The 138,663-nt window shown below is 60.7% G+C and overlaps 3 protein-coding genes across 3 annotated transcripts; 2 read left to right on the forward strand and 1 right to left on the reverse strand.

Moving 5' to 3' along the window:
• The first annotated feature begins 25,382 nt into the window (after window positions 1-25,382).
• Window positions 25,383-66,427, forward strand: VWC2 (von Willebrand factor C domain containing 2). The gene is made up of 4 exons (XM_036010373.1): window positions 25,383-25,898; window positions 27,077-27,886; window positions 42,453-42,582; window positions 65,926-66,427. The coding sequence occupies exons 2-4, from the start codon at window positions 27,197-27,199 to the stop codon at window positions 66,075-66,077; spliced, it is 972 nt and encodes a 323-aa protein (XP_035866266.1). The 5' UTR covers window positions 25,383-25,898; window positions 27,077-27,196; the 3' UTR covers window positions 66,078-66,427.
• On the reverse strand, window positions 56,379-95,429 carry LOC114508044 (zona pellucida binding protein). The gene is made up of 10 exons (XM_028526038.2): window positions 94,917-95,429; window positions 93,016-93,096; window positions 85,122-85,247; window positions 83,114-83,263; window positions 78,388-78,606; window positions 75,034-75,110; window positions 72,470-72,647; window positions 69,089-69,188; window positions 66,619-66,621; window positions 56,379-56,391 (listed from the first exon to the last, which is right to left on the reverse strand). Exons 1-8 carry the CDS (start codon window positions 95,191-95,193, stop codon window positions 69,094-69,096), a joined length of 1,203 nt encoding a protein of 400 aa, XP_028381839.2. The 5' UTR covers window positions 95,194-95,429; the 3' UTR covers window positions 56,379-56,391; window positions 66,619-66,621; window positions 69,089-69,093.
• Window positions 95,430-95,591: 162 nt separating this feature from the next.
• Window positions 95,592-113,030, forward strand: SPATA48 (spermatogenesis associated 48). The gene is made up of 9 exons (XM_028525299.2): window positions 95,592-96,778; window positions 101,400-101,500; window positions 102,667-102,743; window positions 104,003-104,141; window positions 105,852-105,919; window positions 106,608-106,649; window positions 108,223-108,330; window positions 111,193-111,300; window positions 112,798-113,030. The coding sequence occupies exons 1-9, from the start codon at window positions 96,220-96,222 to the stop codon at window positions 112,919-112,921; spliced, it is 1,326 nt and encodes a 441-aa protein (XP_028381100.1). The 5' UTR covers window positions 95,592-96,219; the 3' UTR covers window positions 112,922-113,030.
• Window positions 113,031-138,663: the final 25,633 nt, after the last annotated feature.

Here is a 138,663-nt window from a genome sequence, read left to right on the forward strand (position 1 = left end):
AAAAAAATTCTGCAATCAAGAAGTGGCCCAGATGCACACTCATTTGACTTCGAAATGGCAACACTTTGCTGCTGTGTACCCAGTGTCGCCTCTTTAGAAGCTCCAATCCTTCATGCTTAATTATCTGCTTCAAAGCTATCACACAGTTGTGGGAAACAGTTGTTGTTTCCTCAGAGGCTGTAGAAAGAGTAGACACCAAAGGACTGCCAGGACCGTGGGAAGGACACCTACAAAGGAGTAGACACCAAAGGATTGCCAGGACTGTGGGAAGGACACCCAACATGCGCTCATCCCGTTCCTGGTCTGGTGTTCCTAAAAAACATTTAAATAGTGCGCTGCTCCCGACAATCAACATTTAATTCGGTTTTCTTTAATTCTTGCGATATATTTAATCTTATTTTTTTCTCCTTAGAAAAGCCATATAATTAATGCACTGATGTTAAAGAGGGAAAAAAAAAGACCTTTTCATTTCCAACAGGTGTTAAATTAGCCACAAGAGGACTCTCTTGTGATTTCCCAAATGTGACGCGATGGAATTACAGGGACTGGGTCATTAAAAGCGGAAATGCTTTTTACACTCCTAGTCTTCCGTCTAAATGAACAGTGCCTAGGCTCTCGGGTCCCAGGAGGAGACACGCTGAGTTTGTTTACTCCCTCCGGCGCATGAATAATTATGTCCATCATTCCCTCTGGGGCGGGGCCTGCGAGGAGGCTGGTGCCACTGGTTATGAGCAGCGAACAGAAGGCCCAGCCGGAGGCCAGGAGGCAGGGGGTCGGGGTAGATGTTGATGGCTGACCGTGGAGGGGCCCTGGGAGGCTGGGTTTGCAGATGGGAGCAGCAAGGGCCGCCCACCCGGGGGGCAGTGCAGTTCAGCACACGGCAGAGGGGGCCCCTGGTATGTACCAACCAGCACTGACCAAGGAACCTTTCTCCTCAGAGAGTTTCAGGCCTCCCCAACCCTGAGGCTGTGCAGCTTCATTTCCGGGGCCGGGGGACAGAGACCGGGAGCTGGAAACAGCAAATTCTCGGGATAAAGCGACCTGAACGTAAACCTTACATTAAAAGAGAGTTCACATCGGCATGGCTTGGTGAACAGGTGAAGCGAGTGTAAAACATGGTTGATTCGTACAGACGCGACGTGCATAAACCCCAGGAGACAGGATCGTCCGCGTTCCCCAGGCGAGAGCACGCAGAGCAGTTGCGTGCACCCAAGCGCAAGGTCTGTGTCCCCCGCGCCCGGCAGCTCCACTCCCCGTCCCTGCGGTGAGCACCTTCTTGGAGGATTAGACCAGACGCAAGGCTGAAGGGCAGCCCCACAGGCAGGCTGGCTGGCAGGGACACAGCACCAGCCAACAGGGCCTGCTCAAGGAGCCGCCACCCTCCGATGTCGCTGGGGCTGGGTTGGCGGGGAGGGGACCAGGAGCAAGGGGTGGGAGATGAAGCCAAAGGGTCCGGAGGGACCAGATTCTGGAAAGCGCCGTAAGGAATTTTCAGCAGTCAGCTCGGCAGCGTAAGGAACAGCCCCAGAATCTCAGTGGCGTACATGCTCGGTGCTGACTTCTGGCTCACGTGTTCGCGGGCCAGTGAGATGACTCCTCCACACATCTCTCATCCTCCGTGAAGGACTAGCAGGCCACAGGGCGTGCTCTTTCCAGAGCAACGGCAAGCCCAGCAAAAGCCCCTGCCTGGGTCCAGTCAGCTGTTGGCAGCGGCCAAAATGAGACACAAGGCACAGCCCGAGCTTCGGAGCGAGGGAGTGAATTTTGCCTTTACAGCAGAAAATGCCGCAGGGAAAAGCAAAGGGCGGCACAGGCAGGGAGGAAGGGCTGGGGCCAATGACTCAGGAAATTCACCTTCCACAGGGGCTTCTGGGGGAACACAGCCAGAGGATATGCAGGAGTTAGAAACAGAGTCATCCTAAGGGGAGGGAAACTTTGAGAAAAGACTCCCCTTTGTGAGGTGCATAGTTAAGAGTTAAGGAATAACCTTTTCTATTCCCTGAAATGTGTATGGAGTGGGGAGGTCCCACCCTGGCTGAGGACCACTGGGAGCTACCCCACACTCTGTCAGCCGTGCTAGCCCTCTTTATCTTGGGGTGGGGGAAGGGAGCGAGAGAAAAGAAGGTTACAATAAACAGTCAACCAAAACCCTAAATTGCACACCACCTTGACCCATGATGCTCTCTTGAGCTCATTCTAAAAAATATCTCTCTACTCCTAGGGCTTAGAATAGACTCCGTGGGGAGCAGTGACTGACCACTGGAGGGCCAAGCACAGGCAGAATGATGGGTGGGTCAAGATTCTGGAAAGAGATGAAGTGCCTACACTGTATGCACTTTTGATATCTGTTTTCTAATATAAAACACTGGGAAGGACATTAACATGAGTTGGGCACCTATTATTTGTCAGACACTATTATAGATGCTTTATGTAGGCTTCTTTAAAAAATAATGAGACAACTGCAGAGTGCCTGTATTTTACATAAAAGGGAAATACAATTTAGAGAGGAAAAAAAATCTTTTCAGGACTCTACATCCAGAGGCTGTCAGAGCTGGAATTTAACCAGAGCCTCTCAAGCTTTCTAATCTTATTTCATGAGAGGCTCTATTTGCTTCACCTCACAGTTCTGGCCTGTAACCTTGGTACATGAGAAACGATTCTGCACAGTCAGAATGTAAATCTGATTTAGTTTGGCCTTTTTCATCAGCAACTAATCATGTTATCCTATGAGTCAAAACCGAAAACAAATAAGGCAGTGGTTCCTGTGGAATTGTCTCCCTCCGGTGGGTTGGCAGGAAGGGAATGAAAAAAACCAAAAGCTACTAAAACACCTTTGAAGATAGAAATAAAATATTATGTTACTAAATAGCACGGTGCCTTTTTCTGGCTGCTGACTCTTCTTAAGTCAAGAAAGCTGTAACTTGGCAGGAGTCAAGAGGAAAAATGTGAAAAATAAAAGCTTTGCCCTTTAGCAGCAGAGGAAATACAGAAGATTTATCTAAAACCTAGCACCTCCACTCAACTCCCCAAATCCCAAGGCTTCCCTGAAGACAGAAATTAGAATTCCTGGGGAAGCACAGCCTAGCTCTACTGGCTGGAAATGCTTCCCTGTTCCCTAACTCCTCCCTATGGACTCCCCATTTCTGAAAGAGTTGTCGGGGATAGAAAAAACAAATGACGAAATCTAAAACAAGAAAGGAATCTGCCTTTGGCCATGTTCTTAAGACCCACAAATGGCCACCTGATTGGAAAGGGGGAGTTTTCAGAAGGGGGTGGTCAGGGTAATGAGGAGCAGAGAGAACGGAAAGGGTCAGGTGGGTGGCAGCCAGGCTACTGAGGGCGGAGGGACGGGGCAGCAGGCTCGCACCCCCGCTCAGAGGCCCCAAACTCTGGTCTAGAAGTGTCCACAGTCCCTCATCCACCTCTTCAGTTCATAGCTGCCGGGCGATTTTACGTGTTAGAGACTTTTCACTAGTCTAAATGTTGACATCGTAACGGCGGAACCAGGCCAAAATGGCCCTGCCCCGTTTCCAACAAGATTACAGTTGCCCTTCGGCGCAGACACACCCAAATCGCAAGTCGTGCCGGGGAAGCAGCGATCTTCGACCTCCAACAGCACCGGGAACCCAGTCTCCCCGCAGCAGCACAAACACCAGGGGCCGAAGGACCCGGACACATCCGGAAGTGGGACGCCGGAACCGGAAGTGGAATGCAAGAACCGGAAGTGAGGTGTCGCTGTCCAGGGAACCCTGGTGCTGACGCTCCTTTAGGGCAGTGGCCAAGCTGCGGGGTCCCCCAGTTACAACCTGCTCCCCAGGGTCCCCCCATCGCTGTTCCCCGTAAACCTAAACCCCGCCCGAGCCCTGGGTCAGGGAGATGGACCGGCTGTGCCCTCGGCCCCTCCTGGGACGCCGTGCTTCCGCGGCGGGTCTGACACTGGGGGGGGGGTTGGGGGGTCCGACTGCGCCGGCCCGCGGGCGTGGGCGGGGTTCCCGCCCAGAAATGGAGGACTGCCGCTCTGGGGCCTCCGGCGCCGGTGGCGGGCCAGGCCCGGGGGTCCGCGATGGAAGCCCAGCTCCAAGCGAGAGCGACCCGGAGGCCCGAGCTCCTCGTGCGATGGGTCGGGGTTAAAAAGAAGAGTTGGCCAAGGAATTAGCATTGTAAGGGCCTCTTGAGCCACATGCAATATAAATAAATGCAGTGACGGGGCCGGGATTGTGCAAGGAGGTGAAGGGGCCGCCCGAGACTCGCGGCTCCCACCCTGGCCGCCTCTGGAGCCCTGGGCGCGCGGCTCGGACACTCCGGGTGCAGCGGCAGCAGCGTCCAGTGGTCCCGCTTCACAGCGCGTTTTCTCGCGGGAATTACCAGGGTGGCTGCGATGAGCATACTGCCCGAAATGGATTTTTGTCTCATGTAAACGTTAACCGTTGTCTTCATTATAAACTAGATGCAAAGCCATTGGTGTGTGCCCTGCACTGGCAGTGTGCAAACCCCACAGTCTTCGGGACAGAAAGCTCCCGTGCCCACTGGGCCTAGGGGGGAAGATGCCAGTGCCCCAGGGTCAGAAGGTGGTGTTTCTGGGGATGGCAGCTGGGCTGGGCCTGTACTGGCAATGCATGCCTCTCTTACAAAAGGCTGAATAACTGTTTTAGTAAAATTGCATTCCTTCAGAACGTCTAGGACCACCAGGCCACAGAACGAAGAAGTTGCCCATACTCCCAAGATGACCCAACACCAGCACTAATAGGGATGAAAGGAACCGTGTCTTCACTCTTCCGTGTGCAGGAAGGAAGACCCGGGCGCAGGATCTGACACGACCTCAGATGGGCCACTCACGTCGTTCAGGCGGTACCAGCGTGCTCAGCAGGGCTGTTGAGACCCCCCAGCGCCTGACTTTGCTGTTTGCCATCTTGTTTGTAACCTTATCTCACGGCCTCAGCCACTGCGCTCTGTGGCCCTTCCCTGTGTGGGAGGCATTAAGCCTGAGCAGAGCAGGGACATGGGACCAAGTGCAGGGGTCACCAGGGCAGGAGCCCGGGTGCCTGGCAATGAGCAAAACTTTAGGTCCTTGCACAGCCACACCCTTAAGCACCCACCCCCTGGAGGTGACATCTAGACCTCAGCTGGGTTTCACCTCCAGGCACAGAGAGGCAGCAGAGCCAGAACGGCGATACCGTGGCCGACATCAGGACCTGGTGCCCCGACTCACGACTGCCTGCCCCAGCGCCGACCGATCAGGGGACACCACTGAGGGGGGATTCCACTGAGATCCTCCCCGAGACCTCAGGTCAGAGCCCCTACCCACCGGGGCACCTGCGTATCAAGGACCCGGCCCCGGCCCCCCTCACCACAACCGGCGGACCCGGCCCTGCTCTCTCTGTGGAGCACACCGGCACCTTTCCCGACGGCAGCTCTCTCTTCCTCCCTCCCCTCCCCATCCCTCTCTCCTCTCCATCCTCCCTTCCCCCCCTTCTCTCTTTCTCAGTTGGGCGGGCTGTGGAAGAGCTGAAAGAGGGAGGGGGGCAAGGAAACAAGCCAGAGGTTGGACGTGTTAGGAGCCCATCATCACTGACCTGCAGACGAAGGAGTGCCCCAGAGCCCGGCACCTAGCGGCACCCCCCAAAATACTGCGGTGACAGTGGCTTTGTTCACCAAAAGCTGGGACCCCGCACAACGTCCTGCCACACCTGCAGTGCTGCCCATGGCTTCTCTGTCCCTTCCTTCCCTCTTCCAGCTTCCCCCAGTGCCTCCCACTGACCGAACCCAGCCAGGGGGCAGGTGACGTGGGAGGAAGCCTGAGCCCGCAGGAATGAGCCCTACTGTGCGCCACAGCAGAGCAGGGGAGAAGTGGGTGAACCTGAAGGAGGCGAGGTCAGGGCCAGCAGAGCCACCGACATTACTGCTCAACCTCTGCTGTCACCTGCTCACCCACGAGGAACAACGAACGCCACGTCTCCACGTACCATGAGCCAACGTTTGCTCAGGTCAGAAGCCCTCACCTGCTGCTCAGTGAGCCGAGTCGCTTGGTCATTGCAGCCATTTGAAACCAAGGACCTGGTGGGCCTGCTGAGGTGTGGGTGTGCCCCTGCTCGGTCCGCTGACATCCTGACTGAAGGCACCGGCCCTCCTCAGAGGTGAGAGAGGAAGGGGGTCGTATACACACAAGTGAACCGAGGCCCGCCTGCCGCCACGAAAGCCAGACCCGTGAGACCGATGAGCGCTGCTGAGAAGGAAAGGTCTCCTCAAGTGCCGGCCACCTGGGAAGTGGGGGACCCCTGTCCCAAAGCCCAGCTCCCCATCTCAGCGCAGGCAGGGGTTTTTGCAGGGAGGGGAGGGGACAGAACCAGGAGACCCAGGGGTTGAAAAGTCCTCCGTGTGCAGAGAAACACGGTCCCTCCCGGTCAGGACCTCGGCCCTCGTCAAGGGATGGTCTGGGGGCGTCGTCCTGGTCTTGTGGCTGAAGGCCAGTGAATCTCCCAGAGCTGGGGTGCTTGAAGGTCAGGGTCTGTGTCTTTGGAAGTTAGTTCCCAGGATTCTTACACAGATGTGCTGTTCATCTACGAGCCACACGTGTGTCACACACAGTCGGGACCCACAGAAGCAACGTCAGAGAGCGGTGGGGTCGGCCACGGTTCCCCGTGGTGACCAACACGACAAAAACCTGCAGCTGCTCCCGCCTCCGTCTTGCGACTGGCCAAGCGGCAGTGGTTAACACTTAGCACTCCCTCATCCCCATCCACTTACTGACAATCTCGCCTCAATTAGCTGCCTGACCGGCTTGCGTTCTTTACCCAGTGAAACCCTCCGTGGCCCCCGCTCGCTCACTGCGTCTCTGTCGTCACGCGGCGACGGGTACCATTGAGCCGGGAATTACGGAGACCCACTCTAAAGAATTCCCCAGTTTACAGATTACAATCCCCACTCTCGTTGTGAACATCAGCCCAATTTCCCCTTAACAATTGGGATCAATTATCCCACAAAGCACAGCGATGTTATGGGCCGGTTGCTTCAGGGCCTCAGGAGCCAGAAACAGTCAGCTGGCAGACCCCCTTCCCGCCGCACGGGTCCAGCGTCAAATCCGCTGACGCAAGCGTTCCTTTTTTTTTTTTTCCTGAAAGCTGGGGCCTCTGTACCGACAGGGCTCAGGAGCGAAGGCACAGGGAGCAGAAGCCCCGCAAAGGTTATGTGTGGGACGGCCCAGGGCCACCGCACAGTCCATCCTCTGAAGTAGCTACCCAGCCTTAGAGATGGCCATATTCCAGTGATAACCGGCATATGTGGACATTTAACGGGAGCTCATCAGGCCAGTTGCTTCCAGAACATAGGGCACATGTCAAGACCAGAGCAGCAGACCGAAATGTGCTGGGCATGTAAGATAAATCCGTGCCCAGGCCGGGAAGTCTCTGTGTCCCCCCATCCGTCATGTTAGTGTGATCACTGTTTGCAGGGGCCTGGCGGCCCCCCCCGGAGAGGACCCACGGGCTCCAGGGAGGGAAGGATGAGGAAGTGAAATGGAGCCACTATGGTCAAGCTGCCGAGTCACTAAAAGCTGAGTTGCCTCAGGCATGAGGAGACAATTCAGTTCTTGTTTTCACTAACCTGGGAACTGAGGTCCTTGAACTTTTCAGCTGTGCCCAAGGGCACAGCATCTGGTTGACCCCCCTGCGGTCCAGCCACAGGGGTTTGCCCACCTGCCTTCTCCCGCCTGCATACAGTCTTCCTTACTTCCCCTCCTTAAGTCACGTACACAAAAAGAACCACAAAACTGTCATTCTCTGGAGCATCTGAGGTCTTGCTTCCTGGCATGGGATCATTTTGGCTCAGGTAAACTCGTGAAAATCCTCTACAAGTCTGGACGTTTCTTAAGTCGACCATCCTTACTAACGAAGCAGTGCATGGAAGTGAAGCATCCCGTGAACCACTGCAGAGGGTCAGCGAGCCCGAGGAGCTGCCTGTGGGAACGCCGGGCTGACAGCCGGTCCTCTGTCAGCACGGGCGGCCCAGGGCTTGCAGCCGGTGTCCGAGGCGGGGGCCGTCCTGTGGGACTGAACCGGGAACGTGGCGGAGTGGGCTGCTCACTCCAGGTCATTAGCGTCAGAACGGAAACCGACGGCCGGACCACCGGGTGGCGTCTGGAGAACTGGTGTTCGTGTTGGTGGAACCACCGGGCCCTCCACTCAGTTCCAAAGCCCTGGCGGACTGGCTGAACCGCGAGCCTTTCCCCGTGGACACGTGAGTCGGCATCTCTGGCCGTGACTCCTCCTGTCCGATGCGAACTGCCTGGCACTACCCGGGGAGCTGCACACCCGGGAGGGCTGCCCGTGGCCCGTAGCCGTCGGAGCCCCCTGTGGGCGGGGGGTTCTTGGGGCAGCAGTTCCCTTCCAGCCCACGGCCAGCATCTCGCACAGAACCTGCAGGAAGCCAGGGCAGGACTTTTTCCTCCTCGCTGTCAGAAGCTCAGAAAAGAAATCAGTAAATCCCGTGAACCATGGAAGTAGTAATTAGCAAAACTTTTTTGCGCTCACGGCAGAAGGAGAGCCTGCACACCGGATCCCTCCGGCGGCGGGGAATGGGGCTGGGGGTGTAGGTGCAGGGGCCCCGTGCGGGAGGGTGAGGGATGCGAGCCCTCCGAGGAGCACCCGGCCCGGCTTCCAGATGGCCGGCCGGGGCGTGAGGGTGATTATCTCACTCCACCGCGCTGCGGAGGGTGATTTAGGGCTGTCGTGACTTTCAGAGGAACTCACAAGACATAACCTCCGTTGAGCCTTGCTTACATTTACGAACTAAGCTCCATTTAGTTTTGCTGACGTGGCTTCGGTGGCTCTGTTGGCTCCGGAAAGTCTCAAGTCTGACCTCCACTTTGTGTTTAATCTGAACGTCGCTAACTGGCCAAAGGGGGTGTGCTCTGCGGTCGCGGATTTGGGCTGAGGAAAGGTCAAGGGGTTCGTCTGTCAGCTTCTCCTGCCGGCCAGGTATGCCTCGGGGATCTGCCCATCTGCACACACTCCTCTGTTTTACGACGTATTTCTGGGGGGCATGCCGACCTTGCAGCGTGGTGAGTAGACACCAACCCACTCATAACGGGGACTCCAGTCTCCTTGTCTCACCGCACCTCCTGGCGGGCTTTCAACGAGCCGTCAGAAGGCATCCATCGTCGACTGAGGAAGCCGTGTCTTCTCCAAGCCGCCCAGGGCCAACCACGGGGCTCTGCTAGCAGGGATGACGGGCCCGCAGAGCCCCCGTCTCTGACTCTCCCTGAGCACCATGGAACCCACCGGGCCCTGGGGCCGGGGGTTCGTGTCCCAGCCCGGACCTGCCGCAGAGCTTTCCTGCTCGGAACCACTCAGCCCTGGCAGCCTCGTGGGTTATCCCGCTCCCGGGCCGGCAAAGCACGTGTCCGAACAGTCCAGGAATAGGGCCTGATGGGAGCGTGTAAGACTCGTGGAGTGCCCCTGCAGACTTGTGCAAGGGTTCTGAAGTGTGCCCGCTCTGCTGCCTTAGACATCGCTTGCTGCAGGCACACCTGTGTCAGACGCTGAAGAAATGGGAGAAAACCTGCAGAAAAGCAACCGCGCCACGGCCGGGACCTCCGGAACGCGCCCACTGAATTCTGGGGGGCCGCTGGGGCCGCAACTAAGGCATGATGGGAGCTCTGCTCTCCGCCCGCCTCCCCCAGGCCGCGGGTTGCCTAGGCGACCGCTCGGCAGGCTCTGATTCAGCCCAAGTCACCTACGGGTGGTTCTTAGAAATGCTACGGATCCGACTGCTTTGCTGGAACTTTAGCAAAGAAACAATTCTCTTAGTTGTTTATTTAAAGTAAATGTTTTATTTTACAATGCCTTGGGTTTGCAGGAAATTGCAAAACTTGTTAAAGTAGTAAACACCCAACTTTCCCCATTTTTAACATTTCATACCAGCATAGCACATGTTGTTTTCCTTTATTTATACCGATTTTCTTTTCTGTTCCAGGACCCCGATTGGGATGCGACACTCAGTTGTCACGCCTCCTAGGCTCCCCTGGACTGGGGCCGTCTCCCAGACGCCCCGAGTCTTCTTACGGCCTCGACAGCTGGAAGAGCATTTGTCGGGATCCTGGAGAATGTCCCTCCACTGACATTTGCCTGCAGTGTTTGCCATGACTGCGCCGGGGCCCCGGGTGTGGGGGGAGGTGTCCTTTCTGTCCCAGCACATCGAGGGAGGACATGTCAGCGTACACGGTCACCGCAGCTTGAGGTCCCACCGATCAGGGCTCTCTGCGGTTCAAGTCGCTGCTGTCAGCCCTGCTCCCGAGGTCCCCCGGAAGAGGAAGGGGCTGTGCGCAGCCCGAGTGCCGGGAGGGGTCACGGTTCACCCCCCCGGGGCCGGAGCGTCACCATGAAGTCTCAGGAGTCTGCACAGTGTCTCTGACCGCTCGCCCTTCCTCGCTCACGTATTTGCTCTTTACGCCCGTGTGGACTCGCGGGTGTGGACTTTCTGTTTTGGATGATAAGACAATACTGTTCGATTTCTTCATTTGCCCAGACTTTTTGGCTTTAGCCGTTGGAACATTTTCAGTTGTCTCGAGACTTTCGAACTATCTCCATCACATTGCCCTTTTGTTTGTCCGCTTGCTCGTCTTGTCCGTTGTGTTTTGTTCTGAGCACTTCCTTTTTCGACCTGACAAGAAGCTTTGGGCTCACCTTGCACGTTGTCCCCTCAGGCCTGGAATTAGTCACTTCTCCCGGGAGCCCCGGTGCCTTTCACGGGAGAATGGAATTAGACACCAAATCTGCATGTTGGGGTGCGCGCTGCAGCTGGGGTGGGATCGCTCCCAGGCCCCCTCCTCGGGCAGAGAGGGAGGAAGAGTGTCTGCAGACCCCGGGCTGCACACACATCAGCACACGCACACCTGTGAACATTTCTACACGTAATGTAAACGTGAGCTCACGCTGCTGTCCTCGACTCCAGCCCATCACCACGTGACGGTTCCGGGGCCCTTCCCTGCCTTGTTCATGACTCCAGCTCCGACGCAGAGCAACCTGGCCCCCACCGTTTCCCGTGCACGCACCTGGTGTGCGAAGCCGCAGGTGTGAGAGTGACAGCCGCAGGGTCCCTGCGCTGCACCTGGGGAAGCAACCTCAGCAGCTGCCGCACGGCGCTCCCGCGCAGCTCCCTCTGCCCGCAGACTCGCGGGTTCCGTGATTTCCACGGCAGCTCAGCTCGGCAGCTGGCTCCCCGGCCCCCTCCGGGGAGACGGTCCCATGAATTTGAAACAGGGTTAGGAAGCTCTGTCGCATTCCGCATTCTGTGCTGGGCTCCCCGACTGCCTGAGTCATTTCTGCATTTTCCTGCGTTAAGGTTCACTCACGGGGCTGCAAACACCCAGGAATTTTCACAAGCGTGCATTGGCGTGTGTGTACCAGTGCGGTGTCATAGAGAGCGGTTTCATCACTCCGAAAATCCGCCCAGTGCACACCCCCTGCCCCACCTCCCGAACCTCTGGCAGCCGCCAGCCCGTTTACCGCCTCTACAGTGTCGACTCCTTAATACCGCATAACTAGAGGCACGAGGCGTGAAGCCTTCCAGACTGTCTCCTTTTACTGAGCAGCAGGCATTTAGGGTCCATCCACGTCTGCCTGTAGGTCGCGGCTCATTTTTCTTTCCTGTTAAATGAGTTCCCGCGTTTCATTCAGTCGCTCGCCGAAGAGCATCTCGGCTGCTTCCGGTGCCAGGCGACCGCGAATCAGAGCTGTACGGGCGTCGCCGAGCACCTGCTGGGTGAAGGCGTCGGCGCGGCCGCGGGGCCGTGCGGTGAGCTTGCGTCTGGTTCGGGAAGGGGCGGCCCAGCTGTCTGGCAGCTGTCTGGTTTCGGTGGCGGTGACTGATATGGAGGGAGAAGGGGAAACGGTTTCGGATCCTAGGGATCTTAGGGACGGCCGGCGTAATTGAGGTGCAGCCGAGAGGCTGTGGACGGGGCGGACTTGGGGAGCAGAAATGGAGAGACAACAGGAAACAAGAATGAAGTCAGGCACAGACAGCGTGCGTTCGCTCCCAGCGCTGCTCGGGCTGGACGGGCGCGGAGCCGCCCCGGCCTCCGTTTCCCTCTTTCCCGTTTTACGGGAGAAGTTCTCCGACTTTCTGCAGCAGCAGATCCCCGCCCCCCGCCCCCCCGCCCCCCCCCGCCCGCACTCCGCTCTGTGACCTGAAATACGTGCATAGACTGTCTTTGGAGAAGGCCTGTGCATGACAATGTAATAAGACAACAGGGCAGTAACGTGTCCATTCACATAGCGACCCTGAATGCAAGTCAAACGGCAGCGCTTCCGGATGACCTTGAGGTGTTATTGAACTTAGAGGGGCAGAGGCCTCCGTAAGAGGACGTCTGGGTCGGCAGTGACAGTCCTAGAGCGCGGGGCGGAGGAGCCTGCGGACTCTGCGGGCTGCGTGTGTCTCCCTCCGCAGGAGAAGCATCGGCTTGGCTCAGGAAGTGAGATCCGCGCGGTCAGCCGTGAGCTCGGGAGGCGGCACTCCGACGGTGCTGCACCGGCTGTCCTGCCCTGCCCAGCATGCACTCCGCCAGACCAGCGTCCCCGGGGACCACGCTGCTCATTGCAGATGAATAAGCCGGCGCCCGAGGCAGCATGCAAACCGTGCTTCTCTCCGGAGGTTCCTTACCTCTGTGCAGACTCTTCAAGTTGAGCCGGTCGCAGGCTCTGACAACAGCGAGTAGCCAGTCCTGGGGGCGGGAGGGTGCTCCAGGGCCAAGCCCAGCCGGGCTCACTGGGTCCTCCGAGCCCGACAGCCTACTGGGACCTGTTTGCACCAGCCCTCCTGGCCAAGGGCCGGCCATGCCACCTTCCTCACAACACCAGTGATCCCACTGACAATAATTCTGTTTCAGAAAGCTTCAAATGGCAGAGTAAGAGGTGAAAAACGGGGACCCTTGGTCAGTTCCCCCTGGGGAAGGAGCCTTCCCTCCAGGGAGTTGCCGGGTTTTTCTCAAGGCCCCTTCTCCTTGGTGTTTTCATGGGAGGCTGAGCAGGCCACTCAGCCATCCCTGCCCCGAACGCCGGGGAAGGGCTTGGACCAGCGGCAGAAGTGGCTGCGTGGAGGGCTGGTGCCTGGAGCCAGCGAAGGAGGTCTTCGAGAGCCTGATAGCGAGAGGGCAGGGCCTCCGCACGTGCGGTCAGAAAGTGGCCGGAGCGAGGTAGAAGCTGGCACAATGGAAACAGGACTCGAACTCAGTGCTGGAGAGGAGTGGATTTCCGTCCCTCTGAGTCTGGGACCCGCTTCCCCGCGGCTCCGGCACGGGGGCACTCCACGTTGCAGGTCCGACCCGGCGTCAGCTGCTGAACGGGACGTGCCTGTTCAGTCTGATGGAGACTGACATTAGTGACGGATGAAGCATGGAACCACTTCTTTCAAAGAAAAAACTCCACCAAAATCACATAAAGGTTATTGATGGCTTTGGACTGCAGGTGAGTGCACCAGTCCATCTGGGGAAAAAGTCAGCGATGCTCCTGGTCCGCGTCTCTGGGGAGACCTGGGATGCGGTCCGCGGGGCTCGGAAGGAAGCGCCCCCAGCGTGCGATGCCCACGGGCCGTGTGGAGGGAACAGCCGCCACCGGAGCCTCAGGCTCGGTGGTTACAGCCCGGCACAGATCCGTCCCGGGCGGGGCCTTGGGACAGGCCGCCCGTCGGGTGATGATCGAGTTTCCTTAACCCTTTTCTGATTCCCCTTGAGTTTTTTTCTGATAGGATTGACAGAGCTCACAATATGTGCTAACTTAGTTTTATATGAAGAATAACAACGGTAGTGCAACGTCTTATGGCTGTTGGAGACGTAAGCAAGATTCAGATTCAACAGAGTATTTACCTTCTGCCTAGATGAGAAATGGGTGCAAACGGATATGCACCCGGGAGAGCAAAGGCCGGGGCGGTGGCTGCCCTTCCGGGGGGGTGTGGGGCTGAGAGGTGGGGGCACTGCATTCCACACCTGGTCTGCAGGGGGTGAGAACCTTGTCAGATGCCAGTCAAGGGGTCCATGACCCAGATGCCCATGGGGGGAGTCCTCTGAAGTGCACTGTAGGCACAGCTGAGTGGGAGGGGCACCGGGCTACACTGGACCTGGAGCGGCTGGTACCCACGGAAACAAGTGCTGTCGCCAATGAAGCTCCAGGTCACGTGGCTCCAAGGGGAAAGGTCAGGGTCCCTGGGCAGTAAGGAAACTCGGAGACCGTTGCCGCAGAGGCCTGGGGAGGAGGGGCTGCTGGGGAGAAAGGTGTGCAGGGGGCCGGGAGGGGCTGCCCCCGGGAGCGAGTTCAGGTTCGGGTGGGACGTGAATCCCGGTGTCAGCGGATGCCCGTGGGCTCCGAGTTCACGTCCTCAGCATTCCGACATCTGAGGCATCGCCGGCGGCCCAGGCAGTCTGCGATGTACCGCAGCACCCGTTGGAGTCCTCGGGACGGTGAAAGGGAGCGATGCCCTGGAAGCCCATTAAACGTCCTTGAGTTACGTGAGGGGCCGAACCCAGCAGGCGGCGCAGAGCTTGCTCTTCCGGTCTGCGGCTCCGCTCGCTGTGTTTCTGATTTTGCCTTCGACTGAAGCGTGGCTGCCGCCATGAGGTTTCCTCGTGAACGGGAAAATCAATTTTCCTCCCTGCGGCCAGTGAGCGGGCCGTGCCAGAGGCGCCGCCGGGCTCCGCTCTCCCTGGCCGGCCGCCTGCATGGAGGTGAGCCAGCAGCAGCGAGGCCGCGCAGGGAGAGCGGGGGCTGTGCGTGGCAGCCAAGGACACCCCGGCGGTGGTCTCGAGACAGGCTGGGCCCCGAAAGGTGTCAGGAAGGGTTTCAGGAGAACCTGAAGGGGCCTGCCCAGCTCACTGGGACCCAGGAAGGCAGCGCAGGGCCACCAGGAGGATGCTGGTGACAGGGAAACTGGCAGACGTCACTGGTCGGGGTCAGCTGGTGCAGGGCAGGAGCTGGGGTGGGGGCTCCAGGCAGCATCTGGGCCACAGGCTGCTGAGCGTGGCCCTGAGGGCAAGAATGGTGGCCACAAGCAGAGCGCCCCCTGGTGTTCAAGCTTTCAGGAAGACAGCTGGAGGGCCTTTGCATTTTCAAATAAAACTTTATTTTTCAGTCCTGACAATTAAAAAACATGATCATTGTTCAAAATGAGGAAATAGGAAAGTGTGAGAGACGTTTTAAATCAATGACATATCACCTCGGAGAGAGCCCCTGCGTCATTTTGACACGTTACATTCCGGATGTGTGACCGACTGTTACATAAACTCGAGATACCCATGCGGATGCTCCCGACTGCTGCTTTCTGCTGAAGATTACCTACACGACCCCTGAAACAATCCTCACTAAATATCTGAAGCAGTACGTAATATTTTACGACATGGACACAGCAACAGATAAAGAGAGAAAGTCTATATATTTCAAAAATGTAAAAGCCGTGTTAGACAACTCATAGGTCAAAAAAGAAATCAAAAGCAATTTAAAAATATTTACATTTGAAAAATAATGAATATTTCTACCCAATGAACTTCAAGGATTTTATTTATTTTTAGAGAGAGGGGAAGGGGGGAGAAAGAGAGGGAGAGAAACACCAAAGTCTGGTTGCCTCTCATGCGCCCCCTACTGGGGACCTGGCCCGTAACCCAGGCATGTGCCCTGACTGGGAATCGAACCAGCGACCCTTTGGTTTGCAGACCAGTGCTCAGTCCACTGAGCCACACCAGCCAGCGCTCTCCCCAATGAACTTTAAAAGGAAAAGTCAAGTTCGGTGTCAGAAACGCTTGCTGGTAAGTGAAGAAAGCCTGACCACAAGGACTAGGAACGGGACGTGCGACGAGAGGGGAGCCGAGGGGACGAGAGGGAAGAGCAGAAGCAGATCAGAGCAGGAATCCGGGGACACAAAGTCGACTCGCCGACGCCGAAGGTGTTTGTGTGAACCCACTGCTAACGCGGTCAGAGCCACGGCGAGCGAGGACAGTGGACGGCCCAGAAACGCACAGTCGCAGCCTGGAGCACGTGAGGCTCCTCTGCGCCTCATGCCCGCGTCGACTGCGTTCCCTGCGGAAACACACTTCTGGCTCACACACGGGCAACTCCCGGAGCTTTCCAAAGGCCGGCTCTCCTTGCTTGCAGGGTTGGGTGAGGTCAGGGCTGGCTCCAGGGTTTCCTTTGTGCGGCGGGCAGCGTGGGAGAGGCGCCAGCCCCCCGTGCAGAGCCGCCTTTCAGTGGAGAAAGGTCTTGCAGGTCTGCCACTCTCACCCTGGCAGGGAGTTCCGCCTCTGCTCCGCCCACCGCCCACCCCCTGGCGGCAGCTTCTCACACCCCGAAAACCGGGGGGGTGCCCCCGATAACGGCACTGCTATCAGCGTTGTGCTTCAGCTGTCACATTTCCTTTTTTCCCCTTAAAAAAAACAAAACAAAACACAAAAACCCAAGAAATCCAGTCATGGCACAAGAATAGGAAACACAAGTCAACAAACCTGAGAGAAGTCACGGAGAATTCCGTTTTCCATAAAGAAGCATTACGAATGTATTGGTTTATGTTCTGCCAGGCTTATATGCATATACAAATATAATAAATCTGTGCCGCCACTAATCTACATTTTTTCTCAGAAAGCAAGGCTCTCCTTGTGATAAATAAAACAGCATATCATTTTAAATAACTTCTGCTTTCAGTATGCCATAAATTAAATTTTTTTAGCCGGAGGCTAGAGAAGAAGCTCCATCAATAACAATGGACTTCTGAGGACATTAAGTGGCAAAGGGCCTTGGGAGACTGTGTGGGTGAGCGCTTTGTATTTTAGTAAATGAATCGATTCACTGAAACCATCTGCAAGTCTTCTGTGCAGTGGCGATCTTCTGGGATCCGCAAGAGAAACGGGAGGAAGCCGGTAAGGACCCCGACCACGCGGGCTTTGCTGTGGAACGAGGAACGAGGCCCGGTCTGCAAACAAACCTTCCTTCAGGGAGCTCCGTCACGCGTGGGGAGCACTTCGCCGGCTGCAGAAGCGGCCGCAGAAAAGGCGTCAAGTGCACGGAGAGGGAGCGATCCGCACTGGGTGAGCGGGAGGAGGTGCTGCGGGGCTGGTGGCCTTGGACTGGGAGCTCCCCACGGATGCACCTCTGGTCCCCGTCGGCTAGCCACGTTCTGCATCAAGTCAGGCACAGCCGCGATGAACGCGCTGCAGCAGAGCCAGACCTGGGCCTGGGGGCTGCTCCCAGAATGCCCTGCGGCAGAGCCCGACCCGAGCCTGGGGGCGCCCGCAGTGGACGGACCACGGGGAGAAGGACCGGGTCCTGGGCGCCACCAGACGGCGGCGGTTCAAGTGATCACAGTCCCACGCTACAACACCCCGGCTGCTTCGGGGTGACCCACTGGCCAATGGAAAAGGGGGGAGGGGGGAGGGAAGTTAACCCCCATGCTCTCTGCTTGCACGTGAGCACTGGCTCCCCCCCCCCCCGGTCTGCCCGGACCTGCCCTGCCGCGCTGTGAGGCCTGGCCCGCTCCGGCGCGGCGCTCCGGGCCGGTCCCGCAGCGACACCGCCAGTGGGCGCTGGAGCCCCTGTGAGTTCACGCGGACCAGCTCTCGGAGACCGGTGCTCGCCGCCCCTCCCTTGCCGCCCCGAAGGCGACCAAGTGCAGGCCGAAGCGAGCTCCTGCAGGGAGGTCACGGCAGAGCCGCAGGGAAGGAGCAGAGGTGAGAAGAGGGAACCCCAGGCCTGCAGGACGCGGACGTGCGTGAACCTGCGCGCGCGGTTAGCACGTCTCGCCGCCGCGCAGCTGCTGCAGGAGCGGCTGCTGTGACCGCCTCTCTGGCCGTGGCGACAGGCGACTGCGGCAGTCGGAGGCACAATCTACAAATATTACAGACACACACACATCTCACGTCCACACAGAGCGTGAAAGCGATGCCGGAAAAAGTGCGGAGCTTCTCTCGGGCGGCCACGTGATTGCTGATTATTTTCTGACGCAGTGCTTCCCAGCTGTCCTCTGGAACGCTCCTTAAGTGCCCTCGGAATATTTTTAATATCAGTCAAAGGAGCGTGTCCCTTCCCTCAGGACATCGCAACGTAATAAAAGAAATTCTAATTCCATGAAACGTGGGCTCGGGTCCTCTCCTCGGAACCCGGGATCACAGAATGATTTGCACACATCACACATCTTGGTCTGCAGCGCTCTGATCCCATACGAGGGTGGAGTATTAAAAACTCGGGTTTTTTTAACCATTTGACTTGGTAAAAAGAGAAAACCCGTTGTGAGGTTTTCTCACAGGAAGTCTTCACATCAATAGAGTCGGTGTTACCGCAGTGGAAGTCGGGCTGCCAGGGTTTGCGAGTGGAGATGGAGGGTTCCCGGTTAGACCTGGATTTCGGACAGACAGCGAACAGTGTTTTCAGCGTAAGTGTGTCTCCCGGAGCAGTCTGGGTACTGGCGGAGCGATCGCAAGCGGGAAGAGGCCGAGATAAGAATCCCTGCTGCCCTCTCCCGGGCGGTGGCCAGCCCTGGCCCCCGGGCCCTCCTGGCGTCTGTGCAAAGGCCCACAGGAGGGGCCATGTCCCTTCTGAAGCCCACCGCCCAAACTGCCGTGATGGGCCATGCACTCCAGGACCTGCGCTTTGGGGATCTCAGGCGTGTCTCATTGATGTCAGTTTTTACCTCCATGTTTCCAATAATTATTAAAAATCATATAAGCCAGTCCCACATCCACTTAGCACTTAGCAGGTTGGGGGGGGGGATCCCTGCCATTGTAGCAGGACAATGTCAAAGGCCAAGTTTTAAAACTTTCACTGAGGAGCTGTGGATGCAGAGAGATTGGGAAGAACTCAAGTCCCTGAGGACGAGCCCGTCTGCTGGCCGAGGGCTCCGGCACCCTCTGCGCCTTACGGAGCCGGCGTCGGCAGGCGGGGGGGGGGGGGGGGGGCGGTCAGCCAGAGGAAGGCCGTGAGCTGGGTGAGGAGAAACCACGCCGCACACGGCTGGTAAATCTCCGGGCCGGCGTGTCACCTCCGACACTGCCGAAAATGCACAGGCAGAGATGGCCGGAGCCCCCAGGAGTTCTTTAGCCCGTGGGCCCTGCCGGGAGGGTGCGGCCTGATCGCCGCAGGGTGTCCGGGTGCATCCACAGAGCCGACCGGAGACCCCCAGCTCGGACCCCAGGGCCGACAGAACTCTGCCAACCTCTGACAACGGCTCCAGCAACGGTGCTGGAAAAGCCAGGCTCTCTGGAATGAAATAACCTTGACCTCTAGCTTGGGATAAACCATAAAACTGCCTTGAACTCACTCATGAAACTAAACACAGAAACGGAAACTATGAAGCCTCAGCAAGAAAGCGTGGAACAACCGTTCTCAGCCGTGGAGTTCGTGCGGACGCCTCAGGAAGCACACGCACGCACACAAAGCACTAATGAACAACACAGACATTTGTTAAGTTGGAATTTATGAAAGATTTAAAATTATCGCTTCCCAAGAGACTGTTTAAAAATGAAAACATGGACTTAGACACCTTTGTTTTCATCTCATTGTTAAAATGAAAAAAGCAAGCTTTTTAAACTCTTGGAAAAGAATGAAAATGGGAGAAAATAGGCACAAGTCCGGTATGGGGGGAATGCTACAAAAAAAAGGTACAAACTCCAGAAACAATAAGGAAAGGTAAACAACCAATTAAAAAAGGGCCATGGAAAACAGACTTCCAAACACGAGACAGACCAAAGGCCAAGAGCGCGTGAGAACGGGCCCAGCACCGCTGAGTGCTAAGGGGAGACGCAGGTCAAACCCACGCCGAGACCCACGTCACAGCCACTGGGGCGGCTGGAACTCACAGAACAAAACGACGGGCACGGCAGTGTGGACAAGGACGCGGACAGCAGGAGGCTCGCACGGCGCTGGCCGAAGCGGGGAATGCTCACAACCACTTTGGAAGGTGATGTCTGACAGAGTTCCCCACGCACTCGCCACAGACCCAGACGTGCTACTTCTCAAACCACGGAGACCGACACCCACAACAAGTCTGGTACAGAAATGCTCTGAGCAGCTCCCATTCCGAGGGCCAGAAACAGCCGGGTGAACGGAGAACAGACGGAGGGGGGGAAGGGCCAGCGCTGGGCCCCGCTCCGCAGGTCGGAGCGAGCGGTCTCCGGTGGGAAGAATGCGGGTGGGCGTCTCAGAAACTGTGCGGTTCACGAGGGCGTGGACACAAAGGGTCACGGGCAGGGCGTGAGGAAGCCACGCGCCGGAAGCCCTAAACCAGCCCGAGAAAAGGGCTTTCGGGGACTGCGTGGGCGGGGCAGGCGAGGGATCCCCCATAAGGGTTAATGATGGGCTTTCTGGAATGGAACAGTGCGTGGGCCTCGACCTGTGTGTCGGTGACATGAGCATGGACGTTTGTCGAGATTCATCGAAGTGTGCAAAAGCTGTGCAATCTGTCGTCAATGAAGTAGAGTTGGCTGGCAGTGACACAAGCGTGCCACAGACCCTCGGATGACCACCTACGGGGGAACCACAAAGCGACTGCGTCCCCTCTGGCTGACGCTGGCCAGCGGGATGCGGACCCGGCCCCTAGCACCACCTCAACCCTCGCAGGCCCGACAGGGAACAACAGTGGGTCTTCACTCGCCCCCTCCCCCCAGTGCAGACACGGTCCCCCACGCGGCGGCGAGCTGCTCAGTGCCCTGGAAGTCACAGGGTTAACCCCCGTGCCCTCGGTCTCGTGGCTCCTCTCTTATCTGATCTGTAAATGTCTCTGACAGTCGTCTGAAAGTATTTGCACCGCGTCGTGTTTGCGCACATTTAAATAAAAGGACAATAGGAAGAAGTTAAGCAAACACTGCGGGTCTGCGAGGCTATCTCCAGCTTTTGCAGGGATCAGAGCGGCATCCAGGGCAGGCCGTGCTGCGTGTCTCTAAATGGCGCTCGGGCTGGACGGGGCCCAGGAGCCTTGATTGGCGGCTGGGCTGCCAGCAACGCGGCGCTGAGCTGGCAACGGAGGCTCTTCGCACAATTCAGGAGCGGCTCTGCCTCCGGGCGCCCAGGGCGGCTGTGCCGGGGCGGCATGAAAGGGATTCTTGTGCAGAAAGAGCAGGGCCTTCAGCTCCCGGGGAGGGAGCGCTCTGGAGGCCTCTGAGTGCAGGACAAAAGCCACTTGCAGTCTAAGCATCACGGCGGGGCTGTGGGGTCTGCAGCCACACTCGGGGCCACGATCTGAGCTGTGACGTCACTGGATTCCATCAATGAGTTAGTTTGTTGGTCAGGGCTTTTGAGTCCTCAAGTCACAGAGAACTCCAATTCACACCGGCTTGGGCAGAAGGCGACATAAAGACCTGGGCTCGCTCTGGCGATGGAGGACAGCGTGGGGAGCCTTCTTGGGCCCTGCTGCGGTGTCTTCTGGAGTTCGTCCTTGCGTCTTGGTTCTGTTTCCTTCTGTGCTGCCGCCGCCGCCCCAGGTAGAGTCTGCGGGTCTCCACGCCCCCGGAAGGTCCAGCCTTAGTATGTTTACAAACCCGGAGAAGGAAACTCTGTTCTCAGGGGGCTCGAGCAGAAGTCCCAGGTCTGACTCACTGCGGCGATACGATCCCTTGAGAGACCCTCGCCCTCCCCTGTGGCCAGGCGACTGTGGCGCTGGCCGGACAGGGCGCGCTGACCCGTCCCACTCTGGCCGAGGAGCAGGTGGCTGAGAATGGACGAGGATTTGGTTCTCTGGTGGAAGGTTAGCTCAGTGTCTGTTGTCTGAAGAAAGAGAATGGATACTGGGTGGCAAACCTTTATTTATAGCCACAGCCATCTACACGCAGTTGCCTGCACGCGACCCCCATTGGAATTGGGACGGCCGCCCCAAGATCCGTGGAAGGTTGCTTCCAGGACACCACCTGCCCCGCCAAGACCGGGTGTGTGGGCGCGCAAGTCCCTCACACAGAGTAGTGCAGTGTGTGCGGATCGCTCACACCCTCCCGCACCCTCGAAGTACCCCTAGGTCCCTGCAATACCTACGACAGTGTCCACCCCACGTGAGGAGCTGTCACTGCACACAGGCACACCGTGGCGGCGAATGTGCCAGGCCTGACTCCAGAGCCCACGGCAGCGACCACGTCCACGTTCTTCCCGAATATTTTCCGTCCGGAGTCGGTGGGCTCCATGTGGGCGCAGAACCCTTGGGCACGGAGGGCCAACTGTACGCCTGTGAACGAGAAAACCTGGAATGAGCGAATGGGAACAACATCGCTGGGGCAGAAGGGAGCAACGGGACCCGGATGCGAGTCCAGACGGCAGCCGTGGGAGGTCTGGGGAACGCCCAGACGGAATGGACTCCGCCTGGGGTCCAGAGTGCCATTGGGCTGCCCGGTCCTCGGCTTGGCCGCGGGCCCTCGAGGCTGTATGTTTCGTCACTAAGTCTCTGGATGAAGCAAACACCGGCTGGCAGTTTAACTCACACTGGAAGGTCCAACGAAGATCAGCAAAACAAGGGCCAAATGGAATAGCTAGATGTAAAGAATAAAATAAGGGTTCCTACGAGGTAGCTGAGGCCAGCTCCTCAAGTGTCCAACGGGGAAGCCGTGCCCACAGCCACGCTCTGTGGGCTGAGTCACCTCTCTCTGACCAGCGGCGGGGGCCCGGCGCTGAGTCCCTCGGTGGAACCCTGCAAGGGCACTTTCTGGGAGACGGCCGGAGAGTGGGGGTGACTGGGAGGCAGAAGGCGCAGGCAGAGCAACAGAACGGGAATTGCTCCGGGCCCAAGACAGCCGAGACACTCCAGGACGCCTTACACTTGGTGCTGGAAGAAAGGGGTTTCTCCTTAGCTGGAGAGAGACCAAGTGCGCACGCTCTTGGGGGAGAGCGGGGAGAGGGAGCCCTGGGAGACCCTGGAGAGGGCCGGGGGGAGAGAGAGAGCTCAGTGAGAGCTCAGTGCCTTTGCAGGACCTCGCTCCGCAATCAGCAGGCCTGGAGGGGGGCGGGGCGGGAGATGGCCACAGAGGCGGGAGCGGGGGAAGCACTTGGTGCCCTGCGGCTTGTGTCTCTTCTCTGAATCGTCTGATGGGCACTCGCCGTGGCCTGGCTGCAGGCTGGGCGGGCACAGGAGGGGCAGGCTGCGTGTCCAGGAGTGACTTCAGGCAAGGGGGCTGGGGCACAGAAGGCGAGAGAGAGAACTACGTGTGTGCAGCGCTGTCTTACAAACGCTCTGGAGCATGGGCTTGTAGGGAGGGGGGGTGGACCTTAAGCTGGAACGGAGCTGCCTCTGCCCAGCGGCAGCCTCACGCGCCCCAGAGCCGTGCCCCGCAAGAGCCCGGCCTGCTCGGAGTACATGCACAAAGGCCGCCCAGGCACCGAAGGCGGCTTCTTCGCCCGTTAGGTTGAGCTCCTGATGCGCCTTCCGCACGAGCCACCACAGTCCTGCTGAGCCTTGACTGCAGGTGGAAAGGCTTTGACTTCCTCGGCCCCCACAAGACAAGGTTTCACGGCTCTTCTTTTTCCCTGGACCGAGTTCAGAATTCAAGTCGAAGGCAGCTTTCCCGAAGGTGGGAACTAAGCGGAAGCAATGCCATCCAGGCCTCGGGCCCCAGCGACCCACAGTCTGCGGGCACAGCACAGGGGGCTCTGTGTCTTCCCCCAGCACCTCCGAAGACGGCACCTGGGACGCAGGGCCCCGGAAGTCCCCAGAAGCTCCTCTGCCCCTCCCCCACCCCCAGTCCTCCGCGTGCGCAGGCAGAAAAGGCACGGGGTGCTCGTTGCCTCCCTGCATCTGCCTTCCAGGCCCCACGAGGCCCCGTTTCTCGTTTCAGTCTCCTCACCTCATTCCACACCTCATTGCAGCCTCCTCTCTACTCACGCTCCAGCCCCACACGTGCCCTCTGCCCACGGCCTCGGGTCCTGCCTCCAGTGGCAGACCCACGGACCCCGGCATGACTTCCCTCCTGCCGCCCTCCAACCCCATCCTCCCATGTGGCTCCCACCCCAGCATCCTGTCTCAGGCCTCCCTCCCAGGACAACCTGCCCCTCCTCCTTCTTCCGGCTCTGGGGCATCTTCCACGGGGGGACCCTCCCTCCTTCACGCCAGTGTGCACGTGGTGTGCCCCGTTCCGTGGGGAGCACAGGCTGGGCCCTGCCGTAGGTGGGGCTGGTGCAGACACGTGGACACGATGAAGCCCCAGGAGCCGACCTCCAGGGTGCACAGCCTGCCTGTCCCGTCACCCCAACCCCCCCGCCCCCCCGCTGGCCTGTGTCCTTAGGAGGGAAGTCATGCGGGCTCTGGAGAACGGGGAAGCTGGGGAGACCAGTGTCAGACACAGTAGGGTCAGTGGGGCCTGTCCCTGGCCTAGGGGGGGGGGCAGGAAGAAAGAGCGAGGACTGCAGAGGCCGAGGGCTGCAAACCGCACGGAAACCCTGCACCAGCCCTGGGGCTCTCTCTCTCCCCCTCTGTCTCTCTGTCTCAGGTCTATGTGATGTTTAGGGGGGGCAGCTTCTCCCCCAGTTTCCTGCGGCCTCCCTGTCCTCTCCAGCACCTCCCGGAAATCTGGTTTACTCGTTATGAGGTGGGTGGGGGAGAGGGGTTGGTTTCAACACACCCCCACAACCCGGGGCCTGAGCCTGTGGCATACGATCCCCTTGTTGTCATGCGCCTGAGCATTTCCAGTGCTTCCAGGATGGCGTTGGCAGGAACCAGGGCCCCGGGGGCAGACATCCCCACAAAAATGCCACTTAGGGGTTGACGCGAACAGCCACTTCTCTTCCCTTTGTCCAAGAAAAGGAGCACATTCTCCGACCAAGATCAAGAGTCAAAACCGACCTGAACACACAGGCTTCTGTGCACGGCCGGGCTCGGGAACAAAGTTAGTCCCTGGCGTTCCTGTTTGCGGCGGAAGGGCCAGTGAGCAGCCGGGGGAGGCCGGAGGGGCAGGAGAGGTGCGCGGATCTCCAGGAAGGACGCTGCGCGGATCTTGTATGAGTGTCTTACTCTCCCACGTCCATGCCTCCGGGTTCGTGAAGGTAAAGAGGAGAAAGCTCCCCGCTGTCTGCTCACTGGCGCGGCCTTCGAATTCCACACTGGGCACACTGGTTCGGTTTTCCAGCAGCGTCCTGGGCAAAACCGAGCTGTCCACAGGGTGGAGAGCCGGAGGGGCCCGATTATGAAGAAAAAAAATTAGAGGAAAAAAAAGAAAAGAAAGGCGGGGCAGGGAGCGCTGATGAAAGGTCCAGTGGAAAGTGAATGAGTGACAGGGACGGGACGAGAATGGCAGCCGTGGTCGGGCTGGCGGCCGGCCGCGGAGTGGGGGGCGCGGCCGCGCGCGAGCGTGACAGGTAGGTTGTGCCTCCAGCACGGGGAGCAAGTGGGTGGGAAGTCTCCCGAATTCCAGGCGGCGCGGCCTCAGCGGCGGAGGGAGCGGGGCGCGCGCCGGGCGGGAGGCGGCTGCAGCAGGCGAGACGGGCGCGCGGTCTCCCGGGCCGGCCTCATCGCTACTCGGCCGCCGCGCTCCGGGCGTCTCCGCTGCCGCGAGCGCGCCGCCGCCGCCGCCGCCGCCGGGCTTCCCCGCTGCCTGGTCCCGAGAGCTCCCCGCACCTGCCGGAGGGGAGTGGCGAAGTCAAGCCGCGGCTGTCCCAGGGAGCGAGCGCTTCGTCGCGGAGACGCGGGGACGAGACCCCGGGATGAGCCGCGGAGGGCGGCGCGGGCTCTGACGCTGGTTGGGCAGCCGCTGCTGGCCGCGGGCAGCGCGATGAGCAAGCCCGCGGAGACGCCCTAGCCCGGTGCACGCGCCGGGCGGAGCGCGCAGGTGGGGCTGCGCCCTCCGTGGTGCGCCCCGCGCGGGTCCCCAGCTGCCCGGAGGATGGGCGCCAGCGCCCCGGGGCCGCGCGCTCCGCTGCTCCCTCCGCGTCCGCCGCGAGCCCGGAGTCCGGTCGGCGCCCTGCGATCATGTACGTAGGCTGGGCGCCCGGCCCCAGGGATGAGGGTGCACGCGGGGTGTCCACTCCCAGGGCTCCGTTTGGGCTCCGTGCAGCTCGGGGAAGCTTCTCCCTCCCCAAGTCGGTAAATACGGGTGATTCACCCAGGGCTGAGGTCCACCGGGCCTGGCCTGGGGATGAGGGGAGGACGCAGATGACCGGAACCCTAGTGGAGACCCGGTGAGGGGGAGGGAGACAGCGGAGCTCACCGAATTTGGGGGGTGGGGTTGCAAGGGGAGGTACGGGGTGGCTGGGTTGCCTGCACCCTGAGGTATCTTGGGTTCTCTGGACCCCTTGGGCTGCAGAAACTTTGGGATCTGGAAAGGCTCTGGGGACAGGGGTAGTGAGTGGGGCTCGCCCCCGCCCCTGCTTCCCCACCCCCAGCCTCCCCCACCGCAAACTGTAGCGCCCTGACCCCCTCCTGGGTACGAAGCAATTGGGAGACAGAGCACTGCGGCCCGCGAGGAGTCTCTCCTCCCGCCTGAGTCGCCGAGCAGCCGGCGGGGCGCTGTGGCCAGTGGGGAACCGAGTCTTTGGAATCCCCAACACCCTCCGGGGAAGGGGGGCCTGGGAGGGGGGCGGAAAGCACTTAAAAAGTTGTTGGAAATGACTCAGGGGGTCCTGGCAGCTTTGTTTAACCCCCTCCCCCATCCCTGGGGTGGAGTGGGGGTCCTGCTCAGCTCCCAGCACGGTCGTGCGTGTCCAGCTCCACAGCGGCGTTCTCCACTTGGTAACTTTTGGGGATTGTGGCCAGAACCTATGGAGGGGCAACCTGGGCGCCTGAGTTACGTGGTTCTATCCGAGATGTGTGGGTGGGGGCGGGGGGGCATGCGGCCCCGGCTCGCGGCGTCCCCGCGGCTCCGCCACCCGCCCCAGGCCGTCTCCGCCGCTCCTCACGACTACCGGAGAGACACTGCGGCGGGCGTTTTCCTGGAACTTCGCTTCCATGCCCGTCTGCACGAGTCGGGGACGTTTAAGAAGCCCGGCTGGGCGCGGACGCCGGGCTTGCAGCCCCCGCGGGGCATGCGGCCGGGGCCCGCACGGTCCCGCTCGTTCCTTAGGGCGCTGCGGGAGCCGGGCGGCGCGGGCCGGGCGGGGGCCGGGGCGCGCGCGGGCCGCGGGGCTCAGCTGTGCTGCTGTTCTCTCCACAGGGACGGCGGCTCCCGACTGGCGGCGGCGCGCCCCCGGGCCGTGAATGCGACTCGCCCCTCGGCCGCGCTCCCCGCCCGCCCGCCCGCCGGGACGTGGTAGGGACGCCCGGCTCCACTGCGATGGCAGTTGGCGCGCTGTCCAGTTCCCTCCTGGTCACCTGCTGCCTGATGGTGGCTCTGTGCAGTCCGAGCATCCCGCTGGAGAAGCTGGCCCAGGCGCCGGAGCAGCCGGGCCAGGAGAAGCGCGAGCACGCGTCTCGGGACAGCCCGGGGCGGGTGAGCGAGCTCGGGCGCCCGGCGAGGGACGAGGGCGGCGGCGGCGGCCGGGACTGGAAGAGCAAGGGCGGCCGCGGGCTCGCCGGCCGGGAGGCGTGGAGCAAGCAGAAGCAGGCCTGGGCCGCCCAGGGCGCGGGCGCCAAGGCCGGGGACCTGCAGATCCGGCCCCGCGGGGACACCCCGCAGGAGGAGCCGCCCGCCGCTGCCGCCGCCGCCGCCCAGGACTCGGCCGGCCCGGACTCCGCGCCTGCGACGGAGCCGCCGGAGGAGTACGCGTACCCGGACTACCGCGGCAAGGGCTGCGTGGACGAAAGCGGCTTCGTGTACGCCATCGGGGAGAAGTTCGCGCCGGGCCCGTCGGCCTGCCCGTGCCTGTGCACCGAGGAGGGGCCGCTGTGCGCGCAGCCCGAGTGCCCGCGGCTGCACCCGCGCTGCGTCCGCGTGGACACCAGCCAGTGCTGTCCGCAGTGCAAGGAGAGGAGGAACCACTGCGAGTTCCGGGGCAAGACCTACCAGACTCTGGAGGAGTTCGTGGTAAGAGGCCCGCGCCCGGGCGACCTGGCACCTCGGGGGGTCGGGGTTGAGGCCGCCGGGAGAGCCCTGTGCCCTCTCCGTGGAGAAGAGGCGCTCTCGGCCCCCCAGGGGGGGCGGCGCTGTGCCTGGTCCCCCTAATGCGGCCTCTCCGTCTGCGCGCGGAGGTGATCTGAAGCAACCGGCCGCTCGCCCTTATTGCTCCTCTGCCTTCCGGGTGGAAGGGTTTCCCTGGAGGCGGCCCGCGGCTCCGAAGGGGCGGCCCCACCTCCTCTCAGCAGCACTTCGGCGGGAGGGACCCGCTCCGGTTTGGAAGGGCGGCCTTTGAAACGCCCGACCTCCTTTCAGACACAGGCCCACCGGCGGCCCCATCATTTGGGACATAGTCTTAAGTCAATAGCCAATCAAGGGAGATGAGTCACATAAATAAGCCGTTTCCCTAGATTCTGTGTGGGGGTACCGTGCAACTATTCTAGAAACTGGGAGCACGTGCTTGCTCGTGGGATGCCAAAACGGAGCGGTCAGCAGAAACAAGGGGCCAGTTCATGGGTAAAAGGCCGGTCTATTCTCCGTGAGTAAAAACACTGGCAGCCGCGCCCAGCTCCTGACCGCCTGCTGCGCGTGGAGGCTATTCTCAAACCTACGCTGGCGTCCGCAAACCTCAGCGTGCGCTACCGGTTACGATCGGGCATCTCCACTTCATGGGGAACGGGAAACTGGGACACAGAGTATTTAAGTAACGTGCTGAAGGCCACGCGGCGGTTCCGAGGTAGATCCGTGTGTCCCGCGGAGCAGCTCTACTCTAGGGCGCATGCGTTTACCCCCGGCACTCTGCTGGAACCGGACCCCAGCGCATCGGCTGGGGTGGCGATGCGGCCCAACACGCATGCGCTGGCCCGCGGGCACACAGAGGGGCCTGACTCTCCGCCTGTGGGCCTGGGAGACCCCCGAGTGCTGTTCATCCATTCCAATCCCCCCCCCCCCCCAGGCGGGTTCCACCCGCGGTGTGCCTGAACTTGGCCTTGGCCCTGGCGCACTGACTTGGAATGCCAGAGGTTTTCTGGGCTGCAGAAGGCATCCTGGGACCGTGGCAGGGAAGGCAGCGGGGGAGGATCCCGCTGGAGCCCCCCGGGGCACAGCCGCTGAGTAGTGGGGACTCAGGGGGTCCCCAGGGTGTGGGTCCCTGCGCGGGATTTTAGGATTGGAGCCCTGAGCGCTGAGGAGGCAGAGAGCCAGCAGGGCGGAGCGGTAGGCAATGCCCCAAGCGTAGACAGAGAACTCCGGGAGTTCGAGTCCGGAAACGTGAGTCTGCATTCTGGCATTGCCGCTAACCAGCTGCGTCCCCGCAGAGGGGGTTCTGCTTCCCGCCCGTTAGCTAAGGGGCCCGCCCCCCTCACGCTCAGGGGAGCTGATGCCATCCGCACCCCTTTGCCCTCACGGCTTGTGGCTTCAGCCGGTGGAGAAACCAAGAAAACTTTGATGAGGAACTCGTGGGAACCAGGCCCCGGCCACGAGTGAGCCAGGACCCTCGCCGCGCTGCCTGACTCCTGGGGGTGGGGCAGGCGCCTCCCGGGGTGTTGGGTGCCGGCTGGAAGCCCAGAGGCAGGGGTGGCTGTGGGTGCCAGAGGAGCCCCGAGTAGGGGTTTCAGGGTGGCCTGGGACAGGGCTGTAGGCGCGGGCCCCATGGAACAGCTCTCTTGAGACTGAGGTTCACGAGAAAATCGAAGTGTTTTAAGATCAAAGGCAAGTGGTTGGTTTTAATTATTCACGGGAATTGTTGCACCGTGTGGAGCTGCCGGTGAGGGAGGTGGGGATGTTACCAGCATTCTGATCTGAGCCGAACAAACGCATCGCAGAGCGGACCCCTGTGCCCCTGAGATCCCAGCTGGAAGGAGCATTTCAAACTTCTGTTTAGTAATTCGCTGCCAGCCCGAGGCCACGGGGCTGCCTCTGGGCGTGGGGTGTGGGGAGGGGCCTTCTTGTTTGACTCCTGTTTCCGAAACCTGGCCAACGCGCAGGGTGAGAGTCCTGCCCTGGAGAGGCCGGGAAGGTCGCAGTCCTGGGAGGGATGGAAGCGCCGACAAACCGGTCCCTAGAGTGTTAACTGCATCCTTCATCTTCAGGTGACTCCTCATTCTCAGTGCTCGTCCAGGCCCCGTCGGGCTGGAGGGCGTGCCCGGGCAGGGAGGCCGGGCAGCAGCTACAGCTTCCTCATTCTGCTCCCGCAGTTCACACGACCACGAGAGGGTTCCGCTTCTGGTTGTACCGGGGAAATGTCCGGGCGTTTCCCTACTTCCATGTGGCTTTGTGTCAGTGCGTCAGTGTCGGTATTTTCGTCTTCTTCCTCGTCAAGACAGGATGCTTCTTCGGGGCATCAGAAGGACAGGTGTAGGGAGGGTCTAGGCACAGAGGTGTCCAGCCTGTGCCCCGGGGGCCGCATGCAGCCCAGGCTGGCTGTGACTGCTGCCCAACACGAAATCGTAAATTTACTCAGAACATGATGAGATTTTTTTGTGCTGACGTGTCTCAATGGGTTTAATGCGTGGCCCAGGACAATTCTTTTTCTTGCAGTGTGGCCCGGAGACGCCAAAAGGCTGGACACCCTGGTGAGGTCAGCTGGGAGCCCAGGGGCCTGCAGGATGCAAACACCCCACAGGGCGCGACCTGGGTGCAACCATAGTTCACCCGCCTGCTTGGGCGGTCCCGGGCGTCAGAGGGAGGAACGGTAGCCTGTGGTTTGTGGGGTGCAGAGAACATGGAAAATGGAGAGGGGACACATTTCCGGCCTAAAACGCCGGCTGGGGTGCAGGCAGGTCCAGCGGGGCCACCGTGCCCCCTGGCAAGGAAGGAGAGCACAGGGAGGCACACGGGTGCTTGGACAGACCGTCGTGTGTTCTCTGCTTCCGGGGCAGGAGCCCTGGCGGACGTGGGGCACTCACGGGGGGTCTGCAGGAGAAGCAGACAGAACCCCAGGTCCTGCCCTGTGCCTGGGAGGCGTGCTTGGCCTCTGCCCTCCTGCGCTTCTCCTCCCTCCGGCACGCATCTGCCGCTGCTGCGCTCTCTGCCCAGCTTTCTCCCTGCTTCGCACCTGCCTCCCCCCTTCTGGCCGGGCCTCCCCCACTGAAACTCCCCTGTCGTACCGCCTGGCGGAGCTCAGCCAGGTGCGAGTGAGAAGACCTCACTCACTGCTTCAACAGAACATAATTCAGCTGCTAATCGTAATTACAGTGACATCCGCATTCCTCCAGGATGTTTGTTTGCAGCTTCACTCGTTCATCTGAACAAGGACACGGGGACCAGTAGAACCGCCTCTCAGATGAGACCGAGTGTCCTGTCCTCAGCTGGTACCGGCAGGCGCCCGACTGGGAATAGGCAAGTCTGTCTATTGCTTCTGTTGCCTGTGAATGCAATGATCCCGTTTGGAGCAACAAAGGAAGTGGCTCCTCTCCTGAGCATCCCGACGCCCGGGGGCAGGGGGATGGTGCCTGCAGACATGGGGTCCACATGCTTGTCACCTGTCCTGGAGAACCTCACGGTGTCCATGTGACCTCCCGAGGTCAGACCAGTCAAGAGAACTGAGATGGCACGCTGTTGCCGCCATTGGCTGGCTGATGCCCGTTCACTCCCGGCGTCCACACGGGCCGCTGCAGCCGGCCAGGAGCTCTGACGGGCACCCGTGCAAGTCTGTGAAGAAAAGGGAAAGCAGGAATTATGAGTAAGTGCTGCTTGCAAGACAGAGCTGGAGCGCCGTTGGCCTGGGCCTGGCGGAAACCCACCGTAGCAGGTGGGACGCTTTGGGGCCCACGAGCCCAGCAACCCTCCACGAGGGCTTCCGCGTCGGACCCGCCACTAACCCTGTTGCAAAATCGCATTTCTAGAAGTTCAGTCATGAAAAAAAAACCTTACGTGAAATTTGGACTCAAAAGGCTGATCTAAACAGATCTCTATTACAATTCTGGTGCAGGGCCTCTGGCGAGGGAGACGCGGTTTCTCATGTTTTCAAAGGGATTCAGTTCACACTCTGTTGGCCAATGGCCCTTGACATGATCAGCACCGTTACGGCGGAGCTCTGCCGCGCCGGACGGATCCTGCCGTGTGAAGCTGGTGGCTTTTCAGCCTCAGTCCGGCGCGTGTGCTGCTGCGGCTTTCCCCGGGCTGGCTCACTCCGAGTGGGAGTCGGAAAGTTCCGGACTTCGCAGGCGGTTTCTCCGGACCTTTCCCACGAGTCCCCAGCTTGGTGGGGGGAACACAGCTTGCCTGACCCACGTGGGCATGCTCCGTGCGGCAAATACGGTGGAATCGACCCCGTGAATGCTTGGGAGGAAGGGGACCAATGTCCACTCAGTACCTGTGCGCTTTCCACATCTTTTGGGTGATGTACACAGCAGACCAAGGAGCTGGCATTTTCTTTATTTTAAAGGAGAGAAAACTAAGGTTCAAACCAGTTAAGAAGCTGGACCGAAGTCGCCAAGCTAGTCAACGGTGGAGCCGGCATGGGCGTCCTGGCCTGTTGGACCCGGACACTGTGCACTTCCCGCCAGGCCGCCTTATCTCCGTGACCACACGGTGGCGGAGTGGCATCCCGTGTGTGGCCAACAGAATGCACGGTCCGTGGAGAAGGGAGAGCTCACGCAGGCTGGGAGCCTAGACTGCTTGCACGTCCAGTAAACGCTGGGTGAGTTTGGTGAAGTGTCAGTTTATGTGGATTACGGGACTCGAGGTGGCCAGGGTGAGATAAATATCCACGCTCTGCAAAGCGCGAAGTCCTGAGTGGCAGTGAGAACAGAAGCTTCCCGTTCCAGGAGCTCCCTGGGGGCTCGGGGAGCGCCTCCGATGGGCAGTGGACCGGACACCAGGTCTCCAGACGTGGCCCGGGCCTCGGAGATTAGGAGGCCTGCGGGGGGGAGGGGGACAGACCGGTGGCCCAAGGGCCAGCTGCCACCCAGGGAAGCGCTCCGCTTGGCTCCCGCACAGAATGCCGTTGTGTTTGTGACGAGCACAGGTGCTTGACAAGTGCGGGGCTCACGTACACCCCAGACGGCCCGGCTGTCGTGAGGACGAGAGGACTCCCAGGTGGCCGTGCTCTGCCAGAGCACAGCCAAACCACCCCATCAGAGGGCGTCCGCCCTCCAGCTGACCACGCACCTATTTGGCGTGGCTCACCTGTGGTCCTTCAGCCACGGGGCTCTGTCGTGTCTCTCTCTGCACAGGTCCAGAGGTGTCACCTTGGGAAACTGACGCTTTGTTCAAAATCATGCGGCCAGCTGGTGTCAGAGGAGGCTGCCCAGCCCCGCCCCTCCGGTCTGGGTGGGGAGTCCGCCGCTAGAACTCCAAGGGGACACAGTGCCTGCCACCGAAAGCCATCGGTCGGTGTGAAGCCTGGTCCCATTTCACCCCCGTGCCTGGGTGACTCTGAGCCTCCTTACTGCCCAGTGGTAAAACCGGGAGTGGACCCTGCCTGTCTGTCCCATTACAAGGGGCACGTGACGCCCACATAAAAGCAGTTTGAACCTGCACAGCTCAGAACGCACCTGAGGCCGGGCCAGCCAGCGGTGCGCTGCAGGTGCGCCGTGCTGGGCGTGCCCCTGGCGTGGTTCCGGGTCCTTGGGAAGGCCGCCCTGTGTCATCGTTAGCAAGGGGCTCGCGGGGGCCGTGTTTTCCTGTGCGTATTTCCTTCTCCGATGATATCTCCAAATCTGAGGATTTCCAAATGAAAAAAACATCATCCTTGCACCTATTTATTGGAAATGTCATTTGGATGTTTACTTGCCCGGCACTGGCCTGCCCGGATGCTGGGGGCACGGTGACAGCCCACTGGGTGCCCCAGGAAACAAGCAGTGACCTATAGTGTGTCACGTGTCCGGGGTGTCCGAGGGCCTCGGCGGGGACACCGCGGAAGCCGGACGTCTGGCCTCCCTTGTGGTGCTGCTGGTTTGTCACTATGCGACAGAGGGGCCCTGGGGCAGATGCCCCGGGGAGGAAACAAGTGTCTGTCTCCCATGGCGCGAGCGGGCACCGGAGGGAAGGCCGCCGCCGCCGCCATCTTTCATGGCCTGGCCCTGGCCTGGCCACGCCGCCGGGAGCCCGTGCTGCCGCCTGTCTGTTCCCAGGCTGACGTGCTGCCAGCTGGACCTCACCGGCCATTCTATTTCTGTCGGGCCCTGGGGTGCGGCCAGGACACAGAGTGCCTTCTGGATCTGCAGGAGAGGACGGCGTCTGGCGGCTGCCCCGGCCCTGTGGCTCCCTCCGGAGCCCCTGGCCGGCCCGCGGACAGGCCCGGCGGGGGGACGTCCAGGGGCCGGGCGGCTCTGCACGCTTCCTCCTGCAGCTGCAACGGCTTTGCTGTACACGTGACGGGGCCCCCCACCCCCCACCCCCCACCTGGGAACATGGAGCATGGAGTCACAGCCTAAAATCCCACCGAGTGCAAAACCCACGAAATCCTGAACATCGTGTACAACTCCTGTTCTTAGAAGCGGAAATGGCCAGGCAGCGAGAGAGATTCTTCCCTGGGAGCAGAGGTCAGACTCCGGGGCAGGAACTCAGTCTCGCAGTCTGGGAGCTTCCTGCGGCGCCGGGCCCGGACCCTCGGGGCCCGAGGCCGGGCTGGGGCGCACGGCGAGTCCAGGGCCCCACACAGAGACGCAGGTCAGACCCAGAGGTGTCTCCCCAGGAGCCCCTCCTGCCACGGGGCGGGGCGGGGCAGACACCCATCCCCCACCGGGCCTGAGCCCTGCGCAGAGCGGGGGGGCTCTCCCCAAACAGTTGCCGTCTGGAGTATGCACGCCCCCCCGTGGGTGCACAGCCCACCCTCCTGCCTCTCTGAGTGGTTCAAACACCCAGTGGGGTGTTTCTGTTCAGAGGGGTCCCGGGCTGGCACCTGACACAGCACATGCCCCCGGCCGTAGAGAATCCCACAGATAGCGTTGCAAGAATGTGGTGTCAGAGTCAATCACACGCGAGAAGAAAGGGCTTCGTGAACAAGAGTCGGCTGAGACGCGCGGCCGGAGCAGACCCGGACGCTGGGCATGGAGGGGAACACTCAGTGGGCATGAAGAAACCCACGCCGGAAGGAACGGGTGGGCAAACAACCCCGGGGCAGCCAAAGCCCGAGTCAGCTTTGGGGGGGAGGGGAGGCAGACAGAACTCGTGTAAACGAATGGTAGGAAAGTCAGGCCCATAGTCAGCTGGAGGGTGTGACAGTGGACAGTGCCTGAGGCACAGGCCACGAGGAGGTCAGCCAGCCCGCAGGGGGGCGTGGAGAGCAGGCCTGGAGGAAACTCACGCACGTAGACGGGGCGCAGGGCGAGAGCAAGACCCAGGGAGGAGAGGGAGAAAGGTCCTGGGGCTCAGCCAGACCGGAGCCTGAGGGGGGGTGCAGGGGGCAGGGGATGTGGAGAGACAGAGTCCCCGACTCCCTAGCTGGCTGGTCCCTGGTTTCCGACTCATGTCTACATGATCCAAGCATGGTGACGCGAATACGCATACCCACACCACACCGAGTCACAGTGACACGGGAGACACGAAGGCAAGAGCAAGGTGTTAACTACAACTAGAGAGAAAAGACTTTCTCCACAAAATAGTCGTCAGCGGGGTGTCGGCTGACACCTCCTCGTCAACGGGAGAAACCCCAGACAGCGGAAGGAGATCCTGAGGGAATGAAGAGGGAAGAAGGGCATCCCAGCTTTGTGTGCAGCAAAGCCGCCTCTCAGGGCTGAGCCTGAACACGGGTACCTGCACAAGACCAGAGCACCCACAAACGCCCCTCCCCCGCAGAACTCACCCGTGCCGCCGAGGGGTGACACTGGGGCGAGGAGCGCGGGCCCAGAGGGGCAGTGGCAGAGCCCGGCAGGCACGGAACACAGCCTGTTGGTCGATGAACCGCAGAGGGGTGGCCGTCAGCCGTGCCCCGTTGGCCCGGGCGGGGGGGGGGGGCATTTGGTAAGGTGTGCAGACGCTTTTCATCATCATGACTGGGGGGCGGGGACGTTACGGACACCTGGGGGGGAGAGGCCAGACAGGCTGCGGACACCCTGCAGGGCGCAGAGCGGCCCCTGCGGCCGGTGTCAGGTGGGCTGCAGGTGTGGACAGCCGTCGCAGACCAAATGCAGGGGGGCTCCCAGGGCGGGCGATGGCTCGCTGGAGGTGGGCCTCACTCCTCAGGGCTTCCCAGGGGCTGGTGTGTCTTGCATTGAATTTCGAGTTGAGAACTTTACCTAACAAACAGGATCTACCATTACCTGCAGCTTTCAAACGCTCTTGGGGAATAGTAAGTTATCACGGAGGCCAGCTCTCCGTGAGGTTGACCGTGAAACAGGCGAATGCTCCGGAGGCCCCTCCTGGCATCTGGGGCTGTGGGCACAGAAGCCTCCAAGCTCCCGTCGGCCCAGGCGATGGCTCCGGTGCCGCCGCCAGGGACAGAATGCAGAGCCCTGCACCACGACAGAACGTGATGACAGCCTCCTGGCGCTCGCTTCTCGGCTGCCGTGGCTCACCAGGCGGCTGGGGGACGAACGGCGAGGTCCCCTCTCCCAGGCCGGCCGGTCCTCCTGGACGGCCCCCTCGCTGGCCTGCCCCCTCCTTGACCCACCCCCCTTCCTTGCCCAGCTCTAAACCAGCCCCACACCTGTGTTCCACGCCCCAGTCCGCGTTCCCGCTGTAAAGGTAACTCAGCGCGCTTGCTCAGGGAGGCCGGGAGCAAATGGCCTGCCGACCCAGTTGCAGGCCAGTCGCAGCTCAGATGTGCTGATTTCTGTGACGGTGTCGGGAGCTGGAGCTCCGCTGCTGGTCACACTCCCGCACGGCTGACAGCTCCGTTCTGGGGACACGGGCCCTGCACCATCACCTCAGCCCACCGGGGGTTCTGCCATGCTGTCACACGCACAGAAATGTCAGCGCTGGGCTGGAAAGGAAACGATTCTGACAAGGCCACTGCCTTTCCCAGGCCCGTGACAAGCAGGGGACGCCGGTGGCCCGAGGCCTAAGCTGTGCTCTGAAGTCCGTCTCAGCGCGCTCAGGTCCCCTCCCGAGCACCCGGGGCCTCCAGGGAGCCAAGGAAATGGGCTCCTCCTGCTCCTTGGTGGCAGCAAGAGCCACTGACACGACGCGTGGACCGGGCCACCTGCCTGTCCCCGTGCAAAGACGGGCCCCTCTCGTGAGTGGGCCCTGCGGGGCCTTCTCTGCCCCAGCGTAACAGCCCCTGGAAAGGGGCTCTGGGACCCAGGGAGACCGCTGGTGGCGTCCCATGGCGATTCCAGAAAGCTGGGGAGGAAGCACGGGCCAAAGGCCGGAGCCGGCAGTGCCCCCCGCCTCCTGGGCCGAGGTCCAGCGCCTGCGGGGTAATTGCCCGCCCATGAGCCCCGAGAGCATCAGCGAGAGGCTGGGCCCGCCCTCGGCTGGGGTCTGACCAGCGCCCACCTGGCCGCTGGGTGGCTGGGAGTGTCAGCCCTGCCCCTGGAGCCCGGCCAGCTCCGGGCTGCTGCCCCCCTGCTCTGTCGTCTCCCTGCGGCCTGCTCGGGACAGGCGCGGGCTGCGGTGGTCGGGTGTGCGCGTGGGTCTGCGTCTCAGGAACAGGCGTGTGCGCCGGTTTCGATGCACCGTTCTCCTTCCCTGCAGCCCGCACCCTCTCCCCTGGGGCTCACCTCCCCCTTTCCTGTTGGCCGAGTCCCCGGAGGGGTTCGCATTCGTGATCCCCGAGAGATCCCATCCTCCTGCGAGGCCCCCACACCCGCCCGTCAAAGCCGGCTCTCGGGGGGAAATGTTTCAGTTTGATCACTGATGTGTTCGGGCGGCACCAGCCTCTGCTGCTCTCTCCCAAGCACCGCTCGTGTGTAACCCTTCGCTCCGACTCGAGCAAAGCAAACGGGTTCAGGTCTTCCCGTCGTTTTCAACAGGAGGGGAGTGTCTCTCCCCCCCCCCCCCCCCCCCAGTCTGCTCCAGGTAGATTCACCCGGTGGGCATCCGGCCCCTTCGGGTTAGGGATCTACGAGTGAGAAAAGTATCTGTTACAGGGATCCGCCCCCTCCCCCAGATCTCAACATCGCATGTCCCCAAGGCGGGAGCAGAGGGGCCCTGCCCCTCGTGGGCCCAGGGTCCGGGCGAGCCCTGAGTCTGGCTGCCTGCGGCCTGGGGTCCCTGGGGTCCCTGGGCTCCTCCCCAGCCCACTCCCCTCGCCCTGCCCAGCTCTGTCTGCTGCAGGCCAGGGCGTGGAGGCGGGGGGGGGGGGTGACCGCCGGGGGTGGCCGCCGTGGGCACACATCTGAGTCTCCTCCAGAAATAGGGTGCAGGTGGCGTCTTAGTCACTCCGGCTGCCACACCGGGTGCCGGAGACGGAAGGCCTGAGCGACAGAAATCTACCGCTCCCGGCTCTGGGGGCTGGAAGTCCGAGATCAAGGTGTCCGCGCGGGCGGGTGCTGCTGAGGAACCTCCTCCTCCCTCTCCCCGTGTCTTCACCGGGTGGGGGGGCAGCGGAGTGGTCCCCAGTCTCTTCCCCTTCCCAGAGGGGCGCCGGCCCCTGCAAGGGCCCCGCCGGCCTCGGGAGCTGGTCAGGCTCTGGGTGTCTCCCGAAGGCCCCCCCGCGAACGCCAGCCACCCCATGGGGAGTCGGGGCTCCCGGGTGCGGCCTGGGGGAGGCGCGAACATTCAGGGTGCGGCCGGAGGCCAGCGTGCTGGTGTGTGTGGGGTCCGAGGGTCTCCGTCCTCCGGGAGGTGGGCCAGCCTGGAGCTCCGGCCCAGGAGCATCTTCCTCATTCCTGTCCCAGACTGTTGCCCCCCAGGACAGCCCCAGCAGCACAGCCCGCCTGCACCCCGCCCCCGACCTCCCCTCCCAGCCCCGCCCCCACCGCCAGCCAGGTGAGCTCCTGCACAACCAACGGGAATCTGAGGACATCCATCACTCCTGAGGGGACCAGTGGGTGTGCTGATGGAGGGGCTGGCCTGCACGTGGCCAAACCACGGAGGAGGAGAAGCGACTCCGGGAAGAGGAGACAGACAGCCTTGCAGGACGGGTGGCAGGTCCCCCGTCATGCGGTGGGCGGACTCGTTTTCTTCCCGAGACTGGAAGCTGACAGCTTCTGGGGACAGTTCTTAATTAAGTCCCTTTGTGTGCAAACCCATTCTCTGACAGAGGATGAAAAGACGGAGAGAACAACAAAGGAATCTCTCGGAAGGACGCCAGGGGCAGCGGCTGGGCTGGTGCTGGCCCGCAGCCTGGGGAGGGGGCTGGGAGGGGGCTGCAGCGTGACTGTGTCACCCGGGCACTCGAGGGCGCGCAGGGGCCCTGGGGGGAGAAGGGGGAGGATCCCACAGCACTCAGAGCCGGCTGCTGGGCAGGTGTCTCCCGTCCCCGGGGGCCCGGCGGCTGCTGCGGCTTTGGAGACAGAAGTCTGAGATGCCCGGAGCTAGTTTGATGAGACAGTTTCAGGTCAGGGACCCGGAGCAGCGCTGGGGAAAGACTGAGTTTGCGGGGGCTGATGGACAGGAAGCTGTGACCTGCATAGAACCTTCCAGACTTCCCGCAGGAGTTCGGGTGGTGCTGGCGAAAGTGGGCACACCCGTGAAGACAGAGCCTGAGCGTCTGGTGGTCGGGCCGGACCCCGGGCTCAGGCCGCCGCCCCGCTGGCCGTGGGATCCTCGGCAGCCCACCAGCCCTGCGGGGGGGGGGGGGGGGGCACGGGTTGCTCCATAAAAAAGTGGCGTTGAAAGGCCTGGCTCCTGCGTTTTCCTCCAGCACGGAATCCCACGGTCCCGGGGCATCAGAAGCCAGTGGGTGGCACAGAAGGGACTTGGTGGCTTCCCGGTAAGCTCCGTGAGCTCAGCGTGGCACTGGGCACGTTTGTTTGGGAAGACAGACACGGCAGCTGGAAAGGACACGTCCGCCACCTGGTGACAAAACTGTGACAACGACTCTGGGAGGCTGCTTGTCCCCCGGGGCTGAGCACCGGGGGCGTCTGGTGCAGGGTGTGTGCTGGCACGGGGTCCCGGGGGCGACGGCACAGCAGGGGCCAGGGGTGTGGGCACCCGCCCTAGAGGGAGGTGCTGGGCGAGCCTCCCTGGGGGGTGCCGTGCTGTTTGTCACAACCTGCTGTGCAGCTGGCGTTCGGCTTCGAGCCTTCCTTGTCCCCCTGGTGCCCTGCTCGGTCCCTGGGAGGGGGACAGAGCCCTGCCCTTGCTGGAAAATGGCGGAAGCGGGTGCCGTGGTCTGGCCTCCGGACTGTGATGGACGGGCGGCGCAAAGGGGGTCTTCGCTCCCACGCCCCCTTCGCAGGAGCCACGCCCTCTTTGCCCAACGGGGCGTGTGACCCCGGTGCCCTGAGGGCGCCTGGAGAACGGAGCTTCCCCTCCCGTGCCCAGGGCTCCTCCGGGCCACGAGCCCAGGCCGGGCCGGTCCCGAACGGGGATTTGTGGCTGGAGAGTCACCACGGACGGTCCTTCCGTGGCGAGGCGCGCTGTGCCAAAGGCAGGTCGCAACTGGCTGTCGGGAGATACTGTCATCGGTAGGCGCACCCTCAAGGAAGCTTCTCCGGGGGACAGGGAAGTTCGGAGAAGAGGAAGGGCTGTTTCCCGGACTCCCCAGACGGACGCCCCAGACCCCAGCGTGCTTTGGGAGCCCCTGCCGCTGTGCCCGGGGCGCGCTCCCCGCAGTGCCGGGAGGCCCTCTGCTCTTGAGCTGCGTGGTGAGGACTCCTCAGTGTGGGGGGTGCCCAGACCTGGGGGCTACGGTGGGGACAGCTGTTTGGGATCTAAGCAGGTCGTAGGAGAGGACCACCTTCTGCCACAGCCCTAGCTGCGGGAGCCATCTGCCTGCCCGTGGCACCTGGTGGGCGGGCTCCAGCCGTACCTGCACGGAGGTAAAGGGAGCTGTAAGGAGGGTCCCTGTGACCCAGAATGCCAGGCGGCTGCTCTGAGCCCTGCGTTGCGGCCAGAGCCTACGCCTGGGCCCCTGGGCTGCCGGGCCGGTCTCCTCGGAGGCCCCTCCCTCTTGGGCAGCAAAGGCCCCTCCCCTCCTGGGCAGCAGCCACTCTCATTGGCCTCCCATGGCCCCGGCCACACCCAGGCTGGGCTCCAGAGCACAGCCCACGGGTGGACGGGGGGCTGAGCTGGGGGCACTGGGAGCGGGAGGGGGGGTGGTCGGTGGCGGTGGTTTTCCGCTGAGCCACGTGGATGACACCAGGGAGGCCGAGGTGGGAGGCACGCGGTGGTTTTTAATAGAAAGGGGGTGGCCAGCTCCCCTGTGCTGACACCACAGATGGCCCCTGGAGGGGGAGGATGTGCGGTGGGTCCAACACAGGCAGGACCCCGCCCAGCGGTGGGCCTGTCCCGGGGCAAGGCCAGCGGTGGGAGCCTTTCCCAGCGCGTGCTGGCCCTGCAGGCTGCTTCCCGGCGGAGGGGCCGGCCGGGCAGTGAGCCGGCTAGAGCCTGGCACGTCTGTGATCGGGGCCAGGCCGCCAGGGGAGTGGCCCGGGGGCGGGGGGGCAGGAGGGGGTCCGCAGGTTGGGATCAGCGCCACTCCGGGGCCTGGGACTCGAGACCGGAGAGCTCTGCTCTGAGAGCTGGGTGCTGGGCCGGGGTCCCGGGACCCTCGTGATCAGACCGGACGCTCTGACCCGGAACCACCTGCCCCCGTCCTGGCCCCAGCCAGGCTGGGTGTCCAGGCCCACAGTCCATGCCCCACTTCTGCCTCCGATTGCGGGGTCCCCACGTCCTGTTTCTGCTTTGTCCTGGGTCAGCCCCCGGGAAGACACACTCCGGGTGGTTTTCAGAAGCAGCCGGCTCCCCCACCCCCACCCCACCCCCGCCCCGCCCCGGCCACCGCGTAAGGATCTGGCAGGCCGTGCGCTCTCGGCCTTTCCAGGAATGGCCCGGATGCCCGACCGGAAGGATCTAGAGGTAGACTCAGGGCCGAGGGCTGCCAAGGACCGCAAGGCCAGGGGAAGCCAGCGCTTGGAGGAGCAGGTCGCACTGGGTGCGGGAGGGGCGCGGCGTGCAGGAGGGCTCAGTCCGCAAACTCGGCCAGGAATGGTCGTGGGGGCCTCTTGGTTGCCCCGAGGGTTACGTGAGGTCGCGGTCAGACAGCTCCTGGCCAGGGGCCCTGCTCAGAGGAGTGTCTCAGCTTCCCCTGCGCGCCCCTCTCCCTGTGTTCCTAGTGCGCGGTGCTCCTGAGTCGGACTCGGGGGCTGGGCTGGGCTGGGCGGCACCGGGCAGGTCTGGGAAACGGGATGTGTCCGCCTGGTGAGCGGTTGGGCGAAGGCCCAATGGGACGTGTTATTTCTTCGATATTTCAACAAAAGCCTTTCTTTCAAAACCCTCAGTCCGTGGGTCACTAAGACCGCTGTCCACCCGGAGCTGAGAGGGGGCCCTGTGGCCCGTCCCCTGCGGGTGCCCGAGGGGCCTTCCTGACCCCGGGACCCTGTGTCCGCGATTTGAAAACCTCTTGGCTGGCTACTCTTTTTCTTATGTTCCCAGGACACGGGGACGCCTTCACCACGCGTGTGGGGGCGGGGCGGGGCGGGGACACGACTCTGGGCGGCAAGGAGGGGACGCGCTGTCTGACCGTGAGCCTCTGTTCCAGGTGTCCCCCTGCGAGAGGTGCCGCTGCGAGGCCAACGGGGAGGTGCTGTGCTCCGTGTCTGCGTGTCCCCAGACGGAGTGCGTGGACCCCGTGTACGAGCCCGACCAGTGCTGCCCCATCTGCAAGAACGGTAGGTGGGCCGCCAGCCCCGCCCCCCGCGGACCAGCTCCCCTCCTGCTGTGGGCACCTGACAGACGGGTGGGCGTGCCAGCCGGGCCCTGCGTCCACCCGCGCCCAGGTGTGTGTGGGCGTGGCCGCCAGGTGCCCGGCGACCGTCGTCAGGAGCTGCACTGTGGTGAGGCGGGGCTCCTCAGGTGGGTGTGTCATGCATGGGCCGACAAAGTTCTCTGGGGAGGAACTCAGTTCCCACCTTTGAGGAAAGTTGCTTATTCTAGTTTGACTGTGTTTGTTCTCGCAAAGCAGCTCTTTTCTTTCCAGGACACGTCGGCTGTGCCGGTCGGGTTCATTTACTTTTCATTACGAAGCAAATTAAAACTTGAAACGTAATTGAATATTCTTCACAGGCAAATTAGGCAGGAAGAGGGCCCCCTCCCCTCCCAGGGAGCGCCTTCCCCGGGGCAGATCAAAGCTGAGTCTGCTCCGGGAACAAGGGCTGGCAGGACGTCCTTGACCGAGGTTTACAAAGGGAGGTTCCGCATCTGAATATCGAGAATCAGCCCTTTCATCTGAAGCTCCAGTGCCTCTGGGCGCCACACTGGGAGAGGATCGTTGACAGGCGTGTGCTCCCGGGGAGAAGGGGCCCAGGAGCAAAGGCGGGCGGGGGGGGGGGCGGGGGGCAGTTTGGAAAAGCCCATGGGTGCGCCTTTGGGAAGTGCCGGGTGTGGGGACATGGCCGGGTCTTCACGTACATACGTGAGTGTCTCTCCCGGTGAGAGGGGTGGGCCGGCCCCGCACAGCCGCCGGGCCCGGTGCAGGGACTGGGCAGAAGCCACAGGTCGGCTCCGAGAGATGCGAGCAGTTCCCCAGCCTGGGCCCCTCTGAGACGGGGTGGGCTGACCTGCGGGCCCTGCCACTCCTCGTGGGCGGGGTCGCCAGCCCAAGGTTGGTGGCCCTGTGCTGGGGACTCTGGAAGTGGCAGACAGTCACCCGGGTTGTTAGGAGCATCGGAGACATTCCTGAGGTTCTGCATTTGAGCCGCTTAAACTGGTGTAAACTGTGCCGTGGGTGGCACGGGTGCCTCTCCCCAGGGGCACGCAGGTGCCCAGGCTGCCCCACGGGCGCGGTCCAGGAGCGCCTCTACGGGCTGGCTGTCCCTCGGGGGTGTTAGTGGGAAGGAGGGACACCGTGAGGTGCGGCCCCTGGGGCTGGATGGGCACGTCAGTGTGCACGGGGCTCTTCCGAACACACTCACAGCCCTGGCCGCGGCCTGGCCGGCCTCCGTGTACTTCTCGGGGGTGTCAGGACGGACTGACAGTGGGAGGAGGACTTGGGTTCAGGAAGGAGACCCGTGCGGGGCGGCTGGCGGTGTCTCCCTGGGGCTGGGGTGGGCGAGCCCGCTGAGCAGCCCACGGAGCTGCGTCCTGTGCACGGTGACAGCATACGGTGGGCGGACAGCATGCTCCCTGCCCGAGGGTGCGGGTGGACAGAGAGGCTCTCAGAGAGCCCAAGGGCGACCAGTGAGTGGCTCGGATACGGGGACACTCCCACGTCGGGCGTCTCCAGGGTCCAGGACACTGCGTGTTCTCATCCGCTACGGTGAGAGGCAGCGCTTTGGCGTCCGATGGGGGAAATCCTCGCTCGGATGTTTACAAAGACGGGAGACATGACCTCCCTCCCTGAGGGCTCTTTCAGCCCCAAAATTCTGCGGCAGTTTCGGGCCCGAGGAGGAGCCGGAGGAGCTGTCCTGTGAACAGCTGTGCGCCCCTCCCTCTGTGTGCCTGTGGTCAGCGTGTCACCGTGTCCACCTTACCTCCCTCGCCCTCTGTCCCCCGGGTCTCCCTGTGTCTCGCCGTCATGACTGGCACCACCTTTGTGCCCACTCGCCGTCTCCCACAAATCTCACAGGGTGCCGTCTGTTGACTCCACCCGCACGACACCCCTGAGGAAGCTCCAGACTTCTCCGCACTTCCGTTTGCTCTCTGGGTAGATTCCTCTTGGGGTCTAGGTCCGGGAAGCTGTGTCAGGAATTATTGGAATTCCTTTTGTTTAAGGTTTTATTTATTTATTTTTAGAGACGGGAAGGGAGGGAGAGAGAGGGGAAGAGAAACATCAATGTGTAGCTGCCTCTCAAGCGCCCCCTACTGGGGACCTGGCCCACAACCCAGACATGGGCTCTGACTGGGAATCGAACCAGTAACCCTTTGGTTCCCAGGCCAGTGCTCAATCCACTGAGCCACAGCAGCCAAGGGCTGGAATTAATTCCTTATCATATGTGGATAGGCTAGCATTCTGTAAGGACTTAAACTCACGTATTTCCATTTGTAGTCAGTTTATGTCGTGAAGATGTGATTTTTTTGAATAAGCAACACACGTTCGGAAGTGCCATTTGTATGAACAAGGTCTACTCCGAAACGCGCAGGACGCTCACCCCAGGCACTGACGGCGTGGAGAGAGAGGAAGTGGTTCTTGCTCGGAGAGCAAACCCCCAGAGGCTGTCCCGTGGCTGCTGTCCTTTGAGGAAGAGCAGGGGTGAAGGAAAGGGGGGTTGGGTGGCTTATGAGGAGGATGGGGCCCTGGCTGATGTGGTTCACTGGACTGAGTGCCAGCCTGAGACATAGAGGGTCGCCAGTTCGATTCCCAGTCAAGGAACATGCCTGGGATGCAGGCCAGGTCCCCAGTAGGGGGTGCTGGAGAGGCAACCACACATGGATGTTTCTCTCTCTCTTTCTTCCTCCCTTCCCCCTCTCTAGAAATAAATAAACAAAAATTTCTAAAGAAGGGGGATGCGTAGTTTTAAAAAAAACTGTATTTGAGAAGGATTGCAGATTACAGAAGGATTTGTATTCAAAGGTTTGATCTAATGCCATCATAGCGTCAACAGCCTCAAATGTTCAGGATGACGACCAGGAAGGAACCTCAGTGGGTCCCATCTCGTCCATCCTGGTGAGTCTCGTGAGAACGTGCTCAGGAGAGAGCCTTCGGCTTTCAGCCCTCTCCCGTCATCGAGTGTTCCGACCTTGGAGGGGCACACGGCGTTTGGGATTCTTAGTAAAATATCTGCTCGAGAAGCGAAAACAGCTTCCATCAGCACCGAATGCTCGGCGGCAACTGACCAATTTATGGCAGTTCCACCGTGACACACACACACACACACACACTCGCGTTTTCATAAAAAAAAATTGCATGTTTGATAGATCGCAGACTTTGAGACACCCAGAACGGTGCCCAGTGTGAGATTAAATGCTCGGGCAGGCGGAGCGTGGACGGACTGTGAAGGGTGTTACCTGCTGACCTTGGGGGACGGGACTGACCCCCACACTCAGAGCTCTGGGCCTGCCCGGGGCGCTAGGCAGCTCCTCCTCCCGACAGGAGGAAAATTGCCGCTCGGCTGCCGGCTGCCAGAGTCACTCCCCTCAAAGCAGCGAAAGTCGGAGCCCGAGAACGCCCGGAATATAAATAAATGATCACCGACGAAACACAACTTAATATATTCACTTTGTTGGCTTGCACGGCTTGATCTCACCCTGATGCCGTTTGATGGGAAGGACGTTTGGGGGCACCGCCTGCCTTTTCTGTTGTTCTTCTCAGTTACAGGAACGGGGGGGGGGGGGGGGGGATTACACCGACTTCCGAGGTGTCGGGTTCTCGCCGGGGATGGGGCGCTGCAGCGCAGAGGGGAGATTCGCTTCAGCCGCCCCTCGGCCGTCGGGGCCCTGGGAGCCGGGGAGAGCAGGTCTTCGTTCTGCGCGTGTGCATGGCGGCGCCGTGGTCTGCACGCGGGGCAGGGCGCCGGCGGGCGGGGCGTGTGCTGCGGGGCCGAACCCGACCAGTGAGCGCACACCAGGACATCACTGGGGTTCACAGCGGCCCCCGGACGCCCCGGCCACGAGCACTGTGCACCCCTCTCCAGCCTCGGTGCCACCGGGGGGCCGTCAGTCTGGGCTTCATTTCCACGGGAAGCGCGTGTGGCTGTGCTGTTGGAGGACCGTGAAAACTCTTCTAATGTTTTAGAAACAAACACCGAGAACCCACATTGCCAGAAGCAGTCGTGTGGGCAGTGTGTGAGACGCACCTGATAGGGCTGTTCGGTTTTCCTTTCAAGGAGCAGGGTAAGAGGGTGATTAGACTGCAGGTAGTGGACAGACTGCAGTGGGTGTCTGTCTGAGTGTGTGTGTGTGTGCACACACACGTGTGTGGCTCACACGCGACCCTGCTCACGAGGGAAGGCCGGCTCCCCTTCGGCCTCGCTGTGGGGTCTCTCTGGAGCTGCGGCCGCCGCTCAGCGGGCCACGCTGCTGGCACCCTGCGCGGCAGCAGCCCACGTGTTCGGGAAAGGTGCACGCAGTGCAGGCCTGCTCCGTGACTGAGTGCGCCCAACACGCCACACACGGGGGAGCGACGAGAGAGGGAGGGGAATCTCGTGGGCCGCCCCCTCCCTCTGGACCCCGGGGGCTTGCTCCTGGCCCTGCTGCTCACAGGACACGCTTTCCGGCTCGCAGCAGCGCTGCTCTGCGCAGGGCTTGTTCTGGGTGCAGAGACGTGTGAGACATTTAAAAAGAAACGGACTCCCTGCTTTAGAGAAGTTAGCTCGGGGTTCATCCGAATTAGGTAATCAGATGCGTATTTTCATTCTAGAACAATCACTAAGGACGTCGCCGGGGGAGGTGAACACGGCACAGGGTTCGCTTTGTATCCTGACGCGGGAACCGTGGGCACGACGTGACGCAGCGTGCTCTTCTGCTCTCTTGTAGAACATCTGGTTCTCGTTCCAGCTTTTTGGAGAGGAGCGTGTGTGTGTGTGTGCGTGTGTGGTGTGTGTGTACACGCATGTGCGCATGTATGTTGCTTTTGTACGACAATGAGGCACTCGCTACCAGCTTCCCCGCGACGCAGAGAGAAACGGACTTCGGGGTTCCCGCCCGTGGGCTCCGGGACTGGAGGGGGCGTGGCCCCGCAAACAGCCGGGGTTTGCTGCGTCTCGTGGGTCCCTCCGGCAGCGGCGAGGGCGGAGGAGGATCGAGAGGAAGGCTGCGGGCAGCCTCACCCCGTGCGTGGCTTCGTTTGCCTTTGGACGTGGCGTTAGCACAAACTCCCGGGAGAGACGGGGCGGGGCCAGGGCCAGAGCATCTCCGTGGTCCCAAAACGGAGGACCACACCGTTTCTCAAAAGCCTTCACGCACTGACAGAGTCTCTGGCTTTTTCGTGAACTTGCTGACCTGTCGTCGTTAATCTACACAACATGGTGCTCGCTGTTCCCATATTCAACCGTCAAAACGTCTCCGAGGCACTTTCTCCCGCAGTGTGTCACCCTCGTCTGGTTTCTAGGGGGTCCCTTTGACCAGAGCTTAAACGGCCCTCGGTGTCTGAAGGGCACGGGTGTGGGAAGCAGTCGCCGGCTGCCCCGTAGAGCCACGACGCCTTGGGAGGAAGAGCTGGAGAAGCAGCTGCGTCTCTTCGGGTGCCCTTTCCAGGGAGCCCCGAATTGGCGCCACGCACACCGCGTGCCGCCGAGGTCTGCCCAGCTGTGGTCGGCGGACGAGGCTGCGGCCACGTCTGTCCTCCGGGAGACGACCTGCCCACGCTCCGTGGCCGTCACTCGTCTGCTCGGGTGTGTGGTCAGCACGCAGCGGTGCGGACGTCTGCAGCCCGGGCCTGTCCCCAGCCACGGGGAAGGCTGTCGTCGTCACACGAGGGGATGACGCTGCGCATCCCAGCTCGGGCGGGTAGCTTCGCCGCGTCCCCAGCGAGACCCATGGGGCCATCACCCGAGGTGCCTTGAGTGGCACCCAAACCCTCAGAAGGGGACGCCTTCGGGAGAAACGAGCGGTCAGCGGAAGGCGCCTGAAGACAGACGCCGCTGCCCCTGCCCCCCTCCCCCCCTCCAGTCTATCCTGGTCCCGGGAGAACGAGCCAATGAGTGTTCTCAGCGAGGACTCCCCGGGGACTCTGTTCCTGTGTCCGAGGGACGGAAGACGCCCTCCCCGCGGATCAGAGGATGTGTCTGCTCACGGCAACCCCCGGGCCTGTGTCTGCCTCCCAGGGAGACGAGCTGCAGGGACGGAAGGGCCATCCCCCGGGGGGGGGGTGTCCACTCGGCGCCCGTCCTGGAAATCGCGTCTCAGGTTTTTCAAGCGCGGTGCGTGCTGGGTGAGGCACACAGCTGCGCACAGACGCGATCGCCGGCCACACTGCTCAGACGTGCTCGGAGGCTGGGGCCCAAGTTCAGGGGCAGCTGCCTCTAGGCTGGGCTGGCCGCCGTGGAGAGCCATTCAGGGCCACAGGCCTGTGACTCTTCGACACGGAGGCGTAACCGTCTCAGATGGCTTTGCTCAGGGGGCTCTTTCAGATGCCCAGAGAGAGTGGTTTTCTCTTAACCCGGTTCATTCCCGGGTTTTCCGGTTTCCCTCCGTCTCAGTTGCACACGCCAGTCACTCGGGGCGCTGACGAGACCCACACTTCCAACAAGGTAAACACACACCCTCTGAGCTCGCACAGGGGGCACGCCCCAGGCCACCCTCCCCTGATGCGGACGGAGAGGCGGAAGATCCAGGCGGGGGGGGGGGGGGGGCCCGGGCATCCCCAAGCTGGCCTGGAGCTGGGGGCAGGGGGCTGGCTCTGGTCCCACCCACTGCCCTTCCTACTGGGTCCCCAGGGGATCCCCAGGCACATCCGGGCCTCATTTCCCTTGTTTGCAGAAGGAGGAGATGAAATGGGAGAGAATACCCAGGAGCCTGCCTTTAAAAAGGGGTGTGTGTGTGTGTGTGTGTGTGTGCATGAGGTCTGCCCGGAAAAGCCCAGCCTTTGTTAGTGTAGCAAGAATGGTTTGCACGACATCGGTGTCACCTGGCAGCCAGGGAGAGTGGACTGGAATGCGCATGCGTGAACAATGACGACTTCACTGTACCAGTCAGTGGGGGTGGTAGATGCCATTGAGTGAGCATGTGTCCTGTGTGGCTGTCACATTCACAATGACTGAGCCAGTAGAGCAACGATCCTGCATCCAATTTCGTGTTAAGCTTGAGCATTCCTCCACGGAAACTATTCTGATGTTCAGAAGGCCGAGGCTACGGGCAACTGGTGACTGGCAGCTTCATCACGATAACATGCTCATATACCATGTCTTATGCAGAGATTTTTGGTGAAATATTAAATCACTCAGGTGACTCAGCACCCCCTACAGCCCAGATTTGGTGCCTTGTGACTTCTGGCTTTTCCCAAAACTAAAATCACCTTTGAAAGGGAAGAGATTTCAGACTTTTGATGAGATTAAGGGAAATATTATGGGACAGCCAATTGGCGACTGGGAGAACTGTGTGAGGTCCCAAGGTGCCTGCTTTGAAGGGGACTGCGGCGTCATTGTCCTGTGTACAGTGTTTCTCTTATCTTCTTCAATAAATGTCTCTATTTTCATATTATGTGGCTGGATACTTTCTGGGCAGACCTCATGTATGTATTTATTTTAAAGGAAACACCTTAGCAAATAAAATTAATGTGATTAATATTCACAAAACGTGTCTCACATATCCCCCTAAAAAGTTGAAATGCATTTATCTCTTAAAAATTAGGTTTTTGGGTCCCTCACGCGGGTCCCTTGGAAAGGCTCATCACACACTGCCTCCCGCCTGTCCCCAGAGCCCTCTGCCCTGCACCCCCAGTCTGTCCCCACGCGGGCTCTACCTGAGCTGCGGCCACACCGCTCCCCCGGGCGCTCGCACCGCCTGCCGGGAGTGCTCTCCCAGAGCTCTGCCCGTGTTCAGCCGCCGGTGCCAGTGTCTGTCTCCTGCTCTATGGGTGAGGTGCTCCCGCCTTCCTGTTCATGGGATGCGCCGTGGGTCCCCCCCCACCCCCACCGGTGGGCTCTGCCCCACTGAGGAGTAACCATGTTGACCTGTGTCCCCAGGTGGCAATAGTAGCCCCCAGGCTAGGGGACAGAGCTTGCTCATTTCCTGCTCCAGTTGTCCCCTGGCACGTCCACATGGGGGCTGTGGGGACTGCAAAGCAAAACGAAATCTTTCCTGAAGTATTTCCAAAGTTGCCATTTTTTTCCCTAAATAAAATGAGCTGAGAGACCGAGGTTCCCGTCCATTCTGGGAGGCAGCAGCCCAACCCAGCCCCCGAATCCCCGCAGGGAGGTCTGCCCTTTCAGCTGCCGAGGACCTTTGGGATCCGAGCCCCCCCCCCCCCGGCGCCCCGGCTCTGACCCTCCCGGAGCACTGTCACTGGGGCGCCTGGGGCTCAGTGTCCACATTCAGCGCGAGGATGATGAAGATGCCCGGCTGGTTCCCGCCAGCCCGGGAGCCACGGGGCGCCTGAGGCGAGGGCCCTGCGTTGAGATTTCACGGGCAGCTCAGGAATAAAAGGATATCAGTTTCAACGAAATCAATTCTTAGTCAGCCTGGTCCGGCTTTAGAGGGGCTTTGCGAAGGAAGCACATTTATCTTTAAAAAATTAAAATGAAATCCAGTGCCCGCCAGGGAGTCTTTCACCTGCTTGGAAAGAGTCTCCCTATTGATGTTTGCGCCACAGTTTCTGATGCAGCTGACAAGACTTTCGTGTCTGTCTTGTGCCCCGAGGGAGCACACGCGTGTTCAACAACACACACGCACGTTCAAGCGCACATGCTTGTTTGAACACGCGTGCTGGGAGCGGAGAGGAGTGCTTGCCGCGCTGAAATCGGCCGTCCCCACGGCCCAGATTTACCGTGCCCTCACGCGCCTAACTCCTCTGGCAAAATCCCATCATTGGAAATCGCTAACAAGAGGACAGTTGACGATCAGACCCCAGAGAAGCAGCCTGAGTCTCAGCGGGGACGTGGGGCAGGTTGGGTCCCCGGGGGGGCCAGGGTGAGGACGGAGGACACCGGTCCGGAGCCTGGAGCCTGGAGCCGGAGGTGGGGGCGGGGCCTCCCAGACAGGCTCTGAGTGAAGACCTCCACCTGGCTGCTCACCGCTCCATTAGCACCGCCCTCCCAAACAAACAAAGAGGAATGACGTGAGGAGGGAGGTAAACGTTTAGCAAACCTGTCGTATTGACTCTCTCGGTCACGGGGCCGCTGATGCTGGGCTTGGAATCCACAGAGAGTTTGTCTGGTCGTGGGCGGGGGAGGCGGCGGACACACGGAGGAGAAACACAGGTCTGCTCAGGGGCCCTCGGCTTCTCGGCCACGGGCCGGCCGCACACGGAGGGCCGTCCCAAGGCAGTGACCGAGCACGCGTGACCCTGGAAGAGGTGCCTGCCTCCCCGCCACTCTGAGCCACGGACTCTCGGTGCGAGCCACTCACTCTCGATGAGCCCCCCTCTCGTTCGATGGCAGGGCTCTTGTCTTTGCACTAAAGTAGGGCACGGGTCTCGAATTGTTGGCTGTACCGCAGAAGAAGGACATACCAGGAAATGAGTGTTGGTTTTATACCAGCCTCTCATGTACTTCAGGTAGGGAATCAATTCAGTTATTTGCCAAAAACAAAGTCGGGTTATTTTTTTTTTTTAATTCAATGCCTGGAATCAAAACAAAGCTTCTGGAAGCTGAGTTCGTCAGTGGTAGAGTGTCCAGTGCTAGTGTCAATGCCGTTTGGGATGCAGTTTTGAAAGTCCAGCATTGACCGTAAAACTGCTTCACGGCTGGGCCTGTGCGTCAGCTTCGGTCACAGCGGACCCCCCAGCGCAGGGCGTGTGGGTGGAAATGGACAGACGGACAGAGCCGCTGGGGCCGCCGTCAGGGAGCCCGCACAGACCGGGCCTCACCCGTCCCGGAGGAAAAAGCCTTCGCGTGGTTATGTTTGGCTGGGAGAAGAAATCATGCTGAAATTATACGCTGTTTAGATGTTAATGGAAATAAATATTACGTGCCGGGACCAGCGATAAGTATCGATATTTCACGCTCTGCAAACCTGTTCGGAAACCCGAGCGGCCCCGCGTGAGAAGTCCCTGGTGCCTCTCTGGGCCCCTGGACGGACTCGACGGCCACGGGAAGTCTGCAAAACACCGTCACGGAAGCTGGCCGACGGAGCCTGAGGCCGGGTAGTAGATCTACTCTACAAATACACACACATTCGTGCATTTTAAACAAGTGCTACTGCCTGGCGGTGACGTTAGCATCGCATGAACTCTGTATGTTTTTCTGGGTAAAACGCTCATCTTTGGCGAGTCAGGAAAAATTAGTTTATCCACAATCCTGTGTCTCTTGGTCTTATGCTCACTCTCCAGAGTGTACACACGTCTCATCCTTTGAACCTTCCCAGGTTTCCATATAACATTTAATACAGTTTTAAGTGTTTTTGTTGTTTCTCGTCCAGCTTGCTGTTTCATGCGCTCACAACGCAATTACGCGTCTCCGATTCCGGGGGCATTTTTATCTGCAGGGCTCGCATTTCTGCGCCTTTAGATTTTATGTCCTCTTCAACATCCTTGGGTTTTTACAGCCCTTGCCGACACTTTTACACTCAGGCTGTGGCGGGAAGCTCTGTCCGTCCTGGAACACCAGGGCATGGAATTCCATTTTAAGTGGTTTTATTTTTATCGTTAGCAAAGTCGTTGGACCAACTTTAAATGTATTTTTATTCATCTCGAGTGCCTCAGTGTCGTCTTTGTTTTTCTGGAAGAGTCCGGCACATTTCAGGACTTCACCCACCCCGAGCGCCGCGTCCCCGCACGTCCGGCACCGTTGCTGCCGGAGCCGTGACTCCCTTCTTCCCCGTGTGAGTGAGGAAATCGTGCCGTGTGATTAAGTTTGTTTTCTAGTTATTTAGCCCTGGCTGGCGTAGCTCAGTGGATTGAGCTCGGGCTGCGAACCAAAGCATCATCACAGGTTCGATTCCCAGTCAGGGCACATGGCTGGGTTGCAGGCCATGGCCCCCAGCAACCGCACATTGATGTTTCTCTCTCTCTCTCTATCCCTCCCTTCTCTCTCTAAAAATAAATAAATAAAGTCTTTAAAAAAGTTTGTTTTCTAGGACGTTATCACGTTCAGAAGAAAGCTGCCTTTGTTTTTTCTGCCGTTCTCACCATCACGCTGCTTGTTGGCAGCCGGCGTCACTCAGGGGGTCCCCCTGGTGCGAGGGACAGTCCCAGGCCCCCTCCCTCTGTGCCGATGGCCCGTGGCCCCCTCGCCTCCCCCTCACACTCAGCGCCTTCTGTGGTGGGGGCGTTGGGGCGTCCCCCTGGACACCCCCCCACACTGTCACCCTCTGGTCTCCGTGACAGACTGCCGTCCTTCCCCCACGCTGCTCTCTGCATACGTGCTCACGGCGAGACTTGTCTGCAAAGCTCTCACCAAGCCGTTGTTGCAGCATGACGTCCAGACAGTGAAAGGTGCGGTCTTAATCCCCAGTTCACATTTTTGTGATTACGTGCATCCCAGCACCCTGGTGCACGTCTAACCGCCACCCCGGACGGTGTCCTCCTGTCCGTGACCGCTCGGGCCCCGCCCCACCCCGCCCACCGGAGGAGCTCGCCCTCCGATCTCCGTCTCCCGAGGGAAGTCGTGTGACCCTGGACTTCCTGTACGTGGAGCCACACGCGGGACGTTTGTGTCCGGCTTCAGTCACCGACCCGGTGGTTCTGAGACCCACCCGTGCGCCGGGCTTGTTGGCGTTTGGCTCCTCTCCTGGCCCAGTGGTCCAGTCCGTCCATCCGTCCGTCCCTCCCCCGCTGAGGGGCAGCGTCTGAGACGTGACGCACACACTGCCGTGCACGTGTTTGGGCAGTCCCTCCGTGCACACGCTGCTCCATCAGGCGAGCAACAGGGAGCGCGTCCTGAGTTACACGTTGCAAGACACTGACAATGATCAGAGTGTGCGCCACACTCGCTCCCACAACGTGTGGTGCCGACCCTCCCCAGCAGCCCGGGGCAGCCTGGCAGCTCCTCAGCAGGGCTGCCCCTCCCCAAACGTGCCCCACCCCGCCCCCAAACACTCCGTGAGCTCCTGGGGAAGGGTGGGTCGGGGTGCTCACCACCCCCTGGCTGGCGCGCTCTGCGGCCTCACGCATCAGGCTCCCGGACGCACAGCCATGAACGCTGGCGAGCTTGGGGCTGCCTCCTGGCCGGTCACCGCGCCAGCCCTGCACCCATGTCCCCTCTCTCGGAAGGCCCGGCGCTCTCTGGCTGCAGCCCGCCTGGGCCCTCTGCACCCTCAGCTCTCTGGAGGTGAATGCTCGAAGGACGGCAGCAAACCCCGCTCTGCTCTGGGAGGGTGTCTGGCTGCTGCTCCTTGGGGTGGGGCGGGAGCGGCTGTCCTTTGAGATGTCCCTTGAGATGTGTGTGCCCCCCGCAGCAGCACCTGGCCGAGCCTCACTGGGAGATCGTCAGCCAGCCCTCGGGCTGTCGTTTTTCTGGTCAGTCTGCTCTCAGGGCTCCGTGGCTGCTGGTGGCGGATTTTACAGCCGCATGCTGTGTTTACAGGCTTCTCGCGTGGCCTCTGGCCACGGAGACATTGCCCCTCTGACTCCAGATCGCAGTTGGCCTTATCGGGGCGGGGGGGCGGGGAGGGATGGCACCGGCAGCAGCGACTTTCTTTCTTGTGGCCGTCCGGCTCCGCTCTCCCCGCTCCAGAGCCCGCCGGAGGGAGTCTGAGGCAGTCCCCTGCCCTTCTGTCCTAGCGAGTCGTCGGGTACGTGTGTATGTTCACAGTTAAAAGTCTCTTCGGTAAGTGGGATTCTCCGAATGGAAGAGAGGCTGTTCCCCGAAGACCACTCCTGCGCGGGCGCCGGTGCCGAGAGGTGCTGGAACTCTCCGAGGCCTCTGGCTTCTTGGTGTTGTCCCCCGTGGTCTGACCGGGCGTGACCCCGATTAAATGTGCGCGCTCCCCTTTGTAACCGTCGGGATTCTGTCCGCTCCGCTGCCGACACTGTCTCGGGGCGGCGCGTCTCTGACATCGCGCGTTCAGGAGGCCTCCCTCCCTCTCTCTCTCTGGAAGGTTCTCCAGTCCCCGAGCGCCCCGAGCCCGGGACTCCGCCGCTCACCACCCCTGGCGCAGGGTTGCACGCTGGCCGCTTCCTCCAGGGAGGCCTCCGTCCGGAACACGTGCACCGAGTCCCATGTTTGGTCCCGACCGTGCGTGCTGGTGGAGGGCGGGGTGGGCAGAGATCGGGGTGCGGTTTTCCCACACGCACGGTGGGGTGTGGCGTGGAAAACAGGGTTAGAGACTGTTGGGGAATCTCCAGCTGAGCAGGACACTTGGCCGGCCCTGTGCCGACCGCTGCGGTGGGGGAGCACCCAGGGCGGACGCAGCGGGACTCCGGCACCGGCAGGCCGAGGGGAGGGCGCATGTAAAGGGAGGAGAGGCGGAGCTCGTGGGAGCCGCGGGCAGGGGGGAGTGGTGGGGACAGGAAGGGACAGGCTTTGGGAAGCAGAAAAGGACAGAGGAGTGCCAACATACTGCCCCCAACAATGACGGTTTGGGGGGTCGACTGGGACCGGGCAGCGAGAAGCAGTGTGGTGACTTCTCCGGTGGAGACTCAGCAGAGCCTCCCGGGGGAGGGGCCTGGGGGGCCCTGGGGACTGCCTGGTGCAGGGGAGCTGGAGGGAGGGCCCCAGCTGGTCTCCCAGGACAGGGTTCCGGAAGCACCCCCCCCACCCCCCCGCCTCTGGGTGGGAGGGCGCAGGGCACACGAGCACATTCGGTCTGCGGACCACTGGGTGGCCCACGCCACCAAGTAGATGCATTTCCACACGTCAGGGACAGAAGGCCCCAGAGAGCGTGGCGCTGTGAGCTGTCGGTGAGGTCATAACCCAAAATAACAAAGACACCCACGATCAGGCAGGAAACAAGGGGGAGAGATACAGTTAAGCAATATTTAGAAGAAAAAAAGACCCGAGGGCTAGCTGTAATTATCATTGAAATTCTATAAAACTGAGAAAAATTATGCAGCGAATAATTTTGTGCAATAAACGCTGAAACCTAAGCGAAATAAACACTTCTTGAGAAATATAAATTTCCAAAACTGGCTCAAGAAGAAAAGCTAAAAATCTTCATAGATTTGGTGTTTGTTAGATCTGCTCACAACGCCAGGTCCAGACTGTGTCACAGGGAGGTTTTGCTGAATCTCAAGAAACAGGGTCCCTTGCGTTTTTTGTATGAAGGATGTAACTCTCCCAAGTCCTTATAGGCCAGAAGGAAAAAAATAAACCTTGCAAAAAGACAGTGTCTGCAACGTAGTGTTACACGCCTAAATAAAACAGCTGCCACGTGGAATACCATCAACCAAATCCACGGACACGGATGGCACACATGTGGTGAGGAGACCAGCGACCTGTGAGGTCAGACGGGCCAGGCCATCGGTCACACAGACCTTGTAAAGAGGAAAGTGTGTGATTCTCCCCACGTGTTCAAAAGAAAGAGCTGACAGAATCCCATCCCCACCTGAGACTAGAAAGCAGACCAATCATCATAAATAAGAAGAAATTCGAAGTTTGGGGACCCACTCCGTGGGCTGTGCAAACACACAGAACCAGAAGCAAACCCACTTAAAGGAGAACCTATGCATTCTCTTCAAGGAAAAGAGAAGAATAACCATTCTCACCGATTTTTAAATTCAACACTTGATCAAACCCTAACAAATGAGAGGCGCGTGGTGAGCAGGAAAGCAGCACGAAGTCGAAGGTGGGGGAGGCGAGTTTGCCCCCAGAAGGGGGTGTGGAAGCCCCGGAGCCTGTAGATGAACCGTCGGAACCGACCGGGGCGCCTACCGAACTGACACACGACCGCCAGCGGCCCGCCTGCACGCCGGGGACCGCGTGTTGGAGTGTGTGCGACAACAGGCTCCTCCATCATTCACGGGCGGCGGACGGATGCGGACCAGCTGCCGTGGACTCTCTGTCCCAGAAAGTTGCTCATGTTTCAGTTCTTGTTTACGTGTTTATTTGAATTTGCTGTGATGACCATTAGTTTTGAACAGAAGGAACGCTACAAATGAAGCCTTCCCCGTGGCGTCGTCACGGAATTCCTCGTGCGGGAAATCGATGATGGTAGTGGGGATTGCTTCCCGAAGAACACACAGCCGCCCGGTTGTCTGTGCCCGGCGTACCACCGCGTGGTGGCTTGTCGATGACAGTGACCGGGACCGCGAGGGAGGGAGGGGCCATACTAGGTCGTGCATTTTTGTCCTGAGTTTAACTGAGAATGGGGGCGCTCTTCCCCGGTTGGCCCAGTATAGCATCAGGCCGTCAGGCTCCATTTGGATAGAATATTTTATACAGATATCTCAGGGACTGCATTCATATCTATAAAACCAAATTGTGAAATATGGAAGAAAAATAAGGACATAAATGCGTGGGTTGATGGCTTTCACTAATATTTTGACACGGGATGTTGTCTGTGGCTTTTATGCAAACCCTTTACTCAGGGGCTTGCAGAATTTCTGCAGATCTTCCGGGGGTCTGGCAAAACCGTTCAGAATGCGGAGACCCCAAAGACGTGTGTGGGCACGCACTCTGAAAAGGAACCGGAACCGTGGGTCCGTGCACAGGAAGCGACCCCCTCGGAGGAGGGGGAACTCAGGCCACAGGCTCACACCGCCCCTGCTCTGCCCCCAGAACACCGTTTCAGGAGACACGGGAAGGTGGCACCGTTTGCCGCTAGAGAATGTGGCCCATGATGACTTGGAATTTGAGTTTCTGAGCCCTGGAAGTCTTTTGCTTTGTGTGACATTAGAAGCTGCCTTTACAGATAACAGGTGGCCACTATTTGAAGTGAGCGGGGAACCTGAACAAAGCGACCCAGTTCTTTCCAAACGCTTTTATTAAACGTGTTCCACGGGGACTCGAGCCCTTCAGAGGAGAACTGCGGCTGTGATCTTCAAGGCGGGGGCGGGTGGACTGCCCGGGGCTCTGTGGGACTCGGGGGGCCCGGCTCACCGCCCCGGGTGATCAGACTTAATTAAATGTGGACGTTTCTGGATTAATTGCTAGAAATGTGTCTATCTTTTGCAAAAAAACGTTACTAATGCCAGGAGACCCATCGCAAGGAGTGAGCTCGACTGCGTGTTCTCCGTGCCGGGAGGGAACATGGTGTCCCCAGGCGGGCGAAGGGCTCGGGGCCCCTCCTACCAGCTGAAAGCGAAGACTGACCCTCCCCCTGCAGTGTGGGGCATGGAGCGGGGGGCGGGGGGTGCTGTCCCGACCCGGGTGAGGCTCCAGCCCTCCTGGCGGGAGCTGGACTCGGGCCCGGGGAGGCCCCTGGTGTTCCGGGGGGTGGGCGAAGGTCTGAGTCGGCGAGTGTACATGAAAACGGAGTTGCACCCACTGCACCCCCCGTCGTTTCTGAAAGACCCGACAAGCCTCACACAAGACAGAGACGATGAAGACATTTAACATTTAAATGTGAAGCAATCTGGGAGGAATGAGAGAACAGACAAATCCGGTAGCAAGGTCATGACCCTGAAGGTCACATCCGCTTATCGCAGATGAAATGCAAATGTTGTTTTGCATTTTCTAGCAGCCAAGGGGAGAGGTCATCCCTTCCACGACCCGTGGTGCTAACAAACGAAGGAAATGTGTTCCTTAGGAGGAGCCTAGTTACTTCCTTTTCTGAGGCCCGAGGGAGATGTCCCCTTTAGTCCTCCTGATGGACACAGTGAAAACATCTTCTTAGGTTGCAAGCAGAAGCTCCTATGAGCGCTGATGGGCTGGGGCCCCTCGATGCGCGGTGGCAGCCCGCCAAGGAGGTGTCAGAGCGCTCCCGCTGGGAAAGCAAGTCCCAGACACCCACGTGCTAAATGCAGGGCAGCTGCCGGGGCGCAGGGCCCAGACGCCGAGGACACCCCCCAGTCCTCCCAGTAGGAGCTGGAGGCAGGGCCCGAGGAAGGACGCGTGAGGGCTTCCTTCGTCGGTGGGTTCGCAGCGGGCCAGGCCCAGGGCTGTCACCGGAAATGGAGCCGCGGGCGCCCTGCTCTGGTCTCGGGCCCAGCCTCCACCACCGCGCGGAACACATTTCCGTTGTCCCCGCCTCTCAGGCGGTGACGTCCTGCTGGTGCGAGTCACCGCGCACGCAGAACTGAGCTCCAGCTCGCGGGGAGCAGACACCCGGGCGCCTCGAAGACGCGGCTTGTCGTCCGCGAAGGGTTTTAGGAGAAGAGCGAGCCGGAGAGGCTGCCCTGGGGTGGAGCACCCTGCTCCCGCGCTGCAGGGCCGGCGCTAGGGACACGCGGCGAGTGTGCGGGCGTCCTGGAGCACCACGCCGGCCCTGGTCCCCGCGGGTGCCCCCACTGTGACGCCACGGCCACCCCCCGGCAGGCGGGCGCTTTGCAGTGTGGGTTTGTGATTTTAGGAATCGTGGGGCCCACGGGTCTGGAGACAATGGCCATCGAAAAGGTGGCGCGTCCTGGTCACCCTCCCCAGGAGCAGGGGCGCCCGCGGAAGCAGCAGGGTCAGCGGGCGGCGGAGGGGGCGGCCGTGGACAGAGCCTTCCGCGCGGCTGCTGCGGGGGGGCGCTGGGGCGCAGGGGCGGTCGCTGTCCTGTGGCCGCGCTGCTCAGGGACTGCACGTCCCCTCCGCGGTCACCTTCCCCCAGAGCGTGGTCCCGCACAGCCGCTGGGACCTGGGCCTCTCCCCTAACTGGCCCCCCCTCTGCCCTGACTCCCAGAGGAGCAGATGTGAGAGTGACCTGGCCGGTGGCGCCCCCTGTAGGCGGCGTCCTCGAACCGCAGGCTCAGGCCCTAACCGGCCTCTGCCCATCTCTACCTGCTGGCGGCCTGGGGGACCCAGGGGCGTGCCCAGAGAGGTGGGCGCCCCGGTGCGGTGCCGAGCAGGGGTGCAGGCTCTGCCGAGACACCCACCCGAGGTAACGGCGGGCTTTTCCAGGCCCCGTGACGTGGGCGCAGCCTTTAGGACGGCACTGGAGCCGGGGAGGGCAGAAGCAAGAGCCAGAGCAAAGCCCCGAAGGTTCCCGCCCCTTCACACCTCCCCTGGCCTCCGTCCAGCTGCTTCAGCTGCCCGGGCAGGGGCAGACCCCCGGCAGCTCCCACGGGGAGCGCAGTCTCCGCGTGTCCGGGGGCGGCCGGGAGCTGGGCGCTGCCAGCCCTGCCGTGTGGCTGACGCACTAGATTCATGTTTGCAGGTCTTGCTTTGAGCTGTGAAAAGTTGTAGGAGCTGCCTCTGACACCCTGCTTCCTCACGGAAGCCAGTCCTGCAGAGGTGTCCTTGGCTTTGTGTGTTGACCTGACAGGAATGCGAAGTTCAGGCCGAGGGTGCTGGTGCTCAGCGATCCCCTCCCACCCCTGGGTGAGCTGCCTCAGCCGCCCGCCCTCTGTTTTCCCGGCAGATAAAGGAGACCACGTGATCACCGGACCAGCAAGCCTTCGGCTCCGGCAGCCACTGCACAGCTGGCGGCTTAAAGAAAGAATTCCTCCACTGAGCCCAGGACCCTGTAACCAGGGCCTCACCCCCACGGCCCGCCTCCTCGGTGGGCGGGCCCAGGTGTCTGCACCCCTGGGCTCTGGGCTCTGAAAGCAGCGCGAGCCAGCGGCCCTGGGCAGGGGCACGACTTCCCAGACTCTGTCCCTGTCCCTCGCGGTGGCTCCTCGGCCCAAAGCCAGGCGCCGGTCAAGCTGAGTCAGACCTGGGGGTGGGGGGGCCACCTAGGTTCAGGGGGGTGTGCGGGGGCCGGACCTGGTGGCAAGGACCCCTTACCTCCGACATGCAGAGTGCACCCCTGCCCCCAGCTCCCCCCAGCTCTTGCCCAGCACCGCCCTGGTGCCCAGCCCCAGGCGCCCGGGACCGGGGGCAGCACCCGTGGCACAGTGGGGGGGGGGACCTCACCCTAGGGGCCTCAGCAGCCCTTCTGTGCAGCTGAGACTGTGCGAGGCACCCCCGGCGTTTTCTTAGCTCCTGATACAAGACCCCACAGCCGTGCCTTGAGCTGACGTTCCTCCTCCCGGGGCCATTGCTCCCTCCGAGGGCTGTCTTCCCGTCGGTGACATGGGGAACGTGGAAGAGTCTTGTTTTTAAGCCCAGAAGCTCCTGGCCCCCCCACATGCCCGCTGAAGCCTGCTCACGGGCCCAAGGGCTCCTTCTCCGGCTCCCCCTCCCCCACCAGTGACGCCTGGCCACGCAGCTGGCCGGGAGGCCGACTCTCAGCCAGACCCGCCGGGAACAGGCACAGCTTCGTCCTCCGCGTCACCCCCGGTGCCCAGCGTTTCCTCCCTATGCGACCCTGCTCGTCCTTTGCCCTGCCCCGGCCAGCAGGTGCCTCACTCCTGCCCCACCCCCCGCTGGTGCCCGGCCCTGACGCCCGTTAGGGGTGGGGGAGGGGCAAAGCCCCGTGCTCTCCGAGGAAGGAGGGACCCGGAAGCCCGTCTGTGTCCCCTTCCCGCTAGGACTGCTCATCGCCCCTGGAAGCAGACACGGTGCAGGCGGCCGGTGAAGGTTAAACGGCCACACCCTCCGTTCCCCCAGGTCTGCCGGGCCGTCTCCCCAGCGTCCCCAGCGCACAGGCAGGGGAGCAGGTGAGGACGGCCTCCCACTCGAGTCATCTTCCTGGGAACAGGCTCAGACTTTGTTTGCCCACCCCCTCCCGCAGTTCCACCGGGAGGAGGCATGGGCCGAAGGTCGCTAAAGTAAATATTGGAAGATGTGTCGCTCCTGGAGATTGCTGGAGAGGGAGACGTGAGAAAACGAGACGGGCTGCGTTCTCCTGAATTCATGTCGTGTCTGGGTCTGGGGCCAGCCGGGACAGCGGCTGCCACGGAGCACAGGAAGGGGGTGGGGTGTCAGGCAACAGGGTGGGCAACGGGGGGTGGGCACCACCGGGGAGGGATGCACGGGGCTCGGAGAGCATGCCCTGTGCTGGCACGTACCACTCGTTTCCAAAATGAATGAATGAGTGACGGGACCCCTGAAGACCCCGTGGAGGGGCCGGTGCAGCGCCCGAGAACTCAGCAAGCCTGGGCACTTCGGTCTTCGAGCCGGGGACCCTGCGGACCTGACTGGTGGTCCCGGGGCGCACTGTCTGTGCACGGGAGCCGGAGGGGCGGGGCTGTTTTCAGGCGGATGCAGGCCACCCACAGCCTGCGGCCGCACGGATCTGACTCAGGCAGAGCTGTGCCAAACCTGAGAAAGAATGACCTCACCCTCCTTCACACCCCTAGGCCCCGGCTCCCACACCTGTGGAGCGGGTGACATCTGTCTCACAGAGCCCTGAAGACAGGGAAGGGGACGCACATGCTCCTTTAACGCCACATACCCCTGCGGGAGGACCAGGCAGCTCTCGGGGCGTTCTCGGATATGCCCTCTGGAGAACTCATGTTTCCTGTGGCGCTTCGGTGAAACACGTCTCGGGGAAAACCGCCGCGTGTCCGCCGAGGGCAGCTCCAGAAGCAGCGGGGGGAGAAGTTGCTTGTTTTTCTGTTCTTTTTTCCATAAGCTTTGACATTTTACCCTACTTTCAGATGCCCCTGCCTCCTCCCTCTCCTGACAGGCTTATTATCTGCATCCAGTCATCACCTGTCAAGACGGCTTTATTTGGCATGAATAAATACGGCATAATTAGCTCGGGAACGATCCTCTTAATTACGGCCGTGGAGCTGCCGCCTCGGCGCAGCCCTCGCGCCCGGGGAGCCTGACACGAGCTGCCAAATCGGCTTCAAACACGGGGTCTGCGTTCGCCCCGCGGTGGGCGCCCCTGACGCGCTGGGCTCAGGGCGGCGCTGCCGATGCCCGTGACAGGCTTGCGGGGTTCAGAGGCTCTCAGCCGCCTTCGCTCCCGGGGACGCTGAGCTGCTCCGGAGCTTTCTCCGGGAAGGAGGGCCACTTCTGCAGGACTGGGGGGTGGACTGAAGGGGGGCCGAAGGGGCCGAAGGGGCCGAAGGGAGCGGGGAGCGCGCCGGCACCCTGCACGCGGCTGTGACTTCAGACAGAGAGCGCGGTGCGCCGGAAACCTCGGGGCCTGTCCGGCTCTGGGGCCGCCCTGCTGGGCCCCGCCCACGATCACAGCCCAGCACCCTGGCGGGCGGACAGATCCACTGCGTGACTGCGGAACCGGTACTGTCCTGTCAGCGGGACCGCCTGGAGAGCCGGGGATGGGGCAGGCCGTCCGTGTTTACCCGGAGAGTTACCGTGTTTTTTTGCGTCAGCGGCTTTTATTTAGGCCTTCGTTGTGCTGTTGTTGTTGTTGCTTTGAAGTAGACAATGGCCTCCACAGCAGCTTCCGTCCTTTCCTGCCCCCTCCCCTCCCCCAGCACAGTCCCCGTCTGGCTCCTTCCCTGGACCCCGACCCCCCCCACCCCCAGCCTGAGCTGGCTGAGGTCTGGGGGAGCGGTGCCGTCGTGGGGTCCCGCGTTCCACAGCATCCAGGGAGCTGCTCCTTTTCTCTTGGTGTCTTTCTCACAACCGAGGACATTTTACTTAGTGCTTCCTTTCCACTGAAAGACGACGATGGCACGTCTGGGGGCCCGAGCGTGACGAGGGGGCGCCCAGAACCGAGGACCCAGAGCCGCAACCAGGGAGGAAGCGAGGCGGCGGCTGCAGGGCTGCAGCCGGGACGGAGCCCTGGCGATGCCCAGGGACAGGCTGGCGGACGCTTCCTGCCCCCCCAGGAGCAGGCGCCCTGCCCCTCCGGGCTTCCCCACCTGGCTCTTGACGGTGGCCGATGAACACTGACCGGGAGAAAACCCGTGAGGGGTTGCAAATAAGTGAGCAGCTGGGTGAATGTGATCCTGAAACATGCCATTTCGGAGGTCAGGAGGCCTGGGCTGGTCCCTGTGGCGGCGACAGCTGCCCACGTGCTGCCCCTCACGGCCAGTGGCGGCGTTGGAACTCGGGCGCCACCTGGTGCGGTGGGTCACACCGGAAACGCCCGAGGGACAGACGCCCGCTTCCCGGACAGCTCAGGTCTGACCCTAGCCGGTCCCCCTGGGCAGCTGGGTCTTGAGTCCCCACCTGTGTGTTGAGGGATCTGAACAAAGGTGCCCCCTCCCCCGAGGTCTAAAATTCTCCAGTTGGAGCACTCTCGGCCTCAGCGTCCCCTGCTGCTGCCCCCCGCCCCCCCTGCTCCGGATGAACAAAGACCACGCAGAAATCTGGTGGGTAGCTGGAGGTTCTCCTCCCAGTGACTGTAGGTCACGTGTCAGTGACGAATAGAATCGGTAGTTCTGCCATCCAGGTTAGTAAAAACCGAACCCCACGGCTGACGTCACCATGACAGGTGAGCAGGGGGCTGTTACCAGGAAGCATTTTGGGGGTTGCACGCTGGGCCATGGGGGTTGGGGGGTGGTAACCCACATACCTGCCTAGCAAATTGGCCTGTGCTGCCCCCTAGTGTCGCCTCTGGGCTCTGCACACGCTGGGCAAAGGGGCCGGCCACACTTCCCACTCATGTTTCATTGCCTCATTTTCCGGCACTGCTCTGCGGGGTAGAAGTGTCCACAAGGTTTCAGTGGCCATGTGTGAGGGGAGTCCCCTCCAGGTGAGGGAGGGTCACCGCCACGAGGGTGTCGGGCGCGTTATCAGGGACCTGACCCGCAGAGGAAGGGCGAGGGGGAACCGGAGCCCTCCACCCAGGAACGGACTGGGTTTCGGCCACAGCGGGGACAGGGCTCGGTGCTGGAGGGAGGCTGGAGGGCAGGCCCCAGGTGCACCCCTGTATCCAGTGCGTGGGCCCCAGCGTGAAACCGTTTCCACTCATTGGGAGTCCGTGTGACCCTGGAGTCCTGTCCTCGACCTTGCGCTCAGGTCGCGTGTGGGGGTGGCACCCGGGGTGAGAAGCTGACGGTGGCTGCTGACCTCGGACCCCGGGAGCCCTCGGGGACAGGTGGGGAGGGCGCGGCCCTGGCGGCACCAGACGGGGCTCCCTAGAGCCTGGCCCCCGGAGTGGGCGGCGGCCTCGCCCAGGATTTGTTTCCGGAGCAAACTCTCCGTTTCCGACCGGCAGCCAGACGCTCTGGGGGAGGGCGGGCGCCTGTGTGCCAGGGGCCGCACGGGGACTGTCCTGAGTCCAAGCTGCACCAGGTGCCGCGGGCGGGACCCGGGTCACGGGCTGTTTCCAGCGGCTGGCCTGAACTCTCTCTCTGTCCGAGGGGCCGGGAGGAACGAGACTGGCTCTCTGAAAGTCATGGTGGTACTTGTCTCCCTGACTATTTGGCATCAATTACCTCAAACGGCTGCAGATCTGGTCCGTGGGCGAGGCCCCCCGAGTGGGATCATCTCCAGGGAAAATGACAGCGGTGTCGGCATCGCCAAACTTTAAATGCCGCTGGTCCTGCTTCAGAGAACGTGGGGGGAGCTGCCCCTCACTGACGACCCCTTCCCCACTGCCCTCCGTGGGAACGCGCGTGAGCAGGGGCCGGCAGGCTGACCGACCACCAGCGAAACGCGTGACCTGTGCCCGCGCGCACACGCCCTGAAACGCGTCTCTCCGCCTTGCAGGTCCCAACTGCTTCGCGGAGACGGCCGTCATCCCGGCCGGGAGGGAGGTGAGGACGGACGAGTGCACCCTCTGCCACTGCACCTACGAGGAGGGCACGTGGCGCATCGAGCGGCAGGCCACCTGCACGCGGCACGAGTGCCGGCAGATGTAGCCGCGGCCGCGCGCCGCTGCCGCCCCGGAGGGCGCTCCTGCCGCGGCCGCGCCGGCGGGCACTGCGGAAGGCCGCTGGAGCGGAGCGGACTGTGGATGGGGAAGAGCGGAAAACTGTCGGCCCTTTGGCTTTTCCTGGAAACGGCCGCTGCAGGAGGGGGAAGTGCGCGCATTTCAAGGCACGGCCGGGAACTGGGGGCGCGAGGCCCCTCCCCGGATAAATGCGCATTCCCGCGGTGAGTACGCGCAGCGCGCCTTCGCGCGCGCACGGTGTTTCCGCGGCCCCTCAGTCGGGCGCCCGCGCGGGTGTGTTCTGGAGATGCCGATTAAAGGTCCGTGCTGCCAACCGTCCCCGCCGTGGGCCTGCTGTCTTTTCCGGCTCCGACCCCGTCTCTGGTGTAGCCGATCCCCTCCCCACCGCGGGGCTGCGCGCCCGCTGACGGGTCGTGAAATAAGGGGGCTGGTTTCTCCCGGAATTCTGCCCCCGTCCCGTCCCGTCCCGTCTCCTCTCACAGCTGGGTCTGGCTCTCTCCTCGGAAGACCCTCTCCGGGTCACTGTCCCCGGGACCACTTCCTGCCTCTGTCACCTGTGCTCCCTCGCGTGGGGGGGGGGCGGCTGCGGATGACCAAGGGGCCCTCCTGCCGGCCGCCCGAGGCCCCCACATCGGACGGACGTGGGTGTGTTTGGCTGTCACTGGCGTTGCTGTCCCTCCTCACCGGGAATTTAAGCTGTCCCCAGACTGAGGGCCAGGGGGCTGCACGGTGTGCATCGTGGCGCCCTCAGGCTGGCACAGGGGTACAACTGGAGTCCCCCCGCTTGTCTGGGGGGGAGTTAGGGCAAACAAGCCCCCCAGCGCGTCTGCACCTGGACCTGAACGCGCAGCAGGAGCCCCGGCTCTGCCCTCAGGGGACCCTGCGTCTCCGCGGCGTCACCGCCCAGCCCGCGCGTGACGGGCGCCTGTGTCGGTCGCGCCTGCACAGCAGGGCGACAACGCAGTTCTTCCGTCCAAGGGTTCCAAGGAACAACGCGGACGGCCACCTGCGCGCTGCGCCTGTGCCGCCACTGCGGGCCGCCGGGCCCAGACCCGCTCCACCTCTCCCGGTCTGGGCAGGGACGGGGAAGGACGCCACCCGGAGCCCGCCGGGCCGACCCGTGCGCAGTCGGGGCGTGTCTGCCTTCGTGGATCTGCCGGCCCTCCCACGCGCATGGAAAGGGGGGGGCAGAGCCTGCGCAGGTGCAGGGGGCAGGGCGGGGTGAAGCCTGCGCGGCGAGAACACGGGGGTTTACCCCGAATCCGGACCAAGCGCCCGCGGAGGGTGAGTGGCTGCGGTGACAAGAAGGGGAGTGGAGCCCGCGGGACTCGGGGCGCGAACACGGGGGTGAGAACCCCCAGCGGGCGGGAAGGCGCGCTGGGGCCCGCGCTCCGCTGGAGCCACGTGGCGCTCGTTAACCCACGTGACCGGAAACGCGGCGTTCGGGCAGCAGCGCGCGGGGGTTCGGGGTTCAGGCTCCCGCCGCAGCGCCCCCGCCCGGGGCACAGAGAAGGCTCCTCTGCGAATGAACAAACAACAGAGTTCTCTCCTGGAAGCTGACGCGGCACCTCTGGGCCCCGCCGGCGGTGAAGAGGGGACAGCGGCCTCGAAGGCTCGCGGGGCCCGAGGGGGGCCTCTGCCCAGGCCGCCGCGCCCCCGAGCAGGACCCTGGCGCCATCCCGGAGGGACGGCAGCGCCCAGGACGACGGCGACAGGCCCTGCGGGGGCTGGGAGTCACGTCACCTGCAGCGTGGGGACGGCCTCGGGAAGGGGGCACCCTCGGGGTCTGCCGGACACCTCAGAGGGTTTGCCGGGGGGTGGAGAGGGGCGGACACCAGCAGGGCTGGTGGAGATGGGAGGGGCTTCCCTGGGTGTGGCCGCGGGGTCACGGAGGGGCTCCTGGGGGGGGGGGGGCTGAGGGTCTGGCCAAGGAGGGGGTGTGGGAACTGGGACGGGAACACAGAGCGGAAGAAGACGCAGGAGGAAAAAAGACGACGACCCGCCAGCAAATGCACAGGGGAGGGCTTAGCAGAAGCGTTTGAGAATCCGACAAGGACACGTGTGTTTCCCTCTACACATGTGCGTGTCTTGGGAGAGGAGATCTGCAGAGAGAGATTTCCAGGAGAGTATAGAGTGGGTACAGATATGAATGCAACAATTAGATAACCGACAAACCATGAGTTTTGTCAAGTACTCGTGTATTTTCCTGGTACCGAAACCTTCAAAATTTTTCGGGGTGTTCCGTGTTCCCACACAGTGCTGCAGCGGGCGCCCCGGGCCCGTCCCATAGGTGCTCGGTGCAGAAGTGCAGCAGGGCGGGGGTGGCGGGGTCCCTCCCCCCTTCCCCCTTCCCCCCACCGGGTGACGGTCCGCGCACGGGCACTGGTGTGGGCCCGTGCGGCGGTCACTCCGCCCTGGAAGTGGGCAGCACTGCCAGCCTGCCGCAGGGAACCGCACGAAACCCACGGTGTCGCTGGGACCGGGCCCGACACTAACGTGGCCAAAACCAGCAACAGTCGGACTGGTGGTCTTTCTAAAAGTGAATTTGAACTGTGAAAGGTCAAACAAAAAGAAACACAATCCCATAAAATCAAACCAAAGGACGGAAATAAACGGAAAATAAACCGCCTGTGGGAGAACACGGCGGCCTGAGAGACAGTCTCCGTGCTGTGCTGGAGCACGGGCCGTTTCCGAAAAACCCCGGGAACTCTCCTGGGCTACGTCAGCACAGGTTTTGCAACTGTTTCTGGAAAGCCACGGCCGAGGGGCTACTGGGGAGGCGCACCCAGGTCCGGCATCCACGGACACGGGACTCTGGATGCGCCGTTCGTGAACCACCTAGTCAGACACACAGTGCTTCAACGGAAACGATGACACCGTCTCTTTAGTAAAATCTGATACATTTAATTCTGGCATAATAGTGATTTATTACGTGCGAACCTTTCGAAGGCACACTCCGCGCTGGCGGCCCACGGGCGCCGCGGCTACAGGCAGGCCTTGGCCCCGAACGCCAGGCTGCTGTTGCACTGCAGGCAGTGGGTCCCGTCGCTGGGGTTGTAGGAGCCGGGGCTGCAGATCACTGGGGACAGAGGCGGGGGGGAGGGAGGGGGTGAGCAGGCGTCCTCCGAGCCGGGCAGCAGGGCAGGTTCCTGTCACTTGAAAACTAGCGTTCTGCTTTAGTTGTGGTGGAGTGACAGGTAGCATAAAGCTTACCCGGCCAACCACTGCTAAGCTCAGAGCTCAGTGGCGGGAAGCACATTCACTCTGCTGTGAGCCCGGGTGTTTTCACTCGGGAGAAGCCGCAACCCTCCGCCCATCACTCATCCCCGCGCCCCCCCCGCCCCACCCTCCGCGGCCCCCCTTCCACGGTTCCTTCCGCGAGTCGTTCCTGTGCAGTCTGGCCCCCCCAGGTGCCTCCTGCGAGTGCAGAGCGTTAGCCTTCCGCTCCGACCCCGGCTTAGACGGAGGCTGCGGCCAACCACCGGCTCACAGACCGTGTGGGGCTGGGCTGGGGGGCCGGCCGGGTCGCCGGCAAGTCACAGCAGAGGCCCCAGAGGTCAGGGCGCAGGAGGAACCAGTGTGACCGAGACAGTGCCCTTAACTTAGGCGCGGAACGACGGCCCGAGTGTGGAAAGGGCACGCGGCTCACTTCTAACACCACCCCTGTCCTGAGCCTGATTCCTGTCACTTGCTAACTACGTAATTTCGAGAAAAGTTACTTGGCCTAGCTTAGCCGAATCTGATCATCCCCGACACAGAATAATCCATGTTGTGACTACGCCACCACGGTCGGCGCCCGGCTTGGGGGACGGGGAGGCTGCACCAGGGGCCCTGCAGGACACCTACCGCGCGAGGCCGCTCCGCCGGGGCCGCAGACCCGGCGGCTCCGCCTGACACGCAGCTGCAAGCGTCGGCAAGCAGACAAAGTGCCCAGGGAGACAGGTCCCCAAGAAAGAACGGGAGAAATACCCAGAAAAGGGATGAAGTGACATGCAGACCAACTGTCAGATGCAGAGCTCAAAACGATGGCTGTAAAGATGCTCAAGGAACTCGGGGGAACCGCCACAACACTGGGAAGGACGCAGAAACCACAAATGAGGACCAGTCGGGGAGGGAGGGCACACTGACGAAACGAAGAATGATTCACGGGAAATCCACGCTGGGGCAGGCGGAGCCGAGAACCCCGTCCGTCATCTGGAACACGAGGAGGCTCAGAACACCCAGTCAGGACAGCAAAAAGAAAGAAACGAATCCAAAATCAGTGAAGACAGTGCAAGGAGCCTCTGGGGCAACTTCGGAAGCACCAACATTCTCACCACGGGGTGCTGGACGGGGAGGGGAAAGAGCAGGGAATTGAAAACCCACTTGAAGAACAATGACCAAAACCTCCTTCCCCAGCCTGGCCAAGGGAAGAGACGCGAGTCCGGAGGGCACCGAGTCCCAGACGACACGGACCCAGCGAGGCCCACGCCACGACACATCGCGATTAAAACGCCAAGGTTAGAGACAGAGGGAGAATCTTAAACGCTGTGAGGGAAACGCAGTTGGTCGCCTTCCTTCAGGGGAGGTCCCGTAAGACTGCGGCTGATTCTCAGCAGAGACTGTGCCGGCCAGAAGGGATGAGCACGAGGTGCTCAGAGCGGTGGAAAGCAAGGCCCAGCAACCAGATGACTCCGCCCAGAAAAGCTACCATTTAGGGTGGAAGGGCAGACAGAGAGCTTCCCAAACAAGACAAAGCCGAAGGAGTTCATTACCGCCAAGCTAGTATTACATGAAATGTTCAAGTGTCTTCTTTAAGAAGAAAAAAAGATAAAAAATATGAACAATTACATGGCAGGAGAGATCAAGACTTGAATGTAAAAAACAAAACAAACATGCAGAACGGAAAAAATACACAAGCACATAAACCACAGAATAAAAAGTAATAAACTGAACTTCTTTTTTCTTAAAACAAACATGCCAACCTCTGTTGGGAAAATATTTTCACAGCACACACACCAGAAAGAGATTTTGTCCCTACTGAAACAAACTGGGTTTCGGTAGAGAGAAAGATCTCTGGAAACTTCCACACTATTTGGAAACCGAACATCACAATTGCTCAAACAAGCACTTGCTTGGAGAGGAAACCGAGAGAGAAGCGAGCACTCTGAAGCGAGTGAGGTGGAAACGCAGCACGAGGGAATCTGCGAGGTCCCACGGACGGACGCTGCGTTGGGGAGAGGGCTGTCCCTGGAAGGACACCGTTATCAACTTGCTCCCCAGGGAACAAAACAAACAATGTGACCAGCATTTGTGTGGAAGAATGGAACGTTCGGCAAAACCCGAAAGGACCAGAAGCCCCACTCCAGCAACAGCAACAGCGACAGCAGGCGAGAGGCCCTGCACTCGCCCGGCCGCGGGAAGCGCAGTGAGCACGCGTGACGGAGAGTGGCACGGCCGAGCAGGACGGGACGGACAGGCCTGTCACCTGAGAAGTCCTCGGCCGTCCAGACAGGGAACTCGGGCTCCGGAGGGAGAGGACGGTGTGGCTGGGCACGCTTCCCGACGCCCAGGGGCCACGCGGCTCTGGGAGCCAGCCGCTGCCCCGCGGAGCCTGGAACTGAGACACTTTCTGCGGGAGGGTCGGCCGCCAGCAGGCCCGTCCCTCTGGGCCGAGGGCTCAGACACCGCGACACACACGGGAGACCTGCACGGCTTTCCAGAACGTTCTGCAGAAAGGCTCTAATTTAACTGGAAACAGCAGAGAGGGAGGGGACAGAGCAGAGAGGACTGCACGAAAATGGCGCTGATCCAGGGACACTCGTTATCTCGTGAGAAAGAAAGCCGGAGACCCCGGACGGACTGGCGCGCCCCGCTCTGGGAAAGGGCGCCGGCGACCTGAGGCCGGCTGCCCCCAGCCCGCGCCGGCCTCTGTGGTCAGAGGGAGGGGGCCACCGGCTAGGGCCGCGCACGAGTCAGGACGGCCGCTGGTTCCCAGGCTCACCCCAGGGCGGGTGAGCCGTGCCTGCTCCGGGCTGGACGCACGTGACCGCGTCCGTGGTCGATTCTGGAGGAGGAGTGACTTGACCCTCCGCAGGGCAAGAGACCCTGACTCTCGACCGTTGTCTCCCCCAGACAGACGCCTGGCACCCCTAACCCCGCTCCATTGCAACAACATGGACCCCCGGGCTGGAACCAGACCAGCTTCTCCCCCTCCGTGTTTCAGAGGCGCACGGTCTCTTCAAGCACCGTTTCAAATGAGCCACAGGATACTTAAGCCACTCGGAGGACAGAGGACAGGCGTTCGCTGGGGCAGGACAGGGGAAGGGGCGCCCCAGGCCGGAGCCCGGACCTTGGCGGCGGTTGCGGCGTTGCACCTACCGCAGCACTCGGGGCACTTGGGGTGCTTCAGGGTGTTGATCCCGTAGCCCGGGAAGCAGCGGTTGATCCAGACCATCTGCAGGGTGTCCTCGATGTAGTAAATCTCCGGCAGCGGCTCCGCGCGCCTGCCCAGGACCGTCACTTGCTGGTTGAAAAACCTCTCTATGAGGTTCTTAGCCTTACAGGGAAATACAATACGGAAAAACTATTTTCAAAAATATATGTGGTTTTAGAATAAATAGGTCGCTTATGTATTTAGAAGCAGGGAAAGCCAAGTTCTTGAGGTCCTCCTTTTTTCTTGCATTTACAGGATATACGTAACGTGTAAAAATTAAAAGATGTCAGCCTCGACCCTCAGACATTCCAAATGCGTCCCCAAATACAGCACGGAGAACCCAGCTGGACACGTGCCAAACTCTCTGGTCCCTTGGCATTTGGAGTGAAATATGGATGGGACTGTGCCCCAAATCAATGAAGCTGGATGGAATTCAATGTGCTCCAACAAAGGCACTCCAACAACTGTGCTTAGGGAAATGTGCTTTAAAGATATTTAAGAAGGATATCATTCGCTCTTTCCACAAACAAAAATCAGGTTAAAAAACAAAAGAAAACACAGCATTAGGTAAAACCTACACTTCTGGGTTCCAAAAAGTTTAATTTACTAGATAATTAAGGCATCATCACGATCTACAGTTAATGGCTTTGTTGTTTGCAGTGGTCATTCTGGACGGGCCCACACGAGTCACAAGAGCCTCCTCCTCCTCAGGCACGGGCAGGCTCTGTCGGTGGAAGCGTGAGGTGTGGTCGCGGGCTCAGACTGTCCCCACCCCGGTCAGCTGGTCAGCTCCGCTCGACTGCAGCTGCTTCCCCGCCGACCTCGTCACGGGGCGGACATGCGGGCTCCCCCTGGTGGGTGACTGGCTCCTTCCAGCACCTCCCAAATTACCCCCCCTCACGAAAACTTCTACAGGTAACTATAAAAATGATTTTCAGCGCACTGCACCCAACACATCTACACAGCTCCAATTCTATTGCTCGGTTTATCTTTTTATCTTTTTACAGTTTGGTTTTCTTGTGCTTTTGATAAATCTGGTTGAATTCATTATTGTTTATTTAGTCGAACAGATTTTCCTTAAGAAAGTGCCTAAGAATTAATCAGATACACATCTTGTATCTAAGAAACCATATTTAATTGCCAAACTACAATGAAAATTTTCAGGAAATACACTCATAATCTCTCAGCTTCCTAACACTCCATCCGAAACAAAAATCAGTGAAACTAGACCCGAGAAAACCTGATGGGAGTAAAAAGGACCATGCAAATCAGATTCCTGCGTCTCTTTAATTTCTGTATTGGTGTTCAACTACAGTTGCCCCCCTGCTCCCCCGTTACTCTCTCCCGCCCCCCCACAGTCAGCCCCGCCCCCCTCCCCTCCCCTCTGGAAAGAAGGGTAAGAACAGCTGCTTCACGCGGTGAGAACGGGGAGGAGGGAGACGCCACCAAGGACCGGACCCAGCTCTGCCGGCGGGCTGGTGGCTGGCACTGAGGCGGGGCCGCCGGAGCCAGATGCCGGGCGAGCCGCGGAGCCGGCCGCGGTGGGGGAGGACTCCAGCACACGGAGTACAGCTCTCGCCCCCGTCCGGGTGATGCGAGAACCAACCGTACTTACAGAAACTCTCCGTGCGTGGATGGTCTGGGCGAGGTGCAGGGAGTCAATGTGGCCGAAGAAACGCTAGAGAGTCCGGGGGGTAGGCGGTGACGGGCGCACACCGGGCTTGGGGGGGCGAGCCCTGCACCACACACAGCAGACATGCTCTGGAGCTGTACCCCGAGACCTGCACAGCCTCGTCATTAATTAGCCAGTGTCACCCCAGTGCATCCAGTAAAATATGCTTGAAATAAGTAAATAAATCACTAAAAAGAAAAAGCCCGCCAGCTTGTTAACTCCAGGACAAAAGCAGTGGATGCTGACCTCAGAATGTAACACCACGCCTCCAGCAGGGAACGCTTGACAGCGATCACAACATAAATAACTCAATATTCCAAATATTTCAAAGTAATTCTAGAGAGTGTTCCTGGGCATCCAGAATACCCAGAGACAGGAGAATACCATCACACACTTGCTAGCAGAACACGAAGGGTATGTCAAGTACAACGCAGAAGCAAGAACTAAGTGACATGAGTCCTGACAGCTCCAGCACAATCGTCACCCACCCCCCCCAAGTGCAGGCCCAGGGTTCTGGGGCCGAGCACCCTGAGAACTGCCAGCAAACATTCTAGACCAAATCTGTCACCTGGACGCTAACAGGGCCAAGTACTCTGAACCACCAAGCAAGGCCAAATAAAAGGGAAACCATCTCAATGCGGTTAAAATGCCGGCTTTCCAGGGACTTCATAAAGGCACTGGCTCCGTTAAGCTCTCGTCACTCACTATGCAGGGGGTTTTGTCAGTCCCACTGACCGCCCTCAGGGTGTGGGGGCCGGGGTGTAAGCCGTGGGGATGCTCGCTTGCCCCTCCCACAGGGGGCATGGCCCGTCTGTCCCCCCCCCCCCCCAGACGCACCTTAGACAGCTTCCTGGAGTAGTCACAGTCCTGGTCCTTGCACAGCTTGGGCTCTTTTTCAGCATCCAAACATGAAACTGCAAAAACACGTTCCCTTTTACGATGGAGCTAACGTGCTGCACCGCGATATGTACATTAGCTCTTTAGATACAAGACACCTCATCTGTCGACTGTTTCTCCTCCACTAAAAAATGATGCAATTTTCTTAATGTTAAAGCCCTTCTCTCAGCTAAAACCCTCAGCGAAATATGTGTTTCACACACAGCAAGAAAACCTCTCACTACAGTGAACCTAAACATCATTCACCTTTTCTGACAGCTAACGTTTGGCTATCGTGTTAATAAAATTTTAACAGCAGGGTCACTTTAACTGGAGAGTGCGTGTCATCCGACTGACTCTCCGTCACTCGACAGCGATAACCCACAGTGACGGTGCTGGAAGCAGGGTGAGGTAGAGGTGGCGGAAATCACGCACCTGTCCCTCCACGTGGGCCCTCGCGGACCCCCCCACCCCCACGAGTAACTGTCGGGAGCTGCTCCGTGCCAGGAGCTGCCCAGGGGTCCAGGACACAGACGCGGTTGAAGCCAGCAAACCCGTGCCCTTCCGGAGACCTGGCTCTCAGGCAGAGAGAGTAACGATGCGCAGAATCGGGACACGGACACGGAGTGTGGAAGCGGGTGAGTCCCGGGTCAGCGAGGGGAGCGTGAGAGTGGGGGGGGAGGAAGGGCTGGGGCTGCGAGGCCGGGCCGGGTCACGGTTCTAAACCGGGAGATGGCCGGAGAAGCTCGATCTAAACCGGGAGACGGCCGGAGGAGCTGGAGCAGAGCTGCGGAAGACTGAGCGGTCTGTGAGGTGAGACCGTACTGCTGGGCCCCATGGAGACAAGGGCACGGGCCACTGGAAGGACGGCGGGGAGGAGGCGTGGCCGCCGAGCACCAGGGAGAGCAGGGCGGCTGCAGCGGGCTGGAGGTCACGGGGGTGGGCTGCCCCCGGCTGTGAAACTGAAGGGTCACCGTCCTGATGCTTAATGTGACGCTTCAGTCACACTTTTGTGCTGAAAGGAGAAGTTTTAAAAGTCCAAGGCTATTGTGGGAACTCGGTCAGCAGCAAAAGCGCGGGTGAGGAGCAGCCCCCGAACCGACCCTAAGGCTCCGGAAAGGTCAGAGTGAGACGAGGCAGTGGCACGCGTCCCAGCGAGGCTGCAGCACCAGCCAGAAGAGCCGCCCCCCCCGAGGCAGCCTCCCCAGCGCGGCTGCGGACCTGGAGGAGAGGGTTTACGGCCCATCTGTACCTTAGAGCCTTCTACAAGGCGCGCACACCGAGTCCAGACCGAAGGAAAGCGCCCTCTCCCCGCCTACGAGCCACAAGCACACAGCGTCGTGACGAAAGGCACCGGCCACTGGCGGCCACGTCTGTCCAGCGCCCGTCCCTGGCTGGCGGCAAAGCGCGGCGACGCCGAGCGTCGTCCCCACGTGGCCGTGAGATGGGTGGCTATGGTAGTGCACAACGTTTCCTACTTCGCATCTTTATACAAGTTCAAGGGGAGGGTAAGATCCATCGAAATCTACTCATTACACTGAAGCAAAACCCCTGGCACCAGTGAGGGAACCAGCAGGAAGGGGCCCGTCTCCAGAATCACCACAGGGTGATGGTCGCCCGAGTCACTGCCCCAGGGCCCTGGTCACGAGCAAACTCGGGGGCAGCGGGAGAAGAGCCGGCGGGCACCCTGTGCCGCCCCCGCCGCGGCCCACGGGCACGCGCTCCCCCTGCCTGGGCCTCTGCCTCCTGCACCACACGCCCGCGTTGTTGAGGCTGCATGGCCGGCCTCGCCCTGTAGGGGACTGCCTGCCTGTTTATCAAGACGAGCTTCCCACAAGATCGGCCGACGAGGACACCGGAATGACATCCGTGGACACGGCAGAGGAGGAGGCCGGCGCAGGCCAGGTCCCAGCTCAGAAATGCCAAAGCACGGCCACAGCTGTCACCGCCAGTTTGTCGGAGCTGTGGGACAGAGTTCACTGTCGGAGACAGCCACGGAACGCTATGTTGACATAAGCTGACTGAGGCACCGCGTTTGGAGAAATCTGTATGAAACCACTACCTGACATCCAGTCACGGGCGGACACCTCAGAGACCCCATACGACAAAGTACACAGTTTTTACAGAAGCAGCTTAAAAAGTCACCACACGAGCATCTGCACCCACATAAACCACCACAAAGAGAAAGGGGGCGATGTCCGATCTCAAGAGTGTTACGTTAGAATACTCACAACGCACACTTTTCAAAGAAACGTCCAGGGCGTGCGAAGGAAGGAGAACGTGGACCGTCCACTAGAGAGCAGCAGCGACCGTCACGGAGGAAGCACAGGCTGGACTTACTGGACGTGACCCCACATCAACCGTCCCAACCACGGTCGACGCCCTGGCCTGACGGTGCGGCTCTGGTGGCCGGGACGTCGCCCCACGAACCAGAAGGTCACGTGGGTCCGATCCCCTGTCAGCTGCGCGCCTGGGCTGCACGTCCAGTCCCCTTTCGGGCACATGCAGGGGGCACTGGTCGGTGCTTCTCTCTCACACCGATGCTTCTCTCCCTCTCATTCCCCTCCCTCCCCTCTCTCCGGAATCAATAAAACATTTTTTAAATAAAAAAGCTAAAGAAAATAATGGACAAGAACACAGAAAAATGATGCCTCGACAAATAGATGGTGTCAATACAGAGAAAGCCCTTCTGAAAAGGAGCCCGAGAGGGATTCTGTGAGTGACCGTCACAACCACCAGGTGAGGAAAGTCCTGGAGGTCTCCCGGCTCGCACTCGCTCTGTCGTGTGACGGAAGGAGCGTGGGGGGGGGGATGTGGGGGAAGAAAGACGGACGCGGGTGGCCCGCGAGGCCTGTGGGGCAGCGGCGAGGACAAAGGAAGGGAAGGACAAAACCCTTCCCACTGTGAAACCCTATTTTCCTCCGAAAGTTTTGGGTTCCCACTCTGCATTATCAGGAGAAGCACCCCAAGCTGTTAGAATGTTCGCTCCATTTATAATATTAACCCGTCTTACTGTAATTAGACACTTCTACAAATTAAATTTTTGTAGCCAACTAACAGACATTCCTCATACTAAATTCCATCCTGAAGTAAATTTCCACAGCAGAGTGTTAGCTAGTTGAGTACAAGCTTCTCGCTGAGCACGTAAATCGGTGGCATCTCGCTCCGAAGGCTAGGAGAACTCAGTGAAAGCAGAGAGCAGGAAAACACCGGCTTTGTAACGTTCACACTTCCCCCCACTCCCGCAACTCACAGGTCCTTAAAATTAGCTTTGTACTCTCAATTTATTTTCTTTGAAAGATTGCATACACTTACCTGCAAATTTAAAAAACAATTCATTTTGAAAACCAGCTTTCTGCATTTTAACATGATGGCATTCAGACTTCAGCAACGCAACTTCACAGGAGAGGTCATGGACCAGTTTGCTTAAGATCTGTAGAAGTTTATTCTCGAAAGACACATTATAGACACTATTGCAAGGAGCTGCGTGGTACCGAGCTGTGAACTGGTAATAGAAACGAGGCTCGCGGTACGCTGGGGAGACAGCCAACAGAGAAGAACACGCGGTTAATTCGTTAGGCAAGTCAAAGAGATCGCAACTGTGCAAGGGAAATCATTCTACGGGGTAAGTGCGTTATTTACATACGTCGTCCCATTCCTTCTGACCTCCGTGGTGTTTGATAACAAACCTGCCTTTAATCTTCTTACAGACCCTTAGTTTGCAACAGGCTACTTCTTTTTTTTTTCTGCTTTCAAGACTATCTCCTGGTGTTCGGTTCTAATGTTTCAGTATTGAATTCTTTGCACTTACCCTACCTGAGTCCCACTGATCCTCTTGAATATGCAGATACGTCCCACACATCTGGGGACATTATCTCTTCAAGCATCGCCCAGCCCTATCGTTTTTTCTCTCCTGTGACCCTCACCATGCCCAGGACCAAGGGCGAAGCACACGCGATGGGCAGGATCGGCCCCTCCCGGACAGCACACGCAGAAGGTGGAACCGGGCCACTCTCCACACCACACACAGACCCAACTCCCCCCACACACACGAGGCTGCAACGCTCGTCCTTGACCGTGAGGCTCTGCGGAGGACCCCGGCAGCAGGCTCCTCCACACAGTCTTGGCGGTGAGTCTCTAATCTGACACCAGAGCAAAAGCGACAAAAGCAAAAATAACCAAGTGGGACCACATCCAACTGAAAAGGTTCTGCACAACAAGGGAAACCATCAACGAATGAAAAGGCAACCTCCCAAGTGGGAGAAAATACTCACAAACCGTGCGCCCTCTAAAGAGTTAGCATCAAAACTATGTAAAGAACTCACATAACTCAACAGCACAAAACCAAAGAACCCAATTTAAAAAGTTGGCAGAAAATGTGAATGGGCATCTTTCTGAAGGAGACACAAACATGGCCACAGGCACATGACAAGGTGCTCACCGTCCCTCGACCTCAGGGGAACACAGATCAAAACAGTGAGGTATCACCTCGCACCATCAGAATGCGGCTCTAATGAGAATAACCAGCATCAGAAAGACGAGAAACAGCAAGTGTTAGCATGTGGGGGGGGGGGGCCTCGAGCCCTGTTGGTAGGATGTATGTTGGTGCAGCCGCTGCGTAAAGCCGTGGAGAGGTTCTCCTAAAAAACCAAAAATGGAACTATCGTAGGATCCAGCAGTCCCGCTCTGGGTGTCTATTTGAAGAAAACAAAAACATACCTGAAAATCACAGACCGTCTCACCCCAACTTTGGGCAAACCCATATCAGTAAAGAGAAAAAAATAAAAAGACAAGGGCAGAGTACCTACAAGAAAACCAATGTAGGAAGCAATAAAGCACTTTTAAAAAATTCTAACTCGGACAGATGTGTGCACCCCCATGTTCACGGCAGCACTGCTCGCAAAAGACAAGACGGGGAGACAAGCGAAGTGTCTACCGAGAAGCAAGCGGCTAAGGAAACTGTAGTGATCCGTGCGAAATGGAACATAAAAGAGTAACATGTTTCCACTTTCAACAGCAGGGATGGATCTTGAGGACATTATGCAAGTGAAGTAAGCCAAACAGAGAAAGACAAATGCCAAGTGATACCTCATGTAAAATCTTAAAAAACAAAACAAAACAAGCTTATAAACACAGAGAGTGGACTGTAGATTATTGATTGCCAGAGGCAGAGGCTGGAGTTGGGATAAAGGGAGTCAAAGGTAAAAAAAACTAAAATTAAGAAAAGCAGGACTAATGGCCAAGATAGAGGCATAGGCAGGTACATTGTGCCTCCTCGCACAACCAAAAGGAGAACAACAACAAATTTAAAACAAAAAAACAACCAGAACTGCCAGAAAATCAAACTGTTTGAAAGTCCAACAACCAAGGAATTAAAGAAGAAACATTTATCCAGACCAGTAGGAGGAGTGGAGATGGGCAGCTGGGCAGAGAGGACTCACAGCAAGGCGGTGGCTGGAGGACCAGGGTGGGCAAGGCAGCGGCTGGCAGAGCGGGCTGTCTCACACTCGTGTGCGGATAAACCAGGAGGAACAACTGGGGAGCGAGACAGGCCGTGCAACCCAGGCTCCAGCAGGGAAACAGAGCCTCAAGCCTCTGAGTGAGAACACCTGTGAGGGTTTCAGTGGCAGGAGACACTCCCAGCCTCACAGGACAGTTCACTGGAGAGACCCACAGGGTCCTAGAATGTACACAAACGTACCCGCCTGGGAGTCAGCACCAGAGGGGCCCATTTGCTGTGGGAAGTGGGGGGAGTGACTGAAAGCCTCAGAGAGCCGAGCAATCGGCTCTGTTCCCTCTCGGACCCCTCCCCTGCGACCTGGGTTGCCCTGCCTTGGTGAACACCTAAGGCTCCACCCCTTACTACATAATACGCATGCCAAGACAAAAATAATGGCCCAAATGAAAGAACAGATCAAAGCTCCAGAAAAAATACAACTAAGTGACGAACAGACAGCCAACCTATCAGATGCACAGTTCAAAACACTGGTAATGGCTGAGAATGGTTGAAAAATAGAGGAAAAAGTGAAGGCTATGAAAAGTGAAATAAAGGAAAATAAATATACAGGGGACCAACAGTGAAGGGAAGAAAGCTGGAACTCAAATCAATGGTTAGGACCAGAAGGAAGAAATAAACATTCACCCAGGACAGAATGAAGAAAGAATTTTAAAAAGTGAGGAGAGGCTTAGGAACCTCCAGGACAGTTTTAATTTTCCAATACCTATATCATAGGGGTGCCAGAAGGAGAAGAGGAAGAGCAAGAAAATGAAAACTTATTTGAAAACATAATGAAAGAGACTTTTTCCAATCTGGCAAAGGAAATAGACTTCCAGGAAGTCCAGGAAGCTCAGAGAGTCCCAAAGAAGTTGGGCCCAAGGAGGAACACACCAAGGCACATCATAATTACATTAGCCAAGATTAAAGAGAAAGAGAGAATCTTAAAAGCAGCGAGAGGAAAGGAGACAGTTACCTACAAAGGAGTTCCCATCAGACTGTCAGCTGATTTCTCAAAAGAGACCTTACTGGCAAGAATGGGCTGGAAAGAAGTATTCAAAGTCATGAAAGGCAAGGACCTACATCCAAGATGACTCTATCCAGCAAAGGTATCATTTAGAATGGAAGGGTAGATAAAGTGCTTCCCAGATAAGTTAATGGAGTTCATCATCACCAAGCCCTTATTATATGAAATGTTAAAGGGACTTATCTAAGAAATAGAATATAAAAAATATTAACAGTAAAATGACAACAAACTCAACTATTAACAACTGAACCTAAAAAAACAAAAACAAAACCTAAGCAAACAACCAGAACAGGAACAGAATCACAGAAATGAGATCACATGGAGGGTTATAAGTGGGGACAGAGAGAGGGGAGAATGGGGGAAAAGGTACAGGGAATAAGAAGCATAGATGGCAGGTACAAAACAGACAGGGGGAGGTTAAGAATAGTCTAGGAAATGGAGAAGCCAAAGAACTTGTATGTACCACCCGTGGGCATGAACTAAGTGGGTGGGGGGAGTGTGTGGGTGGGAGAGGGGGAGCAGGGCTGGGGGGAATAAAGGGGGGAAATGGGACAACCGTAGTAGCATCATCAATAAGATATATTTAAAAAAAGAAAAGTATTCTGGATGTGCTCTGTTTTGGGGGGGGGAAGATCCCATTAAGGTACAACAGACAAGATACAGTCTAAAAGAAATATTTGAAAACAACAATCAGTAAAAGAACAGTATCTAGAAAGAGTTTTAGAAGAAACTCTGAAAAACTCAACAGTACTACACGGAACAATCCATCAGAGAATAGGAAAAGAACCAGAAGACGTTTCACCAACGAGGACGACCGGATGGCAGATCCACTCATAAAACACGTCCCAGGCCATCAGACACAGGGCGGAGGCAAAAGGAAACCCTAACGAAGTATCGCTTCAGGCTTCTCAAAACGGCTGGAATGGAAGACGGTGACACCCCGGGTCGCGGGCCAGGGCCCAGGGACGCGCCCGCGCCTGCCGCTGGGCCTGTGAAATGGCGCGGCCCTGCTGGGTACCAGCCCCGCAGCTCCTCTTGGAGAGGAGCCCGCAGGCTCCCGCCCCGTGACCCGCCCACGGCCCCCAGGAACCAAAACGCCCGCACCGAGCCCGCACAGTGTCCGCACCTGGCGCCTGCGCAGCCCAACGCTCCGCAGCGGAGACGATCACCGCACACCAGCATCCCGCACAGCGGCGGCCCACGCGGCCGGCAAAGGGACCGGGGCACAGGCACGCGAACTGGGGAGCTCGTGCGCACTGGGCCGGCGGGAAGCCGGTCGGAGAGACGGTGCACTACCCCTGCGTCCCCGGCCTTCGCCGACTCCAACGCCCCTGCGCCCGCGCAAACCACAGCCCTCTGAAGGAGGGGCCCCGCCCTCCCCAGGGACTCCCCCCCACCCAGGCGCTCTGTGGGAGGGGGCGCGCAGTGGCTTCCCGTCAGCTGCAGGAGAGCAGAGGTGACAACGCGCCCGTAAAGACTAACACCAGGAAGCCACGGACCGCCCTGGAGGCACGGCTCACCGTAGACGATGAACTTGAGCTGGAGGTTCTTGACCACCTCCTCCACCGTGGGCTTGTACTCCAGGAAGCACGTGTAGATGCCGGTCATGCTCTCCTCGAAGTCCTGGAACACCAGGCTGCCCGTGGACGTGATGTGCGTGGTGCTGTTTTCTGCGGAGGGACGGGGCGGTGCTCAGTCCCTCCCGCCACAGGGGACGGAGGAAAAACAACTCGTTTCCGCAGAGGGAAACCCGCACGACTCATCTGCAGACTCAGTCGCAGGAGTCGGGGGCACGCGGCGGCGGCGTCGCGCCCCGCGTTTGCTGACGGCGGCCGCTGACCTTGGCGGGTCTCGACCCCAGCTCTGCACCTGCGCCACGTCCCTCCCACAGAAGGCCGGCAGCCACACCGGGGCAGTTTCGGGCGTGCCCCTTGCACTGCTCCGGGCACTCAGGATGTGCACTCGCATTTGCACACACACACACCTGTTTCCCTCATGCGAATGGGGAGAACGGCCGTGCTCACCACACAGGGCCGCGGCCGGTGTGGTCGTCAGCATGCGGGACGCTCAGAACTAAACGTGACACGCGGCAAATACGGAGTGTGCTGGTCCTTTTTATCAGATTCAAAATAAAATCCTAAAAACACTCTTGCGAAATGCATAGGCACTCACACACGTATATTTGAACGTGTGCCTTCACACACATTGGACGTGCGCACAGGAGACCCGGAAACGACGGTGCAGAGGTTGAGGTGACACTCCCTTGGCAGGAGGGCTGGGGGCCGTGTAAACCACTCACCGCCAGGGCCCCGCCCTGGCGACCGCACGCCTGGACCTGCGGAGCCTGCCCACGGAGGTATGGCTACCGGCCTCAGGGCTTGCACGCGCCTTACCCACGTCTGCACACGCCGGGCCTTCAGATGAGCTGAGAGCAGTCGGCTGCGTGAGACAGTGAAACATGCACGCAAACGAGCACTTCCCGTAACGTTTCTTCGGCACGCTTCTGCACAAGTGCAGCTCCTCCTTCGTCCAAGACGACAAAAGCCTGTGGGTTCCCACCCTCGAGCACCCTCCCGCCGTGCCGGAGAGGGTTAAAAACGAAGGCAGGAACACGGTGAAGGGAACAGCACAGAAAAACGCCCTCAGAAGGCGAGCAAAGACGATTAGATGCTTCGCTGAACAGACCTTTAGGATGAAAATTCATGCGTCCGAACTCTTAGCAAGGCTGAGCTAATCTGTGTGCTTTGAACTACGCTGCAAAAACAAATCAGCATGTAGCAAGTGAAAAGTTAGAATAAAAATGAGATTATGCATTTCAAAATCGCCAAACAAGAAGCTGAACGCAGAAAATGCTGAGCAGGCGAGCCGCGCCAAGAGGGGCTCCGGTGCGGAGGAGGTGCCCTCCTGAGGGTGGGGCCGGTTTCCTCGGCAACGCGGAGACGCGAGCCCACCGTTCGGAGGGGTCTGGGTCCCCGTTCGCTTCCGGGCGAACGCCCCGGGGTCCAGCACCTCTGGCAGCAGCGCGGCCCGGGCCATGCGGCAACAGGCGCCCACGGTGTGACCACGCAGCACGTTTAAAAGCGCGGTCTCGATGTGAAAATATTCCACATGAAGCTTAGTCCCTACGATCAAGGTCGATAACAATGTTCAGGCTGAATTCAAACATCCGCGTTGTCAGGACCGTGGTCGGACGGAAACACACAGTAGGAGGCAGGGAATCACGACCACCAGCGAGGCCTCACACCGCCCCCGTGTGGGCTGCACGGCGCGCACGCACAGCCGTCTCCCCGGCCGTGGCTCCGAGCGCCCCCGTGTGTTTGGCAGCAGCCCGAGTCGCGCTCGCTCCGCACACCCGCGTCCCGAGCGGGAGTCTGCCCGGCCTCGGCCGGAGCTCCGGGGACCGGCCGCCGGCCGTCTGCACGGGCAGGTGGCAGCGCCGAGTGGGGCCGGCGCGCACGAGACACGGACGCCCTCTCCCCTCCGCACCGCTCCGCGAGGCCCCGGGCGGGGCCGCGGAAGCGCGCCTACCTGAGATGACCTTGCCCTTGGGCCCGTGCCACTGGAACAGCGGGTCTATCAGCTCGGAGTTCCGCAGCCGCTGGGTCACGCACAGGATGTGGGGGCTCCTCTCGTGCAGCATGACGTAGACCTTCACTGAAACACAAGGTTAGCGGCGCCCGAGGCGCCGTGCGGTCGGGCCGCGCGTCCTCCCGCTCGGGTTCGGGCAGCGCTGCTGGGTAACCAGGGCCAGTCTCACCGCATTGCGGGTGACGGGCAGCAAAAATACACGCACGTACTTTGTGTGCGTGGGTCTCGATCACAGCAGGAGGCATTGGTCTTTTCATTAAGAGTTAACAAATGCTAGTTTATTCTATTCTCAGAATATTATTTGATTACAAAGTAGTGAGAAAATTCTATATCTGTATGTTATCTTCTTTTTGCTAAGATACCACAAGAAAGAAACTGATCAATTTGTTTAAAGGAACAGTACATTATTCACAATGATGTAACGCACTGTACTGAATTAAAAAACTACAGCGTAATTAAAAAACCAACAACTGTGTACTTTGATTTTCATTATTGAGCATCTTACCACTTTGTTTTAAAACTTAAATGATCCTGATCATCAAACAAGCAAAAATCATATCTTTTAGACACACAAGGAACACAGGCAAAATTAAATTGCTTTGAATCTACTCGTAAATAAGCTCTCAGAAAAGGTTCCAACGGCTTCCTGGTAGCTGCCCGCCACCTCTGCACCCCTTCGGCCTACACGGAGATTGCTGTGACCCAGCAACACAAAAATTGTTTCTGAGAATCAAAACCCTTAACATTGAAGCAACTGCGCATTTTCACCGTTCAGCAGAACGCGTACGAATGCAGCTTTTAGACAGACATCCCTCCTGTGGTGAACAAAGGTTCCCTTTATTCTTGGTCACTTTTTAGTCGAAAATTGAGGTTAAATCCTAAGGAATTTTTTTTTCTGTATCGATTGAGGGGATCACTTAATTGTTTTCTTCTTGAATATGTTAATGGGATGTTTGATATTACTAGATTGCTTTTCTGAAATGATTAACTCATTGTGCTCTTTTACTTAAAACCTGCTGGATTCAATTTGCAAACAGTTTTCCTAGAATACACACACAAACACATATATATATAAAATACATAGGTATATATATTATATATGATTGCCTTATACTGCCCTTTGTACATTTCCAATGTCAGTATCAAAACTGTCGTTCAGCATTTAGGATAATGAAGGTAGGTGTCTAAGGCTATAATACTCACACAAAATGAACTGGATATATTTCTTCTATAAATTTTCTCTAAAATAATATGCAGTGTTTTCTGTCCCAGAAAAAGTCTAAAGCTTGGTGCTTGTTTGTTTTAGTTAGCAAGGAGAAGTAGAAAAACAAACTCTTAATCACCAATCAGAATTTAATTATTAATCTACTAAGTAATGGAGTTGTCTGACTTAGAAATTTATATTTAACTACAGTTGTTTATTTCACGTTTATTAGTATAACATTATTCAGAATATTAAGTTACTATGTTTACATTTCACTACCTTTATGTACTCATAACATATATTTTACTTTCGTTGTTCTCTCATGAAACATTTAGCAAGCTTGTCCACTAACTGTTGCAAAGACAGCCATCTCACCTACTTTTCTGCTCTGATCTCTTCCGTTAATTCCCTCCGTTACTTCCTTACTGTCTGTCTGCCCTGAACTCCCCCTTCCTTCCCTAGCTCCCTTCACAAATGCTGACTGTGCAAATTGTCCCCCCTCCTGTGGCTCCCCAGCCCGACGCTCGGCCCCGCCCACCCTGCAGCTCACTGTGTGACCCCTGGGGCAGCCCGCGGGACCCTGCTGCCCGGTTGCGCCCGCATCAGCCACCAAGGCCCCCTCGTCCTCGGAAGTGCAGCACAGGTAACTGCCTGAACAGTAGCCATTTCTGTCCACCTCCACACAACACAGGCCAACATGTGGGGCGGGGAGCAAGAGCCGCATGACGTCTGCAGCTACCTGCCACAAAGGACACCAACCACTCACGGGCTGACAACCGAGACGTAACGGTGTGAAAAGAGCGCCTTTGCAACGGCAAGAAAACGGACGCTGCAGAGGCAACAGCAATCCCAGCTTAGCAGGCGGAAGAACGTGGGTGACATTGCGCGCTGGCGAGGGTGTGGGTGAGCACAGGGGAGGGGGGGAGAGGGGGGAGGTCTGCTGACACAGCCGTCGGAAGAGCCATGTCGGTGAGGCCGAGACTGCCCGGGCCCCGGGACCGTGGCCAGCTTCCACTGCCGGGCACAAGACACCCAGGACGCTTTGGGACAGGCGCCGGAAGACACTCACGACACGGCACTCACCACACGCACCTCCCCCAGATGGAGCGAATTAAAGATGCAACGAAGATGTAAATAAATGAATGGATGGATGTACTGAATGGATGGATGTGTGAGTGAATCAACATGAAAGGCCAGTCGAAGGAAAAAGAGGGAGCGGTGCGTGACCACGTTAAGGGAAGACGGCGGAGCAGAGAGAGGCTGGTGGAGCAGAGAGGGGCTGGCAGAGACAGACAGGCGGGAGCCGCCTCGGAAGGCGGGAGCGACCGGAGAAATTCTAGGCACAAGAAAATTCGGCAGTCAGGGCACTATGGAGGCAAATGAGTAAAATATCATATAATAATATACTTGGTGATATAAAAAATACATGAATACATGATGAACTGAAATGTTAATCCATTTTCATGAATAAATAATATCCAATAAAAAAGCACTGAAACAGGAAATTAGTTTTACATAAGTGTTTTATAATTCAGGTTTAAGGTCACAGTTTTAAAACAAAAGCTGTAATAAAAGTTGTGATATCCGTGAAAACGATGAAACAAAGAACTCCAAAAATTATCTCCTTTTAAAGGTAATGAGAAAAGTGGTAGCAATTGCTAGAACCCAACATTTCCGTAACTGTGGAAGTTCATCAGACTTGCAAGACCCCAGTAGAAAGGTGCTCCAGGAAAACGGGGGCGCGCCCTGGTATAACGGGTGTAACGGGTGTAACAGGTGGGGTTACACCTCTGTGCAGAGTCGCGGGGTGAAGTCCCAACCCCAGTCCCCGAGAGGGCTAGCCTGTTTGAAGACAGACTCTGTACAGTAGGGATCAAGTTCCAGTGGGCTGTGAGGGCCGACCCAGGTCCCACGGGACGGGTCCTGATTCAGGGGAGGTGCAGACAGACCGGGGTGCGGAGGGAAGCCCGGTGAAGAGGCGCTGGGAGAGGATGGCCCGCCGAGTGCAGCCCAGGAGGAGGAGGACCGGACCGGACCCATCCCCCGCCCTCAGCAGGGGCCCTCGCTGCTGCCCCCCTGGGGACCGCCTGCTCCAGACCTGCGGGGCAGCCCAGGTCTGCTGTCGCTCCCCCCCCCCCCCACACACCCCCGGGCGCTCTGTCGCGGTGGGCCTGGAACAGGAAGGCCTGGCCAGGACAGAGAGCGCGCGGCCCTCTCACTCACAGCACCCCCTCCCCCAACCCCAGCTCTGCGGGAGCCCCGAGAAGCCGCACACCACGGTCACAGGGACAATGGCCGCAGGAGGGGGCCGGCGGGTTCCAGGGTCTCCAAGGCCTCCCTCCTGTGAGAGCTGTTGTTTTTATTTATTTTTTGGCATTTCTGGCAGTTTCCTAACAGATTCTGCTCACGAGGATGATTTCACTTGAGCTAATTCGGGGCGCACCGCTGTACAAAGCCCCCCCGAGGCTGCTGGTCACAGACACCACAGGCTGTCTGTCCTCTGGCTGCACCTGCCTGGCGCATGGGGAAGCCCCGGGGGCCGAGGGGATGCGCACGCCCACAAGAACGCGAACCGCTCGGCTACGCCCCGGGGGAAACAGGCAGCCCCACGCCCACGCATGGACCGGTGGGACGCGTGACCGAGACACGCATGCTCACCGAAGACCGGGCGACCTGCAGCCCTCACCTCCGGCCGAAGCTGAGGCTCCACGCGGCAGAGAGGAAGCGGCAAGGCTGGCTGTCAGGGCCTGGCTGAAAGTCCCGGGGACGCCGGGAGGGGGCGCTCAAGGGCCCTCGGCGGGGACTGGGAGACGGGCGGCTCCCGGTGGCCGATGGGGTCCCGGCAGGCACCAGCCCTGCTGAGCGAGCTGAGCATGGAGACGCTGCGGACACTCACAGTGAGGAGCGACAACACCGCCACCCGGGCAGGGGGGTCTCCAGAGATGCTACATCACGTGACTCCCAAAGTCCAGTGTTCAACCAAAAACACGAAGCATGCAAAAGTAGCGTCACAGACAGGAAGACAAGAAAGCAACCAAGATAGACTGTCTCCGAAGAAGCCCAAAGTTTGGACTCACTGCACAAAGAAGTTTAAATCAGCTATTTTAAATGTGATCAAAGAACATCATTCCTAATCTGCTGAATAAAGCATGAAAATGGTGCCTCTTCAAATACAGGCTACCAATAAAGAGACAGCAATTATTTAAAAGAATCAAAAGAAATTCTGGGCTGCAAAGCACAACTGAACCGGTGAATTCAGCATGAAGAATCAACACCAGGTCTGAGCAGGTGAAAGGAACAGGAAACTTGGGGGTAAATCCATCTGGGACCAACCGATCTAACAGGCGGGAGAAGAGAGTAACCGTAAACGAACAGCACCCACGGACCCGTGGGGACCATCGGGCAAGGCAGTGCCTACGAAACAGAAGTCCCACTGAAAACTGGAGAAGAGAGGACAGAAAAATATTTGAGAAGTGATGGCAAAATCTTCCCAAAATTGATTTTATAAAACCATGAATCTACCCTTCCAAGATGCTAATGAACTCAAACTACAATGAACTCAGAGACCCACCCCCAGACACATCATAATTAGCAGTCAGCGTCCAAAAACAAAGGCAGAATTCTGAAGGCAGCACGAGGGAAGCAATGCGTTACACATGCATATGACCCTCAGTGCAATCAGTAGCTTACTTCCCGCCTGAGACCGTAATGAAAGAGGAAGTCTGAATAGACCTGAAACAAGAACGTTGTTCGTATCAGTGATCAGGAAACTGCCCACAAAGAAAAGTCCACCCCAGATGAACTCACTGGGGAGTTTTTCCAAACAAGTAAAGCTGCATTAATGCACAACAGCTCCCACACGCTTCCCAAAAACCCAGCAGGAGGGAACACATCCCAAGTCATTCCACAGAGCCACCGTTGCCCTGAGACCGACATCTGACAGGTGCAGCGCAGTAACACGACAGACAAATCTCCCTCAGGGACAGAGACATAAAAACCCTCCAAATGTCAGCAGCCACTCCCAGAAGCATGGAAAAGGATTATACATCAAAATCAACGGCTACTTATCCCAGGAATGCAAGGCTGGTTCAGAGCACAGAAGTCACTCTGTGTGATGCCACATCACATCACTAGAGTAAAGGAGAAACCCCCCAGTCATCTCAGCACAGGCAGAAAGAGTGTCTGACACAGCCCAGCGCCCTTTCACAAGATGCCTCAGGCAGCTAACAAACCGGGAACAGAAGGGCACCTTTTCCACCTGATACAGGGCTTCTACAAATGCTCCCAGCTACCATCATGCTTACTAGTGGAGGCGGAAACCTTCCCCCCCTCCAGGATCAGGGATGAGATTCGGGTATCTCCTGTCGTCAACACTGAACTGCAGGGGCTTCTCCTCGTGGGGCAACTGGCCACAGAAAAAAAACATCCAGATTGGACAGGAAGAAATAAAACTGCCTCTGTTTGCAAATGACATGCTGTCACATACAGAAAACCCTAAAGATTTACTCCTCCTCCCCTTACACACACACACACACACACACACACGAGGTGATAAAGGGTTCAGCGGGGCGGCAAGGTGGCAGGACGCAATACTGGCCTGCAGAGCTCAGCTGTATTCCAAGGTCACAGGAGTGATCAGCCCAAAAAGCAGATCAACAAAACCAGTGCATTTTCAATAACATCAAAAAAGTAAAATATTTAGGAATAAATTTAACACAAGAAGTGCAAGGCTTGTACACGGACACCCACAAAACGTCACTGAGGGAAATTAAATACCAGAATAAGTGGAGAAACCCCCACGTCCATGCACGGGAAGACGGAGGAGCGCTGAGGCAGGAGTGTCTCAGAGTCGACCTGCGTCTTTCAGGTAACCCACATTTAAATCCCAACGGACTTCTGCATAAACTGGCAAGTTAATGCTGGAACTAACATGGAATTTCAAGGGACCCAGAATAGTCAGAGCAATCTTTAGAGTGACAAATTTCAACAAACCATCCTTAATGGTTTCAAAACTTAGTATAAAACGGCAGTAATGGAGACTGGCCAAAGGGCGGACACACAGGTCAATGGAACAGGCTTCAGAGTCCAGGAAAACAAAATGCATCTCTGGGAAACCGCTCTTCAGCAAGAGCACCGAGACAACTCCTCGAGTCGTGAGGATGAACATCCTCTTGAACAAGTGGCTTTGGAACAACTGGATACCCGCATGCAAAAAGAAAGAAAGAAAGAAAGAAAAAAGCATGATCTCCTACCTCACACCATACGCAAAATTAATTTTAAATGGCTAAAAACCTAACTTAAGAGCTAAATTAGAACAGTCTTATAAAAACACAGGGTTAAAACCTTGCGAGCGCCGATTATGCGGTTGTTTTGAAGGCACAGCGCCCACCGTGCCAGCACCAAGTTAAAAAGGGAAACCAGACTTCGTCAAAGTTGAACACGTGTGCTTCAGGGAACACAACTTAAAAATGAAAGCACAGTCCACAGAATGGAGACAGTGTTTTCAAGTCCAATATCTGGTACAAGTGCAGTACCCAGAGTGTATTTTAAAAAAACCCTTCCAACTCAATAATGAAAACACCAGCCCAATTTAAAAGTGGGTGCGGAACTTTAACGGGCACGTCCACACGAAGGTGTGCGAGTGGCTCGTGAACACAGGAGAAGAGGTCCGACGCCGTTACTCATCAGGGAAGTGCAAACCAAAAACCACGTGAGAGTCCCCTGCACACGGACCGAGCAGGTCGGACATGTGTGTGCACAGAGACACCCGTCCAGCAATGCTCGCCACAGCGTTACTTACAACAGCCGGCAAGTGGGAGCTACCCAAACGCCCATGAACAGATGGGCGGGTGCACACAAGTGGCACACCCACACAACGGAGTGTCAGTCAGCTGCGAGAGGAAATGAAGCGCTGACACATTCCGTAACGTGAGCAAACCCGGAGCAAACACTGTGCTAAGTGAAAGGAGCCAGACACAGAATGCCACCCACGTGTCGTTCCGCCTGCAGGAAGTGTCCAGAATAAGCAAGTTCATAGAAACAGGAAACAGATCAGTGGTTTCCAGGAGCTGTAATATGATCGCTTAATGGATACGGCATTTCTGGATGGAATGATGAAATGTAAATTACATAGTGTTGGTGGTTGCACAAACTTATTAATATACTAAAAACTACTGGATTGTATGCTTTAAAGGAGGGATTTTAAGACATGTGAATTTACCTGATTAAGAAAATATTCAAAAAATTATTACTTCCTATGCCTCATGACTACTGCACAATCTTATGAATCCAAAATCTTTATGATACATAGATCTCACTTGAAAAAACGTCTAGTATATTTGAACTGTATACATTTAATAATATGGTAATTATTATATAATAACAAGAAAACACTATAGGCAACTCTAATTACGTAACTTTTAGGAGTAACTATTTCGGCACACTTAACGCAGTTACAGAATTGGATCTGGATTGATCTAACTATATGGAAACAACTTTAATCCACGGTCGTAACAGGAAGAGGCCACAGGAGATGATGACAGCTGAGGAACAGCAGGCTTGTGGACAAGGCTGATAAAACTTAAACCAGTGCTAATTATTTTCTGAAAATTATAGGAAATGTATCGATACCTGGATAGTTTGGTGATCCCACTATTTTCAGCACATCTTTGGACAGGTGAAAACCTCTCGGTAATCGAATCAACTGCCCAACTATCGAAAATACAAAAAGAAATGAGCAACCATCTGCCGTGTGAGAAATTCCAAGACATTCAAATAGCACAGCATCACAGTACCCTTGATCGTGGTGGGAGGGGCGAGCCACCAGTCCGTGTCCCCCGACACTGGTGTGTGTCCCTGTTCCAGCCCCGCTGCCCCTACCCTGCCACTGAAGTCCATCTCTCCCCCGCTGCCCCCGTTACCTCTTCCCCCCAGCTTCTTCTGCATTCACTTAGAACACTCCCTTCTCTTGTAAAAGTCTAAATCCAGCCTCCTTCTGGATGCAGACCGTGTGCTGTCCCCTCCTCCTTCAAACCTTCTGTTGGCCAGTCTCATGTCTGACCTTTCCCAGTCCATCACCAGCACCCCTCTTATAACACCCACTCCACGCTGTATTACAGTTCTCTGTGCACGTGTATAATCTTCATTAGATTAAAAGCTCCATTTCCAATAGGATCGGTGTGTGTGCCAGCTCCTCAAGAATGAGTACCCAGCACTGCATCTTGCACACAGTAAATATCACATAATGATTGTTAAATACGATATAATCTGCTATTCTCCAGTCACTGTTGAGTGGGCAAGTGTGATGGAAACAGTGTGCACAGAACCAATGGGAGGAGCAGCATTAAAAAACGCTATTAAGCATTACCCAAATCCTTGAATAGAGAGGGAATAAAGCAAAAAGAGTATGGCATTCAAAGTCAAAAGACCTGAGTTTAAATCCTTCAGTTTCCTCATCTGCAAAAGGAGACTAAATTCCAGGTTTACGGGGTTGTTGCAGGAATTGAATGAAATATTACATGAACTATAGAATGTGTTAACATCAGTCTTCATTCTTCAGCGCCCAGGTTACAACATTGCCTTAAGTCTGATGTTCTTATTGGACCAAAAGAGGGCATGCATGCCCCACCGTTATCTAGTACAGGAGACCCTGGGCCGGGCTGGAGAAGTACCCGTTCCCTGGAGGGTAATGCAAGGCTACTGGCTACTTCCTGCTTCTGCCACGAGACTGACCTCTGCAGCCCAGAAGCCTGGCTTTGTTTTCTCCTACAACCTTCACTCCAGCCCTTTCCTTTCTCCTCCTTTCCCCGCGCCCATCTCCACAGCCCTTCTGCGTTAATATTCTTGGGAGGACTCCCTTTCCCATTCTCCCTTATTTGAACAACTTTCAGCATTTTAAACAAATCACTGTCGTGCTTTTTATCATTAAAGTCTCGGAGATACTTTATTTTTTTTTTTAAAAAAAGTCTAAAATGTGAACACACACAAAAAGCGCAGCCAAACCCTGTCTAGTTACACGACAACAGTTCAAGTCAGCTCTCACTTCCGTGTTTGTTCATCGGCACCTTAGACGGAATTTGAAAACAGGATGGGAAAGTGTTTCGGTTGAGTGGCTACAACGGAGGAAACAAACGGGGGTGGGGGGGGGGGCAGCAAGATGTCAAAACTGAAAACCCAGCGTCCCTGCCGTCACGGCTACCACCAACAGGTGGCGCTCCAGCACCGCGGACAGCCGCGCATCGGGCGGCCGGCCCCTGCGGGAGCAACCGAGCACCCCCCGGGCGCAGGTGGCGCTGGCGCAGCCGCCCCGACCGCTGCGGGCGCTTAGTAACAGCCGACGCCACCAGAAAACGTGAGTGTGCACACGGCATTAACGTCCCCGTCCTGCGCTCCCGCGGCAGGTGGGTTCCTCCCTAGGACTCCTGCCCGGGGCCGGCCGGGAAGGCGCTTCTGGAGGCCCCCGAGGCACGTGACCCAAACGCCCACGTCCGGGGCCACGCCCGGGCCGGCCGGCGGCGGCGCGGAGGCCTCACCTGCCGGCGGCGCCTGCGCTACGAAGGCACAAAGCAGGACGACCGCGGCCCGGAAGAGCGGGGAGCCCGCGGCCCGGGCCTGCCGCCTGCCCCGCCGCGCCCGGCCGGGGGCCGGGGCCTCCATCCACACGCCGCCGCCCGCCACCTGCCGACCGTCGGTGCCACTCGTCGTTACCCAGCGCGCGCCCACCCCGCACCGGAAGTTGGCGGGCGGCGGACCGGAATGGCGGCCGGAAGAGGGAGCCTCCGTTTCCGCCGGTGGGGGCGGGGCCAACATGGCCGCCGGGCCGAGGCCCAAGTTGAGGTCGCCGAAGAACGGCGGTGTCGACCCACCCTGCCGGACGCGCCTGGGCCTTCGGGGCCACGCCTCCGCTCAGGGGCTCTTAGGGCAAGGGCGACCCTTCGACCCGTCGAAGGTTCTGGAACTTAGAAAGCGGCCGCGGGTGCAGCAGCCCGCGCCTTTGCCCTTCCACGCGCCCAGAGAAGGCGCTTTCGTTAGCTGGCGGGGGCGGAGTCCCGAACGGCGGACAGTGTGCATTGAGCGGGGCGGTGGACCGCAGCCCTCCGAGGGTTGCCTCGGCCTCCCTCGGCCTCCCAAGGGCAGCCATTCGGTCCCTGCAGACGCGTGGGGCTTCCGCGGGTGGGGGGGAGGGTGCACACCGCTGGGCGCGCCGGGAGGGCTGGAGCGCCGGGAAGACGCTGAGTGGGGAGGACAGAGGGAGCCCCTTGACATACAGTCGATCTTCATGCCACGCGCAGCCTGGAAGTTGGTCTTTTATCACCTAAGTTCAGAAAAATAGATAAAACCATCTATCAGCCTGCGAGGGTCTTTGTGGCACGAACGTGTTCAGGAGAACCGTGTGTCTGCTTTTCTGCAGCCGGGAGGATTTACTTAGTGGGAGCACACCCGCGACAGAAACACCTCTCACCCAGGTGGTGCAACCACATTGAAGAATGAAGGTTCCAGCGACTGTGACGACACAGTGCCTAATGACAATGGGCATTGTCACCTTTAATAGGGAGAAATGGGCGATCCAATGCGTTCCAGTTCTAGCTGTTACTTAGCAGCAAGGGCTCTGTCCTGGTCTCTTGCTGCCCTATATGGCTTTTGGTCAGGAAAACAATTCTCACCTCTAAAAGAGAAAGGAAACCCCACTGTGTAAATATTTAGAAAGTCAAGTCAATAGTATTATGATAAGTTAACCAACTCTCAACCACTGGAAGTGTACGTTTTGTGGTTACAGAGAAAAGCGTCATCAGAGACAATTTATAGCCATCCAAAATTCTGAAAGAGAGAAAGGCCATGGATATGCACTCACAGCACACCCCTGGAAAGATAAGTATCTCTGAACAGTCCATCCTTTCCAGAATAAACCCTGTCGAGAACGTAGATTACCCACATTACTACAACCTCTTAAGGAAAATGAACATGCCCATTGTGAAAGGGGTGGAGGACAGACACGACTTTGGCAGGATGGAAAAGAAAGGCAACCCCACTTTCCTTAAATTTCACCCGTATCCCGCTTCGGGCGTGCCAAACTATCACTTACACTACCCTTACCCCCCACCGCGGGGGGCAGACTTCCCATTGTTTCCGCTGCGCGATGACGTGCCCCTAGGTGACCCCTGCTCGGGGTTCCTGAGCCCCGGGGCTAATGCCGACCTAAAGCCTGGCGTTGGCAGAGCCATACCGAGCCTGGTGGACTTCAGGGATGTGAAACCCCAACAGCGAGTCCCCAGGCCAGACTCTGGAGAGCACACGGCGCTGAGGAGGCAAACGCTTTTCTTAGAAGAATTGAAACAAGACAGGAAATGGAATTCCAGGGCAACACCAGACATTGCCATCAGAGCGAGACTCGGAGGTAAACAAAGTGACACAGGGTTTATCGTTTTTAAACACTGAGACAAAGGGGAAGAGCACAGGTGTAAGATTCACTATTTAGCATTTGATGTAACATAAAGTTGTAAAGAACAGAATAAGAAAATCTCAGTTTTGAATTACAGACCTTAAGGAAACAGTAGTAAACATGATAAGCTTTTTTATTTTCCTATCTGTAGAATAAGATTTGGCTTTTAAAAGCACATTTATTAGTATAATTGACCAACACGAAGTATCTGTTAGATAATTTATTCTAGACATGGAGATAACCCAATTTCACCACAAGGCAAATTATATTTGACGTTGATGAGTATGCAGCATGCCTCCCCTCCTCATCCCTCCCTCGAAAGAATAATCTGACGGTTACACAAGTGTTTTCAGGGGCTGGGGTGGGATGGGAACGTCATTGAAAGTAAATCTGGGGGTCTGGTAAGAGCAGGAGCGGAGGAGAAGCAACCCCCGCAGAAGCAGGTGTGCCTGGCCCTGGAGGCGCAGAGGACGAGCCCTACCGACCGCCGTGCCCTGCAACCCTCCTGGAGGTGCCCCCAGAGAGCGTCACGGGCCAGGCCTGGCCCGGAGGCCCTGAGGCACACCTCCGAATGAAAGCCCCAAGTGTGTCCGGCAGACAGGGGGCACAGGTTAACGCCTCTGAGTGTGCGGCAAGGGCTGCATCAGAAGATGCCGAGCGGCCTCCGGCGTCAGAGGCTGCACCAGCCTCACGCTGCTCCCCATCAGCGCCCAGCCGTGGACCAGAGGCCCACGCGGACCGTCTGGGGCGGGACAGTGGCACCAGCGTGTAGTGGAGCAGTGTGGGGAGTCACGGGTCCTGCCGCCGCATGGAGAGAGCCACAGGCAGCTGAGACCGGAAAGGGGTAAGAAGACAGGTAGGGGCAACAGAGATGATGACCCCACAGTGTCACCTTCCACAGCCCCGGCCTCTGGGTGCCCCTTCTGAGCCAGAAAGAGCAGTTTGTAGAGGCATAAGCCCAGGGTAGGAGTTATACTTCTTGTGCACTCCAGCCGGCAGGGGCTCGGGAACACTTCTGTTTGGAACTTTCATGTGAAGCTTATAAATAATGTTCAACAGTCGAGTTTAGGAAGTCATGGTTTTACAATCCATTGGAAATACTGTGTAGGGAAAGACGGTGTTACTAAGAGTGAAATGCACTTTCGTCTACAAATGATAAGCACCAACTAAGGAGTAAAGTGTGCTGTACGTACTGGCACTGAGGGGACCGCTGGCGCGTTCCGGCCCGCCTCTCGCAGCGCACCTCACCTCACGGGCTCCGAACTGGCGACTGCTGTTCTCACCTGTCAGCCCAGGAGTTGAGCTCAGCCATTGGCTCACGTTCCACCTTGTAACAGTGTTCGTTGTCAAGGGTACTTCCTCAGAGGAACCGAATTCGTTTTCCACGGTCGTCCCGAGTAAGGCAACCACACCACTCTACTCGTAACCAGGAAGACCCGGCCCAGTGTTGGGCCGTTTCTGTAAGTTTTTCTAAGAGCTATATCCCAACAAATTACAAGTTGAAGAAATAGTTTATTAAAGCTAATTTCCAACTAAAAGAAGGTTAACAGCGGTTGCACCCACAATGCAGAACCAAGCAGACAGCTGGCCTGGCCTGCACATGGCACTCCCTGGGCCTGCGCCACAGAATGCAGAGGAGAGGCCAGAGGGTCCGGCTGCCCCAGCTCAGACCCGGGCGAGAGGCTGACTTTCACCATGGCCTCGGGGTCACCACTGATCTCTTCCTGCCTGTGTGTCCCTGTCTGTGAAATACGTTCCCATGCTCGCAACACTTCATGAGATTCGAGTGATGGCCACTGAGTGTAGTTCATGTAAAAGTATCTGACATGCAGGAACACCCCAGCAAATGCTAGATATTATAAAGTCCAGCAAAGTCTAGAATTTTCCGTCCCTTTTTTACTTAATTTGGCAATAATAGTACTTTTCTTGTAAAGTTGTAAGAAGTAATGAATTAAAAATATCAAGTACTTAGCAGAATTTCTGGAACATGTCAAAGCATGCATTTAATAGTACTTGTTATTATTAGCTATTAACATTTCCAAAGAGTAATACCAGGAGTTTGGGGACTGGTCTCAATATAACTTGTCCTGGGCTTTCAAGGACTTTGTAGATCCTGGAAATAGTCATTAATCATGCATAAGTACTCAGTTTTTGCAAACCTAAATACACAGGGTTGCCAATACGTTCTGACAAGAAGGTACATCTTCTGAGAATTAACTGTATCGCAGCCCAGCGTGCTTTCATAGACACCAAAGCCCAGTCGTAACAACGTAGACTGCTGACTTGCCCAGTTCTGACCCTGTCTAGACTTTTAGCCGGGTGCAGTCTTTCCTTTTTTGCTCGGAGTTGGCTGTCTTCCTCGTGCACCCGTCAAACGTTCCAAAGTTATTCTAATTATATGCAAACCCTTCGCTGGTTGGTCTCTCTGCCTCCCGTTGCAGCAGACGACACAGTTGTCCTCGTCCACGGAGAAGAGGAGGTCACCCGGCGCAACCCCCCGATTTCTCTGCCTGCATTCCCTGCCTAATGCCAACATTGGTAGCTCTTCCTGTGCCTCCCCACCTTTTTGAGGTCGCTGTTGGGGGGCCGGAGCTGCTGGGACAGTGTCCCAGAGCCTGGGCGGCTCAGACAGCAGACCCCTGTCTCTCCCAGCTCTGAAGGCTGAGGGGCCCAAGGTCAAGGTGCCGGCTGGTGCCGGTCCTTCCAAGGGCCCCCCTTCCGGCTGCAGAAGAGCTGCCCGTGTCCTGCCCTCACTGGGGAGGCGGCGCTCTGGGCCCCTTCCTCTGCTCAGAAAGACGCTGATCCCTCCCCACCCTCGCGTCCTAAATGCCCCCAAAGGCCCAGCCTCCAAACACCATCACGTCTGGGGGAGGACGTCGGTCAGCACGTGGGTTTGGGGTGCAGAAACACTCACTTCCCAACAACCACCTCAACCGTTTCAAGTGCGCGGCACAGCATCGTGCAGCCGCCACCCAGCCCAGCGCCACAGCTTTCTTCGCCTCGCAAACCCACAACCCCGTGCCCAGCAAACCCTCACTGCCTGGCTCTGCCTCCTGCAGCCCCTGGAGGCCAGCTTTGCTTTCCGTCTCAGTGAATTCGACCACCCTGGACACGTCATATAAGTAAAGTCATATCGCATCTGTCCTTCTGTGACCGGGGTATTTCACTACAATGCCCGTGTCTTAGCGTGTGTCAGAATTTCTTTTTAAAGCTGGATGATTTTCCGCATCAGTCACACACTACATTTTTAAACAGTTTATCCGTCAGCGGACACCCGGGTCGCCTCGCCTGTTGGCTGTCATCATGACGGGTGCCGTGAGCACACGTGCATGCATGTCTCTCCAAGACGCTGCTTTCATCTCTTCAATGTGCGCCCAGCAGCGGGCACGCCCAGCCCCGCGGTGACTCTGGGTCTGACTTTCTGAGGGGCCACCCCCCTGTCCCCCGACTCCCACAGCAGGCATGTGTTTTACAGGCCTGCCGTCCGCACGCAGTTCCAATTCTCGAGTTCAAGAGCTCAGCCCACTGGCCAGGGTGGGCAGTCCCCTCGGGGTGCTCCGGACCCCTGTCCCCTGTGTTCTGTGGAGGAGTTGTGCCCCCGCGTTTATTAGGGGTCACGTCCGGCTTCTGTGTGGGTGTGACGTGGGCTGCACAGGGAGTGGGCCTGGAAGCGTTCTCTCCTCCTTAGGTTTTCAAAAAGAGAGTGGGGAGGGTTGGTGTCGGCTCTTAAACGTTTGGTAGAACTCACCAGTGAAGCCAGCTGGGCTAGAGTGTTTTTGTCTAGGTAGGCTGTTGGTTTCTGGCTCAACTTCCTTTGTACCTACGGGTCTGCACATGGTTTCTGTCTCTTAGTGATTCACTCTGGGCCACTGTGTGATTCTAGTAATTTGTCCGTTTCATCTGGGTTACGTAATTTGTTGGTGTACAGTTATTCACAGGAATCTCTTCAAGTTATTTTGGTTTTGTAACAGTAGTGTAATGTTTTCTTTTCTCTCTCACTTGTGGTTTTACTTATTTGAGTCTTCTTGTTCTCTGAGTCCATCTAGCGAATTGTCCATTTTGTTGATCTTGTCAAAGAACCAACTCTTGCTTTCATTGATTTTCCCTCGTTTTCTATTTTCTACTTTGTATCTCTGCTCTAATCTTTATTATTTCCTTTCTTCTGCTAGCGTTGGGTTCGGTTCGTTCTTTTCATAGCTCCATCAGGTGCAAGTTTAGGTCGTTGGTTCGAGCTCTTTCTTCTTCTTTAATGTGAGGACTCGGGTCTGTAAGTCTGTCCCTTAGCACTGCCTCTGCCGCACCCACGACTTCTGTTGTGTTTTGTGTTTTCGTTTCAATTTGCCTCAGTTTCTAAATTCCCAGCAGGTAATAAGTAATAACTCCGCGCTATGGTGATAATGCCAACACACACATTTCAGAGCTCTTGTGTTCTCAGGGAGGAGAAAACTCGCCAGATAACCTGCCGGACAAAGCCAGTCAGCAGCACACACGGTCGCTCCCCAGCAGGAGGCGCTCCGGGTGGGAGAAGCGGCCTCCGTTGCAGTTTGGCGGGAGCACACGCGCGTGTCTGTTTCAGGTTGGACGAGCCCACGGAAAGTCCCGCCTCCCCGGGCTCGGCACGAGGCGTGCTCAGTGAACCACACGTACACATTCGACGAGGAGGAAGCGACGTGCCCGGTAAGAGTTCCCCGCCAGGTAACACGTGTCACTGTTTGTTTTACGGTCCGTGCCTTTGCTCCTCTGAGCCTTGTCAGACGGCCGTGATTTACAGAACGTGTCTGATGCGCCGGGCCCTGTGCGGACCGTCTGAGTCACTGTTGTTTTCATTGCCTTGTGCCGCCCCTTCAACTGTGCTTCCCGGGGGGGGGGGGGGGGCCTGAGTGGGGGAGGCTGGCAGTGCCCAGCCCAGACCCATTTCTGCAGGTGTCCCCTCCAGCAGCGGGAGGGACAGCCGGCGTGGCGGACAGCCACCACCCCGGAGGTCTGGACCCTCAGACCGGAGAAGAATGGCGAGTCTCAGACGAGACGAACAAAACCGTACTCTGTCCTGAGCACGTTACCCTGAAGCTGCGGGGGGACCTGTGCCAGGGGCGGGGGTGGAGGACACAGAAGGCCCATGGACCGTTCTGCTCCGCGTGGCCCAGGGTCAGTGTGGCCACTCGGCCCAAGCTCCGGGAGCTCCCGGGCCACCAAACCAGACTTCTAAACACAGCTAGGACACAGGTCAAGTGTAAGATGGGTAAAAAATAGAAGTAGCAGAAATGTACATCCTTGAAAGAATTACTGAAAATTGAACTTTAGTGAAGACCAAATAGAACCAAGAACCAAGGGGGAAAAAACAAGGGGGATACAGGGAAGAAAAGTGGGCAAAGGATTGGTAGAATGTGGTGGGAAATCTAAATAAATAGTAGCCATCAGCGATGGCAACAAAATGCTTGTAATGATATTTAAATTATTTTTGTAACAATGAGCTGAAAGGTAGGAAGAGGGTAATATCTCAAAACTAGTGTCTTCGTATTATTAAGTCAAAATTTTTAAATATTATAATTTCATGGAACTACACACTATCTGCCAAGATTTAAAATTCAAAAGCTTTCTCATAAAAACCTGACTTTCCGTTGACTTTAATGTACGTATTGTAAATTTTAATTTAATCATTAGGATAGTATGCACAAATTGTGAATTTCCGAGACAATAGAGGAAAGGAGGGAAGCGTGCATCTGTTGATCCAGAAGGTGCTGTCAAAGCAGAGAAAGGAGGAGGAGGAAGAAAGCCTGGTGAATAGTGGTAACATCACCAGTTCCCACACACGTCTGATCTCTTCTACTATTTATGACTTCCAGGATGACGGCAAACCACTTTCACAACCCAACAAGAAGTATAATGCAAAGGACTGCTTTTATAAGTCCTCTACGCAAAAGTAAGAATTTTTCCAAGTACAATTTTGATTTAAAAATGTGATTCTTTTATCTTTAACAACATGTCCCCTTTGTATGTACATTATCCCAAACTCTATGAGGAATTCAGAGAACATAGGTACAGCGACTGGGTCCCTTCTGTCGATTGCTAACATGAGCAGAAGGAAGAGTCGGCGGGAACCCCATTTCGTGGAAGAGTAGAACCCAAAAGGGAGGTGCGCGGAGAGACTCGGGGTGAGCACAGCCTCAGAGAACAGGAGCAGAGAGAGCTGAAGGGGGTTAGTTGACTCCGCCGAAACACATGCAGTGACCCCACTGGGTGCCTCTGCCCTGGGCTGTGGCAGCACAAGGCTTCTGGGTGTGTGCAGAGCCAGCACAGCCCCCAGCCTGGAGGTCGCGAGTCGGTGGGCAGGGAAGTCAGGTGTGGGCTGTGCAGCGGGACGTAGCGCCCCTTAGCACCGCGAGGGCAGGTGCGGCGGGGGCAGAGGGCGGGGTCAGCGGTCGGTCTGGGACGTGCAGGGCATGGGGGTGGCCGGTGCACGTCCAGTGGCCCAGGCGGGCAGTGGGTGCATCGCTCTGGAGCTCCGGAGAGGGGTGTGCACCGGAGAAAGGCTTCTGGGTGTCACGGCTTGTGCACGGGCGCCTAAGGCCGGACCACTGGCTGAGGGCGCCAAGGCGAGCGTCCCAGCACGGAGACATACTGAACTCTTTCTGGAACCTGGACGACGCACACTCGTACGCGCGTTGGTTCCCCGTCGCTGCGTGACAGGTGGCCACCATTAGCGGCTTCAAGCCACACCCACTCGTTACCTCCCAGCTCTGCAGCTCGGAAGTCCGGGCTGCCCCCACGGGGCTGGGGCTCAGGGCTTCTCAGGCTGAGGCAGCTTCCTCAAGGTCATGGCGGTTGCTCAAAGACAGCTGAGGAGTGTCCCCTGCTGTCACCAGCTCAGATTGGACCCACTTAGAATCACCTGCCTGTCGATGAACCCGGATTTGATTGACTAGGGACCCCGGTTACACGGGCACAGTCCCTTCTGTCACAGGAAGTGGCCACGCAAAGTCCCATGGGAGTGACAGCCTCTCTCTTGGCCAGGTGCTGTGCCCACACCTGAGGGGAGGCCACCCCCCAGGGCCCGTGCAGCAGGGCAGGAACCTGGGGGGACGCCTCTGAGCTCTGCCGGCCGCAGTGCACGGGGTGGGGTGAGCTACCCCAACTGGGCGTGTATTTTCCATGAACTGTCACCGTCTAATGATTTCTCAGAGCTTACGAAGTTGTTCCCTGGGACAAGATGCTGCCACCGAGACCCGGTCCGGGAGAAACGACGGTGGAGAGAGCCTCCGACCCGGTCGCACAGTGCTTTACGCTGAAAAGATACGAGAGGGCGCCCGCCCTCACGCAGGTCAGAGGACGCCCCCTGCCCCCCGCCGCCCCCCTCCACCCCAGGCAGCGGCGAACAGGCTGCTGGAGGCAGCCCAAGCGCTGGCTGTTTCGGTGGTGGCGCTGTGGGACGCACAAGCACACGCAAGTGTGTGTGTGTGTGTGTGCGCATGTGTGTGTGCACGTGTGTGGGATTGAAAGTAGGTCCCATGAGGTCACCAGTGACCTCAGATCTGTAACATCTGTACGAATATCTTAGAAGCTGAACACCACCTCTTTCTGAAGAGGTGTCATTGGCACCGACTGTGTCCGTTGGGAAAACTGGGAGAGAAGGCACGGGCAGGGAGGGAGGACAGAAGTGATGGCCGCTCCCCCAAGAACCCGTGTGCGGGGGACGCTCTGTGCAACTGCGTGGAGAACTGGCCTCTGGGCTTGTCCAGGCGGTGGGAGAGTCCGTCCTGGAAGCCCGAGCCGTGCGGGTCCGGGAGATGGGGCGCACCCGAGTCCGTGGGGGTGGGGGGCGCATCTTCCTCCTGGGCAGTGGGGCTCCGTCGCAGGGACCGCTCTGGGCTCTGTCCGCACCGCAGCCAGGGCTGCCTCCCGCACCGGGGCCCCTTCCCGGTGCTCCAGGAGCCCGAGCCCCACTTTGTGCCACGTGGACCTGTTCCCCCAACCCGGGCGCGTGCCCACGACCCTGCCACCTCTGCTCCTGCGCCCCTCCTCCCAGCCCGCGCCTGCCAGCCCGCCCACCGCCCCCTACTCCCGCCACGCAGAACAGCCCCGCCAGGCCAGCCCTCGGCAGCCCTCCAGGCCGGGGTCACCCCTCGCTCTGGACTCCCGACTCCCCCTGCGCCTGCAGATCCTCGGGGACTCCCACGTCCTTCCCGCCGCCCAGAGGCCCAACAGGCCCTGGGGTGCCGCCTCGCACGGGAGCCCTTTCCCGCTGTGAACCCCTCGGGGCTAGAACGGAACCCCCCACGGTGGAACCCAGTCCTCAGCACGGACCCCGGAGCGGGGGGGGGGGGGTGGGGGGGAACTGTGCATGGAGAAGCCCACCTAATCTGGAAACGTTTTTTCAGCTTTTACAGAGAAAAGCGGTATTAAGAGAGGCAAAACAGCTTTACTGTAGTCTCATGGGATTTTCACATAGGAATTAAAATCAGTTGAAGGACAAAAGCAGAGGTGTCCAGCTTATACATTTTTAAGGCTCTCTCCACTGCATGAAAGTATTAACGACAACTTACAAGAATTGGTCGTTTGCCTGCGCATTGTCTGTTGCTACATTGTGCTGGTGTCCGAACTCCTTCCCTGCGAGATGAGGCCCCAAGCTCCGGGTCCGGCTGGGCAGGCACCGGGAGGCCAGGCAGGGGCTGCAGGGGGCAGAGGGGCTGAGGGAGACCCAAGTGTGCACGGCCTCTGGGGCGGAAACCAAAGGGGGACCTTCACCCGGGCTCCCCCCAGAGCAGAAGCAGGAGGCGGGGGTGGGGGTGAGGCGGACCAGCCCCAAGGACACAGCGGAGATGTGGGGTCCGAGCCCGGAGTCGCTCAGAGCCAATGCCCAGAGCTGCTGAGGACACTCGGGGTGCCCTGTCCCCGGGAGCCAGGGGGCTGGCCTCCGGGGCACAGAGGGCAGCCACGAGGGCCGGACCGCACGGACTGGGAGTGGGCTCGGGGACCAGAGGCTCCGGGGACTCGTCCGGTGAATCTCTGTCGTCCGCCCCGCTGGTTCCAGGTGGTCGGCGGACTCTGGGACAGGTTCCAGACGAGGTCGCTCTCGGTGCCCGGCAAGCCAGTGAACTTGTAAGTGTCGCCTCCTGATGCTCTCGTCACCCACCAGACCCCTCGCAGTGGCCCCCTAGTCATCCCGAGAGCCTCCGGGGCCGCCGCTTCTGCACCCACCTCACCTCTCAGCCCCCCTCAGGATCCAGACTGCTCGGCACCCAACCCTTTAAAAATCAGGGGGTCTCTAGAAAGACAGGAGGGGCTCTAATGCGCACCACGCGTGAACTTGGGGGGACCATAAATCCCTCCTCTCAGCCTCTGTGTCCTGTACTTCTTCCGGGCTCCCTGAGCGCTGACAATGGTGACTTTATTAGACGCCCTTCCACATACGTGCTTTTCCCGTTCAGCCTGGAAAACGGCATTTCCGCCCTTGGAAGCCCCCTTGCCCTCGTCCTCACCACCACCGGCCGCCCCGTCTGACCTCCAGGGAAGCGTGCGGCGAGCGGACAGCCAGAGACGCCCGCGGGGGGAGCCTGGGGCCAGGCCCGGCCCCGCGGGCGTCCACGGGACCCGTGTCCCCGAGAGCTCGGAGCCCCTCTGCCCCACTGCACCTTAAGTTCCTGCTCTCTCAGATCAGCGCGTGGGAGGCCGGCCCCCGTGGGAGGCTCCGAAGGCCTTGGTTTCGTCTGAATGAGAGAAATGCCACAGTAGCTTGATGTTCGTTAAGTGTCAGTAACCCCAGCGCCTGTGCTTTCTCTTTCTCAAGCGTGAGCCCGAGTTCCAGGAGCAGATACATCCCGTGCTACACGTGAGTACGGCGTCTCACCGCTCTAAGGCCACCGGGCTCCGCCTGCACTCTTTGCTCCCACTTTCCGGGACAGCTGCCGCCTTCTCACCGAGCCCTGGCCTGCTCCCAGCTCAGCGTGCACTTGCACTCAGTGTCTGCGCTGCCGTCTCGGGTCTGTGATGGATTTTTTAAAAGAGATTTTGTTTACTTTTAGAGAGCGGGGAAGGGAAGGAGAAAGAGAGGGAGAGAAACATCAGTGTGTGGTTGCCTCTTGCGTGCCCCCTACTGGGGACCTGGCCCGTAACCCAGGCCTGTGCCCTGACTGGGAATCGAACCGGCGGCCCTTTGGTTCACAACCCAGCACTCAATCCACGGAGCCACCCCAGCCAGGGCAGATTTGTTCCAGGCTTGAATAAAGGAAGGGGGAGTGGCATTCTTATGCTTCGCCAAACCGGTTACTCTGGGAGTGGAATACCTTGGGTGGCCCTAACGCAGGGCGAGGCCGACCGGGAAGGCGCTGCGTCACCGACGGTGCCACCGCACCTGCAGCCTCGTTCTCGTCTGAACCTGCACCTGGCTCTGGGGGGGGGGGGCGGCGCAGGTGTGCACGCCCGCTGCTGCGGCCTCTCTGCTTCAGGGGGACGCAGGGGCTGGGGCTCCTTTCAGTCTGCCTGGGCGGCCGTGACCAGACACACCGACTGGGTGGCCTCCGAGCACCAGGACCCCTCACCGTTCTGGAGCCCGGGCGCCAGCGTGCTCGGGCACGGGAGGGTCCGCTCCCGGGTCCCAGATTTCTCGCTGGGTCCCCACGTGGTGGCAGCGGGGAGGGGGCTCTTGGGGTCATGTCCAAAAGAGCGCTGGTCCCGTCGGGAGTGCTCGCTCCACCCTCCCGACCGAAGCGCCGCCTCCTCCTGCTGCCACGACCTTTGCCTTAGGAGCTCCGGGTGGGGGTGGGGGCACATGAGCTTTAAGGTCGCAGCACCTGGGAGCAAAGTGAATGGAAGATAACGGAGGGGTGGGGGCTGCTGGCCGGCGCCCCTCCCCCGCTCTGTGGCCCGTTGGGCTCTCCCGCCGAGTGGGCTGACCTTCCTGCCCGCGGCCCCTGCAGTCCGTCAGGGACTCTCTCCGACCCCCGGGACTCAGCCTTCTCCCTCAGGCCCCCAGGCCCGTGGCTGGTCGCCCAGGAGCCCAGGCGCCCGCGCACCTCCGTGAGCCCGTTAGCTCTGGCGGAGGGCGGTGCCCGCCTTGTCCCCAGGCCCCAGGCCGCCTGCCGAGTCCGGTGCTGGCTGTCCCCGGGCCGCAGAGACGGCTGCCTTGGCTGCAGACACGCACCGGCTGTCACTCCCCCCGCCCCGCCCCGGCCCACACTCGGCTCACGGGGCCCCGAGGACTCCTGTTGGAGAGAGGAGGAGCCTCCTTCCTTTGCTCCTTTTCCGGCAAATTGTGCCACCATCGTGTGTGGCTCTGTCTTTTCTATTTTCAAATGTTGGTCTATTTTGGCAAATCGGGTTTTCGGAGGTCAGAACACGGTCTGTCGACTTCTTCTGTGTTTCCCGTGAGGAAGTCCACGCCGTCTGTCCTTCCCACCCGACAGAGGCCACGTGCAGTCCACCGACGCCGACGCCGTGGACAACCCCTGCGGGGACATCGCGTCTCTGGCCGAGCCGCGGCGCTCCCGAGCCCTCTGCACGAACACAAGCTGGTGAGTTCCGCTCCTTGCTCCTTGTGACCCCTGTACTTTGTTATCAAGGATGGAGCACGGTGACGGGTTTTATGGGAAATGAAGGGATGAAACGTGGCCTGCCACCGCGCACTGCTGAAGGGGACAGACAGCTTTTCCTCAGCGAACTGCAGTTTGTCACAAGGAGACCACCGTCTTGGGCTCAGACTCACTGAGGTGCCTTGATGTGTGTGTTTATTTGCTTTTGCCAGTGGGAGTGCTGAGCACTGAGTGAGTCTGAGTACTGTGTCAGAGGGAGTACCGAGTACGGAGTGAGTACTGGGTATAGAGTGAGTGCTGAGTACTGTGCCAGTGGGAGTGCTGAGCGCTGAGTGAGTCTGAGTACTGTGTCAGAGGGAGTACCGAGTACTGAGTGAGTACTGAGTACAGAGTGAGTGCTGAGTACTGTGCCAGTGGGAGTGCTGAGTGCTGAGTGAGTCTGAGTACTGTGCCGGTGGGAGGGCTGAGTGTCAAGTACTGAGTACTGCACCAGTGGGAGTGCTGACTGAGTGCTTAGTACTGTGCCAGTGGGAGTGCTGAGTGTCGAGTACCGAGTACTACGCCAGAGGGAGTACTGAGTACCGAGTGAGTACTGGGTACTGAGTGAGTGCTGAGTGCTGAGTACTGTGCCAGTGGGAGCACTGAGTACTGAGTGCTGAGCATTGTGCCAGTGGGAGCACTGAGGCCCAGAAACGACCTCCACGCGACTCCCAGGACACTCGGTGTCAGCCACAGTCCTGGGCTGTCTCCACGCCACGGAGCTGGTGAGCACCATGGCGGCGCACTGTCCAGCGCTGGGTGGCAGAGAGACCTGCCGCGACTCCATGCAAAGCCATGGTGTGACTTGCGGCTGTATCCTAGATGTTTTGTTTTTCTAAAGCACGCGATGTGCCCATGAGGAACACGTCTCATTTTGCATTAGCTGCTTTCAGAAGGTACTTGTGGTTAAACTCAATATCCTGCAGTAATTCTGAATTTTTCTATCTTCTGTCCTGATATTGAATTCTCTTGACCCCTTGGCCAAACTGCAAAACGTGTTTCAAAACTACACTGGGTTTTAAAATACAGGTAGTAACTCATCTCAGTTAAATGTGTGTCTAGTCCAAACAAAGGGGAAAACAGTCACACAGAGAACGTGCCAGGAACCGCGGTGGCACGAGCGTACAAAAGGCAAAGGCGCTGCCCTCCCGTCCCCGGAGACTCTGCAGGGCTGGCAGGCTCGTGCACAGTGGCCACAGCGTAAAGTGGGGGAGCCGAGCCCCCGGAAAGGCCCGCTGAGAGCTCCCCAGCCCCCGGGAGCACGGAGGGGCCGCTGCTGCCGGGGCACATGCAGTCTCAGTCCCCGTGTGGCATCGAGCTGGGTCCCGAGGCAGGGCCAGCAGGGTCAGCAGGGGCAGTCTTTGATAAATTCTGGAAGGAAATTATGGCTGTTCAATGTAGTGATTCTAAAAATTTTAGAGCGAGGATACAGGATAAACCAATCTAAAAATACTCGACAGGCATGAAAATGTAATAATGCTTCTGCTTTGAGATGGACACTCGAATGTCGAATGGTTCCATGAGACGTTCTCTGGGGTCACTCTCCGGAGAGCGAAGAGCCAGAGGCAGCATTTTCCGGATCCAGGCAGAGCCGCTCGCTCGCCGGGCAGACCTGAGGCTTCTGCCCCACGCGGCTTCCCGCCCCCCCGTGTGCATGGGCCGCCTGCTGAGCTCGGGAGAGTCCGTCCAGCTCCCACGGCCCCGGTGGACCGGGGCGGCCGGGGCGGGAGTCGGGCACCAGCCCCGGCAGCGGCGCTGGGGAACCGCTGTCCTGGCGTCCGGCCAGCGGCCTGCGCTGGACGCCTCTGCTCCTCCACCCCCCGGGCTCCTGCGTGCAAACCTCCCACCTGTTTACACTCTCGGTCTCCGCCGAAGTGGGTCAAGCACCGAAGTGCAGGGCTGTGCTAGCTGAGGCCCCCGAACTGGGTCCCCTCGCTCCAGGGTGCCCCGAGAGCTTGGGGCCGCCCCCCACTGCCGGCAGCTGCGAGGCCCAGGGGCTCCCCGCCGGGGTGGGGGCTCCGCAGGTGTCACTGCGGTGAGCCTGTGACCTGCTTGCAGTGTGTCCTTGGAGCACAGTCCCCAGCTCCGGGGGTCCAGGCCACACGTCTGAGGCAGACTCAGGACGCCGGCCCGAGGGTCCCGGCCCACCCCCACTCAGGGCGCTCGCCGTGAAGGACGCCGTGTGTGCTCAGGTGTGGGAGGCACGCCGCTCCTCTGAGGGGTGTGTCAGACGGTTTCTCCTGAGTGTGTGTTTGGTCTTAGACCCAGGGACTTCCTACACACACGGGAACACGCGTGTGCATGCTGTGTTTCCCGCCCCCCCCGGCTGGCGGGACGTGGGTGTGGAAGCGGAGGAGTAGGGGGTCGCACCTGCTTGAACTCGCTCAGCTCCGGGAAAGTGGGGAAAGCAGGCGCAGGGCGCACCGGTGGGGACGAGGGAGCAGCGTCACTGGGAGGCACAGTCCGTGCCCACACACGTGGCGCCGGGGGCGGAGCCTCGTGCCGCACGCGGTCTCTGCTCTGCGCCCGGTCCTCGGGGGGCCGCACACGTGAACCACGCAGAAACTCGGGTGACGCGGAGACAGGGCCTGGAGGCGGAGAGCCGTCGCCCTCGCACGCATGCTCCCTGCCCCCGCCCTCCCGGCGGGGGGCGGGCCCCGGGGCCTGCGAGGGGCGGGCCTGCTGCGCTGCATCCGCCCCCCCCTCCAACCCCCCCGCTCGGTGTGTGGGGGCGGGTGACCGCGACCGAGTCACAGAGCATTCTCTCCGTCTTCTCTCCCCTCCCTCACCCATTCTCTCCTCCAGCTCCGCGAACATCCCGGGGTACACCGGGAAGGTTCACGTCACCGCCACCCACCCAGCCAACTCCGACGTCCTGGCAGCCTCCCCCTCGCCGGACGCCGCAATGCACCGGTAAGCACAGGGCCGCCCCGGCTCGCGCAGACACACCGGGGCTCGCGGGTCACGGCTCTCCCGCTGAAGAGCAGCGAGGTGCCCCCAGGTGACCCACGTGCTTTACCAAGTGGGGCGTCAAGTCCGAGGGACAGGAGAGTCACTGCGCAGGGAGTGCAGGGGCGGCGCGGGGCACCCCTGAGTGTCAGGGACCCTTCTGCCCAGGGCCCGTGGGGTCCCCGTGGGGCCACGTTCACTCCTCCGTGCCTGGAGCCCGCCCCCTCCCCCAGGCCCCTCGCCACAGACGGGACCGCGTCTGTGTCTGCACAGGGCGACGGGCGGCCGGCCCAGGCGGCACCAGAGGACCCTCTGCCCTCCCCCCCCACCTGCGAGTCTCTGTGCCCGCCGCTTCTGTCCCTTCCGTCCCAGGGAGGCGCCCGGCGCTTCCTCCCCCGGACGCTCCGTCCCTCCCTCCGGTGCTCGCTCGGTCCCCCACCCGCTCCCACCCGCTGGCGCGGGCAGAGACCCAGCCCGTGTCCCCCTGGGCCGCCGTCCTCCTCCTCTCCCCTCCTTCCTTCCGCCTCTGCGCCTGTTGCTTTGTTGCTTTTCCTTTTCCCCCTCGCCTGCCCTCCCTGCCCACTCCGCTACCGGGGCACCCCCAGACTTTTGTGAGCGCTCACCCCCCCCACACACTGCCCCCTGTGCTCCCAGGCCGCCCCCCCCCCTCGCCCCCCTGGTCTGAGCTCCGCGCCACCGCGCACACGAAGCGCCGGCCGGCCTGGGGGAGGCGGGGGAGGTGAGCGGGGGCAGGGGCTGGTGACGCCCCTACACGGGGGGCGGCCCTCGCAGGTCCACGGACACCTGTGGCGGGCGGGCCGGCTGCAGTGGGGGCCGGGCTGCACGTGCTTAGGCCGTGAAGCCGCTGCCAGGCAGTCGAGGGCCACGCGGTCCCCGAGAAGGTTTTGAGCGGGCCCAGAGCCGCGCCTTAGCAGCCACGTCCAGACGCAGACCAGCGAGGACGGCGGTCGCCAGGAGACGCTGTCACTGAGGAGATGGGGTGCAGGCGGTGGGTCAGACGGGGCGCCGAGAGTCCCGCAGCTTGAGAGTAAGGGGGTGCACCCACAGAGGCTCTCGACCCCTGACCCCGCGGCGGCCCAGGCTGCCTGGGGCGCCCCCTCGCACCCGACCGCACCCTCCGCGTGTGCATGTGAGCTGTCGCTTCAGCGGCCGCGGCCCCGACAGGATACAACAGTCTCTCCACGACCGTCCCGGCGTAAAGCCGAACCACTCCGGGCGGGGCCCGCCGCTGTGCGCCCTGAAGTCCGGCCGCACGAGGGCTCACCGAGTTGTGCGCGAGATGCAGACAGCAGCAGAGTGCGGGCTGTTCGCAGCTTCGCTCGCTCGCTCGCTCTCTCATGTGCTCTCTCCCACACGTGTGCGTGACTGGCTGCGGAGCAGACAGGGTTACCTGTTCGTCTGATGCGTCCATCCCCCCCGCCCCCCCCCACTGTGTTCCAGCGTCCTGCGGGAAGAGTGGGCAGGCGGCCTCTTCCGCCACCGGTCGCCGCTGTCCAGCATGGTCACGCTCGTGAGGCCCTACAACCCCTTCAACAGGAAGGGGAAGAAGACGGCCAGCTACTGAGGGGCCTCCGGCCCAGCGGGGCGCCCTCCCCTCCCCGGCGCGGCCTGTGCGCCCTCGGCCGGGAATAAAAGATGGTTGTGTGCTCCGGGCGTCTGTGCCGGTGGAACGAGGTGGGGATGCTCTATTCTGACCGGGGGGGGGGGGGGGGGGGGGTGCTGGGACCCAGCCTGGGCCGCACCGTGGGCCGGGCCCCAGAACGCCACTGTTCCGTGACAGCGACCGAGGTTTCTGGAAGGCCACGGCAGCACGGGCTCCATCTGGGAAGGTTCCTGGCCGGAGTCGGGGCGCCTGGAGCTCCCGCGTCCTGACCAAGGCAGTGCAGGCATTCTGACGGCCGAGTGCAGGCCGTCGGCTCTCATGGTCCCAGACTACCCAGTCGAAGACCCGTGTGTGGCCCCTGAGGCCCCTGGTGACTGAGAGAGCCCGACACTCGTCCCCGAGGGCACCACGTCAGAGGTGGTGCGTGGGGAGGGCAAGCCCTCCCCACCCCCCGGCCTCAGGGCCTCCACGGGGCGCACACCCCCAGGACTCTGCGCAGACACGGGGCTCCTTGGGGGCCTCCCCGCTCACCCCACTCACAGGTGCAGCCTGCTCTCTTTGCTCTGGGGGCCACCCCTCCCGCTGAGTGGACTCGCCTCTGGAGCAGGAAGGACTCCACTGCATGTGACCTTGCGCTCCAGTCATTTCAGAAGGAGCAGTTCTGTAAAAAAAAAAAAAAAAAAAAAAAATTAGACCAAAATAAAACTCTCCATCTCTGGAGACTCTCGCCTGCACCCCAACACCAAGGGGGGCCAGTGACACCACGTGCAGTGAAGGTCACGGAGGCCACTCGGTCGGCAGACACCGCGGCCTAGAATCCCAGGCGCCTGCGGCGGGGCGGGGCCTCTGCGGGGCGGAGCACCGGCTGCCGCGGACCTCAGCACTGTGTCCGCCCCTTGCCACCCCGTCACCGGACACCTGTGTGCACCCAGCACCCGCAAAGCTCCTGCTGGGGGTGTTCTGCTGGTCCCAGCCCCTGCCCCATGACAGGTGGCATCTGCCCTCCCATGGCTTGTCATCAGACGCTGCCTAGCTGTGCCTGTCACCCTCGGAAACCCCTAGAGACGGCTTGGGACTGGGAGGGTGGTGGCCGCTGAGTCTGACCGGCCTGCGAGACTCGGGCCCCCAGCTGCGGCCACTCTGCCGAGACTCTCTCTGGGGCAAAGGCCTGTCCTGCTCTGCTCTGTGGCCAGGGCCAGCAGCACACACTCCAGGCCTTGCCGCTGAGAGGACACGCTTCCCTGGCCTCCAGTAAAGGTCACAGCGACACTAATGTTCTTTTGAAGCGAGGGGAGCAGAGGCACCGCCTGCAGCTCGAGCCGCGGGGTGGTGGTGCGGAGCGCGGAGTCAGCGTCCCGTGTCTCCCCGAGAATCATCGTGTAATGAGTTTGGCGGCTGCGGGACCGCAGGGCCGGGGAGTCGGCCCTGCACACGCGGGCAGTGTCGACACCCGAAGGGGCCGTCTGAGCGCGGCGGGGCGGGTGAGCGAGCGATGCCCAAAAGCCCCGGTGGGGCAAGGGCCGGATGGTCCTGGGGGATCCGGGCCGACCCCGGGGTGCCGGGGACAGAGCGTGTGTGGGGGGGAGACCTGCGGGGCCGTCGGGCAGAAGCACCCACAATGCAGACGCCTTGCAGCACGTAGGGACGGGCTGCGGGCCTGTCTCCCCGGGAGGGCGGCCCCTGCCGCTCTGGGCAGTGCTGATCTTCGTCACCGTCAGCTGGGCTCTTGGCCACGCAGAACCGTGGAGGTGCCTCCCGCCCCTCGGACTGAGGCCGGCCGGTGCGGGGGTCGACAGGCTGGGGGGGGGGTGCTCCGCAGGCATGCCCGTGGCGCGGCCCCCCTCCACCAGCCCCCCGAGGGCGCCAGGTGGCCCCACAGAGCTTCCCAGGGCTCGGGCGGAGCTCAGAGCCCAGGGGCCTTTGCAGACCTGACCCCCTTCTGCGAGGAAGGCGCGAGCAGCCAGGGCAGGGAGCCACGCTGTCTTTGCTGGCCGTGGCCTGGCCAGTGTCCTCTGGCCTGTCCTCCAGGAGCCTCCGCTGCTGCTTCAGAAAGCTGCAGCCGTGACCGTGACCGCGCCCCTCCCTCTCTCAGCGAGGGGCAGAGGGGCCCGCCCCAGCCAGGCACCTCCTGTGAGGAGCTGCACGGGGTCCCCTGGTGCACTTCCTGCCCGAGGAGGAAGTGGGGGTTAGAGGGAGGGGGGCGCAGGGCCCCCAGACAGACGGGGCTTCCGGGGACGAGGGGACAAACCGTGCCGGGTGCGGAGGACCCCCATTTCCCACTGTGCCCCTGAAGGAGGGGCCGGGGTCTCCGCCTGCTCCTGGTGTCAGTTGTTATGTTTCTCGTTCTCTGACTTTCTAGATTCCTCTGAGTGACCCGGCAGCCACCTCACCTGGCCCGCATCGGGGCCGGCCTCTCGCAGGGCAGGCCCTGGCCGGCGCCCGGGTTTGTGGTGAAGGGCTTCTGTCCACGCGGCGCGCGTCTCATCAGGAGGCCGCTGGGGGGCGAGGGCGCCGGAGGACAGAGCACCCGTGGTTCGGGTGCCTTGGAGACTCTCCCCAGCTGTGAGCGCTGCTGCTGCGTTGGCCTTAACAGCCTCCGAAGCAGGCTCCCTCCCCGGGGCCGCAGGGCTGTCCCTGTGGCCCACAGCCCCACCCACCCAGCCCCGCGCCCCGGGCCGCCGCCTGGGCATACCCAGGGGCCTCACCCCGACCACCTGCGGGGCCATCCTGGTGGGCAGGGGCCCGGCAGCCAGGCCAGAGCGAGCCGCGGGAGCCGTCCTGCGTCCACCGTGGAGCTGCCTCCCCTCTCAGCGCGGCACGCACCTGCGTCCCTTGTCCCCGGGGCATCTGGCGCTGCCCCCCCAGGCCTCCTGTGTGGGGCAGCCATCACCCGTGGTGACGAGGCTGCAGCCACCTATGAGTCACTGTGGGTTCTCCCCCGTCCCGGGCACGTGCCGACGTCCCCAAGCTGAGCGGATGCAGGGGAGGAGGGCTCCCCGAGGGCGGCGGGCGGCGGGCAGTGGGCTTCCTCCAGGCGAACCCTGGCGCGCTCTGCATCTGCTGCCTCCAGCCCCCTCCGGCCGTGGGCGCTGCCTGCAAATCATCGCCGAGGCACCGGGTCACCGAGTCACCGAGCACTCTCACTTTGGAAACACCCTCCCGTCCAGATTCCACCGAAGTCGGACGAGAAAGCGGCATCTCACTACGTGGTTGCTCCGTTTCCTAAGAAGGGACTGTCCCGGCCTGCGTCCGTGGGCGTGAGCTCTGAGGGCCTGGCTTCGCCCACACCCTCCGCCTTCTTCCTTCTACCTCCCGGGCACGTCCCGGGCTTCTGCCAGGGCCGAGGACACCCTGCCCTCTGGTCCTGCAACTCAGACAACCTGCACCTTGGTGGGGGTCGCTCCGGCAGGGCTGGGCCCCCCAGGGTGCAGGGTGCACCGGGGCAGGGGCAGACTCAGAAGGTGAGGCCAGGCCCAGGTGGGGGGCCGTCACCAACGTGCTCCGAGAGGAACAGAGGCACCGCCAGGGCTGGAGAGTCCTGTAGGGAGGCCGGGAGGGGCCAGGAGGGGCCAGGAGGGGACGGGGTGGCAGCCCCTCTGGGGCCCCGAACCCTGAGGCCCACGGTTGTTACGCTGTCCTTGGGGTTCCGTGGGGATTGTGCTTTGTCTTTAGCCTCAGAGTTGATGAATCTAACCTGCCAGCCGAGAGAGCTGGGCAGTTACACCCCGCACTGCGGTCACACGTGGCTGGGTTTAACGCCAGTGGGTGGGCCCCGTGGCTAGCCCTGGTGTGGTCGGCAGGGGCACAGCCCGGAGCCGAAGGCTCTCTCCGTCCCGAGGAGCTTCTGAGGACCCAGAACAGACACGGGGACGACCCGACACAGGGACGCCGGGGGCCGGCCGACCCCCCCAGGTCCCGGTCAGCTGCAGCCTCGGAGCAGCCCACACGGCCCCCGGCAGGGGGGGACGACCCTGAGCATCACCGTGTCGGCCAAAGGTCCCGGGAAGGAAGCCGGCTGCCTTCGCAGGTGCCTCCCGCCCGGGCACTCCCGTCGGAGACGCGTCCCGTGCGCCGCAAGCTGCTTCTCCTGGCGGAAACCGCCTTCTGCCGGTATCTCTGTGATCGGTGGCCGCTGCCAGCCCGTAATGGCCTCGCCTGATTGTGCGGGCCGTCATTAAAAGCTGGGCCCGCACAATGGGGTCCCGCGCCGGGTGATCCATGGGGCTTTGCAGGGGCTTACCAGCCGCAGCCGTAATTTTACTCATTCGTCTTAATTTTTTGTAATCATTTTTTGTGAAGAGGGTACAATGTCAGGCTTGCTTCCCTGCGCTGACAGATCCAATCTAGCGGATAATTACCATAAGGAAATTGATGCTTTAGTGTGCGGGAGAGAATTTAATTTACTCAGACATCCGACAGAACAATGCATTCCAGGAGATAGGAGGATTTAAGTTTTTAAGAAATTAAATTTTACTATTTAACATGATTACTTATGTTGAACATCATTAACTAGCTTTTTTAAGTGTTTGAAATAATTACCGGCGCACGGGCTGTGTCTAAAACCCAGGGCCTGCTTTAAATAGGGGTTAAGGATCCATGAAATGAGAAGAAAATCCCACAGCCTTCTCCCTGTCCAGGCTTCCCAAATCCGCTCTGCGGAGTCCGCGGCACGGCCGAGCTGCCCCCACCCCCACCCCAAGGATGCGCAGTCTTCCCTGCGTGACACCGAAACCCACGCTCTCCTACGAGCGCCCGGCCACCTGCATTTTCACCTCACGCGGCCGAGGGTCCGGGGTGAGGCTGAGAGGAAGCGGGAGGCCATGGGGCACGGGGACGGGGCCCGGGACGGGACAGAGCGGCCCTGTGTCTGCGGCGAGGCGGGCAGAGCTGCAGGCGTGCACCCAGAGCCGCACCACCGCCCGCATGTCCTGCCTGTCTGCCCTCTTTCTCTTAAGACCTGGAGATGCAGACAGTCAAGGCCAAGTGCACGCTCAAGACCAGCAGGCGGCGGAGGCGCAGGGCCTCCACCTCTCAGGGCCGGGCCCCTCCCCACCCATGGAGCGAGGCCCCGCGTCCCCAGGCCGGTGGGGGCGGGGGGGGGCAGGCCAGCGGCAGAGCCCCTTCCCGCCGAGCCTCGCCCCTCGCGCACTGGATTCCCAGGAGTTCCTCAATCCTTCCCTAAACGTGAAGTGAAACACCCGACAGGAAATTTCTGGACGAGGCCAGCCCAGAAGTTCCCTTATCCAGCCCTCCGCCGGTCACATTTCCTCTCAGGAGGCTCTCAGCGACGCCCTCCGGCCCGCGTCCGCGGCGGGCCCTGTGACCGTTTAGGTCACGGCGGGGGATTGCCCAAGGGTCCCGACCGAAAATCCCCCCGGCCCTCGGCTGAGGAAGCTGGGTCAGAGCGGGCCTCCGCGGTGGTCCCGCCCGAGGGGGCTCGTGGAAGGTGCCCCCAGCCGCCTGCCTCGTCCCCCCCACAACCCCCACGTCTGCGGAGCGCGCCTTCGGCTCGGCTGCACCGGGTCCTGGCGCGAGTGCGTTTCGCCGGAAGTGCCGAGGTCCCTTAGAGCCGCTCGGGCCCAGGGGAAAGAAACGCCAAGACCTTGACAGCTGTGGTCCTCAGAGGTGGCCTGAGGACGGTGCCCTCCCTCCTCACGGAGAAGCCACCCCTGCACCTCAGGGTCCCTGCTCAGTCCCTTGAGACCTGAAATACAGCCGCGCCCGACAGCAGGCTCCTCTGTGCTTGCCTTCTGCAAGGGGCAGAAAAGGAAGCAAAAAAGCGGGAGACACAAACTTGCACCCAGGTGGCCGGGGTCGGCAGCGGCCCGGTGCGGGGACCCCAAGGGGGCGGCGTGTCCCACCTGCAGCCGCAGCCCCGTACGGCGGCCGCTCTGGGGGGGCAGCTGCGGGCCCACCCGGTCCACTCTCGGCGCAGGCCTGACGCCGGTGACGTCAGCCTGTCCCAGCGCACGGCGCTTCCGCTGCTGCGGCGGGAGCAGCTCAGACCTGGAGGCCCCCCCACCCCCGGATGCTGGGGCTGGGACGCAGCTGAGCGCTTCTCACATGCGGACTCTCGACACACGTGCACACTCTCGACACACGTGCACACACACTCTCACCCGGGCACACACAGGCCCGCACACACTCAGGGCACGACTACACTGACTCCACTCCGGGATGCAGCTGCAGAGCTGGCTCGGCCGTCGGAAAACGCACGTGGAGAGTTTGGCGGTGCCCCCAGTGCCTGCCTGGGACGGCGAGTGGCTGCAGCGGGACCGGGAGCCAGGACGGCTCTCAAACACCGAGCTGCTGCCGATGAAGGGAGCCCGGGGCCACCTCTCCAGGCCTGGGTCCCTCTCCGCCCTGCCACGGGCGCGGCTGCACCCGGCCTGGCCTCCTGTAGCTGCCCTCTCAGCCGAGACTCGCTGGTCGGTCCACTGGGCACTCACTCGGAAGCACGCTCGGACACCGGCTGCATCCCGGCTGCCGTGCGGGGCCCCGAGGCTGCCGGGGCCGCGAGGGGCGTGGGTGTAAGCTCATCTGCCCATGTCCGCAGCGACACATGGGGGACACACCAACCTGCCTTCGAACCCTGAGGCTCACACACCACTCCGGTTTTTGTCGAAAACATGGCCGCATCCCATGCATCCCAGCGGCTCCTCTCCCAGCCCCCCGCCCCCGCTTGGCCCCCCCACCCCCGACCACACAAGCACAAGCCAGAGCTTCCTCTTTCCACGGGGCAGGCTCTTCCCAGGCTGTGGGCTCCTCACTTCTGCCCCATGGAAAGGCAGCGCCGGGCAGTCCAGTTAACCGTGTCGTGGCCGGACTTCTCCCGGCCCCGGCAGGTGCGGTCAAGGCCCCTGCCTGTCTGGGGCGCTCAGCTCGACACTGTCACGCCGCGGAGCCCCAGGGGGCTGGGCTCCTTCCCGAGCCCACCTGCAGCGGGAGGGCCCAGGCTGGGGGAGGGCACCACCAAGCCCCCCCCCCCCCCCCACCTGCGCTGGGCCTTCTGAGGTGTCCCCTAGCAAAACACCAACCGAAGTGGCCTTGGGGAGCGGGGTGTCCACAGTGAAACCATCTCCAAGTCCAGAATGGCCAGCGATGTTTTCAGGAATTCAGGAGCTAAGGAGAGGCCGGGAGGCTCCCAGCCGTGGGTTGATCAGCAGGGGCCGCCCCTGGCTGGTGGGATGGCGTTTTCTTCTCCGCTGGGGCTCGTTTCCTCGAGGCGGCGTCTCACGTGAAGTCCCAGGAGCCCACGTGTCCTGCCCGCCGCATCACGGCCGTGCTGGCACCCGGCACCGGCCCCGGCACGTGGCCGTGGGTGCTGGGAAAATGGGGGCGGGAGGGGTGAATGGAGGAAGGAAGGAACTGTGGCAGGAAGATGAGTGCCTGGGGGCTTCCCATCGACCAGTTTCCAATCCCTGTGTGTGGCTCAGGCCACGTCGGAGAACACCCTCACTGAATCAGAGGCCAAGGAGGTCCGGGACCCCTGGATTTGCTGGCGATTCTGGGGAGACCGACACTCACAGACCTAAATAGTTTTGCCCAAATACCCCACTGACAAGTGTCAGCTTGGCTCGGGGTCACTGACCCCGGGTAGCTGCGTGTGTGCTGCACTAGACGCCGGGCCACCCTGATTCTCTCGGGCCTCAGGCCCCCCAGCCCTGGGTGCGGACACTCAGGGGGCCCTGCCCCGGGGAGATGGTACCCTGGTCCCCCGGGGGAGCTGTGACACCCATCCCGGAAACCCTGAGAGCTCCTGCCATCCGTGGACCTCCCTCCAGACCGGGGCGGGCTCGCCCCTGAGGTGCGCTCGTGTGTTCCAGCCAGACCTGAGCTGCACGTGCCGCACGTCTCAGCCTTTGCCCCTCGTCCAGACACGACTGTCCGCCTTGCCGTCCGGTCACCGCCCCTTCTCTGGAGGGAGGGCCAGTGTGTCGTCTGGGAGGACGTGTGACCGCCCGCGCCGTGTCCTCCGGCAGGCGCAGCCCTCGGTGGCCCGGGCACTCCCTGCGGACCCTCGCTGGCCGGTCCCGGCAGCCTGCGGCCCTGCAGGTGCGTGCGCCTCTGGAGTCAGAGGGACCAGGGTCAGAGGGACCAGGGCCAGGGGCCCCGCGCTGGGTCTCGCTGTCCTCCCCTCCGGCCACCGCGGGCCTTGCCGCTACTCCGGCTGCCCCCACCCCCCAGGTGGATTCCCACCCTGGCTGTCTCCCAGGCCTCTGACGGACGCCCTCACGGTCCTGTTTCGGCGCACGCCGGCCTGTGTGCGTGGCCCGTCTGGCAGCGCAGGGCCCGTGCCCCAGCCCCGCACGGCAGACCCGCGGCGTTCTCCCCGAGGGCTGGGTTCTGCCGCTGACGGACGGGCCTTGCAGGAGCCTTGCTCTCCGCCACCCGAGTCCTCACCGGGCCTCACCTGGCCCACAGCGGGAGGCCGCCGCGGGGCTGGCCCCGACACCCACCGCCCTCCTCTCAGCGGCCCACCGAGCTCCGGCCCATAGACAGCCTCAGAGAGCTCATGCACCCACACTTTCGATCGCCCCAAGGTGGGGGTCTCCTCCCGCTCCAAGGCCCCCCCCCCCCACGAGCGGGATCCAACCTCCGGCCTCGCTCGGCCGCAGGCCTCTGTGACCCAACCCCGATGGCCACTTCCCCTTCTCCCCCTGCCTGCCTGCCGCACCCTCACCAGGAAGTTCACTTGAGTAACTGCAGGAGGTTCCCAAAACGCCTAATGACCTTGACCCCCAGGCATCAGCGCATATGCTTTCTTCAGCTGGGAATTTTTGTCTCTTCTTGTCCGCTTGACCAATTCTTACTCAAGCTTTAAGATCCCAGCCAAATGCTGCCTCCTCCATGCAGCCTCCTGTGGTTTTCCTTTTGCACTGACAGTCTGTCCTCTACCCACACGAGGCCCTGAGGGGCACAGGGCGGCAGCTCCCGCCACGCAGTCAGCCTGCGGAGACCTGCACTCTGACCCTTTCCCTGCCGGCCGGAGCACCCTAGGGAAGTCATTTTACCTCTCTGACCTCAGTTTCCCCACGCAGAAGGTGGAAGGGAGGGACACCAGACCTACTTCGAGGGGCTCACGGTGGGGACTGGGGTGACCGTGCTGGCCGACACCTCACACACACACACACACACACACACACACACACAGAGGACCCCGCAAGAACAGAGCGCGGTGGTCGTGGGGAAGGCCTCGCACGACTGGGCTGTCCGGGCCTGCGCGTCCCACTGGACTCGGGGCCCCTCCTGCACTCCAGACGCCAGGCCTTCCCTCGGGCCGGCGCCCGGCCGGCGCTGTGTCTGCGTGCTGGCGCTCTGGCCCGTCCACGTGGGGAGCCTCTGGAAGCCTCTCCCAGCTCCGTGGGCCGCGGTGAGGGGACCACCGGGCAGGGTTTCGGGGCCGCTCTCCGCGGGCCCTGCCGCCAGCAGAGACCTTGACCAACGGCCCCGGCGAGGAAAGACCACCGGACGCTCTCCCCCCAGAAGCACCCGGGGACGCCAGCCCTGCAGCGGCGGCAGGGCGAAGCCCGGCCCGGCTCGGCACGGGCGGCCCTGAGGCAGCGCCTCTCAGGGCCAGTCCGGGGAACTGGTCTGGTCGCGGCGGTGGGCTTCGGGCTGCGCGGGGTGGGGGCGCCGAGGCCGGGGGAAGTGAGAGGGGCCGTGGTTGTGCGGCAGAGGCGGCCGGCCACACGCTCCTTTCTCTTCTCAAAACCGCGAGCGTCAGGCCCTGCGACCAGAAAGAGAAGTGACCCCCTGTCCCTCCCGGTGCCCAGCGGTGTGAGCGGCCGGGGCGCCGGCCACCACGTCAGGTCAGGTGGGCCTGCAGCTCTGCCGCCTCACAGGGGCGCCCGGGGGACCTGGGGACCAGGCCCTCCCAGCCCCGGGGTCCTGGCAGGGAGAAGGGAGGGAGCACGGCCACCCCACCCCGTGTGGGGCTGCCGGGGGGGGGGGGGGGGGAGGGGCGGGGTCAGTGCTCCGCTGCGTCGTCGGGAGGGCTCCCTGGGGCGCCTGCCCTACACCAGAAACTCACAGCTGCCGCCCTCGAGGTGCAGGTGCAGGCCCACTCCGGGACTCTCCCCACTGCGCAGGGTGTGTTCCGGGGCCAGCGGGCACCCCCGAGGAGCGGGGGGACGCAAACGCAGTGAGGCTTTCGGGGAGCGGCTGCGACGTCGCAGTCCACGGGAGACACGGAAGCTGTTCACTGACCACAGACTGTGCCTCAGGCACCAGGCACCTGTCTCGGCGTCTCGTCCCCCCCGCCCCCCGACGCCAGAGTGTCGGGAAGGCCCTGTCTCCCCCCCCCCCGAACCCCTCGGGCTCCGAGGCTCGGGCTGCACCTCTCCCCGCACCGGCCAGGCAGCTGCCCTGGAGCCCGCTGTGCACGGACCGGCAGGAGCGGGGTTAACGGCGCGCTCACTCGGAGGCTCAATTACGCTGCAACATTAGCGCCTGCGAAGACGAATGGCAACGCATCATAAGTGATGTTCCCGCTCGAAACTGAAATTGTATCAATTAGCCTTTAAACTAGCCTAACTAGACTCCGTTCGGTAGCTCGGAAATTACTCAGATGCCACGATGTTGGAGCGGCAGCTTTGGAAACAGGTTTTTACTCCGTGCTACAGGCTCCTACCAACACCACTCACACCCGAGTCCACGACCTCTCGCTCTGAGAGGTCAGGGGCTGGGGGCCGGTCCCCGCAGTCCGACTGGGAGCGGAGCCGCTGGGAGAACCAGGGTTTCCTGCGGGGGGTGGGGGGTGGGAGCAAGGGGGACGGGCCCTTCCACCGCTGCCACTGCCACTGTGGGGCTTGGGGTGCCTCACATTTGGGGGGCAGCTGTCTAAATGGTGAAGGGTCCTCAAAGGGTACGTCAGCCCAGAGACCGTCCAAGACTCTCGGCTCCCATCCGAGAGGGCCCTCCCCACAGCAACACCCCCCAATGTGCCGGGCTGCAGACTGGAGGCGAGCGGGGTGCTGTGGGTCTCAGGTCCCCGCCCCCCTCCCCGCCACCCATCTGGCCCTACCTCACCCCCTGACCCCTGACGTCGGTGCTGGCGCCCCACTGAGGCACAGGTGTCCTCGGGCCCGGCTGTCTCTGCCTCTTCCTCGGCAAACCTGCGCCCCGACAGCAGATGCCCAACCCAGGGGCCTCTCATCCCTTCGGGCCGCAGCCCCGCTCGTCCTGGCTGTGTCGTCCTGGGCACCGGCTTCCCGCCCAAGGACACAGAGCAGGGCTGGTGTGTCGCCTCTGCCTCCGCGCCCTGGGCGGACACTGGCGTGGGCTGGGCGTCTGGGACACACGGGCGCAGACCTCCTGGGGGGGCCTCGCCACTGGGACCGCCCTCCCCACGCCCACCCACCCCCGTTTCACGATGCACCGCCCACCTGACTCGGCGAAGGGCCCGGGTGCCTGGGGCAGCACCTGCAGGAGCCCCAGCTCCCTCCCGGGGAGGGGCTGTCCGCGGCACTGACCCAGGGATCCTGGGGAGGGCGGGATGGACGTGTCTGAGGAGCCATGAGGCCCGACACACGTGTGATCATGGGGGCGGGCCGACCCAGGAAACACTCGGGGGTCTGGTTGCTGTGACCTTCCTGCAGTCAGGGGGCAGCCGCCCAGGTCCGTGGCCCCCGTGGGAAGCTCGGAGGGGCTGCTGTGGCCCCTCCACGGGCCCCACCGGATGGAGCCCAGGCGCAGCGGGGACTTTCCTCCCCCTCTGGTCGCTGTTCCCCATTCCTGATCCCGGACCACTTCCTGCAGGCCGGCCCTTGCACCCCTGCCCGCCACCGCCAGGATCCGCCGGCTCTCTGAGTCGGGCGCTGTCTGCAGACACGGTCTGGCAGCCCCCGTCCATGGCACGGCCCCCGCTCAGCAGGTCAAGGCTCCTTGGAGCCTCCCCAGGCCCCGCTGAGAAGACAGGCTCGGAAGGACCAGGGCTTGGCTGAGACAGCTGCATCCCCCGTCCACCTCGGAGGCACGGGTCTCGGGGGACCGGCGGGGTGCAGCAGCCATCAGAAGCTGCGGGCTTAACCCCATCCCATCAGCGAGGGCCGGGCGGATCCGGGCAGGATACCTGAGCTCCCAGACCTCAAGGTCCCACCTGGGCAATGGCGACAATGACACCGTCCCTGCCCGAGCAGCACTAGTGACCCGGGGTGACCAGGGCAGGGCTGGTCCTGGCAGATGGTGGTGCGGAGGAGGGTGAACGTGAGGACTTGGGTGCTGGGTGCTCTCCGAGTTCACTCTCTCCATCTAAGGAAGGGAGACTTATTTCTGCACCCTCCTGCTCCCTGGGTGGTTTCATAAAAAAAAAACCTGGCTCCTTTTAGCATTCTCTCCGACTCCGTCTCCTCTCCGCTCTTCCCCGGAGCCCTAATTGACCCTTTATCATTCTCTCGGTCCTCCTCTCCCATCTCCCACGCAGTTCCGGGCGGGTGACTCCTGAGCGGCTGCGTGAACCTGTCTGACCGTAAATGCGATTTGACAAACTATCTCCAGGCGGCCGGGGGCGTGGGGCGGGGGGCGTCTCATTGAGCCTCGCAAGTCTTTTCCGAGCAAACCGCCGTGCCCGGCGAGGTGATATTGTTTTGCTTAGATTTCAGACAATAAACACCGCGGCCATCATCGACCTGGGCCCGATTTTGAGATTCGTCTCTTCTCACCACTGATAGGGCCCAGCTGACCCAGGAGGGACGACGGAGCAGGCTTGGGACAAAGGGCCTGGGGGCCGGGTCTCGTTGATCCGGCGCTGCGAGACCGCGTGCCCAGGGAGCACCCGGGAGCCCGGAGATTGCAGCTTGGTTTCTCACCGCCAGGCCAGCGCGTTAAACCGGGCAGGGGTGCCCTCCGGGGGCCGGGGCAGGCAGGCAGGGTTTGCTGAGCGTCTCAGTGGGTGGGCTGGGGTCATCCCTTCAGCCCACCCAGGAGGGGTGAGGACCCTGGCTTTCCAGCCCCCTTCCTGCAGCCTCTCCGTGTGATGGCCCCTCAGCTGTGTCTGAGGGGCACGGCCGCTTGCACAGATTGGACTGACTCTTGTTCGTGTGTGTGTGTGTGTGTGTGTGTCCGTGACCTCTTTCATCCACTAGGGCGTAAATTGAGTCATTTCTTTTTCTCACTATCTGCAAGAGGGTTCGGGGTTCCCCACTGAGAAGGACACACCCAGAGCCGCCTCGTGACCATGGTCCAGGCAGGAGGACAGAGACTAGACACCTGCCCATCCCCAACGGCTCTCGTCAGACACCCATCTTCCCAGGAGCATTCCTGGCTGCCCCAGCACTGGCATGGGGCACGGGGCGCCCCCACTGCACCCCTCCCCCCTCCCCCCAAGTGCAGCCACCGTGCCCAGGATGGCCCCCGCACCCTGGCACAGGGCAGCCTGCCTGCTGTGGGGTCCCCTCGGGCCCCTGCCCGCCCGCTGAGTGGGCCCCTGGCTCAGTGCCGCCGGCTGGGATGCCCACTTAGAAGCCTGGGCCCCTCATCCCTTCCCTCCCACGGGCCATGGGCTCTCCGCCTCCATCGGTCCCCGCCCCTCCTCCAGGCCTGGGGGGCCCTAGGGTGGGACCAGGTTTGAAGTCAAACACACTGGAGGCAGGCCCGGGGGAGAACGACAGAGGCTGGGTGTGGCAGCCGGGGTCCCCAGAAGAACAGAACTGGCAGGATGTGCGTGTGTGCACACAGAGAGAACACACATTAAGGATTCGGCTCGTGCTGGCGTGGGGCCGGCACCACTGGAGCCCACAGGGCGGCCGGCAGGCGGCTGGGCAGCGAGAGGTGGACGCCGCAGCGCAAGCGCAGAACCCCTTCCTCCTCAGGGGCATCTCAGCGTCCGGCCTCAAGTCCTTCCACCGCCTCGGCGAGGCCCACCCCCCTTGGAGGGAGCTCTGCCCTGCTCAAAGGCCGTCACACCCACACACGCACACACAGTCACACACTCACAGCCACAGCGACATCCAGAGCCCACAGCAGCACCCGGCCGACATCCCGCCCCAGCAGCGTGGCCGGCTCCTGCACAGCTCCGCCCTCCCGGGGGGTCTGGGCAGCCCCCGGGGGGCAGCGCCAGTCTGCTGAGGCCACGCCTCTAGCGTGCACCACGTGTGGGCTCAGCTCTGAGCCCAGGCCGTCTCCATCGCTCCGGGACGGCCTCGCCCTTCCCACGGTGTGGTCTTTGGCCACATGCACCCAGCTGCCTGCTCCCCAGCTCCCCTGGGCTCCCCTGGGCTCCCCTGGGCTCCCCCGGGCCATGGGTCTCCCCGCTTGTCCGGTCCACGCCGACCCCCACGGTGCATGCCTGAGTTCGCAGGGCGTGTGCACAGGCCTCAGAGTCAGGACACCTAGACATCCGATCCATCACAGGTGTGCTCTAGAGCTGCTCAGAATCGGTGAGGATACAGCGTGACCTGACCGCCCCCAGGCCTCGCCGCCTTCTCCGCCATCTCTGAGCCAGCACCGGGAGGGCTCCGTCTGCGCAGGGGATCCTCAGCTTCCTTCCGGCCGCCCTGACGGGCTCGTCGGTTCTCGTCCCCCCTGAGGTTCCCGTCCACTTGCAGTGCGATCGGCCTCCAAGCTCATCGTCCCGTTCAGCCTCACGGTGCCGCGCGGCTGTAGGCTGTCGTTTCTGGCGACTGTCCTCAGGCTCTGGCGCACGAAGACTACCTACTGGGCGGAAAGGACACTCCCAGCAGGCGTCAGCTCCCCTGCCCCTGGCGTCAGGAGGCCATGCTGCCCACCGACCGGTCCCTGGTCCCACGGGGGTGCTCTGTGGCTGGCCCCGCCCCTTCCTCCTCAGGACACCCCCCCAGCCCCATCCCACCTTCGCCCCCTCCCACAGCACAGAGTAGGGGAACAGGTGACTTCCGGCCACCATCACTGTCCCCTGGAGCCTCCAGGACCGTGTATTTTGCTCACTGCTGCCAAACGCTCTGCCACCGAAAAGCTCAGCACAGCATGCTGCCCCAAGGAAAGAGGGGGAACACGCCCCCCAAAGACTGGCATTGACCTCTAGGAGCTGATCCCCATTCAAAAGCGGCTCATTTGTCTCCTTACCCGGTGAGGGGACCAGGCCTGCAAGTCATGCTCTGTGAGCAGGAGCGAAGCAAAGGGCAGGAGCGCTGGGTGACAGGAAGTTGGAGTCCCTGGAGGGGGTCCCAGGGAGGCCCCCAGGGCCCGGGGGGGTGAGTCACACTGGCAAGCCAGCCCCAGGTGGTGACACGGGCAGAGCCGCTCTGAGTCACGGCCGCCCTCCGGGGCCGGGTCTCACGCCCCGCCGGGTCGGAGGCTGGGGGGGAGCCGTGCATGACTCAGAGGGGCCACCACCGGCCCCGGGGCCTCGTTTCCCAGAGAAAAGAAATGTTTTGATTCTCACTTGTTTTTTTCCACTCAAAATGCTGCTGGATATGGAAATTATGTTCGAAGACCTCGCATGTCATCTCCAAATGTCTCACAGCGAGCCCGAGTCTCGGAATGAGAAAACGAGAGGCCGGCGTCTCTGCCACCAGCACGACGGAGAGCGTCCCACGAGCAACTGCGAGAATTTTCACTCTTTATTTTTCCACAGGGAAAGAATTCGATGAATCCACCCTGAAACTCGGTTCTTGGTCATTAAAACCGATTTTAAGGGGGAAAACAAGCTGGAATTCCACTTCCCAATCTTCCTCTTTCCACGAGTCCCCACCACGAGCAAACGGAGGTAACTTCCCCCCAGCACAGCTGCGCCCGTGGGGCCCCGTTGTCAGGCTGAGGGGCCCCTCCGTGTGCTCCAGGGGGCTGGCTGCCCCGCCTCTTTTCATGCGAGGTGCCAGGTGAGAAGACAACAGACCCCTCTTAGACCCGTCTCTTAGACCCCTTGTTGCTCAGCCGTCCCTTCCAGGAGGGCAGGGACCTGCCGATCTGCCGAGCGCGGTTGGCACTCGGCGAGTTCACGGCACAGAGGAAGGAGCGACGGCTGGTGCGCCCCTGGTGAGCGGGATGAGGCAGGCGGCCAGCTGCATGGAGTTTCATTGTCCACGTTACCCCGGTGGGAGAGTGACACGCACAGGGTCACGCCTGCTGCACCTCCGGGGCTGAGGGCCCCGCCTTCCCCCAAGCTCACGGACAACAGTGGCATCGCCACTCCGGTCCCCGTGGCACCGCACCGTCCCCAGGTGGTGGTGGTCCACGCCCAGCACTCCTTGGGCCAGTGTGCGTGCAGTGCACACTCGGACGGTGAGCCCACACGCAGGCGTGCAGTGCACACGCCGACGGTGAGCCCACACGCAGGTGTGCCGTGTTCACTCCCAGCTGGTCCCCGGCAAGGTGTTCCACGGGAGGGGCGACCATTGAGCAGGAAGGAGGCTCTGCGTGGACGATGGTGCCCGGCTGGGGGCTCACGGGAGTGTGGGGAGCACGGCCAAGGTCGGCGGGGGAGCTGCGAGGCCTGGGGGGGAGGTGTATTCAACGCCTTTCCAGCCCACGGTCTTTGCAGCTGCAGATGCGTGCGCCCCGGCGGGGCCCCTTCTCGCGTCCAAGTGCGTGTGCACATGGTTTCTCGTTCGCTCGGTTTCACGCGGGAACACGGGAGCCGATTTCTTGAAGACCGGCAGGGCGTCCGCACCCCCTCACCCCAGTCCTGCAGGAACCCCGCCTTCCTCGGGGTCCCCTCCTCGCTTCTGAGCAGCCCCCTCGCCTCTGGTCCATCAGGCTGGCCTCCCTGCCCACGGCCTCCAATCCTAAGCGTCCAGATGTTGTATTAAATCTCTTCCCTTTCTTCTATGCTCGCCGCCGGCACGGTCTCGGGTGTCCCCACTCCCCGCTTTGCGGGCGCACCTTCGGACCCCACCCCACTTTGTGTCCCCGTAGGTGTGCACGCCCGTACACTTTCACCGTTGGGCTCACACGCTCCTGCTCCGAGGAACCCCGGGTGCGGTGTTGTGCCGGGGAAGCGGCAGACTTGCCTCCTCTGGGTGGGCGGGGCAGGTGGGCCGCTGGCAGGGGAGTGGTGTGTCGGTGGGTGGGGGGAGAGGTCTGGGCCTCGTGCTGCGGGGCCTGCAAAGCAGGAAGGACAGCGGCCTCTCCTATGGGTCCTCTGGAAGTGGCCTTGGAAGGCCAGTAGGGTGAGGGCACGAGGGGCAGCGTGCGGAGAGGGAGGGACACAGGCCGTGGGGCCCAGTCCAGGAGTGGAGAGAGAGGGCAGGTGTCATGGCAGGTGCGGGCACAGGTGCTCAGAGCAGCCGGGAGGGACTCACAGGGACACCGGGCCGGGGGTGGGGGCCCGGGCTCCACGCCACCTCAGCTCTGTCCCTTTGAGGGAGGAACTCACACTTTCCCCTCCTGCAGGAAGAGCTCAGATCCCCTTGAAGAGGGGAATTGTTTCCGACACTTGTGAAACAGAGACGGGTAGTGAAGAGAAAGTATCGTTTTTCAGATGAGCTGTGCTTCGGTGCGTGGACCCGGCTGTTTACCCGCCGGCTGGCGTTGGGTAAATCCGCTCACCTGCTCTGACTCAAGGGCTTCTGTGGCACGATGGAAACAGTGACACCCACCGCACAGGACAGCGTGCGGGTGGGGCGTGGGAGGGCGGGCGAGGGCCAGCAGAGCGCCCCGCCGGCCTGCGCCCCCGGCCCCCAGCGCCCATGCCACGGGGCCGGGCTGCCCGAGGGCGAACTGCAGGGCAGGGAGAGTGCGAGGTTCAGCCCTGATAAGCCGGCACGGAGGCCAGATGGCGCCTCTGAGGTTTTGCCGCCGAGTGGAACTTCTCAGGCAGGAAAGCAGGGTGAAAATTTCCCAAGGGGTTTCTGCGAGGTTTCCAGCCCTCCCTGAACTAGCCCCGACCGGTGAAACCGCGGGCGGAGGCTTCCTGGCAGAGCCGGGCACTTCCACTCCCAGGCCCAACCGAAAGCAGGAAGCGCCCAGACAAGTCATAATTCAAACCTCCGGTCGGCTTCCAGAATTATCCACGTGCGGGTCCCCGGGTGTCTGCGGCGGAGCTCCGGAGTTGTTCCGGTTTGATCCGCCCCGGGCCATCGATCCGCTTCTGGCCGAGCCGACTGCAGGCTCGCTGCCGGCTGACGGAAGCGTTTTCTGTCCCCCTCGCCGCCCCGCCACCCCAATGTGGGCTGGGCGCAGCCCCCGGGGGAGCGGGCTCCTTCCATCCACAGGAGCCTCGTGAGCCCCAGCTCGCCCCCTCGCTGACCTGGGACAGAGGTGACAGAAAGTGACAGAAAGCCTGTGCCCTGGCCCTAGACCCCCTGTGTTCCACGCCCAGGCCACCCCGGGGGTGGGGGGGGTGGCAGGTGCCCTTGAGCAAGGCGTTGGGGTTTGCTGAGCCTGGGTCTGCTGGTCTGTGCGACCAAGAAGCTCCACAGCCACGAAAGTGACTCGTATTTCAAAAAGAACAACAAACAGACCAAAAAAAGTGCTGGCGAGGATGCGGAGAAACGAGAAGCCCCCCCCCACGCCCCCATCACAGCCCCTATGAGGACAGTCTGGCGGCTGCTCCCGTGACCCGTGGACTGGAACGGCCACGCGGCCGAGGAACCTGTGGGGCAGAGTCTCAGAGAGGTACTCTGCACCCCGGGGCGGGCGCACCACACGCACCCGGTTCTCCGTAACCAGGAGGGGGAACGGCCGAGGGCTCGGCCGGGAGAGCCAATGGAGGAGCGCACGCGAACCCCACACTCGAGGGGTGGAATTCTGACGCGCACCGGCCACGCCGCGGAGGAGCCTCGGGGGCGCGAGGCTGAGTGAGACGCACCGGCCGCGCACAGACCGGCGCCCCGCGATCCCGTCTCCGGAAGTGCTGAGGCAGGCAGCACGAGGAGAAGGCGGCGGGGACCGAGTCCCATTCCGGGTGGAAGACGCCCCGGGGTCGGTGGGCTGCGGGTCGGGCGTCTGTGCGAACGGACACCGAAGAAGGGGCGCGGTGGCGCGTGCACGCGGGCGCGGGAGCCCAGCTCGCGGCCGTGACGCGGAAGCTGCTCATTTGCATGAGCGGCGTCGGGCCCTCGCTGCTCTTCTCGCCAGAAATCTGTTTACAGTCGATCTCAGGTTCCAGGCAGAGCACCCACGCCCACGCCAGGCAGTCGCGGGACGTGCCGCCTGCTCCCCCACTTGGCAGATCTCAGGGTGCAGAGCATGCTGGCTCTCTGGCTTCGGGGGGCCGGCCTTCTCTGGCGGGTGCCCCCCTGTGGTGACCCAGCGCCGGGTGGTCACGCCGGCCTGCAGACTCCTGGGCGGGCGCAGTCTGCTGGCCTCTGCAGGAAGGACCCTCGGCCGGGCACCCAGGGCCCCTTGCGCGCTGACCTCTCCCCGCCCCCTCCCGCACGAGCTGTGGCCCACGGTCCGATCGATCTCGGTGCCATGACAGGGGCGCCCAGGGCCTCTCCGAGGCTGTTTCCTTTGTGCTGTTCTCGCTCCCTTCGTTCTTCCGCTCTTCGAGGTTGCACTTGACCCCCTGCATCTCCCGCAACCTTGATCCAAGACCAGCAGCCAGACGGGCAGCATCTCCTTTTGTATCAAGTGCATTTACTTGCGGCGGCGGGGGAGGGGGGGCAGAGCTGTGGGTGGGATGGGCCCCGGGTGGCCGGGTGGTGAGGACAGAACAGGGACACGACGCCGTGCGGACGAGGGGAAGGCCAGTGCCAGCAGCGGGGACGCCCGAGGGTAAGACTTGCGACCACAGACCCCCGGACCACGGGTGCCAAGTCCACCGAGGGCCCCGTTTTCCGTCGGGGAGTGTGGGATCCTCTCGATCGTGGCAGACGTGCAGACCCGTGGACGCCTCCCACCGTGGCAGCGGGGGTGGGGCGGGTTCCAGTGAGGTGCTCTTCGCTCAGATCCCAGCCCCTCCCCTCCCGTGTGCGGGCCCCGCAGACGCGGGAGCTGGTTACAGAGCCTTTGCGTGGTCACCGTGCGGCACCACAGCGGGGCCGCTCGCCACTGGGTGCGGGGCGGGGCGGAGCGGGCTCCCGGGACGTGCTCTGCAACATTGTTGCGATCTTGGCCTCCCAGGGTGGGATTGTGGCAGTGTCGCCGATGCCCAGTGGGCTGCCAGCACCCAGGGGTGCGCAGCCCCCTCGAGGGACCCCAGTGACTCTGTCCTCCCCACCCCTGTGGTGCTCCCCCCCGACCCTACCCCCCACCATGGCAGAAGTGGTGGCTGTGATCGCAGGGCACGGTGTGGCCTTTCCAGAGTGAGTTCCAAGATGCGCCCCTTCCTCCCCCGGCCTCCCTCCCCCTCCCCACCCAGAAAAGCCAGCTCCATGGCAGGGCGGCCCCCATGCTGGAGAGAACCGCTCGGCCTCCAGGAGCTGAGGTTCTCATAACATGGTCTCAGGGACAAGGTCCAGGAGGCCAAGAGCAAGGACCCTGAGGTCCCCTGGGCAGAGCTGGCACTGGTGCGACCCGGCGCCCGCCCCTCTGATTCTGGGCTCCGATCAATGCCAGCTGCGGGCTGCTGGTTCCAGGTGGGGGGCGGGCACCGAGTCTCGTGGAGGACAGGGGGCCGCGTGGTGGGGGACGCCCACACCACCGCAGAGGGCCTCCGCGCCGGGTCTGCCCCGGACGTGCCGTCGGCCGCACTCTGAGCTCCGTCCCCTCGGCCACGCAGAGGCCCTTGGGAGCAGGGCCCTGGCTCCTGCGCCCCCTCTCAGAGGAGCAGCCGAGTCCTCTCAGGAGAATCACGAGGCCTGTCCGAGTTTTAGTTTCTGGGTCTGAAATGTTTCCTGTGCCTCCGCCTTTGGGGGGGGGGGGGCACTGTCCCCCGCACGCGTGCCCCTCGGGGCCCAGGCCACGGCTGCGGGCGTCAGAGAGGAAGAAGGCACTGTCGGTGTTGTCTGGACCGTGGCCACCACGAGGGGACGGGAACGGGGCCCCAGGTGGCAGCGAGCGCTCTTGAGTCACAGGGAAGGTGACTCAGGGCGGGTCTGCGGGTCTGCGGGTCTGTGGGCCGGGCTGGCGTCTGCACCGTCTGGTAAAAATGCCTGCACTCTGGCCTGAGGGAGACCCGGCACTGCCGATGGCCTGGAGCTGAGCCGCACGGGCCACCCTGCCTGTCCCCACCCGGCTGCTGTGAGCTGGGCGCCTGAGGCTGCGGGGAGGGCACCAGGTTTGTAGGTGCAGAGGCCGGAGGGGCTGGGGCCCACACACTCAGCCCTACTCTCGGGGAGCTTCCGCGCCCACAGGGCCCGTGCGGGCTGGGGTGTGTGAGCACCGGAGAGCCCTGGGGAGAAACTCCCTCCCCTCTCCCTGAAGGAACACTTCTTCCCCTGACACTGGGGGGCAGTCAGGGGTTGCCCCCACCTGAGAGAGAGGACTACTCACAGGCGCTCAGCCTGCACGTTGGGTAAACAGCCAGCAGGTGGCAGTAGCGACTGGGCCCACACGAGCACACACGCACACCGTTGCACAAGGCTCTGGTGCTCCCTCCGAGTGAGGGGGGGAACCGAGGCTCAGCACAGTCCGGGACGCGCCCCCGGGTCCCAGTCGGGGCTGTCGCATTGCTCACGGGGTCCCCAGCTCCACTCCCCGAGCAGTTCCCGCTCCCGTGGTGGCCTGTATGTGCTGGGGTCGCCGTGTGCCCGGCGTGCAGCCAGGCCCAGACCTCGGGGGCTGCCCTCAGCCCCCCACCCGGAGCCGGCAGCCCACGGGCCGCTGCCCACGTGCAGGCCCTACCAGTTGTCGGGGCACCCTCTCGCCCGGGGTGGGGCAGGAGGAGGGGCAGGGGCTGTTCAAAGAGGGGGTGACATCTGGGCCGTGTCTGAAGTCGCCCGTGACTCACACTTGCCTGCCGAGGGGAGGGGGAGGTTACTCCAGGTGGGCGGGGGGGCAGCCCGTCCCGGGAGCCGCCCAGGTGCCAGGTGCAAGGAGAGGCAACCAGCCCTGCACGGGGGCAGGCCCACAGCGCCCACCTGTCCTTACTCGGCCACCAGACTGGAACATCTCTCCTGGAGAGGGAGGCGTCAGGGTGGACGAGCGGGTCCAGACAGAGGGGCCTGAGGCCCACCCACCCTCACAAAGTCCGAGTCTGAGCCAGGGACCCCCTACCCTCCCTCCACCCCTCCACCCTGCCGGCCCCGCACCTGTCTGCCCCTGGGCCACATGGTCAGTCTGGGGGCCGCGGCACCTGCTCTGGCGTCTGCTGGTCCATGTCGTCCCCTCTGTCTCAAGGCCCAGCCTGCGGGGCTTGGGCTCAGTCGGAGCCCAGGGGGGAGGGACACGGTGGAGGCAGGGACTTGAGTGATCCGAATGGGCAGTGGCCACGGGGTCGCCCACTTGGCCGCGTCTGAGCACGAGTCGTGGGAAGGGTGCTTCCAGGTGGAAGGAGCATGTCCCGGAGCCCAGGGCTGCTGGGTGCAGGCGGAGCTGAAAAGGGGACCATTCGGTCATCGTCCACCTCAACTCGGCCCCTCCCACGGGAGGGGCAGCCACTCTGAGCACCGGGGGACCAGACCAATGCCCCACAGGGAGCCCCAGGGCTGCCCTCGGAGGAGCCCGACCGGCAGCGATACGGTGAACCTCGCTGCTTTCCTTCCGAGGACCCGGGGGACGGCTCGGTGGGCTGTTCAGGGTGGCCAGGAGTCGCCTCTTTGAGGAGGGGCCTTTGAGGAGTCCCCACGAGAGAGGACCCCCATTCCCGGCAGGGCAGCGGGGGCGGCAGTGAGGACCCCCATTCCCAGCAGGGCAGCGGGGGCGGCAGTGAGGACCCCCATTCCCAGCAGGGCAGCGGGGGCGGCAGTGAGGACCCCCATTCCCTGCAGGGCAGCGGGGGCGGCAGTGAGGACCCCCATTCCCTGCAGGGCAGCGGGGGCGGCAGTGAGGACCCCCATTCCCAGCAGGGCAGCGGGGGCGGCAGTGAGGAAGCCCAGGGGCAGGACCGGCTCCCTCGCAGCAGCAGGAGGCAGGGCCCGGGGGAGGCAAGGGAGAGGGCCAGCAGGGCACTGGGCCGGGGCCTGGGGACCAGGACGGGTACGGGGTGGACTCCGGGAAGGAGGGAGCCTGGGAGGGCTTCGGTGGGTGCTGGCACAGCCCAGAGGTGCAGACTCTGGTCCCTGGAAGGCTGGAGAGCAGAGCGGGCCTGGGGGGGGGGCGCCACGTGTGTGTTCCGGGGGCTGGGACCAGGGGCCGGAGTTTGCGGCCGGGGTGGGGGCGAGGGTGTCGGCAGAGAGGGTAAAGCTGTGGAGGCCTAGGACCTTCCCGAGGGGTCGGACGGGTCGGGGGGGGGGGCAGGGCAGTGAAAGGGGAACTGGGGTGAAATGCCACTGAAAGATCAATGGAGCGAAATCGGAGTGAGGTAAGCCGGGAGGGTCCTATGATGTCACCAAAGACCTTTGGCAGCGCAGGCTGAGGTTTCTGGCAAAAGCCACATTCAGTCGACGGAGGGTGACTGCCAGACGCCCCCTGGCTGGCCCGTGGGGCCAGCCCACCAGGTCCTGGCCACGGACGGCGCCATCCCCGCTCTGGGCCTCGTCTCGTCCCCTTGCCCTGAGACGTCTTTCTGCTCCCAAGCCGGCAGCGTCCCTTCCTTCGCCTTTTCTTCCTCCCCTCTGCCCGCTGACGCGTCCTCACGGTCCCCTGACGGTGGCAGGTGGCGTGTCACCACGACCGAAACGAGAGGGCCATCCCGCCGGGTCGGAAACTGTCCCCTGTGTTCCCCGAGGAGAGACCGGCCAGCTGTGACGGCGGCCCCTCCCCCGCAGGCGGCCCCCACCCATAGGCCACTGTCGTGACTCGTTCTTTTATTTCCCTGAAGACACTGTCCTCCTAAAGCACCGGCGTCTCTTTCTCGGGAACACCGTGTTTTTCAAACGTTTTCACAGAATCTCAGCGAGGCTTTAAGGCCGAAATTTACGGTGGTTTCCTGCCCCAGGGGGAAAGCAGATACTCAGAGCCGATCTTTGTTTGGCCCCAAGGACATCTTTAAAAGAGACGTGGCACCTTATGGGTTGCCACACTTCTGTCTAGGTGTCACTCCTAATCTGGTCATTACCGAACGGCAGGCAGGCCGTGCGCGGGCGAGTGGACTTTGGGGCTCGTCCGAGAGCCCGCGGCTGACGAGGGGCGGGTTTCAGGCTGGAGCAGGGGCTGTCCCCAACCTCGGGTGACGGCCACCGCGCTGCCCGGACAGGGTGGGACAGCCAAACGGGGCGGGGGGCGCACACACGAGCCCCTGTAGGAAGGAGCGTCCGTCTGTGTTTCCCTGGCGATGCGGGCGGTGAGGTCCCCGCTGCAGAGGCTGGGAGCGGCCACAGGGTCTTCTCACGAGAGGGCTGCGGCAGGGGTGGGGGGGATACAGGGGGGCAACGTAGCCTGAAGCCCAAACAGAAAGGGGGCCCGTGGGGTCCTGCGGGTGCTGGGAGGCTGCCTGGGGCCCACAGTTCAGAGGACCCCCCCAGTCTCCTGTCTCCCCCACCCACCCCCCCACTCGGTCCCTGCTCCTTGAACTTCTCCTTCCGTGTTCCCGTGAGCACAGCCCCGACATTTCCACACGACTGTGGCCAGACCCTCGGGGAAGGTCAAGGTGGAGAGACCACGGATGCGGCTTGCACAACCCCACCCTTTCTCGGGTGCAGAGACGAGGCAGGAAGTGGGGCGGAGGGCTGCCCAGGTGGGTCCCTGCCACCCGTGTGTCCACGGGAGATGATGCCACCAGGACCCTGACAGCAGGCACTGGAGGCGTGGGAGACGCGAATGCATAAAAGGGTGCTTGGGAGAGGGCGGGAGGGCGGGGTGGAAGCCTCTGCTCCCTGTGGTGTCCCCCACTCACCCCCGCCCCCCAGCGGTGCGGGAGCAGGTGCCCACCCTCCGAGCTCACCGGGCTCTTAGCTCTGAGATCAGTCCTCTGGGGCGACGACTTTCCGTCTGTGGGAGCCGCCCCTGGGAGAGGGGAGTGGGGTGCCCAGCGTCACACGGAGGACTCTGGGACTGGCGTGGGGGCCCCTGTGCCTGACGCCTTCCTGAACGCTGTCCGTCCCGCTGATCCAAATGCAGCCCCCCCCCGCCCGCTGCCGGGTGTCCCCAGGAGCGGCACCCGCCCTCGGCCACTGAGGGGCAGCAGCTGGACGCAGGGAGGGGTGGCTTTCACGGAACCCCCCGCTTCGGCGACGAAGTTCGCGACCCGAGAGCCGGGCCCAGCTGGAACGTGTGCCAACCGACCGCGGGGCTTCGCAGATCTCCCTCGTCTGCGCGGCGCTCGCCCTGCAGCTCGGCGTCCCCAGCTCGAGCCGGCAGAGCTCTCTGGGCTTGGCCAAGCGCCTTGAGCAACAGCCCGCCCGCTGCGTCCAGAGCCCTCTTGCCCAAGAGCCCTTGCAGCCTCCTGGCCCGGCCCGGGCGCCAGGAGCACCGTGGCCGGCGGGCGTGGTGCGGCCTCAGCTCCCCGTGGGAGAAGCCCTGGGCCGGAGGAGCCCTCGGTCCCATCCCACTCGGTCCACCTGGGCCAGGGATGCTGTTGCACCTCCCCGTGCCTCAGTTTCCCCTCCTACAAGTGTCACAGTAAATACCTGCCCACCTTTCCTCATAGGCTGGTGTTTTGTGTATGTGTGTGTGTGTGTGTGTGATTTAAAAAAAAATTTTTTTAAATTGTATTTATTTATTTTTAGAGAGGGAAGGGAGGGAGAGAGAGAAAAAAGAGAGAGAGAGCGAAACATCAATGTGCGGTTGCTGGGGGCCATGGCCTGCACCCCAGGCATGTGCCCTGACTGGGAATCGAACCTGCGACACTTTGGTTCGCAGCC

Source organism: Phyllostomus discolor, chromosome 10, assembly GCF_004126475.2.
Source record: "Phyllostomus discolor isolate MPI-MPIP mPhyDis1 chromosome 10, mPhyDis1.pri.v3, whole genome shotgun sequence".
Classification (NCBI taxonomy): Eukaryota; Metazoa; Chordata; class Mammalia; order Chiroptera; family Phyllostomidae; genus Phyllostomus; species Phyllostomus discolor.

Bases quoted from the DNA above. Each gene is read 5' to 3' on its own strand.
- VWC2 (XM_036010373.1), top strand. From the start codon at position 27,197: ATGGCAGTTGGCGCGCTGTCCAGTTCCCTCCTGGTCACCTGCTGCCTG. The intron at 27,887-42,452 runs GTAAGAGGCCCG...CCTCTGTTCCAG, and splicing joins AGACTCTGGAGGAGTTCGTG to GTGTCCCCCTGCGAGAGGTG. The intron at 42,583-65,925 runs GTAGGTGGGCCG...TCCGCCTTGCAG, and splicing joins CTGCCCCATCTGCAAGAACG to GTCCCAACTGCTTCGCGGAG.
- LOC114508044 (XM_028526038.2), bottom strand. From the start codon at position 95,193: ATGTTGGCCCCGCCCCCACCGGCGGAAACGGAGGCTCCCTCTTCCGGC. The intron at 78,607-83,113 runs GTGAGCCGTGCC...CTGTCTCCCCAG, and splicing joins GCTCAAGTTCATCGTCTACG to CGTACCGCGAGCCTCGTTTC. The intron at 72,648-75,033 runs GTGCGTCTGGGG...TTTCCCTGTAAG, and splicing joins ACTCCAGGAAGCTGTCTAAG to GCTAAGAACCTCATAGAGAG.
- SPATA48 (XM_028525299.2), top strand. From the start codon at position 96,220: ATGGATATGCACTCACAGCACACCCCTGGAAAGATAAGTATCTCTGAA. The intron at 96,779-101,399 runs GTAAACAAAGTG...TGTCTGTTTCAG, and splicing joins CATCAGAGCGAGACTCGGAG to GTTGGACGAGCCCACGGAAA. The intron at 101,501-102,666 runs GTAAGAGTTCCC...TATGACTTCCAG, and splicing joins AGGAGGAAGCGACGTGCCCG to GATGACGGCAAACCACTTTC.